The sequence below is a fragment of the Trichosurus vulpecula genome, chromosome 4 (assembly GCF_011100635.1).
Source record: "Trichosurus vulpecula isolate mTriVul1 chromosome 4, mTriVul1.pri, whole genome shotgun sequence".
In the NCBI taxonomy this organism is placed as follows: Eukaryota; Metazoa; Chordata; class Mammalia; order Diprotodontia; family Phalangeridae; genus Trichosurus; species Trichosurus vulpecula.
The window spans coordinates 96,545,223-96,676,627 of NC_050576.1; the positions used below are offsets into that span (position 1 = coordinate 96,545,223).

Here is a 131,405-nt window from a genome sequence, read left to right on the forward strand (position 1 = left end):
TTAAAATTCCTATTAGCAACCATGCTTGGTTCCCCCTGAGGTCTACTTAATGCATAATTCCCTCAAATGTTTTGATCTTTTTTCACAGATAAAAAAAGAGACATCTATGAATTCTTCATTTCCCCTTGAAATTTTTAAGCGCCTTTGTGAAGAACTGGGCAAAAAATCGAAAGGATTTGGATCACCCAGGGCAAAAATCATGTGGGTAACTTTGATCTCTAACTCAGAGTCCCTGGTTCCACACTGGTTGACCTCAGGGGCAGAGGTCTCCAATGGCCTTTATTTTTTCTCATTCTCAATTTCTCTCCTCTTGGAACAACATTACTGTTTGATGACCCTGCAAACAGTTCATGAATGATAAGCAAGGAGCTTCAGAGGCATTCAAAAAGGCCTGTCAGTTTCAGCCATACAGTATTGGCCTTGGCCTCATTCAATGACCTCTTCATTCATAGAGCCTGCTGATGATAGTGCTGTAAGGAGAAGGCCTTGGGACTTTTTCCCTCTAAGACCATGAGGTCTCCAAGAAATGGGCTTCTGCTTTTGTTCATTTCCATTTTAGGTAAAGGGAGTAAAGCCTCCATGAACTTATGAGTTTAAAAAGTCCAAAGGGTATCTTAGTATTCCAGCATTCCAGGATATTGAGAACATTTCAGTGTTCCAGTGTTCCAAGCCAGGTTTTACTGAGGATGGGAGAGACATAGACTTGTTTGTAGGCTGTAGTCTGTACTGGATTAAACCAGATTATACCAATATGGACTAGATTGGATTAGATTTAACTGGTTTGGACTGCATTGAACTTAATTAAATTGGTCTAAATTAGATTGAAGTGGATCGAACCAGTTAGGACCAGACCATATTGAACCAGGTTGGAGACTGAACTGTTTTAGACCAGATTAAATATGTGTGCACTTGTTTGGACTACACATAAATCAAGTATAGTCCAGTTTTAAGTACACAGTTGCTAATAACTTGTTGAATACTAAATGAATTAGTAACTGATCCATCCAAATGTATCAAGTTGAAGCTTTATTCCTGATGATAGAATGTTCTATAACCTAGTGATAAAGAAAGGTACCTCTGAGAACAGAGCTAGATGTTAGGCACCTTGAAACTGTAGCCATGAGCCAGATCTGCTAAACAAAGCCCCTGTGGGAAGAAAGTGTGGCTTTTATCAGAGGTGAGACTATTTCACATGCAAACATACAAACTAGGAGCTGATTGTCTTATACAATAGAACATATTATGTTTAAACAAATGAAAAAATTAATTATCAAATCAAAACAAGTTCTCACATTTCTGTAATTTCTATTGTTTTGGTCCAGCTGGTTGCCTTGGATTTTATCAGTTCTTGGTAACCTGGACATGATTACCCAGGAGAAGACTGTTAGAATGTGTAGGTTTCAGCCTATGGATAACTTTTTTAAGTAGACTTTTTATGACCATTAAATAGGGAAAATACAATATACTAAATTAAACAGATGAACTACTTCCAATAAACCAATTCTTCACAGTCTTGTTCTTTTTTATCCCTTCTCAACAGAAAGTCTCTTTTACACTAGAAACTCACTTTGGCATATTCAATAAGATATTGTCGCATATAACAGGCATTTTACTTTGTACTATTTTCTACAGATGTTAGATAAAGAATTATCTTCAGATGTTGGGTAAATAAACCTTTTTTTATTGAAGAAAGTCCTCAATGGTAGAAATAATATTTGAAGGACTCTTTAACACAATGGCAACAAAGGCAATAAAACAAAGCAAAACAAAAATCCCACAAAAGTAGATGACAGACTTTGCATTGTTCGTCATGACATTATTGGTAATTTTAGATCCTTGTTATATTTCATTTGGAAAGATGCATGAGGTTCCCTTCCCTCATTTCACTTCCACTTATGTATTTTAAAGTCAATTTTTGTTGAGCTTAATGCAAGAGTATTTGACCATTAAAGAGAGCAATAGCACCCCCTTGGGGGGTGGGAGACAGTAGTAGCCTGGGAGGGGGGGTGTTGAATAAAAATAAGGGAGTGGTGGAAGCATGAGAAAAGAAAAGAAGATAAGAAAGTTTTTAAAAACCATTTGTACATGTTTCATCTGTTGTGTAACAGAGTTAAAGTAGCAGTGACTGCATTGTTTTCCAAATACACAAAATGCAAGTTATAACCAATCAGTGGTCAAATCTGCGAACAGGTCTTAACAAGAAAGTAATGGCAAGCAAGCATGTTGCACTCTGTTGGGAAGTCCAGCATGAATTGGCAGAAATACATGCTTATAATTACTTGTTCACAATACAATACTATACAGTTACATGACACAATATTGTATTATCAAAATTTTAGTACAGGAAAAAACCCACAAATTTACAATAAATTATTAAATTTAAGATGCATCATTTTTTTATTATTTATTTTTATTTTTAGTTTACAACAGATGGTTCTACATAATTTTGAGTTCCAGATTTTCTCCCCTCCCTCCCCAAGACAGCATGGAATCTCATATAACTACCACGAATAACTTCACATTGAATTAATTTATACACTAGTCAAGTTGCAGAGAAGAATTATGACCAATGGAATGAATCATGAGAAAGAAGAAACAGAACCAAAAAATATATGTTTTTTGAGATGATGCAATTTTTTAAAAACTATTAAAGGGTTAAAGAAAGTAGATATCTAGGAGGATGCTGAGCAATTTTTAAAAGGGGGCAATAGGCCGAATAAGTTTGGGAACCTCTGATTTGGAAGAAAGATATTGCCACAACCTCTGGATAGTTTCTAGGATGATATTATTGACAGACCTTAATCTTTACAGAATGAATAAAACACTGTTTAGTCTTTATTTCAATTTTGTAATAAGTGTGTAGTTCAAAATTTGAAAATATCAAATGAATAAAGGCTTACGTATGCAAATGTGTATAAAATATGCATGTGAGATATATGTATATGTTTGCATAGTGGAAAATATTTACTCTGCTGTATTTTACTTTCACAAGGTATGCATGGATGTAATACATGACAACTGATTATCAGAGCACTATTTGGTTGCTCTGTGCACTAAAGGTATAGATTTTCAGCAGCTGAGGACATCCTCATCTATAAAAAGAGGGGGTTAGACTAAGTGCATTCTAAGTTCCCTTCCAGCTCTAAATCTATGATACTATGAACTTTTTATAAACAATAAGAAAGTGTTCAGCGTACATAACTCTGGCTGAAAGTTGTAAAAAGCTCAAATGGTAATTTATTGTAAATGATATTTTTATTCTTCTTAAGTACAATGTATTTTATGATGCTCTCAAATGTGCCTCTTCTTTCCATCATTTTTTCATATCCTTAATAGTTGTTGGTTGTATTAAATCCTTTAAAAAGAAAAAGAATATATATGAGCTTTGTTCCCACTACCTATTGACATTTTAACTTATCAACCTTCTGTTTAAAGAATTGCTTTTTTCTTTTTTTTTTTGCAGGGGGGAGGGCAGGGCAGTTGGGGTTAAGTGACTTGCCCAAGGTCACACAGCTAGTACATGTGTCAAGTGTCTGAGGCCGAATTTGAACTCAGGTCCTCCTGACTTCAGGGCCGGTGCTCTACTCACTGTGCCAACTAGCTGCCCCTGAACTGCTTTTTTCTTGATGATGCAGCAACATAGGCAGGTGGTCATATATGGTTAATTTCAAAGAACTGCTTTAAAAATTCATCACTTCTTGTGGTAACCATCTAGGACTATTACTATACCTTTTATTGAGATGACAAAGTTGAGCCACTAAGAATTCAACGATGCTTCTGGAATATGTGTCAATGCTGTCTATGGTCTCTAGTCATCTAAACCCTGACTTTCTTTTTACACATTACTCAAGGAGAGAAAGCATGGTATATTTGAAATGGTACTGACTGACTGTCAGAATATCTAGGTAAACGTCATCATTGTCACTAATGTCTGACTGTAACCTAAGCAAGTACTTAGGTTCTTTGAAACTCAGTTTCCTCATCTATAAATTGGGTTGGGTGTGGAATTAAGCTCCTTATCAGTGCTAGCAGCCTACATGAAACATATTTCAATTCACCTAAAGAGTAAAAGGTACTAGTATAAGATAAAATTAAATACTCCTGCAGGAGGCATTCGACTGCAGGGATAAAACATGTACAAAGATAAAGAAATGCAAAGTAATTTAAGGAGACAGGGAGCATTAACAATTGGGCAGAAGAGTGCACTTTTATGGAGGAAGTAGTTCCTGTACTTAGCCTTGAAGAAAGATAAAGATTCTGAAAGTCAGAGAGAATGGAGGTTAGGGGGGATAACCTCAGAAAAGATGTAGAGGTGGGAGATGGAACTTGGGAAAGAGTGCTCTCTTCAAAATAACCTTTTCAAGTATGAGAGTACAAGCATTCTAACCTCCATTTTACCTATGGAGAAACCAGGTCTGAAAGATAAGAAGACTTGCTTCAGGTCACACAGCTAGTAAATGACAAAGGTAGGATTCCAATCCAGGTCTCCTGACTCCAAGTGCAGAGCTCTTCTCACTATACACAGTGGCCTTCCTTGACTGAAAAATGATTATGCGAACATTTAGAAATAGTCCCAAGAGATCTCATCTTACCTTTATTTTTCAGTGCACTGTGGATATTTCAGTTGCCCTCTGTGACACTGCACTCTCAATTCAGATTCCGTAAAAGATGCAGCTAGAAAAGTGTTCCCTTTACAGAGAAATGAAATGTACTCGCCATGGAAAAAATAAGGCCTGTCATCAAAACTCCATTGCAAAATCAAATTATTATTTTCCATCTCAGTTGAAGATAACATGCAAGGTTCTGGGGAAGGGAAAGGATGGGAAGGAAACAGTGAGAGTAAAAAGTTGTACCAATATAAGAACAAGAAAAAAATTTAAAGCAATTATAGAAACTCGCATTTTCTTACATACCATGACCATAACATGTTAAAATGGAATTTTATTTAATTGCAACATCTGCGTTCTCTCCCTCTTACCTCCTGCTCCTCCTCCATTCCCCATTGAGAAAGCAAGAAAATAAAATTCATTACAAACATGTATAGCATGATCTCAAAAATTACACAGGCAAGAGTAACTCAGTGGTATATCTTATGGTTACTAATACTAACCTAAGGGGGAAAAATTTTTAAAGCTGGACCCTATGGCCCAGAAACCCAGAACAAAGGCTCTTCCTACTCTTTGTTTTTGTCCACTGACAAGTCCACCTTAGTTGGTTTTCAGGGACATAGCATAAAATGGTCAGAACTTGTTCTCCTATAGCCCTATAGCTCTTGCCCAGCAGAGTAGGTAAACTGTTAACATCCATTTTAAGAGAAGTTTCTTTTATCCCTTCTTTAGAAAATCCAAGGAGGAAAAAGATCATTGAAGACTAATGTTGGCAGGGAAGTACTTCTTTTCTAAGGTGATTGAGGGCAGTTAAAATTAACTGCTCAGACCTTACTGTCCTCAGATACTGGATAATTTCCCACCTTTGATTTTCAGTGAGGAAGAGACAGCTGCTGAGAGTTGTGACAGTACTAAGTGGAAGAAGTGAGAATCAAAAGGATCTATTTAGGTACTTCTGAATTTAAGTTCAGTTACATCCTGCTAAGATGTTAATGTTTATGGATTTCCAATGTACTCCAAATGATATCTAATATAGAAATGATGAGGCATGTAGCTGTATACAGCTATTCTAAGCAGGAAAACAAGTCAAAATGTTCTTGGCAGATAGAATGACACAAATGCCAAAAAGAAAATGGTAGAATTTTGTTTGTTTTTAATACTAACACATATAAAGTATAGCTTGTGTATTGGAATAAAAATATTTCAAAAAATACATACCTAAACATGAAGGTGGCGTAGTCCACTGTCCCTGCAAGCAATAGGCTATCTTGGACCCTTGCAGGAAATGATAATCTAAACATCTATACTCTACTGAGGAGCCATTTTCATAACTCTTTTGTGATGAGCCAATAATATTGCCATATCTAATCATTGGAGGAGACCCACACTTTCCTTCAGATTCTACAAAAAAAAAATCATTTCAGTTGTTTATATCAAATTGAGAGGCCAAACAGTAAAGAAATACTATTGCTCCTCAAATGGTTAGGCAATTAAAAGATAGACAGCCTTCAAACCATTTAGGCTTTTTTTTAAGTGTGAAACTCAGACATTTTATTAAAGTTTCCAAGCATATCATCAAAATAATGTCTGACTTTTAAATTTATTATTGACTTTGAAATTCCATCTCCTAACATTCAAATGAGCTTTTATACATACAAAATTTGTTATTTATGGCTGTATTTCCTTATTCACAACAGATCCAAAAAAGAAAATCCACTAGTTTCTACCTTGAAATTATTCTTTAAAAAGATAGTTTGTCTTTTCTTTCTTTCTTTCATTATTTTTTAAAGCACATAAGGCCAATACCTAGGGAGAAGATAAAGCTGAATTGTATGCCCTACAGAATTACATTTTTAGAACTGATAAATAGAAATATCTATAGAATAATTTTACATATATATATAGAATAATTCCACACACACACACACACACACACACACACACACACACACACACATATATATACCTATTTGTGTCTAATGGTAGCCATGGCTAAAGGGAGGAGAAGGAAAAAAAGAAAAAAATTTACACAATAATTTTGTTGTACATTTGAAAGGAATAGCAAATTGTATATAGTAGATTTGCAGTTTTATGTACAATCATTTTTTATTGTACTATGTTATAGAAATAATTGTTTTATTCTCTAAACTAAAAATAAAATTAACAAAAAACAAAGTGTACTACTCCCCTTGACTTTCCCTCTGCTCCATCCTAGTCTTTGACCTTTTACAGATGGTGCCCTCTAGGACATACCCTGGAAATGTAATCATTTGCAGAACTGCTTAGCTCAAACACAGAAATAAATCTCTGGTTATGCTGGTACATATTTATCCTCATGGGAAGAAGAGTGTTTTCAGAACTAAAAGGAATCTTACAATAAGTACATAGTTATAAGTAGGGCAGAGGCACCCAGGATTCCATCTTATAGCACCTCACATCTTGAACGTAGCTGCAGCCCTCTTCCATCTCCACATCATAGCCCCCTTTCATCTATTACAAAATAATTTCTAAACCTTTGCCCAACCTTAGAACCACCATACTTCAGCTAAGAATAATTCGAGAGGACTTGAGAGTGCCTACCTTACAATACCACGTAATAATATCCTTCTTAAGCACATAGGCTGCATGCTTGTTTTCTTGTAGTCCCTTTTATTGCTAGCTTTCTTAGCTAGTGCTTAGTGCAGTACCTGGATCATGGCAGGTACTGAATAAATTCTTAGTTGATCTGACTCCCCTCAACACTACATGACTGGTGTACTTGTTTTACTGTAACCTCCTCTACTGATATCTTCTCAATAATCACAAAAGGTACATTTATACACTTTTTCTACTATAACCCATCTTTGTTACAGCAATAGTTCTCCAATACCACATGAGCAATAAACTTATTATTTGCTATGAGCCCATTTATATAGATATGTTTTGGGGACCCTAATAAAAAAAACTTAAGCATTAGAAGTTGAATCTACCCTTTTCTTTCAATATCAGAAACCTAAATAATGATTAATTAACTAAGGCAGGTGTTTCTCCCCTACGGACAGTTCAATGAGATAATGAGCCAGTACCTGGCTCATAGTGGATACTTAATAAATGCTTGATTCCTTCCCTTTTTCTCCCTTGCAGAACAGTCACCACACACACACAGACGCGCACGCACGCACACACACACACACACACACACACACACACACACACACACACACATATAAAATAAAGCTGAAAAATTATGGGCACTTGCCAAGATGTGATCCTGAGGCCTCCACACTCCTATCCAGTCCTACCTTGCTCCCTCCTTCAACATGCTGTCTGTGTCCTAGGGTGTTTATGAGACTAGTCTCTGTCAACATTCCACTGACACCTTCTCTACATGGGTTAGGACAAAGCCAGTACACGATATTAAAAGGATCAACTCTCTTAACACTGCTTCCTAGTGGCCTTTGGCTGTGTTGGCACAGATTCCTGGTCACCTATAGTTATAAAAGGTCCTACCATAATAGGGCTTGGGCCTTTCCACTTGGTGGATATCTGAAGACCATACTCTGAACTCCTGCACAGATGAGAGCCACGTGTAAGAAGCTCAGTGATAAAAGAATTTCTGTCTCAGACTTCTTGTTTTCATTACACTAAAAAAAAAAAAAAAAAAAAAAACTTCTGCCCAGAACTCTGTCTTGAACTTCCTAACATTGTTTGTTTGAAGCAAGAAATTCATGCACCCTGGTGAAATTGGCAAAAATCAAGCTTGAGATATCAGTCGGAGCTCTAGTTTTAACTAGCTAGTTCCCTAATCTTCCTGATGCAGACATTCTTATCTTCTCTCTCTGTTGTCTATTTTCCAATGTGTAAATCCTTATATTCTCCTTCTGCTCTCTGTAAAATCCCATCGTACCCATCCTACTTTTGCATTCACATTACTCATAAAGTTGCTAAAACGTATGCTTAGAGCACACTGATTCATTGGTTAGTGTTCAGTGAAGCCCACCATGTTGCTCTGAGTGTAATAAACTCCAGTTTTTCTCTCCTGTCTCTGTTATTGATTGGTGATTTATATCAGTACCTAGTCAGTGTGTTCTCCAATAATTCTGTCACATTACCGTAGTATCCTTGTTGCATATTCTTGCTATATAGAGCTAAGCAAACCTTCTTTTGTTCGGTCTTCGATGACTTACCTCATTTTGTCCCAACATTGAACCTGAACTATCAGGGTACTAGTATCAGGCCCATCCCCTAATACAGGACTTCATAAGCTTCCCAAAGGAGTGATGTCCCAGGGTTTCTCCCCCCATGGGACTTGTGCCCTCATGTCTGTTTTTCCTCCCTACGGTCTTACCCATCCCCCTCATCCCTATTCCCATTTGTCCCAGATGTGAGAATTACTGAAATTCTAATAGGTAAGTACTGATTTGAACTAGTCCAAAATGCTTGGTTTTATGGATGTAACTGAGGCCCAGAGATAATGAATAATTTATCCAAGGTCGTATTCTTTAAACATAGCTGGGGATATTTGGGTTAATAGGAAATTGTCAAAATTTTCTCCTACCTTTTCTAACACATGTTGGATATTTCAGTTCTCCTCTGTTACACTGTACTATCAGTTCAGAAGGTCTCGTTGATGGGGATAAATCATATCCCTGTTTACATACAAAATCTATATTATCACCATGTAAAAAGTATCTCTCTCCTTCAATATTCCACTTCATTTCTATGTTATTACTGTTCATATGATCAGCATTAACAATGCATGGCTCTGAAAGACAAAAAAAAATCTTTACATACTTCACATACTTTTCCTCCACACTGGCACATTACTTTAATTTATGTCTTATGTTAAAGAGTCTTCCTAAAAATGATGGGCATTTTTGCTACAGTACTGGCAAGTGAGTCTAGATGGAACCCATCCCACACACAAACCATCTATCTTTTAGAGCTCATAATGGCACCATTATAGGTTGTGTAATTAAAGACAAAGGAATAAATGGTTCTGCTTGGAGAGTTCACATTCTAAACAAGGGGTAGGGATGTAGAGGCAAGAACACAAAAACCACAGGACTAGTAGACAAAAAAAATTGTTCAGATTAAATTTTAACCTTAACCGTAAAAACCTACTATGGTGGCAAAGAAGACTGCAACAATGTGAAAACAGCTACAAGCAAAGCCTCAGAGAAAAAATGCTAATTGGACCCAAGGTCAGAAAGAATTCCTGTAATAGAATCCCAATAAAGTTGTCCCCAAGCCCAATATTATAATTTCTCTATGGGCTCCACTGAACAGCAAGTATGCCCTGATTTGACCACACAATGTGGCTTTAACCACATCACAGGTCCCCAAACTCAATCATGGGCCTCACTGAACAGCAGGCCCACTGCTCCTAGCTAAGCTACTGCCCCAAAACTGAATCCTCTAGCTAGCCTCTGCCCCCGATCCAATTCACATGTTTCCTACAGAAACAGGTGTGTCCATGCACTCAACCACAACCACATCATCCATCTAGCCCAAGATAGGAACACAATACCTAACTATCTGTCTTGACCAGACAGGACCACAATAGCTAGCCAATCAGAAAGCAGCACCACTAGGAGGCAAACCAGGATGCTTGACCATGAAACCATTGAAAGGCCCCCACCATTACCTGAGCAGTAATAGTAAAGAACTGATCTAGAGTAAACTTATTACATAGAGAGGCTTATTATAATATCATTATCATATATAAATGCCCCCATTTGGGTTTTTCTTTGTGCATTGTGGGTAACCTAGTATGTAATTCCACTGAGGCTGGGACCCCTCCCCAGGGGATTAAGGGATTAGATTATTACCTAATCCCTTAACAACCCCCTCCTGCCTTTTTAATATCAATCATATTCCTATATTCCATGTAAATTTTGATTGTATAATCAGCATCATATACTCTATAATATATTGTCTGTCTTGTCTTATCAAAATCACCAGTTCCTCTAAGGAACTTAGCCACTCGCCAGAGCGTAAAACCTTAAAACCATAATAAATCTCTCTAACTGGCTTGGAGTTGGCCTGAGTCTTTGAAATTCTTTAGAGACATCCTGCTGCAACACAACCTGCCCTTATCACCTGGAAGAGTCAAAGAAAGAAATGACTTGGTAGAGGAAAAATTGGAGAAAGAAGTGAGAGTTATACAAGAAAATTATGAAGAGAAAATTAATAGCTTGGTAAAAAAAAGGCACAAAACTTTTAAAGAAAATAACACATTAAAAAACAGAATTGGCACAATAATTCACTGAAACAAAGAAATCCTTAAAAAGTAGAATAGGCCAAATGGAAAAGGAGGTAAAAAATTCACTTGATGAAAAGAATTCCTTGAAAAGCAGAATTGGATAAATGGAAAAAGAGCTGCAAAAGTTCACTGAAAAAAAATAATTCTTTAAAAATTAGAACTGAGCTAGTGGAAGCTAATGACTCCATGAGACATCAGGAATCAAAAAAATTTTTAAAAATGGAAAAAATAGAAGAAAACTGTGAAATATCTCATCAGAAAAACAATTGACCTGAAAAATAGATCAAGGGGAGATAATTTGAGAATTATTGGACTACCTGAAGCCATAATAAAAAAAGGCACCTAGACATCCTATTTCAAGAATTTATAAAGGAAAACTGCACCAACATCTTAGATCCAGAGGGTAAAGTAGAAATTGAAAAAATAAATCACCACCTGAAAAAGATCCCAACATGAAAACTCCCAGGAATATTATAGCCAAATTTCAGAGATCCCAGATCAAGGAAAAAATATTGCAAGCAGCCAGAAAGAAACAAATCAAATATCGTCGAACCACACACACACACACACACACACACACACACACACACACACGAGCCTCATACAAGCTTTAACAACTTCTACATTAAAGAAGCAGTGGGTTTGGGATATGATATTCCAGAAAGCAAAGGGGCTAGGATTACAATAAAGCATAACCTACCCAGCAAAACTGAGTATAATCCTTCTGGGGGTGGGGAGGGGGGGCAGGAAGTGGGCGTTTAACAGACTACAGGACTTTTAAGCATTCCTGATAAAAAGACCAGAGCTGAATATAAAATGTAATATTCAAACATAAGATTTAAGAAGTGTAAAAAGGCAAAGATGAAAGAGTAATCATAAGAGACTCAATAAAGTTATACTGTTTACATTTCTATATGGTAAGATGACACATGTAACTCCTAAGAACCTTATCATTCTGAGGGCAGTTAGAAGGAGTGTACCTGGAGAGAGCATAAAAGTGAGTAAATTATGTTGGAATGATCTCCCAAAAATAAATAAATAAATTGGTGAGAAAGAGAGATATACTGGGAGAAGGAAAAGGAAGAGGTGGACTAGGGAAAATTTTCTCACATAAAAGAAGAGTGCAAGGAAGAGTTTTCATAATGGAAGAGAAAGTTGGGGGTGGGGTGGCAAGCAATGCTTTAACCTCACCCTCATTGGAACTGGTTCAAAGAGGGAAAAAATATGCATATATACATTCAGTTGTGTAAAGAAACCAATCTTACCCGATAGGGAAATGGGAAGGTGTTTCAACAATTCTGCTAGCAGCTGCTGTGGGGGTGAAAGATCAACACAAGCCCAACAACAAGAATGCTGCCAGGACAGGTTCTTTTGATCTGCTTTACTAAGAAAAGTAACGTTAGGGCGTTAACAATCTTACTTCAAGCCAACATACAAATATCATTCACTTAGTTCAAGGGAAAAAGCCAGCACCCTAAACTTCAGAGCAAATAAAAACAAATTACAAATATACATTATAAACAGACCAAATACAATTCGTGGTTACCAAGAAACCATCAACATCTGGGTTGATAAGCCAGGAGGTCCTTAGAGTAGCTGCCCAGAGTTCCATACCAACACTCCTCAAGGAGCGAGAGCCTCAAGCAAATAGCTCTGTTCTCTCTTTTTATACAGTCTTTGGACATGATCAAATGTCATCTGAGCAACCAGAACTTAGGTTTACTATTTGCTCTGTTCTTAGCAACTCCCCTTAGGACCCTGAGGGCTTCACATCCACATAGGCTTAGCACCTAGCAGATAGGGGTTTGGGCCTGGGGCTTTGCACCTAGTAAGGCTCAATCAAAGACAATTCATTTAGCATTCTAAAACAGTAAAAATGTCCCAACTTAATTAATATTACAGAAGGGAAAAGTCAAGAGATATGGGGGTGGGAAGAGGAATGATAAAAGGGAGAGCAGATTAAGGGAGACATTGGTCAGAAACAAGACAGACTTTGGAGGACAAACGAGATAAAAAAGAGAAAAGGATAAACAGAAGTAAATTGGATAGAGGGAAATGCACAGTTAGTAATCATAACTGTAAATGTGAAGCAGACAGCAGAATGGATTAGAAACCAGAATTTAATAATATACTGTTTACAAGAGACACACTTGAAACAGAAAGACATACAGAGAGTTAAAATAAAGAGCTAGAGCATAATCTATTACACTTCAACTAAAGTAAAAATGGCAGGGGTAGCAATCATGATCTCAGACAAAGCAAAAGCAAAAATAGACCTAATTAAAAGAGATAATCAAGGAAACTACATTTGCCACAGAAAATGAAATAATATCAAAAAATTTTATAGCAAGTTTCTCTGATAAAGGCCTCATTTCTCAAATATATAGGGAATTGAGTTAAATTTGTAAAAATAAGAGCCATTCCCCAATTGATAAATGGCAAAGGATATAACAGGCAATTTCTGAAAAAAGAAATGAGAGCTATCTATAGCCCTATGAAAAAATGCTCTAAATCACTATTGATTAGAAAAATGCAAATTAAACAACTCCGAGGTACTACCTTATACCTATCAGAAATGACATATGCTGGAAGGGATAAGAGACATTAATATTATACTATTATATTAATAACTAATTAATTAATTTGTGATCCACCATTTTCCATTCATTTTTGTTAAAAACTTAACTCCAAAAAAGGTCAGTCAGCATCTGAAGGGAATGGCTGAATGAAAAAGTCTGCTCCTAGCCCTCAAGGTACATGCTAGTTAGTTGGGTGGGACACCAGCCAAGGAGGGACCTAATTTCTGTTTAGAATATAAACAAAATCCAGGCTGAATGAGTCTTTGCCTAGGGGAAGAACACCCTGTCCTTGGTTTCCTCCATTAGAGTTTAGGGCAATCCAGCTCATGAGGGAGAAAACTAACCAGAGGTCCAGATGGAGATGGCTTCCACTGCTCAGATGCCTTGAGGCTGCTGAGTCTCATAATCAAGCCATATTCTCACCTCCTCATTAAGTGTCTACCAATCAGGGTTAATTTTCATTGGTCAGAGCAGTTCCCTTTCTGAAGGTAGTGAAGGCATTTCCAGGTCTCCCTTTGTCAGAGAAATAAATTGCTACCCCTGCCCTTTTTTTTTACTTAGGCTAGCTAACAATCAATAAATTATAGTTTATTATAAATTATATTATATTATATAAATTATATTATGTAAATTATAATTATAGTTAGTGGTTTACCAAGAGAAACTACTGACCATCAATTGATCATCAGCTAGCCTAATTAATAAAATAAAATTACCTAGAAGCTCTGTCTTTCAGGGTTTTCATTCATCTTAGGGGGAAAATAGGTACATTAATAAACTGTTGGTAGAGTTGTGAACTGCTCCAACCATCCCAGAGAACAATTTGGAACTAGGTTCAAAGAGTTATAAAACTTTACATACCCTTTGACTCAGCAATAATACTAGTAGGTCTCTAGCCCAAAGAGAGCAATGGAAAAGAAAAAGGACCTATATGTACCAAAATATTTATAGTAGCTCTTTTTTGTAGTGGCATAGAATTGGAAATTGAGGTGATACTCATCACTTGGGGAATGGCTGAACAAGTTGTGGCATATGATTGTGATGGAATGCTATTGTGCTATATAAGAAATGACAAGGTGGGGTGGTTTCAGAAGGAAAAAAACACAGGGCAAGACCTATATAAACTGTTGCAAAATGAAGTGAGAAAAACCAGGAGATCATTATGCACAGTAACAGCAAAGTTATAATGATGGCCAACGGTGAAAAACTTGGCTACTCTGATCAATACAATGATCCAAGATGGTTTTAAAGGACCCATGATGAAAAAATGCTATCCACCTCCAGAGAAAATGAATTCTGAGTACAAATTGCTTTTTTGTGTGTGATGTGGCTAATATGAAAATATGCTTTGCTTGATTTCACATATATAATTTATATCCATTTTGATTGCTTCTGAGTGGGTAGGGCTGGGGTTTGAAGGAAGGAAAAGAATTTGGAACTCAATTTTTAAATTAAATAAATAATAATTTTTTAAAAAACCCTGAAACCTGTTAACAATCTACAAGCTACTTTAAAGGTTGTTCCCTAAAATACAAATCATTTAAGTTTCCTCCTACCCTTAAATTCTTATCAGAGAAAAATTCAAGCAATATATGTCCTATCTAAATTCAAAAATATCTGAAATGATCCCTAGAGGGAAACACTATCCCAAACATAATTCATCAGCTTTTGGTTGACATTACTGAGTTTCAGAGAATAAACAAAATACAAACTAATCTTGCTTTTTGGACAGAAATGAAGTACTTGATAAAATATCTTTTCAATAAAGTATTTTTTTCAGTTTTAATAGGAACTTAACACTTATCTCTCTGAAGATTATAATCACCATCAATTACTAAAATAAACTAGCCCAGTTTCAACATTTATATATTTTGAAAGGATTAAATATTAATTTCTGTGTTTTGGTTTAAGGACCCATCATCAATTTTAGTAATTAAAGATTAACAGCTTGTCAGTTAATAAACATTTAACAGTATGTGTACTAAATCTCACGAAACACTGTGTTTGGATGTCCAGGTCATGGGAAGGTTCTTCACCATGGCGGGGCGGGGTGCCTTGACCTCCCTATCTTCTCTTTGCCCTTTCTCTGTCCTACACTGCCCAAATCCATCTGGACCATTTGTAAACTCATGATGCTTGGATTAGATGGCAGTTACCAACTCTATTCATTCCACTGAGATGGGGGGACTTGTAGACCTTACCACCTTCCCTTACCCTGCCTCTAAAACCTTGGGACTTCTCTCTCCCCTCCACTGTCATCTGAGCCAGTAGTTTAGCTATAACCTAAGGATCCCTAGACTTGCCATCCATTCCACTGAACCGTTAGAGTTCTATAGCCAAATTTGCTTTTATGTGTTGTCAACCTTCCTTCCAGAGCAAGGACTATCTCATTTTTGGCACAATGATTGGCACAGTGAGGTGGCATTGTTTAATAAATGCTTTTTTTATTCAACAGTCAGGTTCTCCAATGATGACAGACTTATCTCTACCAGAAATTACTTTAAGGAATTAATTCATGTGCTTCTTTTTAGGAATCTTTAGAAAGTTTTTTTTAACCCATACTAGACAGTTGAAATCATGTGGCCAGCTAGGTATTAGTCTCAACACGATCACGAACAGGGTTTCAGAGCATGACCTTCAGTGGGGATTGTTCTTCCCTTCCACTGATGCCCTCAGAATGGGCATTGTGGATCAGATATGGCACAAGACAAGGTTTGGAGCACAGCATTGAGGGTGATGTCTGAGTGGCTCAGACCATGCCCGACAGCTTACAAAAAACAAAATGAGAAAACTTACTGCAGATTAGCTTTTGAAACAAGAAACAGATATTCAGAACTTTGTCAGCTTTATATCCAGAGAGTCCACCTGGAAATCTTTTCCCATGTATTTAAAGTTTCTTAAGGAGCAAAAAGGGTAAAGGTGTGGGCTCCTGACACAGGATGTATAGGTGGGGACAAGGAAGCAAAGGCATGTGTAGACCCATCTGTGACTTACAGCCTTAGAGTTTCCTGGTACACCAAGGTTATTTGACTTGCCAATAGTCACAAAACTACGAAATATCAGAGGCAGAACTGCAAACCAGTTTTCTCTTCAAAGTCAGTTCTCCATCTACTATACCAATTGTTGTGCTTATGAAATTCATATAATTGGGTTAATGAGGGATTCTAAACCAATTATTCCATTAGCACCCTATCCCCAAACTGATTTATTGAGACTTATTGCTGGTAATTGTCAGCTAACTGACTGACATTGCTCCTAATGAAGTTATCCTACAAGCACAGTATAGACGACATCAACAAATTGGTTATGTACCATTTGAAATTTCTACAACCTGCCTCATTCCTTCAGACAATGGAAAACCAAGTGTTGCCATCACCTTTAGGTGGCTGAAGAAAAGTAAATCCCTAAATATTTGGGTAAGGAAGTGGATTAGACAGATTTTGAGCCAGAACCTTTTAATAAAGAACTCCTAAGAAGGAAGATAGATTAACCTTGAGGTTGGTAGCTCACAAAAACAAAGAAGTGGACCAGATGACGTAGGTAGTTGGAGTGAATCTCAAAGGAGAATTCCCAGAATGATGTTGACATGACATCTTGAAGTGACAGTGAGGAACAAATAGTATACTCATTCCTTTTCTTGGCCCAGTATTGCACGGAGTACAAAAGAATGAACAACCAACATTGAAGAGGGTAGCCTGGGATATAATGTCCTTTGGAGAGAGCCAGGTTTCTGTAATTGCCAGAAGAGGGAAAAAGAATGAAAGGACAATACCAAGGAAGAGAAGTTTGTTAACAATTGAGCAAGGAGCCCAGAAGTACAATGGAAAGGCAAAGCAGAAGATTAAGGCAACTAGAGAATGGTAGGATTAAGTTGAATGGGAATGAGAGTATAGGGAAAAGTAAAGGGAACTATACTTATACACTGAAATAAAAAGATTTACTAAGTTCACTTGTTACCTACTAGGCAATAAGGCACTGTGAAGTTTATGTGGATACAAAGACAGAAACAAAAACTTGCCAATGAGGTATTTACTGTGATACATGATTAATTGGACCCCTATTTTATTCCAATCAGTATTAATCAGTTTGATATGATTCCATAGGAGTGGTAATTATAAGTTCTGATAGTAGGTCTCAGAGCCGTGAACTTCATATTGCAAGTTTACTTGCTTAATCATAGGAAGCTAACTAGAGGACCTCTGCCCTTGTTTTTCCTTGTTACTGTGACCAAGTCCAGTGTGGCAGAGGTGACTCAATTACATGGAAAGTCTCCTAGCTATTTTTGCTGCCCTTCCATCCTTTGTCATCCATCCGTTGTCCACCATGGGGAAATAACCATGAGCACTTGGCCAATGAATGACCGGATTGCTAGATTTTGGCCTGCCTTTCTAGTGGCCCACCAATCCTGTGTAGATGTTTCAACATCTGTTTATCAGCCCAGCCCATGGCTGTGCTCATCAGCTTCTTAGGACCTCCAGAAAAGTCAAGATAGGTCTATCAAGGTCTGATCATTAGCCATTTGTCAACCAATGGGATTCTGTATTTTGTGTAGACTCTCCTAGAGGATCAGAGCAATCTCAACCAATAAGATTCCATATTTTTAGTTTGCTTCACCTGTATTTTCTGGGTATCAATCACTATAAAACTAAGGCCCTAAAGGAAGGGGACATCTCAGATCATGAGGAAGATCTGAGGTTTACTTCATTAGAGGACGCCATGGACCCTTTAATAAAGTGCCATTGGCTCAGAGTTCTGCCTCAGTTGTTTTTTTCTTGCAGATTGGACAATTTTGAAATTCCCACATTATATTCTAATAAAGGAAAATATTGTATTTTGAAATAGATAAGACCATGCATCCTCCAGAAGAGAAACACAATCATATGTATTAGAAAGACAATTAATTTTCCTATCAAGCTTGCACTGGCTGATTAACTCACTGTAGGAGCAGGGCATGGCAAAATCTCTATACCTTACTACTCTATATTGTACCTTTAATCCATTGTTCCTTCTCTAGGATCATATGATTGTAGAATCAGAGCTATAAAGGACCTTATAAGATCATCTAATCCAAACCCCTCATTTTCCAGATGAGGAATCTGAGGCCCAGAAAGGATAAATAACTTGACTTAGGTCATATAGATAGTAACAGACAAAGCTGGGATTCAAAATCATATACACTGAGTCAAAATTCAGAGGTTTTACTATACCACACTACTTCTCACTCAAAAACATTACATGTATCAACAACTATATGAAAAGTTATTGCAAATCACCAATAATGATAGAAATACAAGTTGAACAACTCTAAAACTTTATTTCATGCCCATAAAATTGGCAAAGATGAAAAAAGATGGAAATAGTCAATGTTGGAGGTACCTTAGGAAAATACTGATAACACTATAGAGTTATGAATTGGTCCAACCATTCTGAAAAACAATTTGAAACTATTTAATAAAGATGCTAAATTTATCATATTCTTTGACCTAGTGATGTATATGTACATATGTATTGTGTATATATATATGTATGTGTATATATATTTATATATACCTGCACACAAGTATGAACATATATGTGTATATGTATGGATATGTATGTATCTTAGATACCAAACCCTTATCAAAGAAATTTGATAAAAAGATTTTTTCCTCTTTGACCTCTTCCCCAATTCTTTCTCTTTAAACAATTTCCCCTCTATCATTGGAACTGTTTCCTTTTGTCTTTAGAATTTCATTTTTGAGAATTTTCCCCCTGAAAATAGAGAAAATTATATTGATTCTATTCTGTAATTGATTTCATTTTGTATCACTACTGACATTTGTCTCTGAGTTTAAAAGTTCAATTTTTCTGTAAGTTACTCATTGTTTCTTAGTTACGTTTATAAGTTAAGTTTTCCTGCTAACTACTGTTCTATTCTTATGTCAAGGAAATCTGTTATCTTTGAAGGATGCAGGTGGATGCCAGGAAATATGATCTGTTATCTCTGCAACAATGGCTGCTCTTCAAGAAAATTTGACCAATTATCACTATGACATTAACCAGACAAGCAGGTGCACACCACCGATATACTTTCCATAGCAACAAAATGGAAGAAGGGGTTGTTGCTAACCCTGCATTCCAAATTTCTAGCCACCCATATTGTCCCCCATATCTATAATGCTGCTGGTTTTGTAACCAGATCACATTGTTTTCCCCATCTAATGCTGCCTTCTAGTTTTTGGGGGATCCACCGTTTGTCCATAAAAATAATCTGTTCTTCATTCATGGTCTTTGGCTTGCTTAGGAGCTAAAGACCCCATTTGTCAGTAGCTGCTAGCCTTACTGATAAATTGAACACACTTGGAATTTTATTGCCTCAGTTTACCTTAATTTCAATTGTGATACCTCCCTCCTATACTGATTTCCCCTGGAGAATATTACTACATGGGATCTTACCTTTGCTTTTTCTGAATCCTCTGAAAACCATTTTCCTCTCCATTTCTATCATAAATTTTAAGATGGAATGAAAAGTTATTCCCAACAATCATCTTTCTTTGTTGGTTAGAATCAGGGCCATAATACCACTTCCCCCTTGTCACTCCTTTTATTTTTGAAGACTGAAATTATCATTAAGGCAATCCAAGAAATTATTATCTACAGGAAATTTCTGGATGATTAAAGTGTCCACCTTCATCCATACCACCACCACAACCACCATGACTACCACCCTGCCCCAGCCCCAATTTTATCATGCAACCATGTGATCTGCTTCTATATCTGTCAAAATATACTATGTAGGCAGTAGGTTCATACCCACTAAGTAAAGATGATTATTGAGGCAAATATGAAAGCTGTGAACATTCTCTACTTCAATTTGCACACGTGGTCATCACAGCAAAAATTCCAGACCAATTCTTATCAATTTCTATTTCCACAGGAAGTATTAGTAATGTCCATACCTTACATTCAGAATAGTGCTAGAGAGCTTCTTTCTAAATGATTTTCTCTGGAATAGGTAAGCATTGACTTTGACAGGGCCCAGTAAGAGCAAAATTGCCATTGACTATAATGTAAAGCAGCAGTCATCAAAACTTTCATACTGGTTAAAAAATAGAAAAGCAGATCAATGGAGCACACTAAAATAGAACAGGAAAATCAAAATTAATGGAACTCAACAACCTAGTGTTCAATAAATCATCAGATATAAACTACCTAGGAAAGAATTTCCTATTTGACAAAAACCTGCTAGGAAAAACGGAAACAGTGTAGCCAAAATAGGCCTTTGACAAAACGTTATACCATATTCCACAATAAATTCAAAATAGGTATGAAATTCCAAGGTACCCAAAGACAATAATCCTAGACTTTTCTGCCTTTGATCTCCTGAATATTAAATATCATAGCACAATAAAATTGGAAGAGAAGCAGTTCATATACCTTTTACAACTATAGTTAGGGTGTGAATTCTTAAGCAAAAAAGTAATTACAATAGTCAAAATAAATAGTTCTAACTTAATGAAATTAAAAATTTTGTGCACAAAAACATTAATGCATATAGGATAAGAAGTGAAACAATAGACTGGGAGAAAAATCTTTGACTCAGATACCTATGATAAGGATTTGACATTCAAGATACATAGAAAATTAAAATAATTTTTTAAGACCCAAAGTCACTTTCCAGTAGATAAGTGGTCAATGGATAGGAACCAAAAATTGTCAAATGAAGAATTGTAAACTTTTCTCAACCATATGAAAGAATGCTCTATATCACTAACAAAAAAAGAAATACATATCATAAACAACCCTAAGGTTTTACCTTATACCCAGCAAATTGGCAAAGATGACAAAAGATGGGAATACCAACATTAGAGGGGTTGTGGAAAGACAGACATACTAATTCATTGTTGGAGAATCTGGGAATATGAACAACCATCCTAGAAAACAATTTGGAATTATGCAAATATAGTAGTGGAATGTCTATATCCTTTCATCCAGAAATTCCACTGTTAGGCCTATGCCCCAAGAAAGACATTGGCAAAGAGAAAGGCTCCATATACAACAAACCATCTACAGCAGCACTTTTTGTTTTAGCACATAACTAGAAACAAAGTCAATAGCTATTGATTGGGGATGAGATAAATTATGGTATATGAATATAATGAAATTTTACCATGTTATAAGAAATTATGAACATAATTGTGAACTGCTTGAAGGCAGGCTTTATTTTTGCCTTTCTGTGCATCCTCAGCACTTAGCACAGTGCCTGGAACAGAATAGGCATTTAGTAAATGCTTGTTGATATGACTTGAAAGAGTCACAGCAAAGTGAACAGAAACAAGAAATAAGATACTCAATGACTAACACAATTTAAATGGAAATAATCACCACAAAACAGCAAAAATGAATGTTGCAAAACTATACAAAACAAAGGTGGGCCCAAAGAATTGCTGTGAGGAGGCATCTACCTTCCCCCCAAATCCCCCCAACTCCTTGCAGAGATGAGGGAACAGGCTGATAGATATAAAATGTAAAAATGTAAAAAATATTTTTGAGGTATTGACCTTTTTATCAAAATCTTGCTGAAATTGTCTTCTCTTGTTTTCTCTCTTTTAAAAAAAATTATCATACGGGATGGCTCTCTGGGAGGAGGGAGAGAAAGGGATGGATGAGGAAATCTAGACAATATAAAAGCAAAAGAACAAAAATCTATTTTTAAAAGAAGAAAAACAATACATTAAGCAAAACTGTTGGGAATTTTCATCTAGAGGAAATGATGAGGAAAACGTATAGGAAAAAGATTTAAATAATTATTCTCCATGGAAGATACAGGAAGAGTGTTACTTAAAATACACACCACAGAGAGGTCTTACCTAAGCAAATAGGTGGAGTTGACCACTTTCCTTGCACACACTGTGATTTCTGAGATCCATTCAACAAGTAATATACATTGCATCTATATTCCACTGAGGACCCTGTTACATAGCTTGGCAATAATTCATCAGCAATAGTCCCATGTTCAATCTCAGGTGGAGGCTTACAGTTTTCACTGTTTTCTGAGAAAAAAAGGTAATTGTTGAAATAAGATAACATGCATTCATAAATGCATAATCTTTCCTGTGTTTATTTTTCACGTAACTTTATGATATGTGCGTATACATGTGCATACAGTGTGCATAATCTTTCCTGTGTTTATTTTTCACGTAACTTTATGATATGTGCGTATACATGTTCATACAGTGTGCATAATCTTTCCTGTGTTTATTTTTCACGTAACTTTATGATATGTGCGTATACATGTGCATACATTGTGTATAATCTTTCCTGTGTTTATTTTTCATGTAACTTTATGATATGTGCGTATACATGTTCATACATTGTGCATAATCTTTCCTGTGTTTATTTTTCATGTAACTTTATGATATGTGCGTATACATGTGCATACATATGCATGATCTTTCCTGTGTTTATTTTTCATGTAACTTTATGATATGTGCGTATACATGTGCATACATTGTGCATAATCTTTCCTGTGTTTATTTTTCATGTAACTTTATGATATGTGTGTATACATGTGCATACATTGTGCATAATCTTTCCTGTGTTTATTTTTCATGTAACTTTATGATATGTGCGTATACATGTGCATACATATGCATGATCTTTCCTGTGTTTATTTTTCATGTAACTTTATGATATGTGCGTATACATGTTCATACATTGTGCATAATCTTTCCTGTGTTTATTTTTCACGTAACTTTATGATATGTGCATATACATGTGCATACATGTGCATAATCTTTCCTGTGTTTATTTTTCATATCACTTTATTCAGAGAACAATCATTTGTTGTGGTGCATAGAGAACAGGTCTTAAAATCAGGAATACCTGGGTACATTTTGTATTACTGCTAAAAACAATTTAAATAGCTAACATTTCAATGGATACTGCACCATCTCATTCAAAGCAACTCAATAGGCCTTTATTAAGTCACTATAATATGCAAGGTACTTTGCTAGATTTTGCTGTAAACAGAAAAATATGAAAAATGGTTCTAGTCCACAAAATTCATGAGATTCACACATGTGGATTTCTGATCATGGACACTGCTATTGAAAAACCTTGGATAGTTTGGATAGATTCTAAGGGTCTCTGGAGTTAAAACGTGTTTCAGTGAGGACAGACATCAATCATGTTGACCACAAGAACAATTCTAGTCAAATGCTCCTCTTCCAGCCTTCTATTTCCTGCTGTTCATAAAACACAGTATTACTTCTAGTCTCAGCATAACTTGGACAGATCCCAAGCATAAGAGATGTCAGGGCAGGTAATTTATTCATAACTAATTCAACTAGTATATGTTTGCTAGAGGTACATAAATTTACTAAACCAGAAGGCATGTGGCTGATCTAATCAGCCATACAATTTATCCTGAATATAGCATACTTACCAATGCATTTGGGAGATGGGGTCCATTTTCCATTTTTACAAATTATCTCATCAGATCCCTCAAGATGGTAACCATTTTCACAAGTATATGTCACTTTATCCCCACTGTAATAGATCTTGGAAAGGAGGTTTGCTGTGCCATTCATGATGGCAGGTGGCTCCTCACATGCTATTTTCTCCTTTATTTCTGAAAAAAAGAAATCCCCACAAATAAAAGAGCAAAGACCATTTATATTTATGTGGCAGATTTTACTGGACAAATCTTCTCTGATCTATTACTAACCAATGCAGTTTGGAGGTGCTGTCCATTTCCCGTTTTCACAGCGTATTTCTTCTGATCCTTCCATCTGAAAGTTAAGCTCACATTCTATGTGAATTACTTTTCCATGCCAGAAGGTATTGGGATGAGTTTGCATTTTGGCATTTGGAGGCAGCGGTGGTGGAGGACATCTATTTCTTCTTTCTTGGGAAAAGAAACTTGTACATTTAGTTATATAAGACATGGTATAAGGGAAAAAAAGAGCTCAAGTTCTAGAATCAGAAGAATTGGGTCCTGATACCAGCTGCTACATTTACTAGTTGTGGGATCCTTATCAAGTCATACTTAACCTCTCCAAGTATCAGTTTTCTCATATAAAAAATGGGGATGATTCTTGCCTTGGCTGCTTCAAAGTAATTGTGAGGAAAGTAGTTTAAAAGTTAATTCACTTAGTTTAAGAGACAAAATCAAAGATGTATTTAACTCCTAACAGGACTAGTAGAAGAGAATGGAACTGGAGAAAGAGAAGCTGTAGGAAGCCACTTGGATCTGGGAGAGTAGATCCAGAGCTGACATAAAGCCACAATCCAGGACTCTTGCAGGCTCCTTAAGGCACAAAGTGTTTGGGGATCTGTTACTGAAACCCCTAAAAACTATATCACAGTTTTGCCCCGAGGCAACTATCCTAGATCTTTCTCCCCTGGATTCTCCCTTTTAGGACTTCAGGCATGAGAAAAGCCTGTTGACCTTTCTTCGTTTTAAAGGTTTACTTTGCCTTTATAAACTGTTAACTATATCTGATTGTTGGGATGCACTCGGTGAAAATAAAGTTGGGAAGAGGCAACTGAAAGGGACCTATCTTCCAGAGGACATTAAAATATACCTTACAATAAGGTGATTTGCCAGAACGCTATCTCTGAGTGAAGGCTCAGAGCTGAAAAAAAAAGATAAAGAGAATTACATGTCTTTAGATATTACTTCCCAGAGTGGAAGTGGAATGTTCATACTAGGAAATCCATCTGGGTAATGACTCAAAATTAGGGTGAGGGGCAAATAGGAGGGGTTGAAAAACTTTATCATCACACCATCCCGTAGCACTACTCCATTTGTGTGTATACACACAGAGACATATGTGTGTGCACATGTATATATTGTGATTATATATACATGTGTGTTTTATATGCAGTTCTGTGTGTGTATATATGCTGTCTCTGCCCTCATGGAACTTAACATTTCAAAAGGGGATCCGCTTTTTGGTTTTTTTGTTCTTATAAAATAAAACTTTTAAAAATAAAAACTTGTATTTTTGTATGTCTAACAGTGCCTGGAACATAGTAGGGATTAATAAATTCTTGCTTGCTTAATGTACAAATGGGAGCTATCATTATTATTATGAGCTCATATTATTAGTGGATACAGAAATGGCTTTGGAGAAAGAGCTGTGATTAGGTCCCAGCTTTTATACATAATGGTATTGTTAGCCTGAATAAGTCACCTAATTTTTCAGTTTCCCCAAAAATTTCTAAAAGAGAAGTAACTTTAACTTTTTTGTGTCACTTTTGGCAGCCTGATGAGGCCTATGAAATACTCATAATAATATTTTTAAATGCATAAAATAAAATACATTTGTTTAAAAAGGAAATATACCAAAATTATTTTAAAACAAGTTCATGGACCTCAGATTAAAAACCCATGTTAAAACACTAAGTTGATGAACAGTTGAAGATATGCATTGACAGAGGAATTGAGTTTCCTATACCAACAAAACCACATCCAGACCAAAAAAACAAATTGTCTTACTGTATATATGTATATATTGTAAGAAACAGGTGAGTGGGGGGAGGAGTTTTGTTTCCACAGAATTGAAGGTGTCACCTCCCCCACCCCAGCTTTAGCAGAAACCAGGCCTCAGGTGGGTCGGGTGAAAGGTCAGAGGCTTGTACCCATGCTTAAACAAGACTTTTGAGGCCCACATGAGGTAGGCAGTCAGGGGGTTGTATCTGGCCAATGAAGAGCCTGGCAGGAGATTCAAGGTGAGGGTCTATAAAAGGATTGGCGTCCATCTGAGTCCTTTGTATTTTCTCCTGTACTCTGTTCAGGGAAGGTACCCATTTATTCAGGGGGAATAAATGTAAATTATAATTAAAACGTTCCTGGCTTCCTGAGTCTTGTTTATTCCTAGACAATGTAAGTATGTTTCTAACAGTATGATGTATATAGTTACTATCTATCATGTATGATGTCTATATAATTACTATATATCATATACATATATATATCTCTGTTTAGAAACATCTATACTTTTAAATGACTAAATCAAGATTTAGAGATTATTATGGATTTATTTCAGAGTTCTGAAAGCTCCTAGGGACTCAGACTGATAGAGGGACTATATTTTAATGTTTATGAGTATGAAGTAAAAAAAAAAAACTACCTTCACACACTGGAGGTTCTGGGTACCATCCAAAATGATAGCACTGAATTAAATCTGACCCACTGAGATAGTAATTTCCAAGGCAGAAAAATTGAACTACATCTCCCTCTTCATAGGTTTTCTTCATGGGATTAAAGTGTCCATTTTCTATTACTCTTAAAGGAGAGCAGGTTAATTCTGAAAACAATGATTGAAAACATCAAGAAGTTAATGCCTACAACAAAGACAATTTGCTTAATGCTTACATGTGTAATTGTTCAGACTTAGTTTTCCCCATTAGACTGGGAGTTCCTTGAGAGCAGGGATGGTCTTTGGCTTTCTTTGTATCACCAGCTCTTAGCATTATGCCTGATACATACTAGGCACTTAATAAATGTTTACTGACTATTTCTATAAGACAAGGTAATAATCACTCAAGTATTTTAAAATCATAAAAATGCATGAAACTTGATTGTGTTTAAAAATGTATGTATTAAATATGGCACAGCTAGGTTCCTTAATGTAATTTTTAAAATAGGATTCAAAGGTGCCCCACCCAACTGCACTGGAATTTTTGATAGTCATATCTTTTCACCATCACGATAGCTAAAAACAAAGCAAAGCCTATGAAACCTAGAGTGTAACAAGATAGATTATATAAAATGAAATAGAACTGAAGGAACTTTTTTAATGGAAGGAAATTATTTTCAAAGCCACCACCTACTAGTACATTTTGGAGTGAGAGACCATCCATACGGATGACATTCTGCCTCTTCAGATCTCTTTCCCCCAATAGTGAAGTATCCATCATCACAGGCATAGCTCAGTTTCTCTTTTACTCTGAAGATCTTCTGGCTTGTGGAGTAATTCCCGTGATATAACTCAGGGACCAGGCAAGTTTCTAATAAAAATTTTTCCCAAAAAATTTCATATTCAGGTCACTCAATGAAAAAGAAAACATCACACACACACACCTTCAAATGTGTATCACTTTTAGAGTAGAATATTAAGAAACCCAAAAGTCCTGGATCACTGAATATAGAATAATAATACTTGGCAAGATTAAGCTTGGAAACATTTCAAAGCACTTAAAGTACATCTTCAACATCCACTTCCCTCTCTTTTTTCATTCTTCTACCCCAGTCTTGTTCATGGTGTTTCTTTCTACTGCCCAAAGTCCCCTCCCCTCTTTTTTAACTTCATCCTATTCTTGCTGTTGTTCATCCTTTGTTTTCAAAGAAGACTGATGGCATCACCAGGTAATGTCTTGACTTCAACATAATTGGATTTAAGTGAGGCAGAGTTGCACAAAGTCGTCAGTGTCACTCTCTCCTCCAGTCATCAAAGTCCAATAGCAAGACAAAAGTTGAGATGGGCAATGGCCCAAAATATAGTAGATAACCTTGGCATCTTCAATGTCTGACCAACCTCTAAGGACTAGCACCTCTAGCATGAGCCCTTTTCAGGGGTGCTCATCCACCTTTGGGGTCTACCTGTCACCCAACTCTCACCTGTGGCTCTAAAAAACATTGAGACTCAATATAATTTTTTTAAAAATCATTGGACCTGGTATCAAAGGCCCTAGGTTCAAATCTTCTCTCTGCTATTGATATTATTGTTCAAATATATCCCCCATATTCACTTCATTTTTCATCCCCAGTAGACTTAAAATTAATCAACTACAAGTTCATTTGGATTAAAAAGAAAGGTGTTCTCTTTTAAAATGCAAATACATTTGGGAAGGTCAAGGGCTATCAAATATTCACCCGCAAATGTAAATTGCTGCCTTCCTAATCACTAAAGGTCTCATAGGATAGTAAGATTTAGATTTTAAGTGGACCATAGAGTTTATCAAGGTCAGCTCCCACATTTTACAAAGATCATACAAGTAATAAGGAGAAAAGCCAGGATTCAAACCCAGATCTTATGACTTCAAGCTCAGTGTTTTTTCCACTATACTACGCTGTTGAAGAAATAGATTAAAATATTTACCGAAGGTCAAAAAGTTAAATGATCCCAGAAGTTGTAATTCCTTAATCTCTGTGGTTTTTCAGCTGAAAATGTGCCTCTTCAACAAAAGTTTTCATAATATGCCTTAATTTACAATGGCTATAGTCTCAGGGGATAAGTATACATCACCTTTGAACACACACACACACACACACATACACACATACCGCTCTTCCAAAAAAAGTAAAGGTGTGTATCTAAAAGTACTAGGAGCAATTCAGAGATGCATACCAAGTTCCTTGTTACAACTTGGCTGAGAAGACCACCCCTTGGCAAGACATTGTAGTACTTCTTCATCCTTTCCTCCAGTAGTTTTATATCCTGAAGCACATCTGTAATGGAGAGTTTCTTGAATTTTGTATAACATCTTCTGGTCAGAAAAGAAGCCATTATTCAAGACTGGTTTGTTACATTTTTCTGTAGTAAAAAGAAATATCCTACTTCAGTTTTAAAAATGCAATTAAGCTCTTTTGAAATTAAATGGTGAATTTAAAGAAGTGGAGGAATGTTATATCGAATTTGAATTTCATTTTTTATACATCTTAGATATAATTAAACTTTGAAAAATTCTATATTATAAGAAGTTAGAATATCTTTTCTAGGCAAAGAGAAAAACAAACCTATTAAATGCTTTTAAAAACCAATTGGACATGAAAAAATATTTTAACTTGAAAACTTTGCATTTCCTATATGTATAAATCCAACTTCCTTCTCCCACATCACTGAAAAGGAGTCAAGCATCTATGTTTGGCAAGTATAGATAGGCTTTATAAAATATTGTCCCAAGATGTCCGAGTATCAGAAAGAAGTATATCTATCTAGCTCCCCACCAAATCTCCTCCACAAAGATCTAGAAAATGCACCAGAACAAATTCTGATTGAGAAATGTAAGAAAAAGTAATAATAAGTCATTTTTTTCCAGCCCAGGTCAGGTTAGGGAGACAAATAGAGAGGTTGGTAGGTGCTGAGGACAGGATTTGACCAGGAGTGCATGGCTGGTGGAAAGAGTCAAGACTAGGCACCAGGGCAAGAATGACTAAGGCAGGAAGAGATCTCAGTGGGTGAGGGGTGGGGTGGAGGGGGAGAAGGGTATCACAGATAGCAGAACAGATGCCTTCTGGCAGCCATGTCATCCACTACTCAGTTCTGAATTGAACTGGGGGGAGGGCAAAGGGAACCTGCACATAGGCGTGGCAGATAGGATCAGATGCAGTGCATGATCCTGGCTGTGAACCAAGCAAAGAACAAGTTCAGAAGCAAAAAGCGGCTGCACAGTTCTGATCCCAGGAGTGGAGCAGGGACATCATTCTGGATTCCAGCCCAAACTGAAGCCTACAGTGGAATAACTAGGGCAAGAGTCTCAGAACAAAGTAGAGTCGGCAGGGCAGAGCCAAAATGGTGGAGAGAAACCAAAAGTTGCCTGAGCTCTCCCCAGTTTCCCTCTGAAACAATGTTAAATCAAGCCTCTAAAACAATTCTGGAGTGACAGAACTCACAAAAAGCCCAAGATAACTTAGAAGGACTTCAGGAAAGGTCTGTCTCACTTGAGTAAAAGGGGAGTATAGCCCAGTGCAGGTGGTGCTGGGGCAAGCCAGGGGCAGGCTCTTAGCCACAGCACAGATCAGCAACTGAGAGACCCCATGTCCCTGGCTCAACAGGCCAGTGGCACAGCAGGCGAGTTGTGAGGCCTCCAGCCCCAGGATAGCATGCAAACTGCCAGCCAGGGCAAAACAGGTGCAAGTAGACTGGGCAGGACAAGCTGCCAGCCCCAGAGGTGCTGGTGCAGAAAGCCAGTGATCAAGCCCCTGCCCCCCCAGTTCAAGAAGCTTGGGACAGTGCCCCCTGCACCCCAGGAGCAGAGCTCAACTTTAAAAGTCATGAAGTAGGCTGAAAAATGAGCAAAAGGAGGGAGAATGTAAAAGTTATTGGACTACCTGAAAGCCATTATCAAAAAAAGGGCCCAGGAGAGGATTCTGGGGAGATGGTGAAGTAGGTCAGAAAATTCCAAGCTCTCAAGATTCTCACCCACAAAAGAGTTAAAATAGCACCTTAGGGCAAACAAAGTGTGGGTGGAGACAAAGAAAAATAGGGGCACAACCAGGGTTTTCCTTGGACAGTTTGAGAAGATCTGGAGAAAAACCCCAGGACTAGGTTTGGTCCCCCCCAGAAGTAAACACCTCCAGGTTAGGTTCCGTTTTAGTAACAAGCAGTGAAGCCACTTAAACAATTAGCAGCAAGCCCCAGGGTTAGTTGGTCTGAGAGGCTGCCTCAGCCCCCCTGCCCCTAGAACTTTTCACCCCGGGATAGTGAGCCGAGTTGTGCCTTTGAGCCCAGGAAAACTGTGGGAAGTCTGCTGATGAGGAACGCCAAACTCAGCTGTGTTGTGAGAAGTGGTGGGGGCGAGAAGGAACCAGCACACACCAGGTGAGTGCACAAGCAGTGGGGTAGAAAGCCCCTGGCTGTGGACACTTATAGAAGGTTGGAGTTTTGGCTTTGGTTCCAGGTTAGAGGAGAGAACTAAAGATCTGGGGCAAGAGGTACCACACCCCAGGGCTAGAGGTGATTACAAAAATCAAGTTATTACTACAAAAAAAAAAATACACAGGCAAAGGAGAAAGAATCCAACCATAGAAACCTATTACGGGAATAGAGATGACCAGGGTTCATCTTCAGAGGAGGGTGTTGAAGTAAAGAAACCCCCGAAGAGCAATGTCAAATGGTCACTTGCCCGAAAAGAATTTATAGAAGATCTTTAAAAAGACTTTAAAAATCAAATGACAGAGAGGGAGGAAAAACAAACAAAAAAATAAAAATAATCCAGGAAAAACAAGAAGGTTAGGAAAGGAAAATCAACCAATTAGAAAAAGAGATCCAGAATCTCAAGGAGGAAAATGACACCTTGAAAATTAGAACTGGCAAAGTGTGGCAAGTGTGGCCAAATTACCAGTATCAAAAATGAAAAGAATAAATTCACTACCAGTGGAGAGGAAATTAAAGTTATAATTAGGAGCTATTTTGCCCAACTGTATGCCAATAAATCTGACAATCTATGTGAAATGGATAAATATTCACAAAAATATAAATTGCCCATGTTAACAGAAGAGAAAATAAAATACCTACATAACTCCATTTTAGACAAAGAAATTTAACAGGCCATCAATGAATTCATTAAGAAAAAGACTCCAGGGCTAAATGGATTTATAAGTAAACTCTACCAAACATTTAAAGAATAATTAGTTCTAATATCATATAAAGTAGGCAAAGGAGTCCTACCAAATTATTTTTGTGATACAAATATGGTGCTGTTACCTAAACCAGAAAGAGTCAAAATAGAGAAAGAAAATTATAAACCAATTCTCCTAAAGAATACTGATGCAAAAAATTTAAATAAAATATTAGCAAAGAGATTACAGCAATTTATCACCAAGCTAATACACTATGACCAGGTGGGATTTATACCAAGAATGCAGGGCTGGTTTCATATTAGGAAAACTATTAATGTAATTGACCATATCAATAAGAAAACCAACAGCAATCATATGATTATCTCAATAGATGCAGAAAAAGCTTTTGACAAAAAACAGTACCCATTCCTATTAAAAAACACTAGAGAACATAGGAATAAGTGGAGCTTTCCTTAAAATGATAAGTAGTATCTATCTAAAACCATCAGCAAGCATAATCTCTAATGGGAATAAACTAGAAGCTTTTCCAATAAGATCGGGGTGAGACAAGGATGCCCATTAACACCACTATTATTCAATATCATTTGAGAAATGTTGGCTTTAGCAGTGAGAGAAGACAATTAGGATTTAGAATAGGCAGTGAGGAAACAAAACTATCAATTTGCAGATGATACGATGGTATACCTATAGAATCCTAGAAAATCAACTAAAAAACTACTTGAAATAATTAACAACTTTAGCGAAGTCACAGGATATAAAATAAACCCACATAAACATCAGCATTTCTATATATTACCAACAAATCCTAGCAGCAAAAGATAGAAAGGGAAATTCTATTTAAAGTAACTAGAGACAATGTAAATATTTGGGAGTTTACTTGCCAATACAAACCCAGGAAATATATGAACACAGTTACAAAACGCTTTTCACATGAATAAACAAGTGGAAAAATATCATTTGCTCATGGCTAGGCCAAGCTAAGATGATAAAAATGACAATTCTACCTAAATTAATTTACTTATTCAGTGCCTTCCCAATGTGTTGGTAATCAAAATGGGCTCCTTAGCACTTAGTTCAACAAGTGCCCTTGAAGAGTTTGGCCTTTGTTTCCTTTGATTAATTCAGTGTCTTTGATTGAGTCTTACTAGGTGCTAAGCCCCAGGTCCAAATTCCTATTAGGTGTAAAACCTTAGTGGGTGTGAATTGGCAACTAAGGTGGGGCCCAAGGTGGGGCTAACTCCAGGGAGGGCCTAGTTTACATGTCTGGGACAGCAGAGGCTTTTAGACCACGTGGGTTTAAGTCCGCCTCTCTGTGACGATTCTAGGTCAGGTGGGTGAGTCACATGTGTGACTCACCCCTGACACTGAAAAAGATAAAAACCAGGGGTTGGCTGTCTGTTCTTTGGAGCTCTTTGGTGCAGCAGTGGTGGCTCATGTGACTCTGGGCCAGCCCTTGTTCTGAGCTCCCGGGCTGAACCTAGATGTTGGTAACTATGAATCTGTATTGGGTCTGTCTGTTGATGTTTATAATTTGTTTGTATGTTGCTCTGATGTTCAGCGTGCTGGCTTTTTCCCCTGAACTAAGTGAATGATATTTGTGTGCTGAATTAAAGTAAGCTTGTCAACCCCTTCACCTTGCTTTCCTTAGTTAAGCAGATCAAAGGAACCTGTGTTGTTGGCAGCTTTCTGGGTGCTGGCTGTGGGTGGATCTTACACCCCCACAGGAGCTGTTAGCCAGATTGTTGAAACACCCAAACAAACTACCAAAAAGCTATTTTATAGAACTAGAAAAAAAACTAATAACAAAATTCATCTGGAAGAGTAAAAGGCAAGAATATCAAGAGAATTAATGAAAAAATGCAAAGAAAGGTGCCCTACCTATACCAGATCTATAACTATATTATAAAGCAGCAATCTTCAAAGCTATTTGGTACTGGCTAAGAAATAGAATGTTGGATCAATGGAATAGGTTAGGTAGACAATACACAGTAGCAAATGACTGTAGAAGTCTACTGTTTAACAAATCCAAAGACTACAGGTTCTGAGATAAGAACTCACTGTTCAATAAAAACTGCTGGGAAAACTGGAAAACAGTCTGGCAAAATCTAGGCATAGACCAACATCTTATACCATACACTATGATAAAATCAAAATGAGTACATGATTTAGACATAAAGAGTGATACCATAATCAAATTAGGAAAGCAAACAATAGTTTATTAGTTAGATCTATGGAAAAGGGAAGAATTTATGATGACACAATAGATAATAATGAAATAAAAAATTGATCATTTTTATTATATTAAATTAAAAAGATTTTGTGCAAACAAAACCAATGAAACCAAGACTAGAAAGAAATCAGGGAGGGCAGCTAGGTGGTATAGTGAGTAGAGCACCAGCCCTGGAGTCAGGAGGACCCAAATTCAAATCTGGCCTAAGACACTTGACACATGTACTAGCTGTGTGACCTTGGGCAAGTCACTTAACCCCAATTGCCCTGCCAAAAAAACAAAAAAAAAAGAAATCAGAAAGTTGGGAAACAATTTTTACAGTGAGTGTTTCTGGTAAAGGTCTAATTTCTCAAATATATAAAGAATTGCATCAAATTTATAAGAATACAAGTCATTCCCTAATTGATAAATGGTCAAAGGATATGAACAGGCAGTTTTCAGATGAAGAAATTAAAGATATCTATAGTCATATGAAAAAGTTCTCTAAGTCCCTACTGATTACAGAAATACACATTACATCTCTGAGGTACCGCCTCACACCTATCAGATCAGCTAAAGTGACAGAAATGATAAATGTTGGAGAAGATGTGTGAAAATTAGGACACTAATTCATTGTTGGTGGAGTTGTAAATTGATCCAACCATCCTGGGAAACAATTTGGAACTATGCAAAAGGCAATCCAACTGTGCATACCCTTTGATCCGGCAATGCCATTACTAGGTCTGTATCCCAAGGAGATCATTAAAAAAAGGGGAAAAGGACCTATCTGTACAAAAATATTTATAGCAGCTCTTTTTGTGGTGGCAAAGAATTGGAAATTGAGGGAATACTCATCAACTGGGGAACGGCTGAACAAGTTGTGGTATATGAATATAGTGGAATACTACTGTGCTATAAGAAATGATGAGCAAGCTGATTTCAGAAAAACCTTGAAAGACTTACTTGAACTGATGCTGAGCAAAACCAGGAGAACATTGTACATAGTAACAGCAACATTGTGTGATGCTTAGCTTTGGTACACTTAGCTTTTCTCAGTAATACAATGTTCTAAGTCAATTCCAAAAGACTCATGATGGAAAATGCTATCCACATCCAGAGAAAGAACTGTGAAGTCTGAATTTTCTTTCTTTTTTAAATTCTTTTTCTTTTTGTGATTTTCCCCTTGTGTTCTGATTCTTCTTTCACAACATGACTAATTTGGAAATATGTTTAATATGACTGTATATAGTAGTTAGAGAACCAGCCTCAGACACTTACTAGCTGTGTGACCTTGGGCCCTTGTGACCCTGACTGCTTCAAGAAAAAAAAGAATCTCTGGACTACCTGAAAGCCATGACCCAAAAGGAGTCTGAATTCATATTTCAAAAAAAAATCATGAAATAAAACTGCCCAGATATCTGAAGACCAGAGGAAAAATTAGAAATTGAAATAATACATTGGTCATCTCCCAAAAAAAAAACTCCATAAATGAAAGTTTTCAGAAAAATTATAGACAAAATCCAGAGTTTCCACACCAAAGAAAAATATTGCAAGAAGACAGAAAAAAAAAAGAATTCAAGTACCAAGGAGCCACAATCAGAGCCATAAATGACTTAGCAACCACTGCAATAAAAGAAAAGAGAGCTTAGAATATGATTCCAGAAAGCAAAAGACCTAGCTTATGGCCAAAAATACCTTAACCAACAAAACAGTAATCCTGAGGGAGGGGAGGAGGGGGATTTCTAATGAAAAAGAGTACTTCTAAACATTCCTGATTTTTAAAAAAGACCAAAATTGGGTAGAAAATTTGAGATTCAACCACAAGATTCAAGAGAAACATTAAAATGTTTCTAATTATAAGTGAACAAAAATAAGGGATTTAACAAGGTTGCACTTTACATTCTTATAAGGGAAGATGGTATATATAAATATGTATATATATACATATATATATATATCCCCTCAGAATTATTATCAGAGGACACACAGGGAGTCTAATTACAGAGAAGAGTGATAATGTTTTGATAATTGTAAAAAGAACGGAAAGGTAGAGGAAGAAGAATACACTGGGAGGATGGTGAAGGGAGAGGAAGAATGGGGAAAGTTATTGCACAATAAACAAGGTATGTGAGTAAAAGTCTATACAAGAAGGAAGGTGTGGGGAGTGCAGGCAAAACTTGAACCTCATTCTCATCAAACTGATCAAGGGAGGGAAGGAGCAAAAAGCATTAAGAGAAAGAGGAAAGGATGAAATAAGAGGGATGGTAGATTAAAGAAGGGATAAGTTACAACAATTTAAACTCTAAAGAAAGGGCAGGAAACAAAGAAAAGGAACATTATAAGAGAATGAGATAGAGAGTAATGCACAATTAACAATCATAACTATGAATGCAAATTTGATATACTCATCCATAAAACAGAAGAGAATAGCAGAATGGACTACAAACCAGAATCTAACTATGTATTTTACAAGAAACATGCTTGAAACAGAAAAATACATAGAATTGAGATAAGGGGCTAGAACAGAATCTATTATGCTTCATCTAAAGTAAAAAAAAAATCAGTACTAGCAAATACGGTCTCACTAAAGCAATAGTAAAAATAGATCTAATTAAAAGAGAAAAACAAGGAAGCTATATTTTCCTGAAATGTACCATAGACAATAAATTAACATCAATACTAAACACTTATGCAACAAATGCATCTAAATTCTTAAAGGAAAAGTTAAAATAGTTACAAGAAGAAATAGACTGTAAAACTATAATAGTAAGGGATCTTAATTTATCGCTCTCATTCCTAGGTGAATCTAACCTCTCCCCCTCAATAAATTAATAAATGAAGGACCTGAATAGAACATTTTTAAAAATTTTGATATGATAGGTCTCTGGAAAATATTAAATGGGAATAGAAAGTAGTAGTTCTATTTCTAAGCTATGTATTGTACCATCACAAAAATTTACCATGTATTATGGCATTAAAAACCTCACAGACAAGTGCAGAAGCCAAACTACTAAATACATTTTTTTACCAATCACAATACAACAAAAAATTTTATTCAATAAAGGGCCTTTGAAGCAAAGATTAAAAACTAATTGGAAACTCAATAACTTAATAATAAAGAATGGGTATGTCAAAGAATAAATCATATAAACAATCAATAATTTCATTAAAGATGATGCAAACAATGAAACGACATACTTGAACTTTTGGGACACAAAGAAAATAGAGTTTAGGGGGAAATTTATATCTCTAAACATTTTTATGAAAAGACTAAAGAAAAAGCAAATCAATGAATTGGCCATGCAACTAAAAAAACCTAGAAAACCATCAAATTAAAATTCCACAATTAAACACTTCAGAAATGTTGATGAAAATATTTTAAGTAAAATACTAGCAAGGAGAATACAGCAACATAGAAGAAATATAGGAGATACTATGACCAGGTTGGATTTGTACCAGGAATGCAGAGCTGATTCAATATTAGGAAAACCATAAACATAATTGAGAAAATTAATAATAAAAATAACAAAAATCATATAATTACATCAAAAAAATGAAGAATAAGCTTTTGATGAAATGTAATACCCATTCCTGTTTAAAAAAGAAAGAAACACTAGAAAACACAAGTTTCCTTAAAATGATATTTATTTATCTAAAACCAAGAGTCAGCATTACTTGTACTAGAAATAAGCTAGAGGCCTTTCTAAAGGAGTAAAGCAAGGATATCTTTTAACACCATTACTATTCAATATAGCTCTAAAATTTTAGCTATAACACTTAAACAAGAAAAGGAAATTAAAGGAATAAATATAGGGTAAAGGAAACAAAATCATTTTTGTGCAGACAATATAATAGTTAACCTAGGGGACCCTAGAGAGTCAACTGAAAAAAGCAATTAAAACAATAAGTTTAGCAAAGTTGCAGGATACAAAATAAAGCAAAGAAATCATCATAATTTCTGTCTATTACCAACATAATACAAGAAGAAGAGATAGGAACACAAATTCCATTTAAAATAACTACAGAAAATATAAAATACTTGGAAGTCTAACTGCTAAAGCACAATTAGGAACTATATGGACACAATTACAAAATAATTTTTAGCCAAATAAAGACAGATGTAAATAACTAGAGAAATATTACTTGCCCATGGGTGGCTAAGCCAATATAGTAAATACTATATTACCTTTTCATTTACCTATTCAGTTCCATATGTATCAAACTACCGAAGGTTTATTTTATAGAGCTGAAAAAAATAACACCAAAATGCATTTGGAGGAACAAAAAGTCAAGAATATCAAGAGAATTAGTGGGAAAAAAAGTGGGACTGAAGGGGCCTAGTAGTATGAGATTTCAAACTATACTACAAAGCCATGATCACCCAAAAAAAGTTAAGTTTTTACTGGGTAAGAAGTAGCAAGGTTGAACAATGGAACAGGTTAGGCATACAGTATACAGAAACAAGTGAGCATAGTAGTGTAGTGTTCGATAAATACAAAGACTGCAGCCACTGGGGTAGGAGCTCATTATTTGACCAAAATTGCTGGGAAAACTAGAAATCCATCTGATAAAAACTAGGTATAAACCAGCATCCCACATCTGATACCACGATAAGTTCCAAATGGATGCATGATTTAGACATCAAATGTGAGATCACAAGCAAATTAAAGTAACATGGAAGAAATCACTTGCCAGATAGATAGGGGAAAAATTTGTGACCAAACAAGAAATAGAAAGATTCACAAGAGTTAAAATGAACAATTTTTATCAAATAAAATTTTAAAGGTTTTATTTTCTAATGCATCTAAAATCAGAAGTGAACAGGCAAAGGCAGAGAGGGAAATCTTTGCCACAAGTTTCTCTGATAAATATCTCAATTTTGAGAAATATAGGGAACTGACTCAAATTTTTGAGATTAAGAGCCATTCTCCAATTGATAAATTGTCAAGGGATATAGATAGTTTTTGGAGGAAGGCATCTAAACTATCAATAGCCAGTGTATGTTTTGTGTCAAGTCTTCAGACTTGCTTTATGACCATTGGTTATTTTCTAGAAGGGAAATTCTGGTGTGGAAACTCTTTCTACCAATACAGAGTTCAAACCTGTAGATCATCTTTGACTTACTAAATAAATCCTAGACAGTTGCTTAAAGGCACCTGGAGAATAAGCAGTATACCCATTGTCACATAGGTGTGTCAGAGGAAGTATTTGAAGCTAGCTCTTCCTAACTCTAAGCCCAGCATTCTATTCCCTATGCCACATGTTTTTTTTAACTAAACAATTCACAGGGTTTTATTTTGTCCTTGACATGTTCAAATTAATTGTATTCACAATCAAAGACATTTCATTGGGAAATGTAAGCTGACTTACTGAAACACTCTGGCTTTGGGGACCATCCTTCTGACGTACATGTAGTTATATCTTCTTGTTTCCCAGTCTTGGTCGAATATCCAGCCAAGCAAGAAAATGAAAGTTTTTTGTTTAGGTCCATTGGAAAGTAATGATTTTTAAAAGTATAATAATATTGAGCAATCCTTCCATGTTCAACATTAGGCATGTCACAGGATTTATCTAAAAAAAAAATAAGTGAAGGTGGGGGAGAGATATTTTATTTTTTTATTGTTGAAAGATTTTTTACTAGATTTTATTTTAATCAACAAAAATGCACCCTTTCTTCCTCCCAGTCTACCCCATCCTTACATCTACCCAACTGAGAATGGAAGAAAAACAAAAGCCTTTCACAAACATTTGCAATCAATCAAAACAAATTTCAACATTGGTCATAACTAAAGAAAAATATATGTATAAATATATGTGTGTGTATAAACATACATGTGTGTATCAATCTGAACTGAGTCCTTCACCTTTCAGGAGATGGGTAGCATACTTCATCATCTGTCCTCTAGAATTGTGGTTGGTTATTACACTGATTTGACCTTTCTTTTCCTTTGTGCCCAATTCCAAGTTTTCTTCTCTTTTTCCATTCTTCTAAGATCATTAAGATATAACAAAACCATTCTTGGACTTTCTGTCTAATTAAACTTTCTCCAACCAGATGATGATAGGGTTCAGAGTGGAGACATGTATATTAGACATGTATATGAGAACGTAAGCAATTTGTCCTTGTTTAGTACCTTATTGTTCATTTGTGTTTGTGTTTATCATTTTATGTTTCTCGTAATTCTCATGTTTGAACTTCAAAGTTTCTATGCAGCTCTAGTCTTTTCATCAGGAATGCTTGGAAGTCCTCTATTTAATTAGAGATACATTTTTTTTCCTCTGTAGGATTATACTAACAGTAGCTAGATGACACAGTGGATAGAGCACATAGGCTTGGAATCAGGAACACATTTTCATGACACTTACTGGCTATGTGACTCTGGGCAAGTCACTTAACCCTGTTTGCCTCAGTTTCTTTATCTGTAAATGAGCTGGAGAAGGGAATGGCAAACTACTCCAGTATCCTTGCCAAGAAAATTCCAAAATTGGATCACAAAGAGCCAGGCACAACTAAAAACGAATGAACAAATAAACACACACCCAAAAAAAGGACTATACTAAGTTTTATTGGCAAGTTATCTTTGGCTATAAGCCTATATCCTTTGCCTTTCTGGAACATCATATTCTAAGCTCTCTGCTGCTTTAATAGCAGTGCTTGCTAAATTGTGTGTGATCCTAACATGGCTCCCCAGCTCTTGAATTCTTTATGGCTACTTGAGGTATTTTTGATTTGGCTATCTTTTATCTATAATGGCTATATAGTTATATATTTATATTTATATATATATATACATATATATTTATATATATATATATATTTATATTTATCTATAATTTGGCTATATTTTATCTATAATATTCCTTGGCATTTTCATTTTGGGGTTTCTTTCAGGAAATGACTGGTGAATTCTTTCTATTTCTACTTTGCCTCCTGGTTCTAAGAAATTTGCACAATTTTCTTTTAATATTTCTCAAAATATTTTGTCTAGTATCTTGTTTTATGTGTCATTGCATTCAAGTAGTAGAATAGTTTTTTTCCTTGACCTATTTTCCAGCTCAGTCATTTTGCTATGAAATACCTTACATTTTCTTCTACTTTTTCAGTCTCTTAACTTTGTTTTGATATTTCTTGTTTTCTCATGGAGTCATTGGCTTCTATTTGATCCATTCTAATTTTTAGGCAATTTTCACTTGGGCATAAGTAAAGCTTCTCTTTGGTCTGGAATTCTTGCCCTGGTTATTCCCTGCAGGCTTCAGACTGGTCAGGAACTCAGACACCCCTCTTCTCCTGGCGTCTAAACCACACTACTGCTACAGCATCCTCTACCACTCCTTACTCCTGAACATGCTTAGCCCTTTACCCTTGAGGGCAGATTTTTCCTCAGTCTGCCCTATATCTATGACTCAGGACCAGGTAGTGAGTGAAAAAGCTACCAGTTGGCATCTGTTCCTGTACCCAACATGAGGTGGCCCTCTTGTGCTATTGCCTAGCCTCTCTCCTCACTGGAGTGCTCTGTAGGATCCTGGATACACCCCTTCCTCAATGTCCACAGACTTCTCTGTCTGATTCCCTGTGCTGACCTAAGGAAAAAAAAATAATTGTCTGTGAATTTTCTGGGATTTCCCCCATTAGGATTTGGTCTGTTGCATTTTCTAAATCATTTGGAGGATTTCAGAAGGAGGGGTGTGGGGGAGCTGAAATTTTGGGAAAATTTTTGTGATGTAAAAAAAAACCCAAAAAGATAATAAAAACTTAGTAAAATTAAAAATAACAACCCCAAACTGCCCCTTTAAATCACAAACAAACAAATAAAGAACTACTACAAAAACAGGAAAACAGGTTGGCAAAAAATTAGATTTAGACAAACATTTTATACCACATTTGACAAATGAATAACTGACCCAAATAGTTAAAGATCTTATCATAAAAAAATTAGGAGGGAAGGAGATCATATATCCAAAATTTTCCCCTTCTTTCTCCTTCCCCCTCCCCAAAACACCATGCAATCTGATGTAGGCTATACTTGTACAATCATATTATACACATTTCCAAATTAGTTATGTTGTGAAAGAAGAATCAGAATAAGGGTGAATTTTTGACAAAACAAGGGATGAAAGCAATTACAGAGAATAATACAGATAATTTTGATTACATGAAATTGAAAAACTTTAGCAAGAACAAAGAACAGTACTTGACTGGGGGAAAACCCTTTGTATCCAATATCTCCGATAAGAATTTGATATCCAAGATACGTAAATAACTAATACAAAAATATAAGACCAAAGTTACTCCCCTCTAGATAATGGATCTATGTCCACCTTGATCATAATGAATGTTTTGGGGATATATCGCTCTCATCCTTTTTTTTGGCCAGGACTTTATTTTAAAATTTTAATCAATATTCACTAATAATATTGATCCATTGTTCTTTCTCTCTTTTCTCTACCCTTTCCTGGTATATGTATTAGGACAATATTCGTCTCAAGAATTTGGTAGAATATTTTCTTTTTCAATTTTTGAGAGAATTTTGTCTCTATAGAAAAAAAGGTGCCTTAAGAGACTTGAAATGAAAGTTCCTAAGAGTAACTGGCACCCAGAAGGACTGGGGTGATTATAAACTCAAGGATGAGATGGTAAGGCTAATAATAAAGAGAATCATCACAGGGAAGTTAGGATTGGACTGCATGAATTGGTACACAGGGTAATTTCTAACATACCACTCTGCTTCTATCTAGAATTCCTCTCTCATAAAGTGATACTTCCAAGAGTGAGGCACAACAGAAAAAAAGGGATGATAAGGCAAGATATATAAAAGTAATAATATAGAAATTGGTTACAAGAGGTAGCTCCAGCACTTATTGTGTTATCTTAGTTAAGTCACTTAAACCTTAATAGCATGTTTCTTCTTTTGAAAAAAAATGAAGATAATAATACTACCAATACCATCTTCTTGGGTTGTTGGGGGCTAGGTAAGTTTAAATATTTCTACTCTTATGAACTTTCTTATAATATCAATCTTGTAATCTTGTAATATCACACAATAGTGTAATATGACACTAGAATACAAGTTAAAAATACTGAAATCTCTAAAATGGCACTTGGAAACAAGACTAGATTCAACTTCTTAAAATACTGTCAACTATTTCAGTGTCTGATATTTTTATGATTCCTAACTTTGAACAGATTTTTCTAATGAGGTAGTCTTTTGTAAAGAAAAATTACCATTTTCATCCAAGGAAAAATCTATGCTAAATAGCAGGGACAATAATATTTACAGAAAACATAATAATGCTTTTCAAAGGGCAAAAGGATAATAAGAGCACATAAACATATAGGTTGGATGATACTTTAGATTTATATTTAAAAGAGCATAATTTTACCTTCTGCAAAGAGTTCTCCTGAAAAAATCAGTGTCATGACAAAAGCCAATCCTTTTAGGCTCATCTTCAATGGTTTAATAAAGCCATGAGCTATGCTGAAAGTACCCTACAGTTTTCCTTAGTGAATACACATAGCATTTCTGTGGAAAAAAAGTTAATCATTTACAAAAGTTGTCTATAGCTCTTTTTAAACAAAGTTTATACATTTCATTTAAATCATTTAACAATTAACTTTGGCAACTTTCAAAAGAGGGGGAAAAATTGACATCCTTAATTTGAGTAAAAACTAAGTCCATAGAGTAAAGTCCACTGGTGTCACCAATTTCTCTTACTATTATTAACCAATTTGGCATTTGGACAAAGGACTAGTGACCTCTATAAAAAAAAATATTTCCAAGAAAATCTGAATAGTTGACTTTTTCTTCAGGTCTGTTATTGTAGAGGGGGAGGTCTCACAGATACAAAAAGGATTGGGTTGGAAAGGAGAAAGAAAAGAATGTTTTCCTGAGGTACCCAGGCAAGAACTAGAAAGATGGTGAGGTAGTTAAATAGTACTTGTGCATGATGCATGGCAAAAAAAAATTGCCTAAAGTAGAATTAACTGAGTTGTGAATAATGAAAGATAAAAAGTAAGAAAGAGCTATGAAAAGTGGTGATGGGAAAGAGACATTACAGGAAGTAGTTCCATTAACAGGTAACAGGTAAGGACATGATCCTGGGACAGCTTGGTTATTAAACAAGCAAAGCCTGTGAAAGGGGCAGTTTTAGAGTGAACTGTGAAGGGGACAATTCACCAAAAAAAAAGGTTAAGAAGTAAGTGCAGTAAAACAATAACAACACATACTTGAACAAGATGAACAAAATAGAGCCTACAAATGTTCATTAGATGCCAATTAATCTTTTAAAAAGTAAAAATTGGAGGCAGTCTGAGGGTAGACTTTGAGATCATGAAAATCTGTGTTCAAGTCTTGCCACAAATGGACATTGGCTGTGTGGCTATGTGAGAAAGTTATCTAACTTCTCAATGCCTACAAGTACTTTTCTAAGTCATTAAGCTATAGAAAATTGATGATTTTCACTATTAGAAGAAATTTCCTTGTTGGAAATTCCCTATGCTGATGAAATCAATGGTCTGAACAATTTAAAAAACAAAAACAAAACTAAGAATTTATGTAAAGTGGTTTCACTGAGGGTAGTTATAATTCTTTATTTTATGTAAAGTGGTTTCACTGAGGGTAGTTATAATTCTTTATGGAAATGTGAACATACAGTTTAAATGTATTTGTCCAAACTGTATAATTTAATGTTACACACACACACACACACACACACACACTCGTTAAATTGAGGTAAAATATAGCGGACAGAGTCATGATGACATCTAGTGGTAATGTAAGTTAGTTACAGTCAGTAATCAGGAACACTTCTGCCAAGCTACTTTTAAAAAATAAATTCATTTCAAACAAAGCACATGTTGGAAAATTATTTCATTTTTTGCTAGACGTGCATATTGCCTACAGTAAAATTCTCTGACATTCCTTACCTCCAAACCTATTAAATTTCAGCTAGGATAAGTTATGTGTTTGTGGCCACTTTCTCAATACAATCAAATACTACCAAAAAAAAAAAAAAAAGAAAGGCAAAAAAACTCACCTCAATCAAGGTATTTCAAATACGAGGAGATTTCCTAAAAGTCAGTCAAACTATCTAACATCTTCTTAGGCTTTGCTATAAGGGAGAAGAGTCTATGGGAAAGGAAAGCATTTTGTTTTGTTTTTAAGAACCATATGAGAGAGACAGAGAGAGATTCCCAAGGACCCTTTCAGCTCTGTGATTCTTTGGTATTTGTATATAAGGACTCTTTCAGTCATCCAGTTCAAATGTTGACTAAGAAAGGGGTCAACCAAAACAATGGAATTGTACTTAAGACAGCAGAAAAGCATAGATTACACTAATTAACACATTTTGTCATCAGGACATTTATTGGCATTTTACATATATTCTTCATGCTGAATTTTAAGATGGAAACAAAATTTCTTTATCACCTATGGTTATTGAGGGACATGAATTTTTAGTTGTTATTTTTTAATCCAATTTTATTTTAAGGTCAGCATTTTTCTCTTCCCCCATCCTTGTTGAGAAAGTAAGAAAATAAAACCTGTTACAAATATGTATAGTCAAGCAAAACAAAATTCGGCATTATCCATGTCCATCCATAAAATAAAATCTATGCCTCAACTTGTACTGTGAATCTATCACCTCTGTGTCTGAAGGTGGGTAGCATGTTTCTTCATGAGTCCTCTGGAATTGTGGTTGGTCATTGCACTGATCAGAATACCTAGACCTTTCAAAGTGGCTTGTCTTTATAATATTATTATTATTGTATAAGTTGTTCTCTAGGTTCTTTTCACTTCATTTTGCATCAGTTCATACAAGTCCTCTCAGATTTCTCTGAAACCATTTCTTTCATTTTTCTTATAGCATGCTCCATCATATTTATATGTCATTAATTGTTTAGCCATTCTCCAATTGATGGGAATTCACTCAGTTTTAAAATTTTTGCTACTGTAAAAAGAGCTGCTATAAATGTAATAAATGGGAGGAGGAGTTTTGTTTCCACAGAACTAAAGGTGTGCTTCCCCGCCCTTCCCCACCCCAGTTTTAGCAGAAACCAGGCCTCAAGGTCAGTCAGGTGAGAGGTCAGGTTTGTATGCATGTGCACGCTTTTTGAGAAGGCAGTCAGGGGAATTAGAGAGGCCAAACCCCTTGAACCAGTTCAAGCTTGTCTAGGGTCTGGTCTTGGTCAAGAATTCAGGCCTACTGATTTGCATAATTGGCATATGTTAAAGAGGAAAAGTAGGGAAAGTAAAAGAATGTAGTTTAATCCTAAACTAAGACGAGGAAAATCCAATTAACTTCACTTTTGCTTCTGTATCCTTATTATCCTACCTATATAAACTGTTAACCTAGGAAAACTATGTAAAAAAATAAGATTGTAAACTAACCATAACTCTAGCAGGCATGGAGGGAATGGTTACCCCTGCTCCTGCAGCTGTATCAGTGTGAGTGTTCCAGTGAGCACTACACCGGCCCTCTTGAGGAGCATAATAAAATGCCTTCCTCTGCCCACTCTGGCCTTGAGTTCTTTGGGTGAGAATAGGCAAATCACATGGATCTTCTTAATGAGTTAATGTATCTGTTTTCTGTATTCTTGTAGGTCTTTCACCACTGAATGAGATGAATTTTGATATTAATTATGCAACATGAAGTGGAAAAATCTAGTTTGTTTATGATAGAGTGGGGAAGCTGCATAAACTTCACTAGTTTGCCCTGTGAAATCCTTGCTTTGGTGCGGGATGGGACAGGTTCTTGCATGTTCAGTTATGCAATGAAAATCCTAATGTGTGGAAGACTTCTGTTGGTGCTGTGTTAGTAGTCATTTGGTAGATGTTGTTCCTAAATCTGCTTCAAGTGCTTTGCATTTTGTCAATTGTGTTTTCAAGCTCTCATTAGTCTTTGCATGTCAATCATCTGAATAACTTTTGTTACATTAAGTGTCAGTAACTAAGATCCCAGTTCCATTCAACCATTTACATTTTACAAAAGGGTATTAACTTCAAAGATATAAAGTGGGGCTGGCGCGGGAGGAGGTAGGAGAACAAAGTTTTCTCCCACAAAATCTCGGGGAAAACTCTTCCTTACCTGACCTTGGTCTCTGGGGAGAGCGTCTCACTTTTACCTCAGTTTCTACCTTGTTCCCACAAGGTTCAAATCCAAATGCGGCATGACTGCTTGGATGAGTCTTCCACTTACCACTGAGTTAGGTCCTGAAGGTCACTCAGGCAGGTTGGTACTGCTCTTTAGCGCATTAATGCTGAGCTGGCACAAAAAAGAATCCTGGACACTGAATCCTGGATTGAGGGGTGGTCTGGGGTGACTAGAGGAGGGCTTTAGGGAGGGTCCTGAGGAGGAGTCTAAGGAGGACCAGATAAGGTCAGAGTCCAGGAACCAAGAGAATGGGATTAAGGGTGGGAAGTAGCTGAAGGCATGGATATGGATGGTATCAAGGGTGGGAAGTAGCAGGACAATAAAAGGTGAGGCTAGGTAGAGATTTGGGTCTAATGATAACGGAAGGCTTGTGGCCTTAGGGAAAGGCCAGATCTAGCTGGAAGATTCAAGGACAGTTCAAGGGGGCTCCCAGAGACTGTATTCCAGATTCAAGGGGGTTCCCAGATACTGTGCCCTCATCAATGGTAGAAATTATCCTATGCCTTAGATTGTATGGTCCAATTCTACCCCCAGCCCTCTTCATTTTCATTTTCCTTCCAATTTGCCATGGAATCTCTCCTCTAGTTCTATAACCCAGATGCCAGTTGCCCCCCAGTAGTTCCGATTTCTCTTCACCTTGTTCTTCTCCATCAAGACGCAACACTATTTCAGAAGAAATGGCTTCCCAAATCATTGATTAGAACCATTATAGGGTCCCTGTGTCCCATTACAGAATACATCTTTTCCGCTATGGCAGTGGGATCCCCCAGCCACCAATGATTTGAGATTTCTTCCTTTATTTCCCTATTTCAATCCCCTTTGCCACTTCCCCATTCTGTAGCGTCCCCCCCCCTTTATTTTTGCAGAGTGACTAGAGGAGTTATTTCTCCTCATTGTTTACCACTGGCATGACTAGCATATATCACACTATCTACTCTCTTCTTCCTCCCCTCTCCCCTTTTAGTCATCCTCCCATTCTGCAGTTTCCTCCCACAAAATACATTGATTTATCTATAGGGGATGGTTGTGAGATTTAGGCCACAGTGTCTCAAGCATTTTACTCTACTGTTACCTCTCCTATTTTTAAAGTTCCTTTTTCATCTTTATGCCCTTACATATTTTTAAAATGACTTCTCTTAACGATTCTTGTGTCTTTCTAGTTTTTCCCCCCTTTTAATGGTCTCTGGAGTGGAGGTAATTTATTTTGCTACTTATGGGTTCTTTGAGTTATATTTACCTGTTTTGTTTTTTTTGGGGGGGGGTGCGGTTCTGTAAGTCAAATAATTTGTGTGTGTGTGTGTGCGTGTGTATTTTAATGTGTGTTTGTAAGAATGTCTCTCTACTGAATGTCCATTTTTTTCATTGATGATTAAGCTCAGGTTTGCAGAGTTGGCCATTTGGGGATTTTATCTTAAGTTCTGTTGCTTTTTGGAAAATATTCCATACCTTTCTATGATTTCTGGTGGGTGCAGAAGCCTAGCATTTTTCAAATTTCCTTTCGTTTTCCTTGTGGCTGATTGCAAAATTTGTTGTTTAAATTTAGACTTATTTAATCATGTATCTTGGAGACTGAAGCACAGGTTTTTGTTCTTTCCCCTGTAGGTGATTTGTGGATCCTTTTGACTGCTGTTTGTTTTCTATATTCAAAAGTCCTAGGCAGTTTTCTTATATTATTTCATGTGTCATGGTGTTCAGGTTTTTGACTTGTGTTCATCTGGGAGTCTATGATCCCTAAGTTATCTTTACACAGCCTGTCTTTGAGATCAATGTATTTTGCCTGTATAGAAATCACATGTTCTTTTGTTACTGATTATTGCTTCTCTTCCAGATTGTTCTTAACTCCACAATATTTATATTCCCAATCAGTTGTTCTGTTTCTCTTCTTTGACAGATTCACCACCATGGATTAAAGTTCTTCTATCCTGTTACTTATTTCTACTAGGCAGGTCATAAATTCTGCCAATTGTTCCCTTTTCATTTCTTTAAAAATTCTTATTTCTCTCTTGAATTATTCAGGAACATTCTGCTGTGCTTCTATGCTATCCTGGGAATACAGAAGGCCCTCTGCTTCATCAGGTGTTGGTTCATTTTATTTTTCTTGCAATATATTTATTTAGAGATGGTTACAGTCATTTAGATGTCTTAACAGCCATTTTCCCCTTCAGTTTTCATTTATCTGCCTGTTCCCTAGGATTTTAACTGAGTTTCATTTATCTTGAGATCTTCAGTTTTATTTTTTTTCCCTTATATTCCTCTATCAATCACTTCCTCACTCCTTTCCCTGTGATGGTGAGCTTGTATCTAGAAGTTGGAAATAATGACTTTCTCAGCCTCTTCTCAAATTCAAGAATTCACTTTTACCAGCCTCAGAACCTGCCCCCAAGTAGCTTCTAGGGCTAAGATTAGTTCTACCCAGACACCAGCTTCTGTCCTATGGTATCACCATAAGCTGCTGCACTGTCCAAGTACCCCACCCCCCCATTTTTAGTTCTCTGGATGAGTGCAGCCACCCCAGGTAGACCTTGATCTCAGCTTCCTATGCTTTCCCCTCCTTAGGGAGCAGCTGTGTAGAGTTGAACTATCTCTACTTATTGCCACAGAATGGTGGGGTGAGGATTGGGGCAGAGTGTATAGTCCTATTCATGTAGTCACTATGGAAAGTCCATTTTTTCACCATAAGCCTCTGCTTTCTATTGTGAAGTAGTTCCTTTCTCACTTTGGGGGAGCTCTAGATTTGCAGTAATTTTTGATACTGGTTGTTTTCTGACTTAATCATCTCTCTAGCTTTAGTTCTTGAATCCAGGCTAGGGCCAGGTTCCATCTTTGCTGCACTTTTGGTTGGCGTGGTAGGTAGGCCCTGCTGGTCTTGCCCTGGGTTGCTTGGTTATCATACTGACCTCCATACCTTACAAGGTTAGGACTCCTCTATAATTTTTGAAGTTCTGAGTACTGGAACTCCAGGGCCCTCTCTAGACTCTAAAGAGAGAGTTTTAGGCATATCAGAGCCCTTGGGTCTGGATTATCTCAGCAGGGTTTTTGCTGCTTTCTAGCACTTCCAAGGTCTCCACCTTAGGCTTTCTCAGAGGGCTATCCACTTTTGTTCACTTCACCATCACAGTCATAAAACATTTACTTAGCATCTACTATGTGCCAGGAACTCTAAGCACAAGGGATACAAATTCGAAGATAGTTTCTGCTCTCAAGATTACAATCTAATGACAACACTGAGAAGTTGCATTGGTAACTAAGGTGGGACTTTCTTACTGTTTTAGAGTGATAAATTAATTGTCTTTGATTGAGCCTTACTAGGTGCAAAGCCCCAGGCCCAAATCCCTATCTGCTAGGTGCTAAGCCTATGTGGATGTGAAGCCCTCAGAGTCCTAAGGGGAGTTGCTAAGACCAGAGCCAATAGTAGGAGCCTAAGTTCTGGTCACTCAAATGACATTTGATGATGGCTAAATAGTGTATAGAGAGAACAGAGCTATTTGTGAGGGGCTCTCACTCTTGGAGTGTTGGTGTGGAGACTCTGGGCAGCTATAGTTAAGAGTGAACCCAGATGTTGATGCCTTCTTGGTAACTATGAATTGTATTTGGTCTGTTTATAATGTATGTTTGTAATTTGTATTTGCCCTGAAGTTTAGGGTCCTGGTTTTTATCCCTGAAATAAGTGAACGATTTATGTATATGTTAGATTAAAGTAAGATTTTTAACACCTTAATGTTGCTTTCCTAGTAAAGCAGATCAAAATGACCTGTGCTGGCAGCGTTCTTGTTGTTGGGCTTGTGTTGGTCTTTCCACCCCCACAGCAGCTGCTAGCCAAATTGTTGCAACAGAAGTGGGGAGAGGGGCTTTCAAAGGTATTCGATCCAGGAACATGGTAAAGTCAGGGATGTCCGAGTAGTGCAGCCATGTGAGAAATGGGATCTACTGAGCTGAATTTCCTCCTTAAATGGAGATTTTGGAATTTGCGGCCCTAGCCTTCAATCAGAGACCAGTAGACAGTAATGAGATAAGAGTGCCCAGGCTGATGGGATCTTGCAGGATGAGGTGATTATGACTATGACTGATTATCGTGGAAGTCACTTCCTGTAATTTCTCACTGGAATTCTTGGTTGTTATTCAGTCTAATGCAAACTTAAGGTTTTTGCTGGAATAAATATGTGGGAGCTGGGTGTCAGCTTCTGTTCAGGCAGCCATCTTGTTCAAGTCTCTTTACCTAGATTTTAGCAACTCCTGATAGAATATCTCATACTGTTATTGTAGAGAAGATGGAGATATGAATTAGAAAAGAATGCAACCAGAACAGGCTGGTTAGGCAGACTCAAAGAAATTAATGGATCAGTGTCGGCATGGTAGGTCTCCAGTGAACAATCTCAAAGGAATCTGTGGTAAACCCTTTTCCTCTTTAACACTTACCAATTTCTTGGATGACAAAAGCCAGAATCCACAATGGACTTGACAGTGTAGAGAACTGGGCTGAATCTCATAACGTGATATAGAATGTCATGAACATTCAAAAAATGAACCTCACATATATAAGATAGAACATGAATAGACAACAATTATTCTTAAAAAGATCTGGAATTTTTAATGGATGGCAAGTTCTCTATGAGTCAGCAGTATGATGCAGCAGGCATAAAAGCTCACACAATCTTGACCTGTAATAAGAGGGGCATCAAAGGATAAGGGGATAATTCCATTACACTCAATCCTCATCAGACCTCATCTAGCATATTGTGCTTAAATTATATGTACCACAGTTTAGGGGCATTGATAAGCTGGAGAATGTCCAAAAGGAGCAGATGGTATGGGGTTCATGACATATAAAGACTAGTGGGAGGAACTAGGCATCTTTAGTCTGTAGAAGACTAAAGGGGTTCATGAAAGTGATCTTGAAATAGTTGACAGGCTGTCACTATGAAGAAGGGATTAGAGTTGTTATGGTTAGATCCAAAGAGGGTAGGGAACTAGGAACAATAGGTGGAAGTTACAAAGCATAAGTTTAGGCTTGCTGTCAAGAAAAACATCCCTGCAATGAGAGGTGTATAAACATGGCATGGTTTGCCTCCAGAAGTGATGGGTTTCTCCTCTTGGAGATCTTTAAGCATAAACTAGACCAGTGGTGTCAAAATCAAACAGAAACTGGGTCCACTAAACCATACATAAGTAGCTACTAGCCACATATCAACTTAGAAAATCACCTATTAAAATTATTGATTCTATTGTATTTTTCTTTTCTTAAATATTTCCCAAGGTACTTAAGGAGTGTTGCAGATGCAATGATGCCACTGGACATTTGACACTTCTGGACTAGATGACCACTGGTTGGATATGTTACAGTAAGGATTTCTTTTGTGTATGGGTTGGATTAAATGTTTGCTGAAATCCCTTCTTACTCTCAAATTCTAGGTGAGGTCTTCAAACAATCACATTTTATAATTTCAGAAAACTTTACATGAAGGTGTTTCTTATCTCTTTTGAAGTACTTTTAATTTTTTTGAATTATGTTGATATCTTGTTTTTAACATTACATTAATTTCTGAAAACATCCTTCACTTCTCTCCCTTCCTTTTAGTTATCCTTGTAACAAATAAAAATAAAATAGAAAAATACAATACATCAACTGTCTGACAACATTTAAAATATCTGATACCAGCTGAAACCCACCTCTGCAAAGAAGGGAAAAAAAGATACATTTTAGCTACTGTCTTAATATAATTCTAAATTATTTGTAGAACAGTTGCACCAATTCACAGCTCTAGCAACAGTGAATTAGTGTAGCTGTCACCCTTCTAACACTGACTCCCATTTTTTGCAATTTGTAGAGTAACAGATAAAAAAAAAACCTCAGGGTTTATTTGTTGTTGTTTTCTTTTTACTTGCATTTCTCATATTATTGGTGATTTTGAAACATGTAGTCATTTATAGTTTGAATTCTTGTTTCAATATCTGTTCATATGCGTTGGCAATTTGGTCTTATATATTTGTATTCATTTCCTACATGTCTTGGATCAGAGACATAAGCTGAAGATATTTTTACCCAATTGAAAGCTTCCATTTTTAATATCTACGCATTAATTTTATCCATACAAAAGCTTTTCATGTGAACTTACTTGTTTCTACTCTTTTGTGATTGCTTCCACTCCTTATTTAGTTAAAAATTCTTGTCCCTAGGCACAGCTGTGAATGGTGTTTTATCCTGTTCTTTTAGGTTCCCATGGTATAATTTTTATGTTCCGGTCATCTATTTTGATCGCGTTAACAGTATAAGGTGTAAAATATTGGCATAATTTAAATGCTTTCCATTTTTTCCAGCAATTTTGTTAAGAAAGGAGATCAGTCTTCCCAACTAATTTAAGTTCTTGGGTTTATTAAATAATGTGTTGTGGAGTTTGATGGTATCCAATTTTCCCTTGTCTAGGATGATCCATTTATCAACTTTTCAATTTTTTACACAGTAACAAATTATACAATTTGAGAGCCAAAAGTTCTATTCACTTTAATTCCTTTTTGTCATTACTTTCTTGACATTGTTCTACCAAATGAATTTTGTCAGCTCCTTGGAACTTTGGTACAGTACAAAATCTGTAAGGTCATTTGGGTAGCATCATCATTTTTATTATATTGGTACAGCCCAAAACCACAAAAATCCCTCATTTAAGGAATATGCCTTGATTTAAGTCATTCTTTATTTTTTTGAAATGGTTTTAATTATACATATTGTAAGTGTGCCTCGGTGGATTGATTCTCATATTTTATGGATATATATTGTGTAGTTTTTTTGAATGGTATTTAACTATGATTTCTTCCTGAAATTTTTTTTTGCAATTTAGAAATATTAGTGATTTTGTGGGTTTATTTTGTATGCTGTTATTATACTATCTCAGTTATTGGTCTCAGTTATTTTCTTTGCCAATTTTCTGGGAATTTTTAAGTATAATTTTTTTTTATCAAATGGAGATAATTCCATATTCCTTTTCCAATGTTTACAGCTTTAATTTCTTTTAATTATCATATTGCTATGGCTTGACTTTCTAGAACTGTATCAGGTAATAATGAAGAGAGATGGCATCTTTACTTTATTCCTATACTTATTTATTAGAAAAGCTATAGTGGTATACCATTGTAACACTGTTAGCTATTGGTTTTAGATAATTTGTTAAAATCATATTTAAAAACAGTCCATGCCAAACTCTTTAGGATATTGAGCATAAATGAGTGCTGTACTTCAACAAATGCTAATTATTCATTTAAAATAATTATAAAATGTATAAAATACTTGGAAGGCAACTTACCAATTCACATAGAAACTATATGACTACCAATTATGAAACATTCTTTGGGGTGGGGGGGCACAAGGCAATTGGGGTTAAATGACTTGCCCAGGGTCACACAGCTAATAAGTGTTGTGTCTGAGACCACATTTGAACTCAGTCCTCCTGACTCCAGGACCGGTGCTCTATCCACTCTGCCACCTAGCTGACCCTATGAAACATTCTTTATAGAAATATAGATCTAAGTAAATGGAGAAATGTTAATTACTTACAGGGAGGTAGAGCCAATAGAATAAATATAGCAATCCAATGCCAAGCCAGTCAAACTATTAAAAGGTTACTTTACAATGATGGAAAAAATAATAACGAAATTCATCCAATAAAATAGTTTATTAGAATCAGATCTTCTTCAGACACAACACTTATTAGCTATGTGACATTGATCCTCTTCAAGAACAAAGGACAAACAACAAGTACCAGATTTCAAGCTATATCACAAAACAATAATCTTTTAAACAATTTGGCACTGGTTAAGAAATAGAGAGATTGATCAGTGAAACAAATTAGTCATATATTATACATAAACAAATAAATCTTGTAGCCTAGGGTTTGGCAAAACAAATATCTCTAATATTAAGGGAAGACCTTACTAAATGACAAAAACTGCCAGGAAAACTGGACAGCAATCTGGCAGATACTAGGTTTAGGACACCATATACCAAAGAATAGTAACAAATGGATACATGACTTAGTATGAAAGGTTATATCATAAACAAAATGGAGATTCAACTAAGAAATTAACTTTTAGATCTTTGTACAGGGGAAGAGTTCACGATCTATCGAAGGGCAGAGAGAATCACACAAGGTTAAGTGGCCAATTTTTTATTACACATAATTTTTAAAAATTTACACAAATAAAAACAATGAAGCTAGGAGTAGAAGATAAATAGTTAAGGGTAGGGTGAGAGGGGAGAAAATCTTCAAAGTAAGTTTCCTTGATAAAGTTCTCATTTCCCAGACATAAAAGGAAGTGATTCAAAGGTACAAGAATAAGAGGCATTTCCCAATTAATAACCAAATGGTGAAAAAATGTTAACAGTTTTCAAAGGAAAAAAATCCATGCTAGCAAGAATCATATAAAAAATACTCAAAATCACTAATAATCAGAGAAATGCAAATTAACTGAGATTCCATCTCACATCCAACATGTGGTAGTGAAAATAAAAAGGGGCCCAGGTGGGGGGTGGCCGATGCTGACAGAGTTGCAGGAAAATAGAAATAGTCATGAGAATATGAATATATCAAAAAAAAATTTTAGATAACATAATGGGCAAGCTAACAGATCTTGACTATCTTTTTCTGAAGGCTCTATTGGTTGAGCAGAAGAATCCAGAAGTTCTGCTAGCAAAGACTAAAAAAAAGCGAATAAAAAAGTGGATGCTCTTAAAGGCACATATCCAAAACTCTGCTAAATGGTATGGACTCAGCTTGGGACATCATTAGCAAGCAATAAAGGTTCTTTAGCACACACACTGAAGGGAACTATAGATAAGAGTAGTATGGGAATGTACATACACTCAGAAAGATCATTATCATTGCTCTTCTTTCTTCACTTATTACACTAACCAGATTCGGAAAATGAATGTGTCTGTAATTGCCTATGAAATGGGGAGAATATACTTTACCCCCATTCCTAAGATACTGTTAAATTCACATTAGTATTGTACTTTGAGAGTAGAGACAAGACAGAACATGCTATTGTAAAATCACCAATTATGATTTATTACTGTGCAATACTAACTTGACATTACATTCTTTTAACAACATTATATCAAATGAAGTAAAATAACTCATGGTTCTCAGCTGTTGTATATCAATTTTTCTAATTTTAATATAAAAGTCAGATTTTTAAAGCTATATACAGAAGAAAGCCAAAAAGCTTTAAGATTTCTCCTCACTGTACAGTTAGAAAAAAAATTTGTTTTTACAGATTTATTAATAAGGAATACCAAGTGTATCCATCACCATCTGAATAGCTTGCAGAGGATTCACAATTTCTTGCATATTATCTTTTCTTAAAACCCAATCTGGCTTCAATCTGTGAGGAAATGAGAATCAGGTATTAAAAAAGAAATATCATCAAAGGTAGTAAAATTCAGATCAAGCTTAAATTCTTACCTTGAAACTACTTTTGTTCTTATAGGTGTTGGTGGAATAAAGTGTCCATTTGTGGGATTCATCTTTTGTTTAGTGATTATCCTTTCAGTACATATTTTATGCTTACGTGCTGTAAGTTTATAGAGACTACAAATTCGGTTAACAACTTTAGGTCTGCTTCGGATATCCTAAAAAGTTAGCAAACAAAATTTAAATTGATTAAAAATGAAATGGTAATAAATTGATATATTCTGCAACATTCTTCACAGGTCATTCACCAGTTAACAAAAGGAGATTGATTTACTCAGCCACAGCATTGAAAGGATATTCAATAATGATGAACTTACTTGTTTACATATGGAAAATGTGTCAGATTAGTAGGGCAAGGTGTAGTAACTTGAGTCATCTCAGCATTCTACCTGAAGAGCCTTGATTCTACATTCATAAGCCTTATGGGATCAGGAAGCCAGATAAACAAGGCCAGAGGCTATCAAATCCCAGGGACAGAACTGTCATTCTTCAGGGTAAAACTAGCTTAACCTATGTTTCAGAAGTAACCTTTTTAGATAGTGGTCTTATCACTAATAATAAACTGAAGGGAAGTTTGACACATGTGCAAGAAATCTTTTACATTGTCTTTGGCTGGAATATAGAATATAAGAAATATTACATGTGTGATAAACCTGCAAAAGTAGGTTGGCATCATAGTATAAAGGTTTTCCAATGTCAAACCAAGAAGTTTTTATTTTATTTTTACAAAACTGGGAGCCAACGGAGATTTTTGATCAGGTGAGTGATAAGGTCACAGCTTTCCTTTTATTATACTTATCGGGGATATATCCAACTAGTAGGATATAAACTCTGTAAGGGCTGTAATGTCATTTTTTTCACATCTAAAACCCAAGTTTGTAGTATAATTCCTTACAGAAGACTAGTCACTCAGGAGATGCTTATTGAATTTTTTTTTAAATATTCAAAAGAAACCCCAAAAACAAACAAGCAAAAATACCCAGGAAACACATATGTTAGTAGGGGAAACGGACAAGACTTACAGAAGCCCGCCTGGAGGTCTTCAACAAAATAGCCAACAAGCAACATGTCTTGGTGAAAATACTTCCACCTTTGTCTGCAACTTTGTCACCAGATTTTTCTCGATATGTTTGCAAAAGCTCCAATAATGTGTCTATGCAATTTTCTACCTCGTAAACTGCTGGAGCTGTTTTTTCATACTTGAAGAAAGTAAAAGGCATTAGGAGTCACATTAGTCAACTTCAGAAATATTTACATTAAGTCAAGTAAAAGAAATTATCAGACTTTAAGATAAAAAAAATGAAATGCTAAAAAATATGTGGAAATAAGAACTTGGAAGTAACAACGAACAAGCTTTTAAAGCAAAGAATATTTTGTACTTTGAGAGAAATTTTCAAAAAAACGATATTGCCTTCGACCAGAAGTACTACCTGAGGAAGTATTAGCTTTAAAAAGAAAAAATATATAAGTTTTGTTATTTATCTGTAAGACTATAATACACTTTTAATATAAAATATAATATTTAATACATTTTTCATGTTACGAGTTAGCAATTTTTAGGCTTTTTGTGCTGTGGTATTCAGGTCAGCATGATTTATGAGGCATGAACATCTTATTTTTAATATAATTTACAAATCTAGTCCTACCCAAAATGGAAAACACACACACACACACACACCCACACACACACACACACACACACACCCACACCCCTTTTCTTTTAAGATTCTTAAGCAAAGAAATGCTCAAATTTAGGCCAAAACAAGGAAAGCATTTTCTAAAAACCTTAAGCAAAATTAGTTACTTTTAGGGATGAAATTTAAGTTCCATTGAAATGTTTTAAGGATATCTGAGAAAAATGCCAAAAAGCAAACAAACAAAAGTACCTTTAATCAACAGATAGATTACGCAACTTAGAAACATTTCACTAACAGAATGTAAAATAAAAGTACCTTAGCAATATTAAGTAAAACTTGCACCGCATATGTGATGACTTCCATACAGGGGATGCTACGGTTGCAGCTTAGAATCAAAACAAATATTTTGGCAATTGCTCCACTCTGAGCAATATTTTCACAGCAAAGAGGGGACAACCTGGTAACAACCTCTAAAAAGGAAATAGAATACATTTGTATTTAAAGTAGAATACAAGAAAATCACATTAAAAATTACTGAAACACTGAGATTTTCTAACACTATATACTAGAAAAATATAGCTAGCACGTTTTTATTATAGTAGTTTTTATTATAGTAGATTATTTATAGCAAGTCAGAAGATATGGGCTTTAAAAATTAAATTCAAACCGTGATCATGCACATGTCAATTAAACTCTTTGTACCTCAGTTACCTCATGTGCATTTTTAATGGAGACAATAATATTTCCATTGCTTCCTTCATGGGATTATTCTGAGGAAATGTTATATAAACTTTAGAGTGCTATATAAATATAAGTATTATAACACTCAATGCCAAAAGCAGAAGTACTTCCACTTCAAAAGAATCAACTTCCTAAGTACAAGAAGAAAGGAAAGAAATAAGCAATTATTTAGTGCCTGCCTACTAGGTGCCAGACAATAAATATGCCAAGTACTTTACAATATTATTTCTTTTGACCCTTACAACAACTCCGGGGGCAGATGCTACATAAAATGGTGCAGATGTGTCTAGATAGCACTTTGCTTGGGGAAAAAAAAGCACTATAATGTCAATGAGAAAACTGTGTGATATAGAAACCCCCCACTTTCATATCCCACCCTCCCAAAAAAGACTAATTCAATCTTACGCTTCACTAGAGTAGGAAAGGGATAATGGTACTATGTACTCCACCCTGGTCAGCTCACACCTGGAGATTTGTGTTCACTGCTGGGCACTGTTATAAAAGCAAGATGAAAAGTATCCAAAAGAAAACAACCAGGATATTCACATGAAGGACTGATATCATGATATCTGACAAGTGGCTGAAGGAATTAGGAATGGTTTAACCTAGAGAAAATGGCAGTAAATGATAGCTGACATCCAGTGCTTGAAGAGTTATGTGGAAAAAGGGATTCAAATTGTTCTGCTCGGCCACAGAAGGCTAAACTAAGAAATATGGGTGAGAGGTAAGTATTATTTTAATCTAAGGAAAAACTTCCTATCAGTTAGAGTTATATAGAAGGGGTGTGGGCCATCTGAGGAGGTGGTAGGTTCCTTCTCATTGGAGGTCCTCCAGGAGGGCTATAAGACCACCGGTCAGTCAGCCAAGTTTTCATAGACCAAAGGAGATAATATTTGTAAAGCACTTCGCCCAGCACATAGTAGATGCTTTATAAATGTTAGCAATGATGACGATGGTGATGATAATGACGGCTGAATAGAATCCCTTCTTCAGAGAGGCTGGATTATACTGCTTTGGAGGACTTCCCAACTTTGAAATTCTGCAAACATTTCTTGAGAGAAAATGGCTACTTAGCCATAAGAGAGAAACATCGCTATAATGCATTATCTAATACAAAAACAAAAAATGATAATTAACCTAGATGCTTTAAGGCTTCAAGAATGTATGATAGATGTTTGTATTTTAAAAGGTAATGAATTGCCAGTGCAGTTCTTTTATACAGTTTATTTTCTTCTCGGCTCTTTCTATTTACTTCTTGCAGGCTTAGTCGGATGGCTTTAATCTCTGAAAAGTCATTTTTCTTCCTCCATGAATATCCCCTCCATAATGCCTTAAAGAGATTTGAGGTAGGGGGAGAAAAAGATTAACATTCTCAAATTGTTTTTCCCAAGATAAAAGCTTACATCTGGACACATACTCACAAAAAGGAAATACAGTGAATCAGGAAAATGCTTGTCAACTCACCCTTACACTAAGATCTCAATTTAGTCTACAGTCAGTATTAAAATCATGTTACTAAAAATAATCCATTTAATAATCCTGTCTATTGGAAATGAGAAGTTCAATTACTTTAACGGATAGGGGCTACGCTGTGAGAGTATAATTCAGGAATGTTGCCAAGCATAGTAGCACATGCCTGTAATCCTCACTACTGAGAGGCTGAGGCCAATAGGTTTCTTGAGCTCAGAATCCTGAACTGAAGTGGGCTATGCTGACTGGATGTCTACCCTAAATTTGAAATTAATATGATGAACCTCTGCGAATGGGAATCATCAGGTTGTCTAAGTTGGGGAGGATAGGCCCAGGCAGAACAGAGCAGGTCAAAACCCCTGATCTATTCAGTAACTTAATCAGGCCTCTGAGAAGCACTCACACTTCCAGGGTAGGAGAAATAAGGAAGATACACTCTTAAAAATAAGTAAAACTAAACTAAACTAAATTTTAAAATGTATAATGTTTTTAGAAATTCCTTTGCTCATTTAAATTCCTAAGTGCTACCTACCACCCAGTTAGAGGTATGGAAATAGATTTTCATTTTTCAAAAGACTGTTTAATCTTTCAATTGTGTTATTCTGATGCATGTTTTTAAAATTTCAGAGGTAAAAGAAATTTGAAGTATCTTCAACTAAAACAAAAACACAATCTGCAGTTACCTGAATTTTACAAATTCCATTTTTAAGTTTTTCTTCTCGTCTTCGGAAGAGGAAATTACGTGTTGCTCTCTGAATCACTGCTGCAGCTCTATTTCTTTGAATGCAATACTCTTGAGTTGCTTCCTGCCCTTTTACTATATTCTGACAATTTTCAATATGTATCTTGTGTTGTATTCTTACTTGGAAGCATCTCTGTTTTACATTATAAAAAACAAAATTTTGAACACACATACATGTGTTCAAATACATGTTCAAATGTATACATGAACATACAATCTTACACACATACACACACATACACATATATGTATCTAAACAACATTAAGTTATGCTCCTGATCATTACATTGATAGAAAAACATTAAAGATTTTACTGTCTCAGCATCAGCCTTTGGAAATATTTAAATGCTGATTGACTTTAAAAGAAAAACTAAACAAATTATATAATTTCTCTTTCACATGAAAATTAACATGGATATAAATGACTTAACTGATATTCTTTCCAGCTCCTTTTAATGCTGCATGAAGCTTGTATGCTTTCTGAATTTTAAAAGCAGAAATAATATGCTGTAGCTGAAAAGCAAAGTATCTTATTTTGGGCTTTCTACTGTAAAATCTAGAAAAGTATGAATATATTTTGAAAATTAATTCATGCTTTGCTTTTTGTTTTCTATATTGCTTCAATTTAGAATCAGTTATGCCAAAATAACAAGAAATCAACTGGTTTGGGAATTAAACAAAATTAATCACTTAGTTCATAAATTTAATTTACATGCAAGAATGGGGAAAAAAACATTATTCTAATCAGATGTTTATATACCGATTGTGAAATATTTCTGGTAGTATGCTCACATGTAACAGAATAATACCTCTAAGAATTTTAATATGAATATACAGCACTTAATTTTAAAAATTCTAATTGAATAGTATCAATCTTTTAAGCCCTATAATTTCCTACGAAGAACAGTTTGATATTCTGATTATACCATATACTACCTTGTAGTCCTGTGGGGCCTATGATTTCTTTTCCCCTTAGTCTGAAATGAAAATGGCTTCTAATTAATATTTTCTCAAGTAATTATTCCTTTCCCAGGGAAGTGGTTCATAAATTGAAGGTCAATATTACTGGACTCCCAACGAAGTTATTTTTGAAATGAATGAGAGCAATCTCACAACATCTATATAGGTAGAAATCCAAAGACCTGTTTGTTGTTGATAGGGGCTGGCTGTCAACAAGCTACATAAATGCCATGCACCCATTTCCTTGGTTTCCTTTCTGAGTGTTAAGACTTCCTGCAACAGAAAGAGGAAGTGTGTGGTCAATATTACTGGACTCCCAACGAAGTTATTTTTGAAATGAATGAGAGCAATCTCACAACATCTATATAGGTAGAAATCCAAAGACCTGTTTGTTGTTGATAGGGGCTGGCTGTCAACAAGCTACATAAATGCCATGCACCCATTTCCTTGGTTTCCTTTCTGAGTGTTAAGACTTCCTGCAACAGAAAGAGGAAGTGTGTGTGTGCGCGTTTAACACTGCTCTGAGTGATATGGGAGAAATTGATAGCTACAGGTATATTAAATAATTCAACATTTACTAAAAATTATTTTACATCAGTGGAATATTTTATCTTAAAATACTTACCTTCTTCCTCACTAACCAACCACGAACAAGAGCTTGTAACATGAGGACAGCTTTTTTCATTCTTATGTATTTTATTCTTTCACATTTTCCAGCCTTCCTAGCTCGAAAATGTCTTTGTAGGATCACGGAGGCAGATTTCAGCTGAACAAAATTCTGTCTTCTTTTATAGCCTCGATAAACTGCCTGGACCAAACAGGCTGCTTTGTGTTTCTACATTAGGCAAATAACGATATTATTATAGGCAGATGTCAGTATAGCTGGAGATTTTCAACCTCAGTAAGTTATTAAAATTAAAAAGACAAAAAAGAAATCTTAGAGCTGTTACATAAGAGTAACATTTATTTTTATCTATGGAAAGTAACAGCACTCTTGTTTTCAACCATGTCCGTGTTAAAAACTAAGAATGGTTCAGAATCAATAGTTTAGGACAAAAGAATTACAGGGTGACCCGGCACTCAACTATTCTTTCTCTCATCATCCTTACACTAATATAAGGAAGGGGGTTTGAGAGGAAAGCAGAGGGAATGAGCTCAAACATATATATGTGAAAAACACTGACTAGGACTGCTAAAGACAAACTTGACTAGGACTGCTAAAGAGAAAAGACTAGAATAGCCCGTAATCAGCTATGAGAAACCAATTCTGATCACAGTATGTTGAGCAACTGCCCAGTTTTCCAATACCTCAGATTCTTTCTGATCTTATATGGCAGTACAGATAAAATTCTAGAAATCAAGTCAATTTCTGCTAATTTTTTTAAAAATGTAGTTCTTCAAAGTGAATAGTACAGGAACATCTTCTCAAGAAATTACAAAAGTGACAGGAACAACATAATGAAATTGGTTGAGCAAGTTACTATCCTTATAGGACTGCAATTTTGTTTTATTAACTATTACTTAAAATAAGTGGAACAGCATCTTTTAATTCTTTCAACTAATTAACTTCTGAAGCATTATACTTTGTAAGGGGAGAAATTACTTCGGTATTTGTTGAAAAATGTTATGTCTAAAGAAATAATTTTTTTAATTATTTTTAAACAAATAATCTGATAATGAAATAATCAGACCATTGACTATGGAAATACATTTGTTATGTTTTGTAATGGTAATTTACTTGTGTACCTTTAGTATCTGACCTATACACGTCTGATCTATTATTTGCTCTTCTAAAACAAATGTTGACTGATTCCAGAAATAACTGTAAGCCTAGGTTCTAGTGAGCCATTTCTGAATTTTGGAATCCTATAAATAATATAAGCATGTCTCTCAAGACAACTACATTTATATAAATGGTGGTTCTGTGTATAAAGAAAAATTTTAGAGGGGTGGAGCCAAGATGGCAGCTGGAAAGCAGGGACTTTCGTGAGTTCCCCCTCCAAGCCCCACCAAACACCTATAAAAAATGGCTCTGAACAAATTCTAGAGCTGCAGAACCCACGAAATAACAGAAGGAAGCAGAGCTCCAGCCCAGGAAAGCCTGGATGGTCATGGGGAAGGGTCTATCACACAGAGCTGGGAGCAGAATGGAGCAGAGCCCAGCATGAACTGAAACAGGACCAACCAGACCAGGAGAGCCAGGCGGAACAGGCCACAGAGCCCTGAATCATTGAGCTGTGGCAGTTACCAGTCTTCCCAACCCACAAACTCCAAAGACAACAGAGAAGGTTACTGGGTAGAACAGCTAGAAAGGAATGAAAGGAGTGCTCGGTCAGCCCCAGCCCTGGGGGCACGGAAGTGATGCAGCTCTGGGGCTGCTTCCAGCTGCAGTTGCTTCTGGCCCCAGGCCCACCAGGTGGGAGGAATTATGCCACGGATCAGAGTGGGAGTGCAGAGCCTGTGTGGTTCTGAGTCACGGTCTGGGTTGGCGGTTCTTGGGGAGGAGGAGCACTGGTGTAGCAGAGCTTGCTGTGTAGAAGTAGCTCTGAAAACAGCAGCACAAGGTACAAAGTACATAGATAACATAGAACAAAGGGACAAAATACCCTTTATTCTACAAGCAGTCTTACCCTGAGAAAAAGCTCGAGGGTCAAGTAGTTGGCTGGGAACATGAACAGGCAGCAAAAATGGACCCAGATTCAGTCTCAGACTTTGGAATCTTTCTTTGGTGACAAAGAAGACCGAAACATACGGCCAGAAGAAGTCAGCAAAGGCAAAGAGCCTACATCAAAAGCCTCCAAGAAAAACATGAACTGGTCTCAGGCCATGGAAGAGCTCAAAAAGGATTTGGAAAAGCAAGTTAGAGAAGTAGAGGAAAAACTGGGAAGAGAAAAGAGAATGATGCAAGAAAAGCATGAAAAACAAGTCAATGACTTGCTAAAGGAGACCCAAAAAAATAATGAAGAAAAATAACACCTTAAAAAATAGACTAACTCAAACGGCAAAAGAGCTCCAAAAAGCCAATGAGAAGAATGCCTTGAAAGGCAGAATTAGCCAAATGGAAAAGGAGGTCCAAAAGACCACTGAAGAAAATACTACCTTAAAAATTAGACTGAAGCAAGTGGAAGCTAGTGACTTTATGAGAAATCAAGATATTATAAAACAGAACCAAAGGAATGAAAAAATGGAAGACAATGTGAAATATCTCATTGGAAAAACCACTGACCTGGAAAATAGATCCAAGAGAAATAATTCAAAAATTATTGGACTACCTGAAAGCCATGATCAAAAAAAGAGCCTAGATATCATCTTTCAAGAAATTATCAAGGAGAACTGCCCTGATATTCTAGAGCCACAGGGTAAAATAGAAATTGAAAGAATCCACAGATCGCCTCCTCAAAAAGATCCCAAAAAGAAAACTCCTAGGAATATTGTCACCAAATGCCAGAGCTCCCAGATCAAGGAGAAAATACTGCAAGCAGACAGAAAGAAACAATTTGAGTATTGTGGAAACACAATCAGGATAAACACAATCTAGCAGCTTCAACACTGAGGGATCGAAGGGCTTGGAGTATGATATCCAGAGGTCAATGGAGCTAGGATTAAAACCAAGAATCACCTACCCAGTAAAACTGAGTATAATGCTCCAAGGCAAAATATGGATTTTCAATAAAATAGAGGACTTTCAAGCTTTCTCAGTGAAAACACCAGAGCTGAATAGAAAATCTGACTTTCAAACACAAGAATCAAGAGAAGCATGAAAAGGTAAACAAGAAAGAGAAATCATAAGGGACTTTCTAAAGTTGAACTGTTTTGTTTGCATTCCTACAAGGAAAGATGATGTGTGTAATTCATGAGATCTCAGTATTAGGGTAGCTGAAGGGAATATACATATATACATGTATATACATATGTGTGTGTATATACATATATATATATATATATATACACACGCATATGTGGAGGGCACAGGGTGAGTTGAATAGGAAGGGATGATACCTAAAAAAAAATCAAATTAAGGGATGAGAGAGGAATATATTGAGAGAGGGAGAAAGGGAGAGATAGAATGGGGTAAATTACCTCACACAGAAGTGGCAAAAAAAGTAGCTCTGTTGAAAGGGAAGAGGGGGTAGGTGTGGGGGTATGAGTGAATCTTGCTCTCATTGGATTTGACTCGAGGAGGGAATACCATACCCACTCAATTGGGTATCTTACCCCACATGAAAGTAGGGGGAAGGGGATAAAAAAGGTGGACAATAGAAGGGAGGGCAGATAGGGGGAAGAAGTAATCAAAAGCAAACACTTTTGAAAAGGGACAGGGTCAAGGGAGAAAATTGAATAAGGGGGACAGGATAGGAGGGAGGGAAATATAGTCAGTCTTTCACAACATGACTACTTCTGGGAGTGTTTTGAATAATGATACATGTGTGGCCCATGTTGAATTGCTTGCCTTCTTAGGGAGAGTGAGTGGGGAGGGAGGAGGGGAGAGAATACGGAACTCAAAGTGTTAAAAGCAGATGCTGCCCCCCCCCCCAAAAGGTTGTTTTTGCATGCAACAGGAAAATAAGATATATAGGCAATGGGGCATAGCAATCTATCTTGCCCTACGAGAAATAAGGGGAAAAGGGATGGGGAGAGTGGAAGGAGGGGGGGTGGTGATAGAAGAGAAGGCTGACTGGGGTATGGGGCAATCAGAATATATGCCATCTTGGAGTGGGGTGAGGGTAGAAATGGGGAGAAAATTTGTAACTCAAAATCTTGTGGAAATCAATGCTGAAAAGTGAAAAATATCAAATAAAGAAAATGATCACCAAAAAAAAAAGAAATTTTAAGTTGAATTTCAGATGTATGAAAATTAAAGCACAGACTTACATTTAATACTTACTTTTATCATCTGATTTCTAACACAATGTCCTCTATAAGCTGACTGAATTTTGATTGTAGCTTCTCTCATACATAGGAAGCGTTCACGAGCCCTCTTTGCAACAACAGTAGCTCTCCACCTTCTCTGAATAGTAATTGTTGAAAGTCTAATGTTCAAAAACCTAAAATAAGCCACAGTGACTGTTAATTCCTCCTCAAAGCGAACTTCAGCCATTTGGCTAGTACTTCTTAATAAGGGCCTGCTATATGGACAGCACAGTATGACTATGGGGAATTTAAAAAGGAGAAAATGTGATCTCTCCAGAAGCCTACAATGGAATTGGGTGGAGTAGGCAAATACAAAGAAGTAAGTAGAGAATAAAAGAAAATTAAAACTAACATGGTACCTAAATTATATATAGTGCTGAGAGGAGTATAGATCAGGGGAATAACAGTTTGGGAAGGTTAATAGGGGAAACCTCTTACAGAAAATAAATCTTGAACCAGATAAAGAGAAAGCAAGAGAGCACTTCAGCTAAGGAACATTATAGATTTCTGACATTAATGATCCGATAAAATAGCATACAAGAAATACTATGATTTTGGCAGCTATGGATAGATTGGACTGAATGAAGAAAGGAGTGCTGACAGGTAGGGAGTCCACCAAAGAAATTGCTGTAGGGATCCAATAATGAGAGACTGGACAAAGCAAGTAGCTAAAGAAATTAGGAAGTAAAGATCAAAGATGTGGGAAATATTTCAAAGGAAAAAATAGGCTTTACATGAAACTGGAAAGTGAAGGAAGTCAAAGATAATTCTGAGATCATAGATGCGATGGCATAACAATAATAGGCAAATGGAGAAAGACTGCTAGTTTGGAAAAGAAGATACAAATTTGATGAGTTTTAAGCATTGTTAGGAAGCCTAATGAACACATGCTATGGGAAGCTAGAGACTAGAATGAGTGCATGAGATGTTCAGGGAGATCTAGCACCTCGGGTATGAGGGCTTGCTGAGCCCTTTGCAGGGCTGCACATCCACCTCTACCCAAAGTCCACCAATGACTCCAAGAAGCTGTAGCGCATGCAGTGATCACACTAAGCAGATTGGCTAAACCAGGGTGAGGGTCACCAATGGGCTTCAAACCTGCTGCTGAGTTAAGAGGATGTCTACCCTAAACATGTGAACTCTTTCCCCAGCAGAATGGATGGATGAGAACAATTTGTTTCAACGACCATGAAGGCAGCTGAAGCAGGAGCTGTGGAGCCCTTAGACCTTGGTCGGGCATCAGACACCAAGGTCATCGGCTGAATTCTGGGCAATTGCCAGTCATCTTGACTTCTGTTCTGTAACTGCATGTCGATGACTCAGGAATAGAGAATGAGACTGACAACTTTGTGCAACTCTGTCTCACTTAAATCTAATTCATACACAAGTCAAGACAGCACTCCATGATGTCACTGGTCCTCCTCAAAAATGAAGGATGAACAACAATAAGAAAAAAGTTGAGAGGTCAGAACTAGAGATGTATACGGTAAATTATTTTCATACAAGTGATAGTTAAAACTTAGAGTAGATAAGCTCCTCAAGTGCTCACCAATATGGTTCAAAAGAAAAAAAAAATAGGCCTAAATAGCAATGTGGGGGTTTTACCTTAGATATAAAGAAAAATTTCCTTCCGTGAAAGATTTTGGAAACTGGAGGCACTATTATCTTTCTGAGATGCTTTAAATGGGGTGGCATCACAGAGTGAGAAGAACAGACAAAATATTTTAGGAAGGCAGCCAAATCATAGTTGATTTAATCTATGTAGAAACACACACAGACACACACACTCTTCAAATTTGGCTTTTGAATCAAAAGATAATGTTCATACATGTGAAATATTTTTGCATTTTTCAAGAAAAGCATATCTAATGATTATTGTTCATTTCTGGCTGAACTTAAAGCATAGTGCCTGGCACACAGTATGCACTTAATAAATGTTTATTGAGTTGAGTAAAAGCTTTAAAAAAAAAAGAGCAGATAAACTCATTAGGGGAACAGAGGTCCAAAGGATATGCCAATTTAGCAACTTTATGGAGCTAATTCTTACTTATAAAGAGTATAAGAATCAATTAACAAGCATTTATCAAGCACCTACCATTTTCCAGGCACTGGGGATACAAATACAAAAAATGAAATAATCCCTACTTGTAAGGATTTATAGTATATACAGAATAAATATGGAGAATAAATACAAGGTAGTCAGGAAAGGTTTCAAGTAGAAAATGATACTGAAACTGCATCTTGAAATAAAAGAAGGATTCTATGAGGAGAGGAACAAGTGTATTCCCAGTGTGGGGATGGCTAACACAAAGACATGGAGATGGAAAACAGGCTATCATGTGTGAGGAACAAAGAGAAGGCCAGTTTCACTGCATCTTGGGAGTAAGGGGAGGTAAATTACATACAATCAGGCTCCAGCACATCTAAGTTGGAATGTTCCATAGGTAGCTAGTGATATGGGATTTAGCTCAAGGGGGAGGTGTGTGTGTGCGCGTGTGTGTGTGTGTGTGAGAGAGAGAGAGAGAGAGAATATTCATAAATCAACAAATATTTATTAAGTACTTACTATGTGCCAAGCGCTGCACTAAGTGCTGGGTATACAAAAGGAGGCAAAAGGTCATCCCTGTCCTCAAGGAGCTAACATCTAACTGGAGAGACTACCTATCTCACCACTTGAAGTCTTGCCCATCCTTTATATCCCAACTCAAGTGCAACCTCATCCGTGAAGCATTCTCTAGGCTTCATCTAAATTATATACTCTCCCAACCCTTCAAGCCTAATACCTACAAGTCTGAATACAGAGTGTATTTTGATAGCTGCTTGGTGAATTTTACAAAATTTTTTTGTAACGAAAAAAGTGCTATCATGAAACAGAAATTGATCGGATTTTTACTCTTTGAAGAAAAAAAATTCTGGCATAGGAATGGTAAAATATGGAATATAAACAACAATCAAGGTAAAACAGGCCAAAAGAAGGTCAATTATTTCTTAAATATTCTCATCCAAACATATACACAATCTCACATATGAATGAGTAATGATACTTTACCAGGTCCTCTGTAATTTTGTATAGAGGAAATTCTGAATGATATGAACAGCTTTTTTCATAGCTAGATATTCTTTGCGAGCTTTGGAGCATCTGAAACAGGCTTGAATTTTTTGGGCGGCTCTCACTTTACGTAAAAACTGCCTAGCTTTATATCCCCTCCATACAGCCTATTAAAAAAACAGAACAAACATATGATCAATTTTTCAATTCATTTTAAGAAAAAAAAATAGTATAACACACAGATGATAATAAAGCAAATAAATCATGTATAATACATGAGACACAGAACTTTGTCACCTATTCCACTTTTAACTGAACCAGAATTCCCTTTAGAAAAACCTAATGAATGGTCATCTAGCCCCTCCTTGAAGACCTCCTGTGACAGTGAGAACCCATTTCTTTCTGAAGCAATCCATTCCACTCTTGGATACACTAATTATGAGGAAATTTTTCTTATGTGAAATTGAAATTGATCTCTGCAACTTCTACCCACACATCATGGTTTTGCTTTCTGAAGCTAACAGAAAAAGTATTCCACATGACAATTATTCAAATACTTGAACATAACTACTTGTCATTTCTCCACACTAGGCATTTTCAGCTTCTTCAGCCAATATTGTATGGTTTCTGGCACTCTTATATCATGCTTTCTCTTCTTATATTTGCCAATATCCTTCCTAAAATATGATGCCCAGAACTCAAGGCAATGTTTCAAACACATGCAGAATTGAGTAATGGTGACATTTACACAACACATTTGGAAGGTTTGTGAAGGGCCTTGTACAGATCATCAGAGAGGTTCAGCGACAAAGACAGTGTGTTAGAGGTAGAAGCTGAACCCAGGTCCTCCTGCTCCCAAAGCCAGCACTCTTGCTGTAACTACATGAGCTCTAGGGCACTACTGCTTTCTTCTGATGAGAGAGGCAGCAAATAGTGCCATGGAGAGAGCACTGGGCCTGGAATCTGGAATACTTGAGTTCAAATCCAGCCTCAGATGCTTAGCTAGCTGTGTGACCCTGGGCAAGTCACTTCACCTGTCTGCCTCAGTTTTCTCACCTGTCAAATGGGGGCAATAATAGCACCTACCTCCCAAAGTTGTTTTAAGGATCAAATGAAGTAATAATAGTATAACACTGAGAAAAATGCCTTGTACATAATAGTTTAATAAATACTTGTTCCCTCCCTTCCTCCACTCTACTTCTCAATCTGACCACTGATTCAACAAGCATTTATTAAGTATGTACTAGTGCTAGACACTAGGGATACAAAAACAAAAATGACCATCTACTGCTTTAAGAAATTTAAATTCTAGTGAGAGACAATATATGTACAGATAAGTAACTACAAAATATATCACAATGATAATGATAACCGCTAACATATAGTGCTTTAAAGTTATCAAAGCACTTTACACATTCACACATTCATTTCATTCTCACAACAAATCTGTGAGATAGATGCTGCTATTATCCTCATGTAACATAAGGAAACCATGATTGAGTGAAGTTAAGTGACCTACCCAGAGTCATACAGCTATTAAGTGTCTGAGACAGAATTCAAACTTAGGTCTTCCTGACTCCAAGCCTAGAGTCCCACCCCCTCTACCACCAGCTGACTCCAAGTCAATACAGAGTAAATAATGGGGGCACAGACACTAGTAACTGGAGCTGGGGATAAGGATAGACAGTGTATAGGAGATGGTCCTTAAAGAGATCTAAGGGAAGGTACCACAGGAACTAGAATGTTGTAAAGAGGGAAAAGCAATGAAGGCCACTTTGGCTGTTACAGAACTTGTGAAAGGGAGTGGTAATATGGGTAAGTCTGGAAAAGGAGGCCAATGCCTGATTGCGAAGGACTTCAAATGCCAAATAGAGGAGCTTATATCTTATTCTAAGGCAATACGGAGCTACTGGGGCATCTTAAGCAGGCAAGTAACAGTACAATCTGTGCTTTAAGTTAATTATCAGTCTGGTAGAGATGTGATGGATGGAGGGGAGAGAATGAATGCAGGGACATGAATTAGGAAAATACTGCAGTAGCACAAGTAAGAGGTTCACAGTTGTGTGAGTGGAGAAAAGGGGGCAGATACAAGGGAGATAATAAAGGGACTAGAGAAGGGATAAAGAAGAGTTGAGGATGACTCAAACCTTCGTGGTTCAAAGAATGATTGTGCCCTCAATGCCTTTATTAAGAGCCAACTATGTGCCAAACACTATGCATAGCACTTTAAAAATATTTTCTCATTTAATTCGCAAAATAAACCCAGGAGGTATTATTATTATCCCCATTTTACAGTTGAGGAAACTGAGGCATGAAGAGGTGAAGTGACTTGCCCAGGCTTCTACAGCTAATAGTGTCTAGCTGGATTTGAACTTAAGTCTTCCCAATTCCAGCCTAATGCTCTAACCACTATGTTACCTAGCTGACTCTAGAGCTGTTGATACTGCTTTTATTAATGCAACCTATGATTACATTAGTTTTTTTGGACTGTCATGAGACAATATTGACTTATGAATTTGCAGTCTACCAAAATGAAAGGTAATTTTTCAGATAAACCATGGTCTAGTTATGCCTTACCCATCTTGAGCCTAAAGTTTTATATTTTGTTTTTGTTAAAGATTAAGTCCATTGCTCTAACTTGTAGAAACAGTTTTACATGCAGACTCTATAATCCTGTGTCAGTTATTCTTCCCAGCTCTATGACATCTGTAAATTCCATCAACATTTCATCCATATTTTAAATAGATCTGAGATCTTGTCAGTTCAGGAGTTCATTCTAGTGCTGAAGATCATAAACTATACATGCTTGCTTGTTCGTATCTCCCAAAAGTTTACTACAGTTGGGAGGGGAAGGGAGGCGGTTCAACCCAATGCACTAGAAGCCTTCTTCACTTCATCTGGAGGATGTTTCCAGCTTTTCACAAATCATCCCTCTTTCTCGTCACATGACTTGCCCACCCTCTCTTCCTGTTATCCAATTTCTGGTTGACATCTTTATTCCTACCATCAGTGCCTTCATTTAAATCACTGATAAGAATCTTTGATAACACACGAGTCATTTTCAAGAAGGGCCCATCAACCTATTAGAGTTCCTATCTAAATATTCCACTGAAATGTCTTCTTAATCAAATATTTATTTAGGGTAAGAAGAATATAAAATACATTTATAAGGGTTGATGAGCTATCAGTCATTGATACTCTAGCATAAATTAACATAATGAGAAGTGGTTGCATTTGGGAACCAGTGCATTATCATAAAAGAGAATTGGACTGGGGTCAGAGAACCTAGGCTGTAGTTATTTTAAATCCTAACCCCATTGCCTCTGGCCCAACTGTCAGTAACTTGCTATATGACCTTGAGACAAGTCTCTCTGGACTTCCATTTTCTCATAAATAAAGCAAGGACAAAAAATTCAATGGTGTCTAAGGCATAATTACCCTCTAGCTCTAATTCATGATTCTATGACTGCTTTCTTCCTAATGTTGGCTGGGATAATCTATAATGCGGGAAGGGTAGTTTTGATTAAGTAGAGAGAGAGAAGTCATTTTGGAAACAGGAACATTTTTAAGCATAAGAGGCATCTACCTACCTAATCCTATACGCCAAAATAGAGCTGTCGTACTTAATCAAAGGTTTTGTTAAACTGATATATAATTTGAGTTTATTTGGATCATGGGCTCTTGGTTTAGAACTTGACGGAACCCCTATGAAGGAAAAAATGACCCCTAAGTCCAAAGATATTTATAGTAATTTTTTCCATAGTAGACGAAATTGGAAATTAAAAGGTCCACACCTATTGACGAATAGCTAAACAATTTATAGTGTTTAGCTGCAATGTAGTATTAATGAGACATAAGAAATAACAAAATGGATAGTTTCAGAGAAGACCTCTAAGAACTGACACAAAGTGAAATGAGAAGAATTTTATATAAAGACAACATTAAAAATAAAATTTTGAAAGATTTTAGAATTTTGATCAACACAATGGATAAACCTCCATACCAGAGGCCTAAAGATGAAGGATGCTACCCATCTCCTGACAGAGAGGCTATTTAGATCATGGCCAACACAGGAATTGATTTTTTTTGTACTATGACTATTTGTTAAAAGGATTTTTGTTCAATGGGGAAGAGAGGTGGGGGTGGGGGGGCGGAGAGGGAGATTACCACTCCCCCAGAAGTGACTGTTCCAGTTTCTTTATATCTTTCTCCTTCTTCGCGTAATTTGTAATGCAGACATTGGCCCTTTCCTGGCACGCAATATTCCCATCTTCCAACTACACGCATTTTCCCTGGTTGGTCCTGATACCTAAAACTGATTCCCTCTTTATCTCTGCCTCTTGACTTCCCTGGCTTCCTTCAAATCTTAGCTAAAGTTTGATCTTCTGGAAGAAGCTTTTTCTGAGATCAATTCCAATGTATCCTGTATAATCTTTTTTGTACATAGTTGTTTGCATATTACCTCCACCATTCAATTGTGAGCTCCTTTAGAGAAAAGACCATCTTTTGCCTTTTTTTGCATTCTGAGTGTTTAGTACAGTGCCCAGTAGGTGCTTAACAAAAGCTTGTTGATTTGACAACATCTGTGGCACAATAGTTTCTAAAATCTGTATCCTGATTTCCAATTTAATACTATTTATATTAGCATACCTTATCTGTTTGAAACATTAAATGTACCTAACTATTACACCTCTAATACATTTCTGCTTTGAGACAGGAAGAACCTCGCTACAAATCTTGATTCTGCTACATAATACCTATATGACCCTGAATAAGTTATTTATCTCTCTGGGCCTTAGTCACTATCTATAAAATGACTTTGAAAATCACCTAGTCAAATTCTTACCTTCTAGCTTTAAATCCTATGGTCCAGCTTATTTTTTATAAGGAAGTTAAATTTAAAAGCAAAATTAGAGCAATATAGAGTTATTTTAAATAGAAGGTTCAATGGAATTCTAGAGATTCACACTGTCCTGAAAAAAAATGTGTAAAAGTGTTACATGTTTCTGATCAGTGTAAGTGAACAGGAAGATAGGAATAGGGACTGGACCTGTGATTTCACTAGTACATGAAAGTCCTGGATGAGGAAGGTCTTTCTATAAATGCAGGTAAGCAATGTCTCTGAAACTTAAAAGTCTTAGAAAGTTGCCTAGAGCACTGAGTGACTTATCTTGAATCAGAAAACCAAAGTTAGAGGCAGAAACCAGACCCAGGTCTTCCTAATTTCAAGGATGATTCTCTATCCACTCTATCATTTGCTTTTCAGTAGAAGTAGTCTAGTGAAACAGAAGATAAACTAGTAAAGGAGTGGTAACAGTCCTATCTGACCTATAAGCATGTAGTATAACTATATAGATTAGTTGGAACTTTGTCCTGAAAAAGAAAACCTTCCCAGTCATTCAAGCCACATTAACACAGATCATATTAAGCTGTTGAAAGAGATACATGGATGAAACAAGTATCCCTAGGTTTCAAATGGAGCAGATATAACCCTACCACAGTGGGATAAAAAGATAGTATTTTCGGAAATGCCATTTATAAATACCTGAATTTTTATGGTGCTGTCCTTGATTTTCTGAAACTTCAGCCGTTGAATAAATCCTTTCACTCTAGCTTGAATTCTTATAATGCTCTTCTGGGTTTGTAAATCAACTTTCCTTTGGTGTTTTGAAGACAAATATGCTCTATAATGATTCTCCAAAATCAATGCTGATTTTCTATACAATTCAATCTGCCTTCTGGTTTGCCACCTCCTTAAATATGCCTGTAATATGATAGCAGATCGTATTTGCTGGAAAAATTTTCTCTGATACATGGCCATACGAAGGAAAGATCTAATTCTCTGGTCATCACCATTTTGCTTTACTAAGTTTCTTGCAATCATTTCATGAAAAGTATAATGAGTTGTCCTTTCGGCTATTCTTTGTGGATATGGCACTTTCTGCAAAAGAGTATTTTGAGAGGGTTTTTGCCAACTCTGAAACGCAGCTGAGGCACCCTGAGCCGCTTTAAATCGGATCTTTGTCTTATAATGACGAAATGCTGACTGTATAACAATTGCTGCCATCTCTCTCTCTAACATGTTTTTAAATTCCCGTCGAGCCTGCAAGCCTCTGAAATAAGCCTGAATAGTTAGAATAGACTTTCGTGTCATTAAAAATGTATTTCGGTCAATTTTTGTTTTGGAATATAACCTATAATGAGTCTGTATGACAATAGCTGCAGTTCTCATGGTTTGATAGGCAACTCTGGCTTTGTACATTCGGAAGGTGGCCTGAATTAGCGTAGCAGCCTGATGCATATGAAGAAAATTCCCTTGTGGCTTGAGGTCTTTGTAAGTAGACTGTATATAAGTAAGTCCTTTGGTGGGTACACATGTCATACTGGATGCGCTGTATCTCCTCTGAAGACCTGTTGCTTCCCTAAGGGAGACATTGCTACGGTGAACTTTAAGATGTTTTTGGACACCAACTGGAGCTAGATGTTGTTCCTGCCTTTCTTCACTAGTCATTGTGGCCCCCAAAGCTGCCTGAATGCAAGTTGCTTCTTTCTTCATGATGAAACAATGCTGCAGTGCTTTCTTTCTTGCTTTATTTATTCTGTGTCTCTTCTGCATTACTTTAGTAGCCCACTGTATATCTTGACAGTAACAATTCTGTTCATACATTCTATAAGAGCTCTGTGTTATGGCTGCTGCATGGTGCTTTTTTTGTAAAGGCTGACAAACTTTCATTCCTCTGTATGCAGCCTGGATAACCACAACAGAATTTTGTTGCTTTAGATAATTTTCCATTTGTAGTTCTGTTTCCCTGCAGACACAGGAACGCTGTCTACTCATGAGGGAAGGAGGTTTCATGGCTTGATATGAAACATATGCTCTGTGCCTTCTGAATGCAGTTTGGATAATAGTAGCAGCCTGGTGCATCTCTTTCATCTTTTTCTTTACCATAAATCGTCTATAATGTGACTGAAGAACAATAACTGCCTTATGTAAACACAAATACTCTTGAAATTCACGCTTGGCACAAACTGTTGCTCGATACTTTCGCTGAATTAAAATTGTTGCCCTCCTGAGCAAAAGGTATCTTTTTCGTATCATTGAAGACCTGAACCTCCTCTGAATGAGAGTTGCAGCTAACTGCATTACTCTCAAGTGTTGCCTTGTTTTCATACCCCGAAATGCTGCCTGAATGCAAACAACTGAATGTCTCATAACACTGTATTTACAAACAGATATGTTTCTCTCTTTGATAGCACAATGGTGCTGCTGTAAAAGTTGAGTCACCTTGCATAACTCACCCAAATACTTTTGTTGCATGTACTTTCGATAGTGTAACTGTATAACTGTTGCTGCAACCTTCATCTTTCTTAATTTTTGGCGTACTCTTGTGCCTCTAAAAGCTGCTTGAAGAATAATGGTCGAATGCAGAAGTGTCAAGTAATTTCCACGTTGTGCTTTACCTTGACGATATGCTCTGTATCTCACCTGAATTACAATAGCAGCCATTCTCATAGTTCTATATTTCATTTTTAACTTATGCATTTTAAACACAGCTTTAATGTAAGTGGCTGCCTTGTGCATGTGTTGAATTTGTCTTCTTACTCGTACACCCTTATAAACAGCTTGCATTTTAATAGTCGTATTCCTTAAAATAAGGTATTCCCAGCGTTGGCGGTTTGCTTTGACAAGAGCTCGATACCGTCTCTGTGTTGTGACAGCTGCAGCTTGAAGGGATGAATATTTCTTCCTTGCACTATAAGACTTATATTTAGCCTGAATAATTATAGCCGCTTTGTGGAGCTCTTTCATTTGTTTTCTTACTCTCATACCACGAAAAGCAGATTGTAAAATGATCGTAGCTTTTTTTGTTTTTAAATATAGAGAATACTGCTTCTTTCCACTCTTGTAAGCCTTGTAATACCTTTGGATCTGAAGAGCAGCTGTTTTCATGGTTTTCCATTTCTTCCGGTATATATACATTCTAAAGCATGACTGTATGATGACAGCAGATTGCTTTTGTCTTTTAATTTGTCTTCTTACTGCTCTTCCCCTCCAAGCTGCCTGAAGCCTCAAAACAGCACAATAAAGGTCAGTGTATTCTTTGCGCTGCTTCTTTTCTAAAATGTTTGCTCTAAAATGCCGTTGGATGGTCAATGCAGCATTTTTCATCAATCTGAATTTCTTCTGAGCTTTGACCCTCCTAAAAGCACACTGAATGATAATTGCAGAATTGTGTTCCCTTTGGACTGACTTCCGAAGTTTCCAACCACGATAAACTGACTGAAGAAAAATCACAGCTGCTCTTGTTTTTAAGAATTTCATTCTTGTTTCATAACCCGTCTTCTGTGCTCTGTACCACTGTTGAATCTTGATAGAAGACTTAAGTATGGCTTGATATTTCAATCTTTTGCTGTGACCTCTAAAAGCAGTTTGAATTTTAAGAGCAGCAGCAGATCTCTGCTTGAGCATTTTACGGATTTTATAACCTTTATATGCTGCTTGCAAGCAAACAACTGCCTTTTTTACTTTTAAGAATTTTTCTCTCTCATAGTTTTGTACTTTGTACGCACGGTAATGATTCTGAATACAAACTGTAGCTCTATACATTCGAAGGTAGTGTTGTTGCTCCTTTCTCATTCTAAAGTAAGACTGCAGCAAAGTAGCAGCTTTTCTCTGTAAACATAACTGCTTACGAACCAGGTGCCCTCTCACAACAGCCTGTAATTTAATGCAAGATTCCCGTAATTGCTGATATTCATCTCTGATTTGTGCAGCATATATTTTGGAACGGTACCATCGCTGGATACACAGTGCAGATTTTCTTAAAGTTAAATACTGTTTACGTGCTTGTTTCATCTTGATAAATGCCTGCAACATTATTATGGCATGTTTCATTCTTAGAAATTTCTTTTTCAAAATGTAAGTACGATAGTGTGACTGAATAACACAAGCAGCTTTTATTTCTCTACATAATTGACGAGCTTTCATTCCCCTGAAAGCTGCTTGAAGCTGTATAACTGCCTTGCGTTTTTGTAAATAGTTTGTCCTTTCAGTCCTTCCTTTCCGATAAGCTCTATAATGCTTCTGAATAGTCAATATGCATTTCTTCTTTTCAGTATATAACTTTTTGGCCCGTATGCATCTGAATCTGCTCTGGATGACAATTACAGACAATCTGATGTGTCTATATTTCTTCATCAGTTTCTGCATTCGATACCATGATTGAATCATAATAGCTGCTTTTTCCTCCTTAGTTTGTTTCCTGACTTTCCATTTTCTGAAAGTTCTTTGCAACACTATGATGGCTTTGGTTTGACGCTCTATTTTATGTCTTTTCCATCTTCTGAAAGCAGACTGAATTATCAATGCTGAAGACTTGAGCATTTTGTATTTTTGTTGGTCTTCATTTCTTCTCAAACAAGCTCGCCAATGCCTCTGAATTGTAACAGCAGCCCAACGATGGTGTTTAAAAGCAGCAACAACCATCAGCATTCTTATTCTAGCTTGAAGAATGGTGGTGTAATATTTTAATTTCAGAAACCTTTTTCTAATAGAATATCTTCTCCAAAAAGCCTAAAAGAGAAAACAAAGTAAATATGTACATTTTCATTTTTATTACTTCTAAATAGCTAGCTTTTCCTACTTTTTGAAAAACAAATTTTAAAGAAACAATGAAAAATAAGCAAAGACATTCATCCCTCTAACCTATATCAAAATGTAAGAATGACAACATGAACTATTAGTGGATTCTTTCTTTTTACTGTGCCTAACTTCAAAACTATAAGAAAATGTAAACTTATTTCACATATAACATCAAAAAGTAAAATGCAAGATCTAGAAATGTTTCTTTAATTCTGGATATTTGGGAACAATGATTTTGACTCCTTTTGTAAATATATTTTAATCAAATAATAATAATAAGTACCTAGTATATTACAATAATAAACTATCATTTATAATCAATACTATCGTTCTTGGAATTGATATGTCAATCAATTGCCCTGTCACTTCAGTAAGCAGCCTTCTGAATTCCTGGTCCAAAACACTCATCTTTGGCTAATGCTACTACATGTATTGTCTTCCCCTATTAAATGGAAGCTCCTTGAGGGCAGGTGCTCTCCTTCTTTGCTTGTATTTGTATCTCTAGTCCTTTATAATTGCCTGGCACATATACAGCATTTAACAAATGCTTTTCTTTCATTCATGCCAGTCACCATGACAGGTGTGGGTATAAAAATACAAATTCAAGAACAGTCAACTTTCAACAACAGCTTACCATCTGATACGAGGATGTGCTATGGCATCATGATAGAATACTAATATTTTCCAAATACTTCTGGAAATAAGTATCATATCATTAACATAATCAAAGGCTAACTTGTTGACAACCCTAGAAAATAAACATCTTCCCTTCAGTCTTCCTCAAGATTATAAATGTTTCTATTTAAAATGCAACTAGTAAGAGTTAAGTATATCTCATCATTTGCCTTTCAGGTGAATTCCAAAGTCAATAACAAAGCTTACAATAATAACTAAAATAAAAACTAAGCTATCGCTTTCACCTCAATCTCATACCAGAAGTAGAAAGACACAATCAAGGGTAAATGGCAACAGTAGTATCATATCTATGGATTAGCTTCAGGATACCTAGTATTGTACCAGAAACTTTTCACATTCTAACTCAACCCAGAATTCAAATGAGCAAAGGAAACTTTAACCCTAGTTTCCTTATTTTCAAAAGGATGTGGCATGCCCTGTTTCATCTCTAAAGGATGATGATTCTATTAGTTTCTCTGTTCTAATTCTGCAAGAATTCAGAACCTTTGGGCCACACACCAGTGCAGACTGGTGTACCAATCTATTACTCCGCACCCAGACATTTCAAGCGACAATTTAATATACTTTGTGTAGACTGCACGTCTCCCAAGCTAATTTCAAGTGCATCCCCACTCCATCCCCAACTCCAACCAAAAGAAAAATATACATAATTTATATGTGTAACTATTCTTCAGATATCTGTGGATATTATTTTGATTATAAAATATAAATTAATTCTCAGTCAACACAGACCAGCAAAAACTACCATCATTTCAAGGTCTGCAAAATTTTGATGTCAAAAAAGGATACTCATAACTTGAAAATGTTGTAAAGCAAACCCTATGGTATTAAATCTAAAAATTTCTATGATTAAAAATTTCCTCATTTTTATTCCAAAGAATATTCCATCAGCCTCTTCCTAGAGTATAATTATTTATCACAACAGTCAGTAGTGTGTCCCACCTTACAAAAACCGAAAACAGATGAATACTACAATAATCCATCAAACTCCCTAGCACCTCAGTCTTTGGGGATTGAACTTCTGGATCTGCAATAAGCAAAAACAAAATAAAACACCAAACAAACAAAAAAGACCTTTTCTAAAAGAGGAGTAAAGCACCTAAAATAAAATTTATGCACTTCCACAGAAGTTACTTAACTAAGCACTTGGCATACAGAAAATTTAGATAACTGATTTAATAAGCTTTCTTATCTAGCCTCCCTTGATAACCAGGAACAAAGAAAAAGAAATAGAGACAGGGACAGAGAGGAAGGAAGGAGAGAGAAAACAAAGCCAGAAAATCACAGTCCTCTAGGATTATTTGGCTCCTGGCAAATAGTCTTACATTCTTCAGTAATCCCTGGGGTTGTCACTTTATTACAATATAATATAGCAAAACAGATATTTTGTGTCATCAAGAAAAGGTTAAAATTATATTTAGTATACTTCATTTACATGAGAAAATATACATTTTGCAGTTATTTCAACCTTTTTTATGATAGTGTAGCTATATTTTGATGACTTCCTCCTCAAATACTAAACTATATTTATCTGGAATATGCTACATTTCTCCAATCATGCTGTATAATTAAAACATTCAACCCTTCAATAAATCTATGTGGTCAATGTAGGTACTACCTTCCACAGTGCAAACAGCAACCCACCTATACTTGTTCACTCTGCATGATTCTTACACATGTCCTTCTACAGCTTCTCCATGGAAAATCTACCTAATAATACACTGAAGGCAGTTCTTTTGCAATCCCATGTGTATCATTCTAGTAATCAGTCTGTCATATCCCTTACTCTCAACACATAATAGGTCCACCTCTTTTCCAGTTATACATTTCTTTGATTACATCTCTTATACCACAGGACTCTCAAGTCACTGTAAAATAATGCTACACCCTGAAGCCCAACTTTAGATCTTTCCAGTGCCAGTTGGGTAACCCCCACTTCCAAAACTTTAATTCTTCAGAGCTTGCAGTGTTTTATAATTCAAAGCCATATAGCACCCCTCGTCCCAAAATTAAATAGCAAAAAGAGAGCAGGCTACATTGTATCCGGGAAACAGTTCACTTTTCAGTAATCCCAACCTAATTTCAAGTGCATTCCCACTCTGTCCCCAACCCCAACCAAAAGAAAAAATTTTATTATCAAGATTTTCCCTGTCATTGAATACTCAGCCTACAGGGACCACCCTAGTATGATTCAACACACACACACACACACACACACACACACACACACACACACACGCACACACGCATATGCACATATACATACTTGTACATACACACATACACGCACCCCAATACTGATTGGCATAGAACTTTTAACTTGCTGTTTTTCCAACCCAAAAGAGATCCCCCTTCCTTCAGCAGCCTGGTGGTTCTCTACTCCCAGAAGAACATCAGATTTAGTACAAACACTCTTATTGCCCTATGGGCTTTAGCCCTATTGCATTTCAGAACTACCACACTCAAGCAATCCACCAACCTCAGTTTCCCCAGCAGCAAAGTCTACAAGAATGAAACCACTCCTAGCTATTTAAGAAATGCCAATGAACATAACAAGAAATATAGTGATACAATACCCTAAACTTAAATCGAAGTATACATTTTCCAAGAATGGAACTTCAAAATGATGCTTTAAATGCTACTATACCAGTCCAAAATACCTGAATAACCACTGCTGATTGATTTTGAGTTTTTTCCAGTTTTGCTTTCCTTAATGTCAACATTTCCTTCTGTGCTAAGTATCTTCGCCAGTATTTCTGAATAATTACTGTTGCATTAAAAAGTCTCTTCATTTGTTTTCGGGCCAGGAATTTGACTACAGCAGCTTGAATTACCTTGGCAGCTTTATCTCTCTCCTGAAAATAGATTACAAAAGATAACCATACTATAATCAATTAACAAGCATTTATTTAGCACCTACTATATAACAGGCACTGTGCTAATCATGGGAGATACAAAACAAGAATGAAATAGTCCCTATTCTCAAGAAGCTCACATCCTTACAAAATAAACAGCCTGCACATAAATAAGCATATACAAAATAGAAAGTAAATTAGGTTGATTCCAAGAGGCAATGAGGAGGGAAAAGCCAGTACAAAGGCATGGTGATGGGAGATGGAATGTTTAGTACAAGAAATAGCATCTATGCCAACATGGTGGAATTGTAGAGTATGAGAAAGGAATACTATAGTAGGAAAGGTAGGAAGAGTGGCAGGAAAGATAGTGAGCTCAGTCACATCATAGGGGAGGGGGAGTGGTATAGAAGACCAACTCAATTCTGCCTCTAGATTATTCTTCAAAATTTGACCTGAAAGCATCAGAAGAAACATAAGAAGGTAAACATGAAAGACCAATTATAAGGGATTTAATAAGGTCAAACTGTTTACTTCTTATATAAAAAAACATTATCTGTAACTCTTAAGAATGTTATCATTACATTGTCACCAAGGAGATTTATACTAGGAATGCAGGGATGGTTTAATACAAGGAAAACTGTTAACATAATTGATTACATCAGTAAAAAAAGTACAAAAATCATATGATCATATCAAGAGATGTAGAAAAAGCTTTTGACAAAATACAACACTCATTCCTATTAGAAACACCTGAAAGCATAGACATCAATGGAATTTTCCTTAAAATGATAAGACGCATCTACCTAAAACCATCAGCAAGCATTATTTGTAATAGGAATAAGCTAGAAGACTTCCCAATAAGATTAGGAGTGAAACAAGGATGCCCATTATCACCAATATAATTCAATATTGATTTAGAAATGCTGGCAATAGCTTTTGGGTTAAAAATTCACAAGTTGGTAAAAATTGTTGGAAAACTGGAAAGTCATCTGGCAGAAAGTAGGTAAAGACCAACATCTTATACCATTTGCCAAGATAAGGTCAAAATGGATATATGGCCTAGATATAAAAGGATATCATAAGTAAATTAAAAGAACATGGAACATCTTACCTCCCAGACTTATGAATAGGAAAATTTGTGAATAAACAAAAGAGATGTAAAATGGATAATTTTGATTACATTAAATTAAGAAGGTTTTGTACAAATAAAACCAACATAGCCAATCAAGATTAGAAGGAAAGCAGAAAAAAGGGGTGGGAGAAGGATTTCTAGATAGTTTCTCAGATAAAAGTCTCTTATCTCAAATATATAGAGAATTTTGCCAAATTTTTAAGAATACTAGTCATTCTCCAATTGATAAATAGTCAAAGGATATAACAGGCAGTTTTCTGAAGAAACTGAAGCTATATGCTCTACATCATTATTGATTAGAGAAAAGCAAATTAAAACAACTTTGAGATATTATCTCACACCTACAAGATAGGCTAAAATGACAAATTAGAGGGGATATAAAAAAACTGGGACACTACTTTACTGTTGGTGGCTGTGAACTGATCCAACCATTTTGGAGAGCAATCTGGAATTATGCCCAAAGAGTTATAAACTGTATATACCCTTTGACTCAGCAATACCACTATTAGGTCTGCTTCCCAAAGTGATAAGGGAAAAACGAAAAGAACATATATGTTCTAAAATGTTTATGGTAGCTCTCTTTGTGGTAGCAAAGAACTGAAAATTGAAGGGATGCCCATCAATTGAGGAATGGCTAGACAAGTTGTGGTATAAGATTGTGATGGAATACTACTGTCCTATAAGAAATGAGGAGGAGGTTGATTTTAGAAAAACCATGGAAAAACTTGTATGAAATAATAGTGAAATGAGCAGAACCAATTGAACATTGCATATAGAAATAGCAATATTGTTCAAAGAATAACAACTAAGCTATTCTGAGTATTATAAATATTCAAATCAACTACAAAGGACGTATGAAGGAAGATGCTATAGGGAGGGAGATAGCTTGAAACTTAAAATGTAACCAAAAAATTTAATTAAAAAAAATTCTTCAAACACACTTCAAAAAAAATTTACAGGGTAATATGGTAAAGGAAATTGTTACCTCACAATTTCTAGCTACACAAATTCCATCATTTTACAGGAATCCAATTCTGGTGAAATGCACAAAGCATATATTGAAAAATTGAGACATGGCACCCAGTGGAATAATATTTTTGCCTAGTAGCTTGTAGTCATAAATATGAAGAAATAATTACTTTAATCACAACTTGAGTGGCGTGTATGTGTGATGTATATGTGTGAAGCATCATGGTACCACCAACAAAGATATGTCTCTCACAGTGAGAGCATTAGAATTTTGAAAACTTCCCATAAAGTATTCAAATTCATTTTAATCTATCTATCATATTTAATCTATTTAGGAAATGCCAGATACCTCATGAGCTAAGGACAGGGCAAAATGAATACTAATCCTTGCCCTCATGAAGTCTGGATTATACTGGAGGGACACCGCACTTACTTGGAGAAGTGCAAGATGACTGAAGTGGGAGAGAGTACTAAAAACAATAGGAATCATGAAAGACTTCCGGTTGGAGAGAGCACCAAAGTTGAGCTTTGAAGGAACTGAAAGCATCTCTGAGGTTGAAGTGAGAAGCGAACTCATTCCAGGGACAGAGGGCAACCTGCATAAAGGGCCCTTGGTTAGGTAAGAGACTGAATGTCAAGTTTAGGCACCAGCCCTTTTGGCTGAAATATAGACTGTATGAAGGAGAATCACATAAAAAGCTTGAAAGAGTAGGCTAATCTCAGACTGTGAAGGACTTCAAGTATCAGGGTGAAAAATTGGAAGCTGCTGAAGACTCACTAGCAGGGAAGTGTATCAGTTATTTTTGTGAGAATTTAATATTTATGAGCCATCTCATAAACCAGGGGTAAGGAACCTGCAGTCTTGAGGCCACATGTGGCCCTCTAAGTTTCTCACCTGCAGTCCTTTGACTGAATCCAAACTTCACAGAACAGTTCTGGAATGTGTTCTGTGAAGTTTGGATTCATTCAAAAGGTCGCACTTGAGGACCTGGAAGGCCACATGTGGCCTTGAGGCCACAGATTCCCCACCCCTGCCATAAATCAATTTCCTATCTTCTAATTTACCAATCATCATATCCCATTTCTATTTATGTGTACCTGGTAGAGTTTTAGATTTGCTCTTATTTTGTATTTTCTCCAAGTCGTCTGAATAACTCGAGCAGCTCGTGTCTCTTTGCAAAGATCCAAAAGCCTTGCACAAAGAAATGCCAAATAGGTAATAACAACCTAAAAATAAAACATGAGAGATGATTAGGAGCATAGAGATTACTGAATATTAACCACTGAAAATTTAATTAGTATTGAAAGTATCATTTACTCACCCTTTCATCAGGAATTGTATTAGACATGTCTGCATGATGAATCATGGCAGGTATCCCACCCAGATCTCTCACTGCAGTGCTCACCAACTGAAAGTTCTTTTTCTCATTGTCTAGGAGCTCTTTGTATAACACTGAGCTGTTTGTTGCTATGTAGTCCAAAAAGAGTCAAATTAGAATGACCACAATACAAAACTGTTTTACATAGCAAAGAAATCATATAAAAGCTTGTCAAAAAATGACTAACCATGATCAAATACTCCAAAACAAATATCCAAACCACTTCCATCAGATTCAGAAGATGAGTTTAGTGCCACTGAATCAGTTTTTGTATATTCCACCGTTTGAGTGGTACGTTGGCATATCGCTTCAAAAGGTACATAGTAAGGATGATAGTGATGAATCAGATAACATAATACTCGTCCATCTGAGAACGACACTGTAAAGTTTTCCACCTGATTGAAAATTTAAAGAACAATTCAGTTTACTTTTCTAGGCTATTGAAAGTGGATTATCAATGACGTATTTTAATTGGCTTTGCACGTAATGTTTAGAAGCTAAAGGAAAACTGTTGCTTGGATTTCATAACAACATTGCCTCTGGAGCTCTAATACTTAGAAGAAAAGTAGGGAATTATCAATAAGCTTTAAATGTTATTTTGTAGAAACTAAAACTGAAATGACATAACAAAGAAAAAAATTGTAATTTAATCTAACACTTATTCTTATTCACATTCTCTTTAACTCATTATATTTTCTTTATTATATGTATATATCCAAGTATATATATATTTTTTATTTTTATAAATGCAGACCTGTGATTTCACTGGAGCTAAGATCTCCAAAAAGAACTCTCTCCACTGAAACATATAACCCATTTACAATTGAAAGTTAAGAGTTTACACAGGACAACAGATTAAATAACTTGTTCATGGTCATAAACATGTTTTATTCAAAAGACGAGACTTCAGCCCAGGTCTTCCTGACTCCCTAAATCTACAATAACATACTGCCTTTCCCATTCAGCAGGACTTAAAAAAAAATTAACTTTTAAAAGATATACTTAAAAAAAACAAACAATATCTACAACAGGTGACTAGGAAAAAATACTAAACTTCATTATCACTTTGGCATAGTTTAAAATGAAAACTAATTAGAGACAAGAATAATTAACCATGTCTTCCTCCAAAACATTATAAAAATGCCATGATTTTGCTTTTTGGGTAATAGGACACAAGGCCCTTGCACAAAATCTATGTGTGTGTTTACATATGTAAATGTATGAGTTATGACCTACTAAGGAAAAGTGCCCAAATAAAGAGAGAAATAGATTTGTATACATCAATGTATAAACATGGCTCATTTTAGAAACAAAATCTTATTTGAGAATTGAAATTTTTAAATACTACTCTTAAACAAAAAGAAAATTTGTACTTTAAAAAGAAATGAAAATTTTAGGTGAATATACAAATTAACTTACTTTGTTGTTATAGAATGCACAAACAGCATTTACCCAATCCATGAGCAACTTTACATTTTCACTATGGTGTTCCAAGGAAAAACTACTCGGCCTACTTTTTTTCACATAGGTCAGGCCACTGGGATCAAATGATAGTGCAGTCATTTTTCTTTTTATGTTTAGTGAATGCCTTAAAAATACAATTTCTTCCTTTAATTGGTCTAAATTAAGCAAAATGTCCACCTGAAAGAGAGAACAAAGTTACCAACAAAAAAAGTTTAATTACATATTATGGTAATCTATAATTTTTAGTATAGAAACTAAAAATTCTGAAATTTACCTAAAGAAAAGTTACACAAGCATTACGATGAACTTTCAATGTCCTAAATTGAACAGATTCACAACCTAAGAAAACAATGTCCTCACAACCATCTCTTGAAAATTTATCAAATATAAATGGCTACAAAAGACTAATATGTTCCAAAAGAAAGTTAAATTATTAACATACAAGCATAGCACTACACTTTCTTCCCACTCCCTCTTTTTGTTGCCATCCCTCCCATACACACAGAATTAACTAGGAAAACACAGTTTTGAGTAAAATAGTATATAAGTTCATAAGTGAAATCGCACTGTAGAAGTCGGCTAATTTCACAGCAGTAAGGTAGTAAACGGAAATTTTTTTCCCATAGTACTAAAATTTGAAGCATTAAATTTTAACACTTATCTTTATAGAGACCTGGGAGTCAAACAGCAAGTAGTAAGGAATAAGCCAAGCTGGGCAAGGAGGGGATGAAGAAAGTACATTCTGGGGTGGAGCCAAGATGGCAGCTGGAAAGCAGTGAGCTCCCTGCCGAGTCCCTCCAAAAACCTATAAAAAATGGCTCTGAACCAATTCTAGAACTGCAGAACCCACAAAACAGCAGAGGGAAGCAGGGCTCCAGCCCAGGACAGCCTGGATGGTCTCTGGGTGAGGTCTATCCCACATGGAGCGGGGAGCTGGGAGCTAATTGCGGGGAGCGGAGCAGAGCAGAGCCGAGTGTGAGCTGCTCGGACCAACCAGACCAGGAGCTGGGCGGCGCGGGCCCTAGCGCCCTGAATCAGTGAGCTGCAACAGTTACCAGACTTCTCAACCCACAAACACCAAAGACAGCAGAGAAGGTTAGTGGGAAAAGCTGCGGGAGTGGAAGGAGTTCAAGGTTCGGCCACAGCCCCCGGGGCAGCAGAGGTGGGGCAGCTACAGCTGCTGTTGCTTCCAGCCCCTGCCCACCTGGTGGGAGGAATTAAGGGGCGGATCAGAGAAGGAGTACACAGCCTGCTGAAGATCTAAGCCCAGTCTGGGTTGGGGGTTCTTGGGGAAGGAGCACTGCTGGTGTGGCAGAGCTGGCGCATCCCCCCTAAACATGGAACATATAACTCTCTACTCTACAAGCAGTCATACCCCGCTGAAAAACTCAAGGGTCAAGTTAGTTGGTTAGGAATATGGCCAGGCAGCAAACACACACCCAGATTCAGTCTCAGACTTTGGATTCTTTCTTTGGTGACAAAGAAGACCAAAACATACAGCCTAAATAAGTCAAAGTGCAAGAGCCTACACCAAAAGCCTCCAAGAAAAACATGAACTGGTCCCAGGCCATGGAAGAGCTCAAAAAGGATTTGGAAAAGCAAGTTAGAGAAGTAGAGGAAAAATTGGGAAGAGAAATGAGAAGGATGTGAGAAAACCATGAAAAACAAGTCAATGACTTGCTAAAGGAGACCCAGAAATATACTGAAAAATACACTGAAGAAAACAACACCTTAAAAAATAGACTAACTCAAATGGCAAAAGAGCTCCAAAAAGTCAATGAGGAGAATGCCTTAAAAGGCAGAATTAACCAAATGGAAAAGGAGGTTCAAAAGACAGCGGAAGAAAATACTACCTTAAAAATTAGATTGGAGCAAGTGGAAGCTAGTGACTTTATGAGAAATCAAGATATTATAAAACAGAACCAAAAGAATGAAAAAATGGAAGGCAATGTGAAATATCTCCTTGGAAAAACCACTGACCTGGAAAATAGATCCAGGAGAGATAATTTAAAAATTACTGGACTACCTGAAAGTCATGATCAAAAAAAGAGCCTAGATATCATCTTTCAAGAAATTATCAAGGAGAACTGCCCTGATATTCTAGAGCCACAGGGCAAAATAGAAATTCAAAGAATCCACTGATCGCCTCCTCAAATAGATCCCAAAAAGAAATCTCCTAGGAATATTGTCGTCAAATTCCAGAGCTCTCAAATCAAAGAGAAAATACTGCAAGCAGCCAGAAAGAAACAATTTGAGTATTGTGGAAACCCAATCAGAATAACCCAAGATCTGGCAGCTTCTACATTAAGAGATCGAAGGGCTTGGAATTCGATATTCCGCAGGTCAATGGGGCTAGGATAAAAACCTAGAATAACCTACCCAGCAAAACTGAGTATCATGCCTCAAGGCAAAATATGGACTTTCAATAAAATAGAGGACTTTCCAGCTTTCTCAGTGAAAAGACCAGAGCTGAATAGAAAATCTGACTTTCAAACACAAGAATCAAGAGAAGCATGAAAAGCTAAACAAGAAAGAGCAATCATAAGGGATTTACTAAAGTTGAACTGTTTTGTTTACATTCCTACATAGAAAGATGATGTATATAATTCATGAGACCTCAATATCATAGTAGCTGAAAGGAATATGCATATACATATATATATGTTTATGTATATATATGTTTATGTGTGTGTATATATATATAAGTGAATGTGCATGTATGTATATATGTATGTGTGTATATATATATATATATATAAAGAGAGACAGAGAGAGCGAGTGGACACAGGGTGAGTTGAAGATGAATGGAAGATATGTAAAAGAAATAAAATGAAATTAAGGGATGAGAGAGGAATATATTCAGAGAGGGAGATAGGGAGAGATAGAATGGGGTGGATTATCTCGCATAAAGGTGGCAAGAGGAAGCAGTTCCGTGGGAGGAAGGGAGAGGGCAGGTGAGGGGGGAATGAGTGAATCTTGCTCTCATCAAATTTGGCCTGAGGAGGGAATATCATACATACTCAATTGGGTATCTTACCCCACAGGAAAGAAGAGGGAAGAAGATAAAAAAAGGAGGGGGTGATGGAGAGGAAGGCAGATGGGGTTGGAGGTAATCAAAAACAAACACTTTGGAAAGGGGACAGGGTCAAGGGAGAAAATTCAATAAAGGGGGATGGGTTGGGAAGGAGCAAAATATAGTTAGTCTTTCACAACATGAGTATTGTGGAAGGGTTATACATAATGATACGCATGTGGCCTATGTTGAATTGCTTGACTTCTTAGGGAGTGTGGGTGGGAAGGGAAGAGGGGAGAGAATTTGGAACTCAAAGTTTTAAAAACAGATGTTCAAAAACGAAAAAAAAAAAGTTTTTGCATGCAACTAGAAAATAAGATACACAGGCAATGATGCGTAGAAATTTATCTTGCCCTACAAGAAAGGAAGGGAAAAGGGGATGGGAGTGGAGTGGGGTGACAGAAGGGAGGGCTGAATGGGGAACAGGGCAACCAGAATATATGTCATCTTGGAGTGGGGGGGACGGTAGAAATGGGGAGAAAATTTGTAATTCAAACTGTTGTGAAAATCAATGCTGAAAACCAAATATGTTAAATAAATAAATTTAAAAAAATAAAAAAAAATAAAAAAAAAAAGGAATTGGTTGGTAATCAACCTTTACCTTGGGGAAAAAAAAAAAAAAAGAAAGTACATTCTATTTCACGTTTCCATGAGAGGTTATATCAAGAAGTAAAGTAGAAGAAATATTGTAACTGAAGTAAGATCTGAACAGAAGTTAGGACACCAAGAGAAAAAATAGGGGAAGAAAGAGTGACAATCAGAAAGATTCTTATTGAGACACTTAACTTCTATCTGCCTTAGTTTCCCCAACTACAAATGAGGATAGTAATAGCACTTGTCTCCCAAGGGTTGTTGTGAGGATCAAATGAGATATTTGAAAAGTGCTCAGCACATAGTAAAATGCTTAATAATTGCCTATTTCCTTTCTTTCCTTTCCTTTCCTTTCTTCAGTAAAGGGTTATCTATTAGCTCCCATGGTAGCCACAGCGGCCATATTTTGAAGATTACTAGGTACTTTCTCTTTATATCAACCCTAACTTCAGTTCTTTTTCATTTCTACCAACAATACCCAGTTCTGTCCCCTGGGGCTAAACAGATCAAGTTTATTTCCTCTTCCAGGTGATTGTCCTTCAGATCCTTGAAAACAGAATGCTATCTCATCCCCCAGAAGTGTTCTCTTCTTGAGGCTAAACAACCAAGTTCTTTCAACTGATACTCATGACCTGAACATAAGATCCTTCTCTGGCATAACTGAAATCCCCTGGCCACTCCCCATCTCCTATCAAATGCAACCCAGACTCAAATACAAAAATCTGGGTGGGGTCTTAAAAAGACAGAGTACAGCAGGACTATCCCTCACTAGTCTTAAACATTTTGCTTTTTATTGAGTTTATATTCTACCAAAACTCCCAAATCATTTCAAACTAATTCCTAGCCACACCACTTCCAACTTATAACTCTGAAACTGATTTGTTGTTTGCCAGACAACGCAGCTCTGTATTTGCAACTCATTCTTTTTTTTATTCGAGGAAGTGAATGTGAAAGGACAGTGGAAGGGGCAAACTAATAAAAGGAATTTACTGTTACGTGATAAAATAAACTACTGAAAAGAACAAATAATAGAAAGAAGTTTGAGGGATAAAAAGCATTAAAAACGGGTAAATCAAGAAGGGGCTTGAGTAGAAAATGGCTCTTGAGCAGGACTGTGGAGGGAGCTAGAAACATCAAAAGGCAGCAAGCACAAAGTGGGGATTTAGTTTACTTAACTATGCATAAGTCACATGAGTCTTGTTTTTCTTTTTCCTTTTACCAGTGGGAAGAGGGGAGGAAGGAAGTAGAGAAATAAATGCTTGGTAACTGGGGGGAACAGCAAGGAAAGAAACTGAGGAAGTTTTGCCTATTTTTTTTAAGGGGGAAACTAGCAATTGTCTTCAAGTGTTAGAAAATATCCCAAGTGAAGGAAGATTAGACTTGTTCTTCTTGGCTTTACAAGATAAATGAGGGGAAGAGGAAAGATGCATAGAAATAGTGGATAATCCGATTTACTTTGTCCTACGTATAATTTTCTCACAATTAAAGTGGTCCAGAAGTGGAATGTGCCATCTCATGAAAGCAGTGAGTCCCCTCTTACTGCACTTTTTTCCAGTAGATGCTGGAAGACTACATGTTAATACTTCTGTAGAAAGGATTCTTTTCAGGTATTAGTGACGTGACTGCAAGAATCCCTTCCATTCTAGACTGCATGTTTTTATTACTCCTACAATGCTAAATATTACTTAAATTGACTGATAAATTTAAAAAGTTGTTTTTAAAGTACTGCAAAAATGTATTAAATACACAGTACCTGAAAAGTAAGTGCTATTTTCCAAAGCAATGTTAGAGTTCGTTCTCTGTGACTATCCACAATATCCTTAGACTGAATTGTATTACCTGTAAATGATGAGATAGCCAGAAAAGTTATGCATAAATTTTTCCTGAAGGAAATACAAACTTGAACTCTTATGTAGCTATTACCTTGCTCATCATTCAACGGAACTCCGTATTGTTTGAGTACTTGAAGAACAATATCGACATTGTGAATCTTCTGAAGGCGACTTATTGCAGGAATCCTGAGTTTCTTTGAAAGGTTCCAGTTCTTTGTGAGAAGCTCCATGGCTCTCCTATTAATGTTAAAAAGGACATTCACCATTAAACTGTAGGATTTTTTTAAAAGTAGACTATGCTGCAGTTTTTTAATATGTATTCCCACATGAGACAAAGTGCAGGAAAATAGAGTGCTGTTTGTTGTTGTTTGGCCTTTGTTCTGAAAGAGGACCAGCAGCATCTCAAGAATGATGTCCTGACTTGTACATGAATTGGATTTAAGTGAGGCAGTGCTGCGGACAGTTCCAAAGCTACCAGTTTCACTCTCTGCTCCAGAGTTATCCAAGTCCAGTGGCAAGACAAAAGTTAAGACAACTGGTTATGGCCCAGGATGCACAGTACTAAGCTTGAAGCTGAACAGAGCTGGGTTCAGCTTTCTCCTCTGCCACTTCCTGAACACTCCAGGCAAATCACTTAAGCTCTATTTTCTTCATGAAAGAGGTCACTGGATACTCTGAAGTTAGAGGACCAGGGTTTAAAACCCACTTCTGTTGCTACATACAGGCATGCTTTGGGGCAAATCACTTTTTATCTTCTGAGCTTCAGTCTCCTCATCTCTAAGAAGCTGGATGGGATGGCCATCTCAGGACCCTTTCAGCTTTCAATCTATGATGCTACTTATCAACTAAGCCAGAGATGGGACTAAGTCATGAAGATGTCCTCAATTTCCATCACTGGTTGAGGGATTTCTCTACCCTGACAAAATCAAAGACCCTTAGAGGAATCTAGGTGGCATAGTTGAAAGGGCACTACATTTGGAGTTAGGAAAATCTGAGTTCAAATCTGGACTCAAGCACTTACTAGTGGCCTTGGGCAAGTCACTTAACCTCTGTCTCAGTTTCCTGTAAAATGGGGATAATAATAACACCTACATGCCAGGATTGTTGTGAGGATCAAATGAGATATTTGTACAGTCCTTAGCATAGTTCCTGGCACACAGCAGCCGTTTAATAAATGCTGCCTTCCTTCCTTCCTTCAAGTATTCAGCTACACATCCACAAATCTCTCCAACTGTCCCCTTTAACATATGACTATAATGTGGCTCCCCATTAACTTGAGCTTAAAATACAAACTCCACCGGACTCTACTTGACACTTCAAGCCATAAACAATCTGGCTCCATCACATCTTCCAAGGTAAGTTCACATTACCCCCTGAACTCTACATTCCAGCCAAACATTCCCTCCTCCTGATTAGCATGCCTCGAGGTTGGAAACTTCAGGCTTGGAATTCTCTGCTTTCTCAGCTGCCACTGTCAGAAACCCTCTCCCTTTCTTTAAGGGTCTCGACTCAATAGACCCTTTCTGACTCCCCCATATGGGAGGCTTAATGCTATTATTTGGCACAAGGGATAGAGCAGAGGGCCTTGAGACCAAAAGCCTTGAATTCAAACCCAGCCTCAGACACTTGCTAGCTGAGAAACCCCAAACAAATCACTTCACCTCTCTCTCAGTTTCCTTGACTGTTAAATGGAAATAATACTCTCATATACCTCCCAGGGTGGTTGTGAGGATCAAATGAGATAATGTTAAAGCTCTTAGTCTAGTGCCAGGCACCTCTAGAGTTATCACCTATCAAGTGCTTTTCCCCTTCCCTAGTGCTCCACCTCCATTCATTACTCACTTCTACGTACACTTGCTGTTGCCACCAGCAGTGCAACAACCTTTTTGAGAGCAGGGTCTGTTTCACTTTTGTCTATGTATCCCTAGCACCTAGCACAATATCAAGCATACAGTAGGCATTTAAATAAATGCTTGGTGAATTGGATGGGATTCAGTGCCCTCTTCATTGTGTCTCTGGAATATTAATCAGTCTCCCAGTTTCTAGTCTTTCTTATCAAGTCATTTTATATAAAAGAACAGCTAGGTGGCACAGTGTATAGAATGCTGGGCCTGGAGTCTGGAAGACTCATCTTCATGAGTTCAAACCTGGCCTCAGACATTAACTAGCTGTGTGATCATGGGCAAATCACTTAACCTGTTTGCCTCAGTTTCCTCTTCTGTCAAATGAGCCAGAGAAGGAAATGGCAAACCACTCCAGTATCTTTGCCAAAGAAATACCAAATGAAGCCATGGAGAGGTGGACACAATTGAAACTAATGAACAACAATTAAACATCCTGTATAAAGCAGCTGAAATAATCTTCTGAAAGCATAGGTGTGCATATCACATTCCAGTCAAAAATCTTTAGTGGCTTCCTACTGCCTCAAGTATAAAACATTTCACAATATGAAACCAGCCTGCATTTCTGGGCTTATTTCACATTTGTTACCTCTCTGTAACATACATTCTATCTTATATAGGATACACAAGAAGAAAACTTTTAAAGGACCCTTTTTATACCCTTAGGTGAAAAGAAGGCCAAGTCAATATAGCCTGATGCTGTCAGGATGCTTGGTCAGTGGCAAAAGATGCAATTTAAAACCTTATGGCACTGAACCAATCAAGTCTTATGAAGAGATTCCATACCTTATGAGGAAAAAGCAAAATCTACAAGAGATGAAGCCACACCTTAGCTCCCTTAGCTAACTGAGAAGCTTAGCTCATGTGTCACCTCCTCCATAATGCTTCTCCTAATCTCCCTTTTTGTTTGTTAATGCTCTTTGCCTGTTCAAATGATCTCTTATTCATTTATTTATATGCTGTACTGCAACCTGGCCAATATCGTACAATTGCCTTAAAGGAGGGAATTGTTTTCCTGATTTTGTCTTTATATCCCCAAAACTTAGCACAGTATCTTATATGCATATATACACATAGAAGTACTTACTTTATACATGCTAGGTGTCTAACATACATTTGTTGAATTTAAATGGTATGATTGTTTAACACATATCTCCAAAATTAGACTGCTTTGAGAGGTAAATAAAAACATTTAGAGTGATTTAGAAAAAATAGCATTCATTATGAGTCAGACCATCTAATTTTATACATCAGAATTGAGGGGAAATGGCCGACTTTAAAAATGAATGAACGTAAAGCACATGTTAAGCACTTATTATATGCCAAACATGGTAGTAGGTTCTAGGGATACAAATATAAAGGGCCATCTTTGCTCTAAAGGAGCTTATACTCTAATGAGGGAGAAGACATGTATAGTGGAGTGGTGGTCAGAGAAGGGAGTTATGGTCCCGGAGCGACAGGGAAGTGCAATGACAATTCCTTTCCAAAGGCAAAGCTAGTGCTGATTAATTATAGTTCTCAGAGCAAGAGGTAGAAAATGAGGGTAGGGGTAACAATAATACATGAAGACCTGTAACGCCCAAATAATCTCCACAAAATTTCACTAGCTAGAGGCTTAAAGGGTTCCAAAAGACAAATTAGAAAGTTCAGAAATTGGCTTCAGAATCTTTTCTCATTTGTAAAATTGAGTAGATATATAGGAACTGGGGAAAAGGGACATGAAAACAGAACTAGAATGGGGTAACAGAGAAGCAGCTAAGGGTGCTATTTGATGAAACATCAACATCTCAGTTTTCAGGTCAATAAAGTACTTAACCAGGCTGAAAGAGAGCTTCTTGTATATATAATCTGCAGAGGCTAAGCCAAGAATTTATACAAACCTAGAGAAATGCAAGATTTAAAGATTCAGAGCTGGGAGGATAATCCTTGGAGGCCATCAAGTCCAAACATCTTGTTTTAGAGATTTGGAGAATGAGGCCTAAAGAGTAAATGACTTGCCCGAGGTCACAGAGCAAATAAGCTTCTAAGGCAGGGTCTGTACGAAGGTCTTCACATTCTAGATTACAAATCCAACATTCTATCCATTATACCATGCTGCTAATTTCCATACTCATATATGTAAGGTTCTTGATAAACTATACAGTTAAAATTATATCAGGTAAGTGTTTTAAAATGAAGGATAGTTACTTCAGCTTGAGAAATTAATGCCAGAAGCATTAAATAAGGTAACCACCAATCTTCCTGTATTTCAAAGATTAAACTTGTATGAAGAGCTAAAGTTATTAAAAAAAAAAGATATAGAAAGTTACTGTAATAAATAGTTCAGCTGATTAGACCTCTATTCTGTTTTGTTTTGTTTTTTACCTCTAGATTATTCTCCAAGGTAAGCACTCTTCTGACACAGCAATTTTCTGCTATGGATGGAGAATTCTTTGGACAGTAATGTCCAAGTACTGACTACCTTCTAACTTCACACCCTGTAGGAGGTCACTCTTTTAAAATAGGCATTGTCACTAAAGGGCTTTATAAGAAAAGAAAAAAAAGATGGGGGGCAGTTAAGAACCTCAATGCATCATTTTTCGAAAAGCACGCATGCCTCTAACTTTTGGGTGATTCCAAAATTGAAGTTAAACCACTGAATTTTAAGACAGAAGTTGGAGACAAATAGAAGGAAATTGTACTATAATGGAACGGTAGTTTCTGACTGAACTTTTTTCTTCATTACCCCAAATTTCTATTCTGTGCTAATAAGAGCCATAACTTACACAAGACGAATTCCACATTTTAAGTCTACAGCAAGATTTGTTACAGCAAATTCAAATTCATCAAGTGGTGTTTGAATATGACTAACTGGTAATCCCAAAAAGCCCAGGTGGCGGGAAAGGTCACCTTCACCACTAAGGAAGTCTCTTGAAAAAGCCAGAAGAATCTCTTTACTAGCCTGAGGGGGAAAAATACAAATGTCAATATCTACCAATTAAAATATTTTTATAATATTATAACATTGAGTTTAAAATTATTGGAAATACACGGCAAGGTAAATAAACAATATAAGCAAAATTTGAAAAAGGTTAACTATCTCATTTAAATTCCAGTCATTTGTCACCCAGTTCAAATCAAAATTGCATGTGGCAGAAATATTGCCATACTTCTTTAATGTAGGTTATTAATTAAGTTTTAAAATCACTTGAAAAAAATAAACAGTTTAACAAAAACTGCTAGGTAGGCCTCTACCCAAAAGAGATCAAATAAAGGTGACAAAGTCTTTTATATACAAAATTATTTATAGTAGCTCTTTTTGTGGTGGCAAAAAACTGGAAACTAAGATGTCCAATAATTGAGAAATGCCTGAATAAGCTGGGATATGCAAACGTGGAATACTATTATGCTGCAAGAAAAAAAAGCACATGGAAAAACTTGTTTGGACTGATGTAGAATAAAGTAAGAAAAACCAGAAGAATAACTTATACTATAACATTAATATTTTTAAAAGGATTAATTTTGAGGATTTTTATGAGCTGATAAAGAATGAAATGAGCAGAACCTGGAAAACAATTTATACAATAACAATACTGTAAAAACAAACAACTTTGAAAACTCTGATCAATACAATACAATGACCATTCATGATTCCAGAGGACAATGATGAAATATGTTGTTCATATTAAAGAAAGGTAATTGGTTTAGAGGGCAGAACGAGATATACTTTTGTGTACAGCTCTGAGGTAATTTACTTCACTTGGAAATGCATAGTTGTTACAAGAAATTTTTTTTTCCTTTCTGTTTTCGGTGAGATGAGGAATGAAAGAGAAAAATGGGTTTCTATTAATTTTTTTTTAAATAGAAAGGTGGAAGGGACCTACAGATGTGAAATGTTGCATGCCCTTTCTGATGAGCTCACTGTGTGGTTAGTTATAACTATCTTACTTTGCTAAAAGAAATCTCACAAAATTGGAATAATTAAATGTTAATAATATTTTAAGAAACATAACAATAAGACTTTTTAAAAAGTTAAATAAAAAATAAAAGTACTCTACAATGATCTGTATAGGTTTGCCAAATAAGATTTAAGTACAAAATAACAGTCAAAAGTTAAAATAATTTTCCCACTGATAATTCCCCAGAATTAAATGTCAGCACCAATTAGTGTCTTGCACGCATGATAGGCATTCAGTACAAATTCATTGAATTTTGACCTCAAACCAAAATTGACTTATTTCTAACAATTAAGTGTATTACAAAGGACAAAGAGGGTTGAAGTGGTAAATAAATAAAATCATACCTTGAATTCTGCATCTTTACAAAAGAGACAAGGATCATGGTCAATAAGTCTAGATAGTTTAGCATGATCAAGAAAACAGACCAGTAGCAATAACTTTTTCAAAGTAAACTTAGACAAAGCTTCTTCATGTCCTTAAAATGAAACAAAAATTAACAAGTTTGTTTGTGCAGTGTCTGGTAGAGTAAGTACTTAATAAATTCTTTTTTATTGAATGAAACAATTACTCTGAAATAACATCTTAAATATAAAAATAATTACCATCCCCATAAAGATGAGGTACAGAAGGATGTCTATATTCAGCTGCTATATCAGGGTTCCAAAGTAAACGATTCAGAATAAATATGGCCAAACCCGCAACATCACTGTTATTTTCCAAAGAGATCAGTTCTCCAAAAACAGTCTGAAATAAATATCGGGATGTTTTTTAGTTCTTTTCAATTTGCTACCACTCTGTGCACCAAGTACCTCAAAGTACAGCATGCTACCTAATCTGTAGCCAACTTTTAGTACATCCCCATTTTAGCAACAAGCATCTCAAATTTTCATAATAATATATGCATTCCTCCTATCTCCATCAAAAAAAAAATCCCAGTTCTGAGTTATATATGCTGATTTATTGTATGTACTTACATAGGAGACCAAATTGTGCCATAAAATAATAATGTATAATCAAACACAAAACATAACCTTTGGCTGGGTAAATAATAATTTAAAAGTGTGAAATATGAAGGATCCTTTTTTTAGTACTTTCCTTTTTTTAACAAATGGAATGCATCTTTATAACAAAATCTGAATGTTGTATCATGCAAAATAATAACACTTTGCTTCCTAGATATACAATAATTTTTATCCTCAACTCTACTAAAATATTTAAATTATTAAAGCTTCTGATCTATTCAATAATGGATACATATAAAATACAAAATAATGAATACAAATAAAATACAAAATTAAACACAAAAACCCCCTCCTCCCAATAAAATAACATACCTCTAAACCTATACGTAGCCACAGTGGATTATATGATAACAGCCAGTTGAGGATTTTCTGTCGTTCCCCTGAAATGTTGTGAAAAAGTAAACAAGCTTATAAATGAGCAAGATGGCCATTAGTACCACAGTTTAATTAATGAAATCAACTATTACTTTATAAGAAAAGTAAATTAAGAAATGGACTTATATATTTATGTTATAAAATACTTGCAGAGTTTAGAACTTCAAAAAAAATAACAATATGGCTTTAAGCGGCAAAGATACAGCGTGCTTAACTATGAAATGAACATATAACATGAATTACTAATGATTCATAAATATTAAATCAAGGTTTCTGCAGTGTTCTTACCCACATCTTTCCAGAGATGTTTATCCTTCCGAACAAGTAACCGTCTAGCTTCAATCTCAACTTCTAGCTTTTTAATAGCTTTAACCATTTTTTCTGAGGTAAATAAATGACAAGCTTTACGGCGTAATCTATTCAATCTACAACGGGCAGTATATGCTCTGAGAGACATTTCATCTTTCGTAGGTGCTTTTGGAACACTTATTTTATAATGATTCTCCACTCCCAAAAGAAGAGTAACAGCATTTACTGTCAAAAGAGAAAGGAAACACATGACTGGTTAGCTTGTCATAACAAAGTTATGTGGAACTTGGGTTTTAATCTTTAAGTATGCTAAAATACTTTTAAAAATACTGAACTATTAGAATGTGATGTTCACCCAAAACAGAAGGCAGTTTCAAATTTTAAATTCTGCTCTTATATATAAACACTTAAAAACATTTACTAAAACAGAACAACACAATCTTCTATAAGATCCCTGAGACATGGTCAATATATTGAACATTGGCAGTAAGAGGGAGCTCACTTTTTAAGGAAAACCCATTTCCTTATTATTCTGGTCTAATCAATAGTTTTTGCTTTTACATCATCTTAATTTCCTAAGTCATCTCTCATAACAAAGAGCTCTTAAAAGAAAAAGCAGGTCAACAAAACCAATCAACAAGTCAATCATATTTGATAGTTAGGCAATACTCAACACCCATAGGTCTCCACCTCTGCAAAGAGGGAAGGGACATGAGCTCTAATTATTAAGATATTATTTTTCATGCTTTGTCAAATTTTGCTGTCCTGTAAATTATGTCCATTAGTACTCAGTCTTGCCTTTATAGCAATACAGGTTTAAGTATATAATCTCTTATCCACATGAAAACTCTTTAGAAATTTGAAGACAACTATCATGTATCCTTAAACACTTCTCTTTTTCATTCAAATTACCCTAAACCATTTGTATATGGCATGATTTTCAAAATCCCCACCATTCAGGTTACCTCAAAATATAGGTTAAGGTGTCATTGTTAAATGATATATCCATAGGCATGCAACTAGTGTCAGACAAAATACAAACACATGCTGCTTCTCATTCCAAAACCAATGCTGTTTGCATTAACACCACTGGCCCCCTAATATTAGAGAGATGATTTGACAGGGAGAATATTAACTACCATGAACTACATACTATACTTCTATTAAGAAAGACTATGATGGCATTGAGAGTCAGTGTGGCTTTATGGATAGAGGGGTGACATTGAAGTCAGGAAGAACTGGGTTCAAGTATCACCTCCAACACATACTGGCTATGTGACCCGGGACACATATGCCTCTCAGCGTCCCAGGCAACTTTCTAAAAATCAAAGTTGCACATCTGCATTGGTAGAAGTTTCTCGTTTAGATCCCCCTATACCAACAAAGTCAAAACAAAACAAGGAAACATCAAAACTGGGGGAGAACAGGAAAGGGGTAAGGGGAGGTGGAAGGAGAAAGGAGAATGGGGAAGGGAAAGGGGAAGATGGACAAAGATGACAGGAGGGTTCAGTTTGTCAGAAGCCATAGTTCAGTTTTCTGGCAAAGCAGAATCATAGTTAACACAAAAGGAAACATGAGATGTGCAAATTCAAGGCATCTCCACAGCAAATGTTTAAACAGAATTATTTATGCCCAACCTGTGATAGCGCCTTCTGAGCTTGCACTGGACTGATCAGCCACACTCAAACACATTGCCCCTTGCCCCCAACATCATGACGTCATTGGTCCTCTTCAAGTACAAAGGATGAACAAGTTTTTCTTAATGTATCCCAAGAACACACTAAAATTCTGCCTTTTAAATGAAACCTTTCCTATTCTCCCTAAATGCTAGTGCCTTCCCTCCAAGATCATCTCCAGTTTGTCCTGTATATTATCTTCTTTGAACATAGTTGTGTGCATCCTGTCTCCTTCATTAGACTATGAGCTCCCTGTAAACGGAGACTATTTTTTTGTATCTAGATTCTTTGTTCTTTGTATCTAGGTCATCTGAGTATTCTGGTGCTGATACATCTCTCTTAACTTCAGTCAACTAAAATTCATCTTTTGTAGTACATGTCATAATTTGTTATGTATTTTCTACTAATTTAAAAATAAATTATAATGGAACTTTTTAAAAAATCTAATGGAAAATTACATGTTCCTATTAAAATTACCAATTCTTAGAGAAAATATATTTAAAAACAGAGACATATATGATACTGTTTTACCTTGGGAAGTATTCGCTTTTACAGTTAAGTCATCAGGAGTTAGAATGAAATTTAACCACCATGTGAAGCCTTGTTCCTGCTTTTCCTTCCAGCGCTCATCATAAAACATGTTTCTGGCAGCAAATGGCAGGGGATGCCTAGGAATAACTAAAAATAAACCTTTATTTCATAAAATGAACATTTTTTTCGAAAATAATATATATGAAAAAGAAATCAATGAGACATAAGACATCTATATTAAGGAATAAAAATAATTGTTAATGGGATTATCTGATTCACTGAAAAGAGTAAAAAGGAATGTCAAGAAAAATTGCTGATGGTAAGAACAGTAGAAGTTTTTTTTTTTTAAACTAGACTTGCAATTTCATCCATGTATAGAGCTCCAAGTAAAGAATTTCCTTTACTAATGCAGATCAACAACTGTTCTGCACCTAGGAGCTTTAGAGTTTCCTGGGCCTGGGAGAGGGTGACTTGCCTTTGAGGCTGATGCTCTATACAGTATGCCACACTTCTCTGAGAGCAATATTAGTCCTTGCAAAATTGGAAAGTAGAAACAACACTTTTCAGTTGACTGCCAGATTTCACAAATTTAGGGTAAGTTTCTTCAGAAATGATTAATAGCCTATAGAAAACAATAATCTTAATTGGAATTTTACTATGCACCCAAATCTTTTCATGACTCAAGATAAAACGTATCTCAGTGGAGAATGTAATTTATCATTACGATTTTTAAGAAATTTTCTTGTAAAAATGAATATTTTCTACAACCCCTCACAAATAATTAGAGACAACATGATTTAGAGGGCTGGTGTTAGTCAGAAAAACCAAGGTTCATGGTCTGCTTCTAACGCATATTAGCTGTATTACCATAGCCAAGTTATTTAACTTCTCAGTTTCTCAGGAGAAAAAGACTAAATTACAGATGATTACTAAATGAGCAGATCAGCGGAAGGGGGCAGTTAAACGATACAGTGGATGGAGTGCTGGGCCTGGAGTCAAAAAGACTCCTCTCCCTGAATTCAAATCTGGCCTCAGATTAGCTGTGTGACCCTGGGCAAGTCACTTGACCCTGTCTGCCTCAGTTTCTTCATCTTCAAAACAAGCTGGAGAAGGAAATGGCAAAACCATTCCAGTATCTTTGCCAAGAAAACCTCAAATGGGGTCACGGAGAGTCTGACAGGATTGAAAACAAGACTGAACAACAATCAGTGGAAGAAGTTTCCATAACTCTAACTTTGACTACTTCCAAATCTTCTACAACCTGGTTTCCCACCTCATCATTTAATTGAAATAACTCTCCCCAAAGTCATCATTGACGACTTAATTGGTAAATGACCTTACATCTATCCTTAACCTTCTTTATTTCTCTGAAGCCTCTAACACTAACAATTACCTTTCTCTTCTCTAGATATCCATGACATTGCTCTCTATTGGTTCTCCTACCTTTCTGACCATGACTTCTTAGTCTCTTGCTGTACTGAAGGTCAGATCCACTAACTGTGGGTGTCTCCCAAGACTCTGTCCTAGGTCCTTTTCTCTTTTCCTTCTGTGCTTTATCACTTGGTGATCTCAACTCCTATCATCAAATGAGATAACTATTTACTATTAGTAAAGCACTTACCACTGTGCCTGGCACACAGTGGGCAATTAATAAATGAATCCTTCTTTCCTTGCCTCCCTCCCTTCCTATGAATTCAATCATCTTTGTACAGATGATTCTCATCTATTTATTCAGTCCAAACCTCTCGACCTCCAATTTTTCCCTACCAGCTGTCTACTAGACAATTCAAACTAGACATCCCAAAGAAATCTCAAATTAACATGGCCAAAACAAAACTCATTATCTTTCCTCTCAAATTCTCCCCTCTTCCCAGCTTCCCTGTTACTGTTGAACCATCATTCTCCCACACACTCAGGCCTTGGAGTTATCACTCACGGTCACCCCACATACTCAATCTGTGGCCAAGTTTTATTGTTTCTACCTTCACAATATCTCTTGTATATGTCTTCTTCTCTTCCATTACACTTACACATTATGTCGAGAATCAAATATAAAATTTTCTATTTGACTTTTAAAACCTTTTGTAATCTGACTTCTTCCTATCTTTCCAGTCTCCTTAATTACTATTCCCTCATCGTAGTCTACAATCTAGTAATACTGACCCTCCTAGGACATCTACCTCCCCAATTTATGCCTTTTCACTTGCTGGCCTTCCTACTTAGAATACTCCCCCTCCTCAGCTCTTCCTCCTGGCCTTCAAGACTCAGCTCAGATCTTTTCCTGGTCTTCCTAACTGCTAGTGCATACCTTCTGAGATTGCCTTCCATTTCCAATGCACTTATCTTATATGTATATAGTAGTTTGTATATTGTCTCCTCCATTTGATTATAAGCTCTTCCTTGGCAGGGACTGTCTTTGCATACTCAGAACATAGCCCAGTGCTTGGCATCTAGTAAGCACTTAATAAATACTCACTGACTGATACATCTGAATTTTCTTACATGGATGAAATAACAGGCCTAAACTCCCACACTTCCCAAAAAAGATTTCAATCAAATTACCTGTCTTTAATGGTTTTATGAAAGTCAAATGGGATTGTGCCACAGCAACAACAGGCTTATTTATTCTGTTGATGACAAAGCCAGAAGTACCACATGCCAAAGAATCTAAAATATATTATTGAAAATCAAAGTTAATGATATAATCAAAAAATAAACTGCAAGGTATTTGATTAGTAAGGAGATGAAGACTAAAAAAAATCAATTATTATGCAGTGCTCTGTAATTACTTACAGTAAAACTCATAATTCCATATACTTACCAGTTCAATTTCTCATTTGCAGATTCAGACAAAAACCTTCCTGTCATTAGAACCACCAAGTGGTAATCACAATGCTAAGGACTACTAGCAACAGTATCCCAAAGATACCCAAATCCTGAATACAATAAATATCTATTGAGCACCTACAATGTATTAGGCTCTGTGCTAGGCTCCAAAGACACAAGGACAAAAATCAATGCTCCCTGCTCTTAAGCTTACTAGGGACAAACACCACAAAATCTTAGCATCATAGATTTAGGGACTGAAGGAACTGTCTGAGGTCGTCTAATCCAACCTCATCATTTTAAACGTAGGCATATATATAAAAATACATATAAAGTAAATGCAAAGTAACTTCTGAGAATGGGAGAACTCTAACAATTGGGAGATTATTAAATGCCTTTAATAGAAGATAACGCCTGAGCTGTACATTGAAAAGGAAGCTAGGGATCCTAGAGTGAGGAGGGCATGAGCATACCCTGTGCAAAAGCATAGAAGAAATTACAGAAAACAGTAAGTAGGTCAGTTTAGCTGGAATATATGGTGCTTGTGGAGATGTGATCAACCTGGAAAGGCAGGTTGAAGACAGACTGAAAAGGACTTTAAATGATGAAAAGAGTAATTAGTATTTTGTACTAGAGGCAACAGGGATCCACTGAAGCTTCTTGAGCAGGGGAGTGACAGGGTCAGAGCTACACATCGAAGAAGATTATTTTGGCACTGTGGGGAAAATGGATTGTAGGGAGACTGGAATCAGCAAGATCAATTAGGAGGGTTTTCCATAAACTAGGTGATCAGTAAGCAGGAACTGAACAAGGGAACAGACAAGATATTATGCAAGTAGAATTAGCAATGTAGTATAGTGAAAAGAACGCTTGCTCTTGAATCTGGGGACCTGAGTTTAAAACTCTAATACTTAATACCTGTATGACTTCAGTCAAATTACTTAGTCTCTCACATCTGCAAAATGAGGAAGTTCAATCATATTGGTTCTAAGGACCCTTTTAGCTGATGTCCAATAAAGATTTACAAATTAATGTGGAAGTAAACAAAATCCTAGCTCAATGATATTTGGGAGGCTTAGATTTATTCAGTGAAGAAAAAGAGAAAATGTATTTAATAAGCTAACAGTTTAACAAAAAAAAAAAACTAAAGTCAAGTTAGCAAGATCTGACAAAGAACAAGTGGTTTCATCAAACATACACGGGGGGAAAAATCACAAGACTGAATTACAGGATTACCCTTTAAAGGGATAATATAGACACTAGTAGCAAATTTTACTAAAATCCCTAAGATAAAAATCCAAAGGAATTTTCCTTGATAAAGTTTTTTAAAAGTATGTTTTTATTCCACTAACTAAGTTAAGCTCACCAGTTTTCTTCTTCCGGTTTTGTTTCTCTCTGATACCAATATGTTTTGAGGCTGGCGATCTTACAATTGCTTTTTTTGTTTTCACAACAGTCAATGCTTTGGATTTTTCACAAGAAAAATGGATTCTTTTGGTTTCTCTCACTTCCATATGTTCATTAGCTGAGTCCAATGTATTTATATCTTCCAAGTTTCCTTCACTTTTTCTTTTATGACCAACAAAAGCACTTCCAAAGGAAAATGAATTTACTTTATCTTTATAAATCTTTGATTCATTTACAACTGGGTGTATGTTTGGAAGGTAAGCATGAAATGTGTCTGTATTTTCACAATTAGTTATTGTACTGGTAAGACATCGTCTAGACTTCGGGTTATGTGTTCCAGTTCTCTTTCTTTCAGAACATTTTGGCTTACTTTTAGTAACAGTAGTTGAAAGTATTGGACGTCTCTTATGTTGCTCCTTGAAGTTACAGGAAGGATTTTTCTGAAGAGCAGGAACCTTATGATGATTCTCATTTGAAGGGGTAGAATAATTTAATTTAATTTCTACTAGTTTGGTTTCTTTGAGGATACCATTTGGAAAGGCTTGATCCTCAGGCACAAACTGTAACACTTTGCTGTTCTTCCAATTAAGGGATAACTTTGAAATTGGAGAATTTTCATTTGGTAAAGGTAACTGTGAAAATTCCGATGTTTCCTGAGATGTTTGTAACTCTGCTATTTTATTTTTTACAAACTGATCTGGCGAGAGAATAGGATCAACTGATACTGGTTCTAGATCTTCTTTTAGCTCATAACTATCAGTTACAAAGGAATCTGGACTCAAAATTGTCCTCTGAAAAAATGGTTTGTGTATTTCACGTATTCTTTGTGACTCAAAATGTGTTTCTTTTGAATCATCTTTCATGAACTGATCAGGTAAAAAAATTGCCATAGATTTTAGATCTTTATTAGCCAAATAGTTATCGCTTACAAAAGAATCTGGACTTAGAAAAGTTCTTTGGTTTGGCATGCACAGAGCTGAAGGATGTTCTGGAGTAAAAATAGGCAATTTTATATTATTGAAGTCCAGGTGATCCTTACCACCATTTTCTTGTACTGATTTATTTACAGTATTATATATATTTTTACTAATTACTTCCTCATTCAAATGAAAATCTTTCAAAGGGCTAGTATCTTGTGCTTCCTTCAATAATTCTCTGTTTACTGACGCATGAAGAATGGTATAGGTGGTAGATCGACGAATAGAAAGTGGAGTGCCAATCTCATTGGAGCTTTTTTCAAAAAGAGGACTAATGGGTGATACTGGCAATTTATTCTCTTCTGTATTTAAAGAATTACTTCCCAAGAGGGAACAGTCCTCCAATGCAACCACATTTTCACAGGCTTGTAACGGGCTTCTTAATTTATCACCCTTTTGAGATACATGAAAGGCATCATTAACATTTTTATTATTTGAACGCCTTTTAGAAAGCCTTGAAGAAGATGAAATATCCTTCTTTTTAACAGTATCCCAAAGACTCCTCTGAAAAGAATGCAAAAGATTAGTTAGCTGATTGTTGAAAGTTAATTTTTATATAACACCTATCATATAAAGCACCTAACAAAATTATATTAAGTAATGATATTAGGATATGTAGGAGATATTAAAGCTAGACTAGATAGTCCTTAAGGTAAGAAGATGATAATTTAGGTGTGTTTACTGGGGTAAGAGGGAGGATAGTAGGGAGGTAAGCCATACACAAATAATTATAAACAGAACATATAAAACAATATAAAAGAGATATTATTTATACATATAATTATTAATAATTTTGCTAAATTAGTAAGTTAATTTTTATAAGTTGAGAGTAAAACAAATGCTATTTTCACAGTTTAAAATACGATTACCTTTTTCTTTTTTGGCTGTTCTGCATTCCCTAATAATATTGCTTGATGTTTCAGAATGTCATTCACAAGAAAAATTACCATCTCTCGTACTCTTCCTTCTTTCAACGGTGTCCAAGTTATAGAAACAGAAACTCTTTCTTTAGACTAAAAAAAGATAATAAAGAAAGAACACTATTGACACATTATACCTAAATAGAATTTCAAAATTAAGATTGCTTTTTTCCTTCTCAATCCCTTCTTTTCTCTTAAGTAATGAAAGAAGGTACAATTACTTTCACTGTTGCTGATTTTCAATAAAGATGAAGAAAAAATACTGTTACAGATACGAATAACAAATTCAGGAACATAATAAATAAATATCATGGTAAAACTGATGATGAAAGCAATAGCCAGATTATTTGTATTAAATTTTAGAACTGTTTTATAAGTTTTAGGTGAATACATAAATACATATGGTTAACAAAAATGTTAAAGAAAATTCATACAAATTATATTATAATAAAAAAAATTTGCCATCTTCTAGGGGCAGCTTTCAGTAGATTCAGTTATTCTAATATCTAATAAGATTAACTGCCTGAAGCTTAAATAGCTTTACCTAACAAAAATATATTTAAGTAAATCAAAGGTTGTGTTGCATAATTCATTTGATTGTCATCTTCTATTCTGCCTAATATTTGAATGTTAGAGCAATTGTAAAGAGCAGTATACTTAGTATATGGCAAACCTCTTAAAATATATCCCAGTGCTTTTAATAAAGGTCTCAAGAGTGCTTTTAATATTGCTGCTGCAATCTAATTCTGAAACAAATTATAACACTTTTCATAAACTCCTTTTCTTATTTTTTTAGGCCAGTAATGAGTATCCTTTTTATAAGTCAAATTTGTTAAATAAAAAGTCAAGAGAAATGGTAAAGAACTCTAATTTAATAATCTTCCTTCCACCAATAAACTTTACTCAAAGATTTATTAATTGCCTACTATGTACATAGTGCCAGAAATATTCCTGAAGCATAGTTCTGATCATGTCATTTCCTTCCCAGCCCCCCACTTAATACGCTGTAATGGCTTCTTATTGCTTCTAAAATCAAGCAATCAATAAGCACTTCTTAAGAACTTAATGTGTGTTAGATGCAGGAGATACAAAGACAAAAATGGAACAGCACCTTCCAACAAGGAATGTAAATATAAATTTCGCTTTTTGGATTTAAAGCCCTTCACAACTTAGCCCCAATCTACCTTTTTAGGCTTATTACACAGTAGTCCTTTTCCCAAACTCTACAATCCTGCCAAACTAGTCTCCTTGTATCTCCTTAAATACAACACTCCATCCTCCATATCTGTGCTTTTGCAAGAGCTATCCTTCAAGCCTGGAATGCACCCCCTTCCTTGCTTCTTGCTTCCACCTCTTAGGAGCTCTAGTTTTCTTCAAAACTCAGCTCAAGTCCCAACTATCAAATTACATTTCACTTCTGTGCACAAAAAGCAGTATGGTGTGTTAACGTTCCATTTCTAACACGTACTGGTTAAGTGACCCTAGGCAAATCACTAAACTTTTCAGTAAGTAAACTCAGGAAATTCTCTAAGACTACAAGTTCCAGAGTACTGCTGGTCTGCATTAGTAAAGGAGCAAAAGATTCCTAATGCAAAGACTAAGTACATACTTAACATATTTATTCCCAAATGCAAGCCTGGAGCTACAAAGACAGAAGCAAAATAGTCTCAGCCCTTGACCTGACATTCAAAAAGCAACATACAAACAAACAGGTACATTCAAAATATACAGAAAGTGATTTGGTGAGATAAGGCACTAGCAGCTGTAGGAATCAGGAAAGGCTTCATGCAAAGACCAATAATGTTATAGGTATGGTTAAAAAAAAAAAGAGAGATTTAGGGAGAGGGAGACAGAGAGTGGGAGAGAGACAGGGAGAGAGAAGAAAAGAACAGTTTTATATTTGTCTTTGTATCCCTAGGAACAGGCACAGTACTTGACATCATTAATAAATAATTATTATTTCATTTTTCCTTCGTATCAAACAGTCCCTGCTCTTTGAGATCTTATGTTTTTTCAAAGGAACACAATTTGTACACATACTAGTAAAGGAATTTGATAACGGAAAGAACACTAACACCAGAAGGGAGAAGGAAAGGCTAGCTAGGGTATGAGACAGCATTTGAGCTGCACCTTGAAGGATTCAAAGAGACAGGAGTGAGGAGTGAGTGCATTCTAGACACTGGTTGTATAAAGGCAGTGATAAGGGTGACAAGGGAGTGAAGTTTTCTTTCCCAGCTATAACTAGCTCATCCATTCACGTCAGCTCTACCCCATCTCACTCTACCCTCTCTCTCTCTCTCCTTCCATTGTGCCCTATGGAATATGGTACTAAATACGGTACTATATTAGACCTTTTCCCTCATGTTCCTTCCATCTTCCTGAAATCACAAAAACCTGGGTTGCTCCCCCATCCTATACGTAGCCCTCTTTACTCATGCTCCCTAACCCACAAAGTCAGGAAGAATAGATCTATTCTTGCTCCCCACTGTCACTTCCAGACCCTCCAACTTACTACTTCACTCTCACTAGATATGGAACTTTCTAATCTTCAATCTCTTCCTCCCTATTGGTTCATTCTCTGCTGCCTAAATAAGCCTATCTCTATCATCCTTTTAAAAAACAAAAAACACCCTCAGTGGATTCTCTCACCCCCCAAGATCTATCACTATCTTTACTCATTTTCTCAGTCAAGGTACTAGGAAAAACTGTCTACACTCATTACCTCCACTTACTCTCCTCTGACTCAAATATCAATTGCTGGCAATGCAGCTTCTAATGTCATCGCTCTACTGAAACTGCTCTCTCTGAAATTACCAATGATCTCTCAATTGCCAGACCCGATGGGCTTTTCTTTTCTTTTTTTTTAGTTTACAACACTCAGTTCCACAAGTTTTTGAATTCCAAATTTTCTCCTTCCCTCTCCTCCCTCCTTGCCCCCAAGACAGCATGTAATCCAATACAGGTTCTACACATACCTTCACATTAAACTTATTTACACAAATCAAGTGGTAAAGAAGAATTATAACCAATGGAATTAACCATGAGAAAGAAGAAACAAAACCAAAAAAGAAGAAAAAAGAAAGAAAAAGAGCAAATAGTTTGCCTCGTTCTCAGTCAGACTCAGTAATTCTTTCTCTGGATGTGGATAGCTTTTTCCATCAGGAGTGTTTTGTAGCTGTCTTAGAATCTTGTATTGCTGAGGAGAGCCAAGTCTATCAAAGTTAGTCATCACAGATACCATGTGTCTGTAATCGTATATAATGTTCTCCTGGTTCTGTTCCCCTCACTCAGCATCAGCTCACATAAGTCTTTCCAGGTTATAATGAAGTCCATCTGCTCCTTATTTCTTAAAGCACAATAGTACTCCATTACATTCATATACCACAACTTGTTTAGCCATTCCCCAACTGATGGGCATCCCTTTGGTTTCCAATTCTTTGCCACCACAAAAAGAGCTGCTATAAATACTTTTGTACATATGGGTCCCTTTCCCATCTTGTGTGATCTCGTCAGGATATAGACCTAGAAGTGGTATTGCTGGGTCAAAGGGTATGCACATTTTTATAGCCCTTTGGGCATAGTTCCAAGTTGTCCTCCAGAATGGCTAGATCAGTTCACAACTCCACCAACGATGTAACAGTGTTCCTATTTTCCCACACCTTCTCCAACAGTTATCATTTTCCTCTTTTGTCATGTTAGCCAATCTGACAGGAGAGATGTAGTACCTAACAGTTGTTTTGATTTGCATTTCTCTAATCAGTAGTGATTTAGAGCATTTTTATATGCCTATAGACATCTTTAATTTCTTCCTCTGAAAACTACCTGTTCATGTCCTTTGGTCATTTATCAACTGGGGAATGACTTGTATTCCTATAAATTTGACTCAATTCTCTGTATATTTTAGAGATGAGGCCTTTGTCAGAGACATTGGTTGTAAAAATTCTTTCCTAATTTTCTGCTTCCCTCCTAATCTTTGTTGCATTGGCTTTGTTTGTACAAAAACTTTTCGATTTGACATAATCAAAATCATCCATTTTGCATTACATAATGCTCTCTATCTCTTGTCGTTTGGTCATAAATTCTTCCCTCCTCCATAAATCTGACAGGTAAGCTATTCCTTGCTCTCCCAAACTGCTTATAGTATCAGCCTTTATATATAAATCATGAACCCATTTTGACTTTATTTTCGTATACAGTATAAGATATTGGTCTATGACCGATGGGCTTTTCTTACCATTCATTCTTCTTGACTTCTCTAAAGACTTTGACACCCCTGAACATCACACTCCTAGATCCTCTGTCTTCTCTGGGTTTTTGTAACACTACATTTTTCTGCTTCTCCTATTCAATTTGACTGCTTCTTTTCAGTCTCCTTTGTTGGTTTATCATCAATATCACCTCCCCTAAACCGTGGATATACCCAGTGCTTTGCCCGTAGTCCTCTCCCTACATTCTCTCACTCATTGACCTCATCAGTTACCATGAGTTGAAGTGGCACCTCAATGCTAATGATTCCCAGATCTACAATTCCAGTTCCAGTTTCTCTCCTGATCTCCAATCCCACATAACCAACGGCCTAGTTTCAAACACATTGTCCCATGATATCTCAAATTCAACATGTCCAAAAGAGGAAGTTATTATCTTTCCCCTAAAACCTATCCTTCTGAACTTCCCTATTTCTCTTCATACCAGCCCCTGCCTTTATACTTGGGAACTTAATTTACACAGTGATGCCTCCTCAAATCAACCTCAGTTTCCATGAATTGCACCTTCATGCACCATCTCAGCCACACAAAAGGATGGTCATATCCTTACTCCAATTACCCCCTAATAAAATTGCCTTCCATAAGCCGTAACTCTAAAATTTCTCTGACCATAACCTGACCTTCCCTCTTCTCTATCCTCACATACCTCAGCCTATATTCTATCCTCACAACCTCCAGCCACTCTACACACACTTCCAATCTTTGCTCTTGTTTCAATTTCTTCCCTTCAAGATCTCGATCATATACAAACCAATCCAACTTTATACTAACCTCTACCTCGTCCTATTGTCACTCATTTCTTTCCAAAAGAACTCATTTTGCTCAACTAAAGGAAGTAACACAATGACCTTCAAATGGACCCTCACTAGTACATATCAATCTACTTACGCTTACCTGACTGATTCTCTCATATTCCTTACTATGTCTGTTGCAAATCTTCTCTTTTCTCAAGCCACCTACAAATACCACTACTGCCTCCTTCCTATCAGCAGACAACCCTGAAGTATATACTTCACTAAAAAAAACAAACAAACAAACAAAAAAAAAACATAAAAGTCATCTTTTGAGTCCCTTTTCCTCCTCAAAAGAAGCTCAGTCCCCCGATTTGCTCCCATTTTGGAGGAAGAGGTGGTCCTTCTTGACAAGACAAACTCCTCTACTTGTGCCTTGATCTTACGCTCTACCAGCAGCTTGCTCTTCAATCATCTGTCTCTAATTTTCAACCTCTCCTTATCCACTAACTCTTCCCCAACTACTTACAAACATGTCCAGATTCCTCCCATCCTTAACAATGAACCAATTCCTAAAGCTATCAATCCATTTCTCTCCTTTCACAGCCAAACTCCTAAAAAAGCTGTCTAAACTTGCTTCTACTTTCTCATTTACCACTCACTTTTCATCCTGGATATTTTCCATCTCTACCATTCAATGAAAACTTCTCTCAAAGAAAATAATCTCTCTACTGCTATATCTAGTGGCTTTTTCTGTGTCCTCATGACACTAATGATCATTTCCTTCTGAATATTCTCTTCTCTCAGTTTTTGTAACACTCTTCTGTTGTGGTTCTTCTAGTTCATGTTACAGCCCATAACTATGGGTGTACCCCAAGTCTCTATGCTGGGGCCTTTCCTTTTCCCTCTCTGTACTCTCCTTGTACTCATCTCCTGTGAGAAATTTCATTGGATCCCATGAGTTCAATTATGAACTCTATGTAGATGACTCCCAGATCTACTTATTTAGCTCATGTGTCTCTCCTGAGCTCCAGTCCAACATCTGCTAAACACTACCTTCCCCTCAACTTTTCTATTTCTGTTAAAGTCACCACCATTTTCCCCAGGCACTAGATTCATAACCTAGGAGTTACCCTAAATTCTTTTCTTAAACTCAACCCTCCTCACTCCCCACATCCAAGCAGATACCAGATCTTAATAATTCCACTTCCACACTATGTCTTGCATCTAGTCCTTTCTCACTACACCATACACACTGTAGTTTAAGCTCTCATTGCCCCCTTGCCTAAATTACTAAAACAGTATCTTAGCTACCCATCATCCACGATGCTGCCATAGTGGCATTCCTAAATGCATGTGTAGCCATGACTCTTACGGCTCAAGAAACTTCAGTAGCACTCTCCTGTTCCTAATATAAAATACAAACTCATATTTTTTTGGAATTTAGGCCCTTCATAATCTGGCTCCACCCTATCTTTGCAGGCTAATAACACATTACTCCCCCTTACACACTCCTTTCGAGCCAAATAGGCCTACATGCTATTCCCCTTACGCTGTCTTAAGTTTCCTGCCTCTATACTTTTGCATAGGTTGTCAGTTGTACCTCAAATACTTTCTTTGCTTACCTCTGCCTCCTGGAATTCCCAAGTCCCTTTCAAAGCTAAATTCAAGTGCAGTCCCCTACATACAAGATTCTTTTCCTGACTCCCTCAACTGTTAGTTCTCCCCTACTCCCAAGCCACGTTGTATATATTTGATATTTACTTATTCGCAAATAAAATAATATTTGCAAAGTGCTTAACACAGTGCCTCGCACATAGTAGGCACTTCATAAATATTCCTCTTCCAATTCCAGTTTTGGTTCCCTGTCCTCACCTCATTTAGGGAGACAAATAGCAATTTTTTTTAACAATAGCTCACATTTGCCTTAGTGTTAGTGCAAAGAACCTATATAATCTCTCTCTGCTATTTTTCAGGTTCATCTGAAAAATGAAAGGACCAGATTAGATGGTTTCTTAGGTCTTTTCCAGTTCTAATCTACGATATATAAAATGTGAACAGTAGAACTTATACTACCTATACCTCACAAGGGTTGTTTCTATAAAATGTGGAGAATACTTGGAATCATAGATTTTGACCTGGAAAGGTTCTCTAGCCTAACCCCCAGATTTTACAGATAAACAAACTGAGAATAAGAAAAATTAAATGACTTGTCCTGGGGACACAAATGGCAGAGCCAGGATTTGACCCAGGTCCTTTGAATCCAAATAGAGCATTCTTTCTAGTATAGCACTTGCACTGCTTTACATTGTCACAAAGAACAAATGAAAGGATGTAAAATGCTTTGTAAATATTAAAACAAAGGGTTAGCTAGGTGCCACTGTGAGTAGAGCACCAGCCCTGGAGTCAGGAGGACCTGAGTTCAAATCCAACCTCAGACACTTGACACTTGTACTAGCTGTGTGACCTTGGGCAAGTCACTTAACCCCAATTGCCCTGCCAAAAAGCAAAAAATATATACATATATTAAAACAAAATGTAAATGTAAGCTATTATTTCATCAGCAGCTCAGCTCTAAAACCTTCTGATCCCAGACTGAGTCTTAAAAGACTTTAGTAAGGAGAGTACATATTAACATATTAATAAATAAATCTAAAAGAATTTTTAAATGAATGATGCACCCTAAGTAATACTATGCATCTTAATAGGAAAGACAATACGAGGCGTGTTGTTTTTTAAAGATAAGCAACATCTGCTGGGGGGTGGGGGGCGAGGGGGGAACATGGTCTCTACCAAGGGGACACTAAGCTCAAGGTAGGATGGGAGGGCTTAGGGAAAAAAATCAAACACTAAAAAGAAGGTTGGGTTTTTTTTCAAAGCAACTAGTTTGATTTAAAATATGGGACACATATTGAAATATACGGTTTCACTAATTCTTTTTTTGGCGACACCATTCATAGTGTCATGGAATTTTAGAGTTGGAAAACAACTCGGTATCACCAACCTTTAGCATTGTGGACCTTTCCCCTGGCTTTCCTAATACTGCTCTCTCCTGGTCCTTCTCATATCTAACTTGTCCTTACCAGTCAGGTCATCATATCATATCAAATATCAGATCATGATACATATAGGGCTCCCATAGGCTCTATTCCGTGCTCTCTTTCTACTTTCTCTTGATGATCACGTCAGTTTCTGGGGATTCAATTAACATCTTTTTTTTTTTTTCAGATGATTCCCATATCTACATCTTAATCTCTCTTCTGAGCTTTAATTCCACATCACTAAATGATTACTAGACAGTTCCTCCAAGATACACCTTGGGCATGTAAAACTCAACATGTTCAAAACAGAACTCTAACTTCCCTGCTAAATCTTCCCCTCCTCTGAATTTCCTTTTTCTATTGGAGACACCATTATTCTTCCAGTCTCCCAGGTTCATAATCTTGGAGTAATCTACTCTTCCCTCTCCTTCATCTCCCATATCCAGTTGCTTATGGGGACAGTATTGGCTTCTCCTTTCTCTAACTCACAGGGCTTTACCCTTCATCATTCTACTATCACAGCCTCCTAACTAGTTTTCCAGTTTTGGTACTCCTTCTTCTCCAATTGATTCATAGCTGCCAAAGCCATCTTCTAAAAAACAGGTCTGACCATGTTGCTTCCCTGCTAAAGAATCTTCAATGGCTCCTATTTGCCTCTAGGTTAAAATGACATCTAAGAATGGCCTTCAAAACCCTTAATAACCTGTTTCCAGGCAATCTAGACAACATACATTCAGCACTTCATTTTATATTCCAGCCAAACAGCTTACTTAAATTCTATCTCCTACTTTTATAGCTTTTACCAGGCTATCTTCCATGCCTCACCTCTTGGAATCCTTGGCTTCCTTCAAGGCTATACTTGGATCCCACACGAAAGCCCTTCCTGGGTCCCTTAGCTATTAGTGTTTTAATACTAGCACTAATTAATAGTGATAATTAGTACTAAGATTAGTACTAATAACTAACATTAGTTAATAATTATCTTATGCTATTCGTATTTAAGTAAATGTTAGTTTACACATAGCATGATATGTAATATAAAATAAGTTATTAATGTTCTAATACTAACACTAATTAAAAGTACTCAGATTAGTACTAATGATTAATGTTATTTATTAGTAATTGTTATTCTTATTTGTGTAAATGTTAAAATAAAATATAAGTTGCTTGAGGATCAAAGACTGGTTGTTTCTGCCTTTGTATTCCCACAGCGCTTTGCTGCTAGTCAGTCAACAAGCATTAATTATGCACTTACAATGTGCCAGGCACGGCACTATGCCAAGCACTGGAGATAAAAAGAAAAGCAAAACTAGTCCCTGCCTTCAAAGCGACTCCAATAGGGTGGTGGGAACTGAGGGGAGACAATTTTCAGGCAACTACGTACATAAAAGATTATTACAGGGCAGATGAAAGGAAATCTCTCAAAGGGAAGGCACTACCACCAAGGTGGATGGAAGCTGCTTCTTGTAGTGGCATTTTAGCTGAGACTGGAAAAAGCTAGATAGTAGGTGATGTACTTTAAATCAATAATCAATGCACTGAACTGAATCTTATCTTTATTAATTAGGGACTGAAATCATAGTGAGTCAGCCGAGAAGGCTAACATGAGCATGCGTTTAAGAAGCCGGTGACAGTTTCTTGTTCTCTCCCTTACCTCGCAAGCAAATCGCCCGACTTTCCCTCTCATTAAGGGAAAGGTTTCTTGGAATGCCCCCTACAGGGACTGCGGCGGACGCCAGAAGTGGCGCTGCGGTGGGGGCCTCGGAGGGGAGGGGATCTTTCTGTGGAGACGCCCACCCGCCGTCCTTACCTGCAGCACGCAGCTCTGCGGGGAGACGCTGAAGCCCTTGTCCGCAGCTGGGAGCCGGGCCACACTCACTTCCACCACCTCGTCGTTCGGGTTGTCCAGGACCAAGGGCAAGGTCCGAGAGGCTCCAACCCGGACGTCGCCGAAGCAGACGAAGGGCGGTCTAGAGAAGTGGCTGAGCCTCAGGAGCACCGGGGAGCCTTCGGCCTCCGCGCCCTGAGGCTCCCGCGACCCTCGAGGCGGACCCAGGCTGGGCCCTGGTACCCAGCCACCCTCAGCGGCGTCTCGCCCCGCGAGCCTAGCCGCCATGGCTCCCCGGGAGACCCTCCGCCGAGCCTAGCTCGGCCGGCCACGCAGGCTTCGGGCGAGGAGAGAGAACCGTGGGCTGGCCGGAGGGGCCCCCAAACCTGCTCCGCACACCCACGGGGGGCAACTTCACCTCTGTTGCGGTCTCTCCTAGGGCTCACACAAGCGAAGAGTCGCACCCGAGTCGCTGAATGATCTCAAAACAACTCCCTCTCCGGCCTGATTCAAAAAATCCCACGGTCGCCAATCGGGAGCCGGGAGAGGCTCTAGCCAATGACGATAGGAGCTTGGGGAGGTGCTGGCCAATGGGGAGGCAGCGACTTTTTTGAAACTGATGATTGCCGGCCCCGGGCCGGAGGGAGGGTGGTGCCCCCGGAAGGGAGGATGGAAAGGCTTAGGTTAGTTACGCAAGCGTAACCAGGACGCATCTTCCAGAGATTGCCGTTGTTAGGGCGAGCTCCACGTAATATTGACAAGCAGAAGCCTGCCTTCCGCCCCACAAATAACCCCCATTCTAATTGTTGTTCAGTGGTGTCCGGCTCTTCATGACCCTATTTCCTTTCTTGCTTTTCTTGGCAAAGACACCGAAGTGGTTTGCCATTTCCTTCACCAGCTCATTTTTACAGATGAGGAAGTGAGGCAGACGCGATTAAGTGACTTGCCCAAGGACCTACGGCTAAGTGAGGTCACATCTGAACTCAGGAAGATTCATCTTCCTGACTCCAAATTCAGCTCTCTTTTCACTGTGCCACCTAGCTTCCCCAGAATATACATCTGGGTCAACTTACATATAAAGAGATTTTCTCTGCAGCAAAGTTCCTCTAATGTTAATTAAGGCATGTCCATTCCCAAAGTGTTTTCCCCAATTACCTAAATTTCATCCATATGACTTCTGATGTTGCATAGGGTTTTATCATCAATCTCTGAATGCTTTCTCCTCATTTATTAAACAGGTTTTCTGAAGAGTAGGAACTCTCATGTTTAATAAGGTAAGAGCTATGATTGAGGATCTTTCCACAGGGATTACATTTGAGGTTTTTCTCTCCAGTATGAACCATCTGAAGTACTATAATGGTTGAACACTGACTGAAGGTTTTCTCACAATCATATGTCTAATATTTCTGACCAGCATGACTTCTCAGATGAATAATAATTTGTGAATGGTTTCTGAATGTTTTTCCACTTATGTTGCACTTACAAGTGTTCTATTTGTATTCTCTGATCTCTAATAAGGTTTGAAATGAAGGCACTACTCTATTCATTATATGTTTAGGGTTTTGTTCCAATATGAATCATCTGGTGACAAATAAGGTTTATTTGGTCTCAGAAAGCTTTCCTACCTTCATTGAATATATAATATTCTCTACTCTGAAAATTCTGATGGATAATGCTAACTGAGCATCTACTATGATATCCCATATTTATTACAAGGATTCTCTCTATATCTACAGTAAATGTTTACAATTAACTGAAGACTTTACCATATTGATTACATTTACCAGGCTTCTCTACTGTGTAAATTCTGATATACAACAAGACCTAGGCATTAAAGGCTTTCCCACATTTATTAAATTTATGAAGTTTTCCTCTGGTATGAATATTCTGATGCAAAGTAAGTTTTTAGTTCTTACTAAAGGCTTTCCCTTGTTCATTACTTTTAAAAAGTTTCACTCTAGTATGGATCCTCTGGTGTTGTTTAAGACTTAAGTAATCACATAAGGCATTTACACATTCAATACATTTATAAGGCATCTCTCCAGAATGAATTTTCATATGTGCATTAAGATAGGAACCTGTAGTAAAACTTTCTTACACTGAATACATTTTAAGGCTTCTTTCTAGTACATGTCCTATCATGCCTAATAAGTGATGAATTGTCACTGAAAGCTTTCCCATGTTTAACATGTATGAGATCTCTCTCCAGTATGTAATCTTACATGATTCATAAGTGACAAACAGTCTCTAAAGGTTCTCTCACATATCTTACATATACAAGGCTTCTCTCAAGTATGTGCCCTCTCATGTAGTAAGGGATGAGAAGAAAGAAAAGGCTGGCTGTCTTACATACATCACATACATAAGGTTTCTTTCCAGTATGAGAGATCAGAAGAGTAATAAGGTGTGAGTTTGTATAGAAGTCCTTTCTGCATTCATTATATTTATAAGGTTTCTCTCTAGTATGAAACCTCTGTTGTGCAGTAAGGTAGAAGTATTGATTGAAGTTTTTCCCACATTCATCTGTCAACTGCTCTCTAATCTGTGGGTGGCCAGAGCTGAACAAAGCAGGTTAGAGACAGGAGAGTCGGGGATCAAACAGAAGCTTAATTTCAAAGTGAGGAAAACACTTGCAAGCAGATGTCTACCTTCCTGAGAAGGTAGGCTTGTGGCTTGTGGCAGGGGTAGGGTATTTAACTCTGAAAACCATAAGAAGGCAGGATCCAATTATTCTTAGGTCTTGGGTAAACTGTCCCCATATCAGGCCCATGTGTGCGGGCATCTTTGGGACAATGTAGGCATTCCTGGGTCCTGTGGAAATAGTCTCCAAGTTATTAGAATCGTTGAGCTTCATAATTGTCTCAAGTCTCTAAGGTTGTTGAACTTTATGATCATTCAGCAGAGTATAGAACCAGAGTTAGCGTGGTAGGAACGGGAGTGCAGCCCTTGGTTTGGTTCACTTAGTGGTTACAAGCATAGGCATTGTTAGCATGTCAGGAGGTTTGATTGATGGTTTTCTGCTGCAACAGGTTGGCTGCTTCTACCTCTCAGGTCCCTCAGAGTTAGGGAAGCTAGTAAAATCATAAATCCCTTAGAGAACACCTCCTGCTTGGTCAAAGCAATACATTTTGCCAGAGGGTGAGATCATCCAGAGGGTGAACTCAAAGGATTATTGTTATCAATTGGATTGGAACCAGCTTCAAACCTGTGGGTGGCTGGAGGCAAACAAACAGAGCAGGTTAGTCAGGACACAAACAAAAGCTTAATTAATTTCGGAGTGAGGAAAATGATGTATGCATACAGAAGCCCTCCCTCCTAAGAAGGAGGGCTTACCATGCTATACTAAAGGCAGGTCTTACATACATCCTTGGCTGGATCATGACACATTCATTTTTAGGTCTTGAGTCACTTTCCCCATGGGCCCTGTGGGAACAGTATTGTTTCAAGTCTTGGGGGTCATGCCTTCTCTGTGGGGCACAGAACCAGCTCTGTGATGGGAACAGGAGTGTAATACCTGTCAGTGACAGGGGACAGGGATTATGACTATGTGATTAATGGCCCTGGGAAATAGGAGCTAAATCCCTCAGTGAACACTGGATGCTGGTCCAAACAATACACTTGGCAGAGAATGATATCATCCTGAGTGCAAAGGATTGTTGTTATGCCAAGCTCAGGGCATACCTGGCTTGCTGGGCTTAGCTCTGGAAAACAGTGTGTCTTCTAATAGCTTGACAAGATGTCTCTCTGGTACGGATCCTCTGTTATTCAGTAACTTGACTGCTGGTAGCTTGTTCCAAATCTCTCCCTCATATTCCTCACAGCCTCAAGAACCTGATGTCCTGTCTCTCTTTTTCCAGACTGGTATCCCCAAAACTATGTCTTTGGAGTCCTGTTTCTTCACAGACATTCTCCTTTCAGAGTGCCTCCTTAGTCTCCTGGATACAATCCTGGTCAAGGCTGAGGGGGATGGGGTTGGGCGGGGTGGGGACTGGAGATTCTCCATCAGAGATTGCAGGACGAGTGCCTCTGAGGTCCTCATCTGAATAGAGGTGACCTCTCAGGGCTGGACAGCCACAGTCTAACAGGGGGAGATAATATATGGGCTTAGGGATAGGCAAGTTTCTATGACACATCCTCCAAAAGATGACTGTTACCAGGGTAGGCCCTATATAATACTGGAAAACAGAAGTTTACTTTCCACTCCCATTTGTTCTCTCAATGACTGACTGACTGAATGAAGCATTTATTAAGTGTTTACCGTGTACAATACACTATGCTGAGCCCTGGGATTAAAAATAGAAAAAAAAAAATGTGACAGCTCCCCCCCACCCCTCCATCTTAAAGAACTCACATTCTAAGGGGGTAGGGAGAAAAGACAATACACATGGAAGGTTTCAGCTTAAAGTTAGATAAAAAAAAATCCCATGGTCCTTGGGTCCCAAGAACCCAAGCAGCAAAGCAGATGGTTGGTGTCTCTTCTTTAATATCATTTCCACTGATAAAATCATGTCAGTTTCTGATGTTGAACCATCTGACAGTACCAGGGACTTTGGTGACTAGAACTTTCTCTTAGGGAATTCCTCATGGATTTAGAGCTAAAAAGGAAGAGACATTTAGTTAAACCCCTTTATTTCACAGATCAATGAACATCGAAGACCGGAGAGATTGTAACTTGAACAAGGTCACAGAGGTGGTAGGTGGCAGAGCCATGATTTGAACCCAAGTCCTCAGATTCCAAATCTAGCACTTTTCATTGTGCCATACTGCCTCCAGGTCCTTTCTGATGCTCAGATTCTATGATTCCATAATACTGCTGGCACCTGCTCTCCTTTCTCCTTACATCTCTACTCAAGTGTCCTGTGATTAAAAGGAGGAATAGGAGCTAGGAATTTAGATTCTTCCCATCATAGATTTTAAAACTAGAAGGAAACTTAACAGCCTATTTAGTCCATCTTCTTCACTTTACAGATGAGGAAACTAAAGTCCAGGAAGATAAAAATGAATCCTCTATGGTCACATGTGTAGGTAATAGCAGAGTGATTTAGATATAGAGGACCTGGGTTAGAATCCCTGGTTGTGATATTTAATTTACTACTTGCATGACTCTGGACAAATCCTCCACTTTAGCAAATCTGTAAAATAAGGACCTTTTAAGTTGGACTAAATGATTTTCAAAAACATGTACCGTTGCCAGTGCCCAAATCTTTCTCTCCTTCATCCTTTCTGTTGAACTGCCTCTGTACCTTCGGAGTTATACAACCTTACAAGAGCAGATATAAGTGGTAGAGAAGGAGCCTAGTGGTTACTTAGACATTAAATAGAAAGGTATGATTGGCCCATCCAAAGGCTCATCATTCTTCTACCAGGCAGTTTCTGGCTGGCTGAGATTTATTCTCAACCTGAAATTTTAGTCAGGGCAAAAAAATTCATCCTGAAATCAGACTAAATAAATCCTAAATTGGTGGGGACAATTACTCCTTTTGTCTTCCAGATGCCTTTTTCCTCTGGCCACCCAAGCTGACTTTAACATAAACCATATACCTGCAGAGAAATGTAAAAAGTGTTGTCATGCTATTTATTAAGCAACTAAAAATGAGGGGATAGCCCTTGACCTCCATCAACATTCTTCCTGTTGTTTTACCCTCCCACTTCTCCCAACCCCCCAAAAAAGGCCTTGGACCAGTGGAAGAGTGAGGACTCAGGCTTAAATCCTGCTTCTAGAGATGTGATTCCTTATCTGTAAATTATATGGCCTCTAAGGTCCCTTCTAGCTCTAAAGCTTATGATCCTATTCTTAAATTAGTATGCCTTGCACAATTTCTGAGAGTGAATGGTAGGCATACTTCAATGGATCTGTGATCTAATCACTGTAGATAATCCATGGGGGCAGATTGAAGCTAACCGACACTTTCTAATTTTGAGAAACTCATGTCCTTATCTTTCCAATGTCTTTTCCAAAAAGTTCTTAAACCCTTGTTGTTCAATCATTTCAGTATTTTGACTCTTTGTGACTCTATCAGTGTTTTCTTGGCAAAGATACTGAAGTGGTTTGCCATTCCCTTCTCCATTCATTTACAGATGAGGAAACTGAGGCAAATAGGGTTAAGTGACTTGCCCAGGCTCACAGTGTCTGAGGCCAGCTTTGAACACAGGAAGATGAGTCGTCCTAACTCCAGTGCTCTGCTTCTCTCAAACCTGTACACTCAATCCTCTCCTCCCAGCTCCCTTTCAACTCCCTTCTGCACCTACGCCCAAACTTTTTCTGATGCTTCTTTAGACCTTTTGGGAGGTAATACCCCAGATAAGTTGATTCATGCTAAAGAGGTTAAGCACTATGCAAATTTTATTAGCAGTATGACAGAAAATAATTGACAGGTTGTATCTGAAAATTTAAAATATTTATTGATATACTCATAACTTGAAGACCCCAACCTAAGCAGTTATATGATAAAAATAAAGATAATAGATCATAGGTAAAAGTTGTTGACAAGGGTCAAAAGATAAAAAGGATAGAGGTAACTAGGAAAAAAAAATTAAAAGCTAAAGAAATTTCATTCACGCAACACTTGAGTATCTGAACTGTTCAAGGCACTCTGCTTTGACCCTATTTTAAAAAGTCAACTTTTAAATTCATCTAAAACAGCTTTTCCTTTACCCATTGTAGCTTTGAGGTGACCTTGGGTACTCTAACATAATGAAAATATAGTTCAAATTCTGGCAGGTTCTACCAAGCTAGAAAGATTCAAAATAAAAGCAGGTCAAGAAGCAACAATGTGTTTTTTCTCCAAGGATCAGCCTTAGTGACTTTCATGAGAAGTTTATAATTAAAACACCGGCCCCCAGGTGATGGAAATTTCTGGCCATGAAACAGTTAAAAACAGAAAATGTGCCTCGAGCCTATGCAATTTCCTTGTACTCTTTGCTACTCTTGATGGTGGCAAAGTGACAGAAAATGCGGAAGAGGCTGTTTTTTAATATGATCCATGTCCAACAACCAATAAAACAATAGTAATAGGTTCTGCCTCACTAGAGGTCTTGTTTTTATTCTGCATTTATACACCAAAAAAAAGAGAGCATTTCCATATACAAAGTAGAACAGAAAATGATTGATATGAAACAGCAAACCTCTATGGCAAAGCTTGCTTTTTAAAAATTATATAATATATTCAACATGCTACTTTCCAAGCTGTCCTATTTGTCTTTGCCTTCTTCTGAACTTCTGTTCTTTTTTTGTGCATTTTCTTTCAAATATTTCAATAATCCTTGTCTTTTTTCACAATATTATTGCTTGCCCTCTCCCCTCTCCAAATGTTCCTTCCATTGAAGAAAAAAAAAGGGGGGGGGGAACTTGTAATAGATAAGTAATCATACAAATCCAGACATTTGTGACATCCAAAAATCTACATCTCATTTCGTACCTTGAGCCTACCACTTCTCTGTGAGGAGATGGGGACTTGCTTCATCATCAGTCCTTCAGAGTTACGGTTAGTCATTGCATTTATCAGAATTCTTGAGCCTTTCAAAACTGTTGTTTGTTACAATAGTTTTTGTTTTTGTTTTTTGTATAAATTGCTTTCCTGGTTCTACTCAATTCATTCTGGATTGGTTCATACCAGTTTTTCCATTCTATCCAGGTTTCTCTGAAACTCTTTCATCATTCCTTATTACAGCACAGTAACATTCACATACATTCGTATACAACACTTTGTTCACCCATTTCACAGTTGATGAACATCACCTTTCTCCCCAATTGATTTCTACAACAAAGTTACCATATAAAGAGGTCCTTTTTGTTCTTTGGGGGTATAGGCCTAGTATTGCTTGGTCAAAGTGTACACAGATTAGTGATTTGGGGAATATCATAGGTGGTCTTCAAACAAAGGCTTGGGTGACTATGTTGCAGAGGGAATTCTTTTGGGTGCAAGTTGTATTGAATTGTTTCTGAGGTTCCTTCCAACTGAGATTCTGTGAGTTAACACTACCGCAGATAGTGAACCATAATGATATTGATATACCTGCTATAAATGAAACTATAGAGAAGGCATAAGCTTAAGCTAAGTAGAATGATAACCCTTAAGTACTGATAGAAACAAATAATGGAGTTAGTATAATTGTGTGTGTGCAGAGGCAACAAGAAACATCATTCCTTATACTTCATTATTCCACTTTGCAGTGCTTAAGACTAGCAAAATCAAACTACCATGAAAATGAATGTAATTTATGTACCAACATATGTTCCAGCGACTGGAGTAGAGAAATTCTAAAAACTTGACAAGATGCTCCAAAATAAGTAAATATCTATCCTGATACTTTCTTACCTCACAGTGAAACTAGATAAGGGAGGAATAGTGAAAACTGCATTGGAAACTATGACTCAGGATGAAGAAATAAGTAAGGATGCCTTTAAAAGCTTGAAGACTACTCAGCAGCCTTGTGTCTATACGACACAAATACCTTCTTTAGAGACAGGCTGTTGTGGAAATGCCAAAGTAGTTTCATTTTTATGACGTTACTTTAACAGTAGATGCCCAAGATAAATAAGGATGCCCTTGATGAACCCATATCACCTGGCTCAGATAAACTATATCCTTAAATCTTCTAAGAACTGGCAAATGTAATTATTCAGCTGTTATCTGTGGCATGTGAAAGACTCTGGCAAACTGAAAATGGACAGCAGGACCAGAGAAAGGCAACTGTTGTTGAACTTTTCATAAAAGAGAGGAAAATATAATCTGCAAGCTTTTGGACAGTAAATTAGACTTAAGATTCCTAGGGAAATTCTAGACTGTATTAGGAAAGAGATGGTTAATAACTAGACAAAGAAACAATAATTACCAACTGCTAGCATAACTTCATAAAGAACATGTCATATTATGCTAAATCTATTTCCTTTTTTTGGGGGGGGGAGATTTTCTAAACTATCAGATCACGAAAATCAGATCAGATATAATTTACCAAAGCTTTTAGTGAAGCATTTGATAAAGTATTGTGTACTAGTCTTTTGGAAAAGAGAGATGTGGACAAGATGGGGAAAAAAAATTAGCATTCAAAACCGGTTTGATGGCTGGATTCAAATAGTATTTGTTGATAGTTTTAATATCCACTTAGCAAGTCCACAATGGGGTGCCACAGACATCTTTGTTTGGCTTTGTGTTTAATATTTGTATCAAGGAATGAATAAAGGAATAGATGGCATGCTCAGCCAACTTCAATGACACAAAGCTGGCTGGGAGAGCTAACACAGTGAACAATGAAAGGATCTAGACAGATCCTGATGGGTGTTGTTAGCATTGGGTTGAGTCTAAGAAGATGAAAATTCAGTAGGACTAAAGATAAATGATTACACTTGGGCTTTTAATTTTCTTATAGCATTACAAGATAGAGGAGGAATAAGTCAGTTTGTATGGAAAAAAAATCTAGAGGTTTTGGTGGACAACAATCTCAGCAAGTCAGTGGTGTGAGGTGACAACCGAAAAAGCTAATGCAATACTGAGTTGCACTGACACAGGTTCCAGAAATAATGATAGCTCCCCTGTATTCTGCCTGTACTTAATATGCTCAGTTCTGGATGCCACAGTTTAAGGAGGACATTGATAATCTGGGAAGCATGCAGAGGCAGGGAACCACAGTATGGGCATTGAGCCCATACTGTATTAAGATTGGCTAAAGTAACTCGGGGTTTTTAGCCTGGGGAAGAAAAGACTCAGGGGGTACATGAAAACTGTCTTCAAGTATCTTAAGGGCCGATACATGGAAGAGAGATTAAACTTCTGTTTCACCCAGAAAGCAGAACAAAAAACATGAGGTTAAAGTTGGAAAGAGGCAAATTTAGGCTTGATGTCAGGAAAATCTTCCTAACAATGAGAGTTATCCAAAAGGAGATGCAGTGTCTTGGGAGACAGTGGGTTTTCCTACGGTAACTTTTCAAGCAGAAGCTGGATTGATTATTTGTCAGGTAGGTCATAATAAGCATTCTTTTCAGTTGGACTTGATCATCACTTAGGTTCTTTCCAACCCTAAAAGTCTTCGATTTTTTTTTTCAGAAAAAAAAAAGACTGGTACAGATGAATTTATCTCCAAAACAATGATTGTAGAGTCTTATCTTCACCTGAATAAAGCAAGGGTTAAATTAAACATCAAATTGGAAAAAGGGATAAAGATAGCAGGTCAAAAAAAGACTGATGACTTTGAAAAAATAGAAAAAATGACAAGAGGAAAAACTATCAGTTTTTCCCAAGCAAAATAGCTACAAAATGAGACCAAAAGAGCCCATAAACCACGTACATGTACAATCAGCCATGTACAATCTCATCAACCACAGGTTGGGCAGCCCAAGGCAACAATAGCTGAGAGAACAAGCTCACCTATAAAACATAGAGAAAGAGAATGGAAGGTCACCAGAAACATATCACCTCCAAAGTACTCATGTCAGTAAAGAAGGAACCCATAGTACATTTGGCATGAATCATCCTAAAAATATTTACAGATAAAACCTTAAAGAAAACAACAATTAATTGCAAAATAGAACAGATATAGTGGCATTTTTAGTCAACTATTTTCATTTGGGAAGACAGAACCACCAGGTCTGGACTGTAATATGTGAGCACCAAATGTAATTGAGGAAATCAAAATGGTACTATTACCATTTTGACTGTATTTGGCCAAATACATACAGAAGTGATAAATTTTTAAAGTACACTAGGAACAATCTTCAAAATATGTCAAAGATTACAAAAAATCACAGATGATGCTTTTAGCAAAAGCAAAAAGGTCAACAAAAAGCCCTTGGCAGCTACAAACCCATCTTGACTCTCCTGTCCCAAGAAAACTGATACATTATATAAACCTTTGCTGAAAACATTAGAACAGAGAATATTCAAACTTGTTTTATAGGATATACATCAACAAAGCCTCCTCAATAACAATCCATGGTAAGTGACAGATGATGGTCAAACCACACACCCCAAGGAGAGTGTATGAGAATGCCTTGTCCAGATTATGCCATTTGGCTGGACTGGTGGCCTGTGGGGCAGGTGCTGCAGATCTCAGATCAGAGCTGTATGGAATGAAATAAGTCAACAGTTTCTTTACGGTGCTTTCAACAACGCCAAATTGCTCACTGCTGTGAAAGCCTATCTCTGACATGAATATTCTAATCATTGAAAGAGGCCAAGGCTTTAGAGTACAGTAAGGAGATGAAGGAGAATGTACTCCAGGATTCCCTTAGCCAGACTGGTCTTCTGAGGGAATTTTACCTATCAGATATGATGACACCAGAAGATAGCCAGTGTTTTCAGTAGACACTTTTGCTGTTGTTCAGGCATTTCAAGTATCTGACTCTGTGACTCCATTTGGGGTTTTCTTGGCAAAGACATTAAAGTGGTTTGCCATTTCCTTCTCCAGCTCATTTTATAGATGAGAAAAACTGAGGCAAACAGGATTAAGTGATTTGCCCAGGATCACATAGCTACTAAGATTTGAACTCAGGTCTTCCCAACTCCAGGCCCTGCACTTGGCCTATGCCACCCAGCTGCCCTTCAGTAGACACTATAGGGGAATTCATATATAGGATCATGTATGGCAGGCTTTGATAGAATGCAAGGAAGTCAGTTGCACGAAGAGAATACCCACTGTTAAAAACTTAAACCTCAAATTTTTCAACATCAGCTAAAGCATTTAGTATTAGATCCCAGTTGAAAGGTCAATGGGGTGATGATGAGGGTAGAACCTATAACCCAAAAAGAAATAATTCTGGACTCTAGATGGATCTGCATACTGACAGCAAAAATAATTCTTTTAATTTTCTTAGGTTCATTCAGTAATTATCAACCTAAAGACTACAGAGGTGGCAAGGGCACAGATACAGCCATGTCTATTTGCCAAATTATAAAAACATTACAAAAGCCCCAAGATGCCTTGGAAAAAGTAGGGCTTGAAGAAATGACTTAAGGAGTGGCCCAACTAGCTAGGGAG

The 131,405-nt window shown here is 36.8% G+C and overlaps 2 protein-coding genes across 2 annotated transcripts; both read right to left on the reverse strand.

The window, feature by feature from the left end:
• Positions 1-3,202: 3,202 nt before the first annotated feature.
• On the reverse strand, positions 3,203-43,431 carry F13B (coagulation factor XIII B chain). The gene is made up of 12 exons (XM_036754904.1): positions 43,313-43,431; positions 39,302-39,502; positions 28,769-28,954; positions 27,252-27,428; positions 26,549-26,725; positions 24,139-24,318; positions 23,857-24,042; positions 22,280-22,462; positions 9,145-9,351; positions 5,826-6,008; positions 4,593-4,803; positions 3,203-3,355 (listed from the first exon to the last, which is right to left on the reverse strand). Exons 1-11 carry the CDS (start codon positions 43,374-43,376, stop codon positions 4,595-4,597), a joined length of 1,953 nt encoding a protein of 650 aa, XP_036610799.1. The 5' UTR covers positions 43,377-43,431; the 3' UTR covers positions 3,203-3,355; positions 4,593-4,594.
• Positions 43,432-56,316: 12,885 nt separating this feature from the next.
• On the reverse strand, positions 56,317-119,720 carry ASPM (assembly factor for spindle microtubules). Its single transcript, XM_036758265.1, has 27 exons — positions 119,415-119,720; positions 109,517-109,660; positions 107,630-109,151; positions 106,000-106,104; positions 103,438-103,584; positions 101,210-101,455; positions 100,859-100,926; positions 100,127-100,268; positions 99,869-99,999; positions 98,352-98,527; positions 93,777-93,922; positions 93,607-93,692; positions 88,145-88,366; positions 86,913-87,120; positions 86,669-86,814; positions 86,445-86,573; positions 83,051-83,245; positions 75,597-79,625; positions 70,052-70,218; positions 66,977-67,136; positions 62,717-62,926; positions 61,073-61,264; positions 60,057-60,249; positions 58,494-58,648; positions 57,564-57,740; positions 56,533-56,699; positions 56,317-56,452 (listed from the first exon to the last, which is right to left on the reverse strand). The coding sequence occupies exons 1-27, from the start codon at positions 119,718-119,720 to the stop codon at positions 56,350-56,352; spliced, it is 9,672 nt and encodes a 3,223-aa protein (XP_036614160.1). The 3' UTR covers positions 56,317-56,349.
• Positions 119,721-131,405: the final 11,685 nt, after the last annotated feature.

Excerpts from the sequence above, each read along its gene's own strand:
- F13B (XM_036754904.1), bottom strand. The coding sequence starts at position 43,376 with ATGAGCCTAAAAGGATTGGCTTTTGTCATGACACTGATTTTTTCAGGA. Across the intron at positions 27,429-28,768 it reads AAGTTGTAACAAGGAACTTG|AAACTTGCCTGGTCCCTGAG; the intron begins GTATGCATCTCT and ends AATTTTTATTAG. Across the intron at positions 4,804-5,825 it reads TACGCCACCTTCATGTTTAG|AACCTTGCATGTTATCTTCA; the intron begins GTATGTATTTTT and ends TCCCTTCCCCAG.
- ASPM (XM_036758265.1), bottom strand. The coding sequence starts at position 119,720 with ATGGCGGCTAGGCTCGCGGGGCGAGACGCCGCTGAGGGTGGCTGGGTA. Across the intron at positions 61,265-62,716 it reads GTTGGTTAGTGAGGAAGAAG|AGATGCTTCCAAGTAAGAAT; the intron begins GTAAGTATTTTA and ends AATGTAAAACAG. Across the intron at positions 57,741-58,493 it reads TTTTACTTAATATTGCTAAG|TATGAAAAAACAGCTCCAGC; the intron begins GTACTTTTATTT and ends ACTTTCTTCAAG.